This window comes from Gracilinanus agilis, chromosome 2 (genome assembly GCF_016433145.1).
Source record: "Gracilinanus agilis isolate LMUSP501 chromosome 2, AgileGrace, whole genome shotgun sequence".
NCBI classification, from domain to species: domain Eukaryota; kingdom Metazoa; phylum Chordata; class Mammalia; order Didelphimorphia; family Didelphidae; genus Gracilinanus; species Gracilinanus agilis.
Genome location: NC_058131.1, coordinates 197,125,316 through 197,231,465, shown reverse-complemented (window position 1 = coordinate 197,231,465; position 106,150 = coordinate 197,125,316). Strand labels below are relative to the sequence as shown.

General features: G+C 34.9%; 1 pseudogene; it reads left to right on the top strand.

The window, feature by feature from the left end:
* The first annotated feature begins 15,612 nt into the window (after positions 1-15,612).
* LOC123233460 lies at positions 15,613-77,206 on the top strand (annotated as a pseudogene).
* Positions 77,207-106,150: the final 28,944 nt, after the last annotated feature.

Here is a 106,150-nt window from a genome sequence, read left to right as displayed (position 1 = left end):
ATTTCTCTACAAAGGAATACAGATAATTAGATCTCACTGAGGCCCTTAAAAAGGCAAATTTAAAAATTATAAGTTTTCTTTCTTTCCCCTCTGTATCTTATTTACCTTTTCAGGTTTCTCTCGATTTTTGTGGTTGGATATCAAACTTTCCATTTAGCCCCGGTCTTTTCTGTGCAAATACCTGGAATTCTTCAATTTTGTTGAATGCCCATACTTTCCCCTGAAAGTATATGGTTAGTTTCGCTGGGTAGTTGATCCGTGGTTGCAGGCCCAGCTCTCTTGCCTTTCTGAATATTGTATTCCACGCCTTGCGGTCTTTTAGTGTTGAGGCTGCCAGATCCTGTGTGATCCTGATTGTTGCTCCTTGATATTTGAATTGTTTCTTTCTGGCTTCTTGTAAGATTTTTTTCTTTTGCTTGGAAACTCTTGAATTTTGCAATGATGTTTCTTGGTGTTTTCCTTTCTTGATCGAATGCCGCAGGTGTTCTATGAATCCTTTCAATGTCTATATTGCCCTCTTGTTGTAGGACTTCAGGGCAATTTTGCTGAATTATTTCTGTTAGTATAGAGTCCAGGTTTTTATTAATTTCTGGTTTTTCTGGAAGACCAATTATTCTCAAATTGTCTCTTCTAGACCGGTTTTCTTGGTCTGTCACTCTCTCATTGAGATATTTCATGTTTCCTTCTATTTTTTCAGTCTTTTGGCTTTGTTTTATTTGTTCTTGTTGTCTTGAGAGATCATTAGTTTCTACTTGCTCAATTCTAGCCTTTAGGGATTGATTTTCGGCCATAATCTTCTGATAATCGGCCATAATCTTTTGGTTTTCGGCCATAATCTTCTTGTTTTCGGCCATAATCTTCTGGTATTCCTTTTCAATCTGGTCATTTCTTGTGTTCAATTTGCTTATCAGTTCATTTGGTTTCTGAGCCTCGCTTTCTAGTTGCAAGATTCTACCTTTTAAGCTGTTATTTTCTTGCCAGATCTCTTCCATTTTCCTCAAAATCTCAGATTTGAACTCTTCCATAGGTTGTGAGGAGTTTTCCTTATTTGGGGAGGGTCTGGATGGTTGTTTGTTCTCCTCCTCTGTTTGCTCGGTTGACTGGATTTTCTCTGTGTAGAAGCTGTCGAGTGTTAAAGACTTCTTTTTTTTGTTATTATTCTTTCTCTTCTGAATTTCCTGTAACTGGTTTGCCATCATTAGCCCAGCAGCTTCTCAGGTTTACCCTCGCTCTCAGTGTCTGTCTGAGATCTATTGGCTCCTGAGGACTGAGTTCTAGTTTTTTCCAAGGTCAAGCCCCCTGGTGGATTCCCTTGCTTGAACCTCTGCAGGAGGTTTCTTTACAAGTCTCAGGGAGCTACTTCCACAGTCGTATACCCGTCTGCACTGGTTCCCCACTTAGGCTTTAGTTCCTGGTTGTGTTTGCCTCCACCCACGCCTCTGCTCAGCCGGCACCCACGCCTCTGCTCAGCCGGCACCCAAGCCTCTGCTCAGCTGGCACCCACGCCTCTGCTCAGCAGGCGCTCCGCTCCCAGCGTCCGCTCCCGCGCGCGCGCGCTCAGATTTCGCGCTCAGATTTCGCGTGCGTTCTTGACTTAATGGGGTCCTAAGTCTTGCTGCTCTCAGGAACAGGTCCCGGAGCTGCTGATGACTCGATGGGTGCCCCAAACTTGCTCTATTTCTTTTTAGCTGGGTTCAGAGCTATAGGTGAGTATGGAGGGGGTGGGGGTGGGGCGGTTGCTCAGCCCGCGATTGAGTGGGAGCCCTTTTTAGCCTGGAAATGTCTCGATTCCACGTACCTTCCACGCTGTGCCCTGTTGTGGGGTTCCTCCGTTCGTCTGGACTTGTTTTTATGTCCCCTTGAGGAGTTTTGTGTGTTTCGGTCAGGAGAGGTTTAGAGCTGCTTCTTACTCTGCCGCCATCTTAACCCGGAAGTCTATTCATTTTCTCATTTTATTTTTATTTATTTTTTCAATTTTAATTTTTTAACATTTTTCCATGTTTCCATGATTCATTTTTTTCCCTTTCCTTTTCCTTCTCCATTCTCAGAGCCAACAAGCCATACCACTGGCATATACAAATGTCATCATTTGATATCTATTTCCATATTTTTTATTTCTGCAATAGAGCAGTCTTTTAAAACTAAAACCCAAAATCATATACCAATATAAACAAGTGATAAGTCATGTTTTTCTTCTGTGTTTCTACTCCCACTGGTCTTTCTCTCTATGTGGATAGCATTCTTTCTCATAAGTCCCTCAGAATTGTCCTGGATCATTGCATTGCTACTAATAGTAAAATCCATTACATTAGATTGTTCCATAATGTTTCACTTTCTGTATACACTGTTCTCTTGGTGCTGCTCATTTCACTCTGCATCAATTCATGGAGGTTCTTCCAGTTCCTATACCATGTACTGCTGAAAAGAAGGTACATTCCTTTTTATCCCTATTTACTTTTTTCCAGATATCTATTAACTCTTTTTTTTCTAAAATTTCATTAACTTTTCTCACTTCTTTCTTATTTTTTTTTGGTTTGATTTATCTTGATCTGAAAGGGGAAGGTTGAAGTCTCCCAACTGGCATAGTTTTACTATATATTTCCTCCTTAACCTCCAACAGTTTCTCCTTTAAAAATCTGGATGCTATACCATTTGGTGCATATATGTTGAGTACTGATATTTCTTCATTGTCTATACTGCCTTTTATTTCTTTATAGTGATTCCTATACCTCAATAAATATAGATGTCCATCCCTTTCTGAATTGATTACACTCAAAGGAAGGTTTAAGTATTACCTGTCACCACCCACATCCTCACCTTTTTGTAATAGTATTCTCCTCCACCATGTGCCTCTTTATGTGGTATAATTTACCACATTTTACCTCTTCCTTTGCATTTCTCTTAGTACAATCATATTTTCCCCAATTTATTTATATATCATGTGTTATGTTTAAAAATGATGAAGACTGATATAAATATAGAAATTAGTATTTTAATTAAAGCCATGCTGATAGAGATAAAATCATTAGACCACGTGCCTGTAAGTATTCAAACTCCTGCCTTAGCCATTTTACCTTTCGTACCTTTGCGCACTCAAGTAGCTAAAGAGGGCTTCCTTTCGGATTCTCCTCCCATTTAAACTGTCCTCTGCGTGGTGACTCAGGCTTCCCCACGCCCAAAGAACCTGAAACTCATTGGACTACGGGAAATGTAGTTTGATAGTTCCCACGTGTCCATAGAAAATATATATATATATATATACTTTTAAATGTCATCTCCCAAATTCCAATTATACACATGCTAAATAGCTTAATATAATACCCTCTGCTTATGTATATTTCTTCTATCTACTATGGTAATGAAAACAATTTTAAGCATTAGAGTTATCATTTTTCCATATAGAAGTATAATCAATTTGGCCTTATTGAAGTCCTTAAAATTTTCTTTCTTGAATTTTGTATTTTGATATCAAAGTTTCTGCTTAATTATGGTCTTTTCTTCAGGAATTCTTGGAAATCTTCTATTTTATTAAATTCTCGTACTTTCTCCTGAAAGTACATAGTCAGTTTTGATGATTTGGTTGTAGAGTCAGTTTTCTTGCTTTCTTAGAATATCATATTACACTCCTTAAAGTCCTTCAGTGAGAAGGCTGCCATGTCCTGTGAAATCTTGACTGGTGCTTCATGATATCTGAATTGTTTCTTTCTGGCTGCATTGAATATTTTCTCCTTGGCCTGGAAGCTCTTCAAATTGGCTATAACATTCCTGGGATTTGTCATTTGGAGATTTAATGTAGGGGGTAATCTGCAAATTCTTTCAGTATCTATTTTGCCCTCTTGTTCAAGAATATAAGGACAGTTTTCTTGGGTAATCATGGCTTTCAGGTAATCCAATGAATCTCATATTGTCTCTTCTGCATCTATTTTCCATGTCAGTTGATTTTTCAATCAGAAATTTCATTTTCCCTTCTATTTTTTTCATTCTTTTGATTTTGGTTTAATTTTTATTGATGTCTCATGAAATCATTAGCTTCATTTGCCAAATTCTAATCTTTAAAGACTGATTTTCATCCATGATCTTTTGATTCTCCTTTTTGAGTTGGTCTTTTCTTCTTTTCATAGCACTCTTTTCATCATTAGACTTCTTTGATTGTTCCTTTGGTAGGTCAATTCTGTTTTTAAATCTGCTTATGACTTCATTTGATTCCTGTGTTTCTCGCTTCCATTTGGGCAATTTTGCTTTTTAAGTTGCTATTTTCTTTTTGTATTACTTTCTTATGTTCTACTTTTCTTCTCATTTTTCTTCCATCATCTTACTTGTTTCTTAGACTCCATTTTTGAGTTCCTCCATAGCTTGTGACCATTCCCCCCCCCTCTTTTGGAGAGTTTGCATGTGTTTGCTTTTACTAACCCTCATCTATTGCTTCTATTATTTGTACTTTTTCTCTGTAGAAATTTTCCAGGATCAAGAGTTTTTTTTTTCCTGTTGTTTACTCATTTTCCCACGAGAGGCCTGGGAGTCCTGGATGTTGTTATATTCAATAATCTGGGATGAGATGGATGCCACCTTGAATGACGGGGATGGAAGTTGAGAGTTTGGAATGTTCCCAGGTGCTGTGAGCCAGGGGCAAACGTCAGTTAGCCCCATCCTATATATACCCCCTGACAGCTACATTGGGGGAAATCTCTGGACTCAGAGGCTCAGAACTGGAGATCACAAATCTCTGATTGATTTTAGCTATAATCTTTTGATTTTCCTTTTCAATCTTGTCTATCTGGTCCTTCAAGGCTTCCAGCTGGTCATTTCTGATCTTCTATTTGCTTATCAATTCATTTGATTTCTGTGCCTCACTTTCCAATTGCAAAATTCTGCCTTTTAAACTATTATTTTCTTGCCAAATCTCTTTCATCTTTCTCATAATCTCAGATTTGAACTCTTCAGGATCTTGTGACCCATTTTCATTTTGGGGGGAAGGTTTGGATGTCTTTAATTGTTTGTTCTCTGTTTTCTGGGGGTTTTTCTGTGTAGAAGTTATCAAGTATTAGAGTTTTTTTCTGGGTCTTCTTGTTTATTTCTTGGGCCTTGCTTGGCATCATTATACTTTATCTTCCAGAAGTCTGAGTAAGGCAATCTGATTCTCTTTGTATGGAGTTAGGGAGCAGTTTTTGCCTAAGGCTTCTTTGTGAGTCTCCTGGCTTCTCTGGGGATCCTCCTGGGGTCTCTGGTCTAGCTATTTCCAGGGTCAAGCCCCCATGGTCCTAGCCGGCTTCCCAGATCCCAGAACTTGGCCCACGCTTGCTCCTCCACCTGAGATTTTCCCCTGAGTCTGAGTGCACTGGGCACTGCTGCTGCCTCTCTCAGCCCCATGTCCAAGGTCTGAGTTTTCCAGCCACCTGGGATCTCAGGTCTTGCTGCTCTTAGGGGCAAGCTCCTAGTGGTGTCAGCTACCTGCCAAGGAGCTAGCTTTTGTGCTCCCTCTCACTCTAACTCTGGAGTGTAGCCTCTGACTCTGGTACTGTGGGTGGGTTGGGGCGGGTTGATCCACTCGCATTTTGATGGGAGCTATTTCCCCCCCTTATAGCATGGAAGTGCCCAAATCCCATGTACCTTTGATATTGTGCCCTATTGTGGGGTCCCTTCTTTCATCTGGATTTTTTTTTGTCCTTTGGAGGTGTGAGCTAGGAAGTGATTTTTTAACTCTCCAATCTAGTGACCTACCAGTGCTAAGTAGGGGCACTTTATGCCCCTCATTGATTAACTCAAAATAGACAAAGGGAATGAAGAATTCCCTTTCACAATCCCCCCTGTGATGCTACTGAGAGACAAGCATGTTGAAATCTTCCAGATATACATGCCAGTCTCCCCAGTGAATCATTTCACATAATCAGCTTATATCTCTAAAGATCATCTAGCTAAAGGTGCATACAATATTGCACTTTCTAAGAAGAAATTACAATAATCTTAGATAAGAGGGAAGTAAAGGAGAGAGAGCAAAACCAATGATTGGCAGGCACATTGACAAAAAGCCAATTAGAGGCCAGTCTTCTTTGGCATGAGAGTTTACATTCAAAGTAAATATGTTCAATCCCTTTAGTTCAATTAATTATATCCAAAGTTCATTCTGGATCTTCAATGCAATGTGGTGTTTCTGCAGGCTTCTTTATGACACTTTCTCGAAACAGTTCACTTTCTTGATTTGAGTAGTTAGCAAGCTTCTTTTCCTGAAATTTCTCTCAAGAAAAAAAATTTTAAATCTTGGATTTTATGGAAAATATATTAGGTGTGGGAGGAGGGGTGGCCCACCTGCACTTTTTCTTATGCAGTTTTGTCCCCTTATAACATGGAAATCCCCTTTCACTGCTTACCCTTCACACTTTGTCTAGTGGAAGAGTTTTGTCCTGCTTTGACTTCTGTCCTTTTGAGATGCTTTGTAATGATCAATTTAGAAGGAAATTCAGAGGAGCTTTAAGATTACCCTGTTACTACACTGCCATCTTAGCTCTGGCCTAGGTATACTTTTTATTTATTTTTATTTTTTTAAACCCTTAACTTCTGTGTTTTGGCTTATAGGTGGAAGAGTGGTAAGGGTGGGAAATGGGTGTCAAGTGACTTGCTCAGGGTCACACAGCTGGGAAGTGTCTGAGTCCAGAATTGAACCTAGGACCTCCCGTCTCTAGGCCTGGCTCTCAATCCACTGAGCTACACAGCTGCCCCTAGGTATTCTTTTTAACACCAAAAATTATTATTACCATTCCTTGACTAAAGTGCTAATCTAATGCCTCATCCTAATGAAGAAGTGACCCTGGATTTCCAAAGACAAAGTTTCTCTTCATAATATACCTAATATTGGGCTATGTATCTATGGCCCAAGTATAGAGAAGCAATGAGTCAAGAGATGATCAGACAATTAATTTTATAAATTTATTATACTTTATAGGATTTCTTTGTCACTACTAGGAGTTATCATGCCAAATATATCACAGATGAAATACAACATTGTACTTAAAGAAAAGGGAAGTGAGAGGTAGAATGGGATAAATTATATAACATAAAAATGTGTGAAAAATTATTATAGGGGAAGGATGAGGATGGTGATGGGCAATGCTTAAATTTTAATCCCATTATAACTGGCTCAGAGAAGGAATAAAAACCATACTCATTGGGGTATTGTATTATATCTTACCCTACAGAGAAGTAGAAGGGAAATAAGACAAAGGAAGGGAGAGGTAATTAGAGGGAGGAAGAAGTGTGTGTGGGAGTGATAAAAAGCAAAATATTGGTGAGGAGGAATATAATAAAAGCGTTTTAAACGAGCAGGATCAAAGGGGGAAAATATGATGGAGGGTAATACAAAATTAGTTACAAAATTTCATAACTGAAATGTAAATGGGGTGTACTCACCCATAAAATAGAAACAGATAGCAAAATACATCAAAAACCAGAATCCCACTATATGTTGTTTACAAGAAACACATTTGAGACAGAGTGGCACACACAGAGTAAAGGTAAAATGCTGGAGCATAATTTATTATGCATCACCCAAAACAAAAAAGCAGGGGTAGCAATCATGATCTCAGACAAAGCTAAAGCAAAAAATTGATCTGATTAAGAGATTAGGAAGGAAATTACATCTTGCTAAAAGGTACTATAAACAATGAAGCAATATCAGTAGTAAATTTATATGAACCAAATGGTATAGCATCCAGATTTTTAAAGGAGAAACTAAAGGAGCTTAAGGAGGAAATAATAAAACTACACTACTGAGGGAGATCTCAACCTCCTTATATCAGAACTAGATAAATCAAACCAAAAAAATAAATAAGAAAGAAGTAAGGTGAGTGAATGAAATTTTAGGAAAATTAGACTTAATAGATATCTGGAGAAAAGTGAATAAGGATAAAAAGGATATACCTTCTTTTCAGCAGCACATGGTACATATATAAAGATTGACCATGCACTAAGGAATAAAAACGTCACAAAGAAATACAAAAAGCAGAAATAATAAACGCAACCCTTTCAGAGCATATGCAATAAAAAGGATAATTGGTAAAGGTTCATGGAGAGGCAAATTAAAATTTAAATGGAAGCTAAATAATCTTAATTCTTCAAACCTTACGGGCTAAAGAACAAATTATAGAAATGCTTTCTGATTTAATTGAAAAGTATGACAATGAGGGGACAAATATCAAAATGTATGGGATACTGCCAAAGCAGTACTCGGGGGAAAATGTATATCCCTGAGTGCTTGAGAGAACAGGTATTATGCTGCTTACCAAAATGAAGGTTTTAAAGATGGTGTACTGGCATTATTGTTGCATGCCTATGAAACCTAGACAATCTACCAGGACCATGCTAGAAAACTGAAACTTTTCTAATCAAATTGTCTTAGGAAGATTCTAAAAATCACCTGGAAAAAGAGATATCAGAGAGTAAGGTCCTTTCTCACGAGCATAACTCTGATGTTTGAATGAAAAACTTACATTTGCCTAAAAGATTATTTTATGGATAACTTACACAAGGCAAGCATTCTCATGGAGGTCAAAAGAAGAGATACAAAGGCACTCAACTTCCAGGACCAGGAAACAGGTATGTGCCATACTGGGGGAAGCTGACTATAGGTCATGATTCCAACATTTAAAGAGACTATGAAGCCACTTGACTGTGCTGACTAAGGCTTCTCTTGTGAAAGCATTCATGACTGCTCCTGGCCTCAGGTTTGCATTTCCCTCCAATGCCCAGTGGCTTAAGCTATTAAACTACCACATATAGGCTTCCTTAAATTTTTATTTAAGGAAGACTTGATTTAACTTACATAAAAAAACACATAAAAATCTCACAGATGTTCCCCCTAAAAATTCTGAATTATAAGAGGGGAAGAGGTTCAGGAGCTGCTGTGGTTTTTGTGGTCCAGCCCCTCTTATGTTTAATCTAAGTGCCCTGATATCTCATTATCAAGAAAGAAAACTGGTTTAGCTTGCAGCAGAAGGCCCTTCTTAGGTAACAAAAGACACTGAAAATGTTACAGGGGGGCACTGAGACTGGAAGAAGAAAGGGCATATGGCCAATTATCACCACATGGAGACATCAATGAAGATAAAGAAGACAAACACACAACTGTAAAATGCAAGCCAGATTTCAGGTGTCTGGAATGGCAAACTATTTGCTGAAATAGCTAATCAGCAAAATTCATAAAAGTTCTCCAAGAGGAAAGCTTATCTTTACACCTTAATTAGTAAAATTTGCTTTCCTGTCATAATGGCATTAGGAAATGTGACTAATCTACTTACCAGCATGTCCTTTGGTCAGTAATATATGCAAAACCTCAAGAAAATTTAGCGTGTCGCTATTGAAGAATCAGCCCCATTGGCAAAATAAAAATGTTTAATAACTGGATCTGTGGAAAGTAAAACTAGATTAGCAAAGCATGCATCTTCATTAATAAAGTGACGAAAGAAAACCAAATGACTATTCTCATTCTTGAACTATGCAAAGTGGATTGACCCACAGTGACATTACTTTAAAACTGACCACATTTTCAGAGTTATTGCAAAATAGGTGATTAATCTTTCAACCTACCACATAAGAAAGTGAAGTGGCAAATTGGGTGAGCATTTGGATAATTCAGCAAGTGAATTAACCTATTCTCCCCTTAGTTCTACATATATAAGATTCAGGTTTCCCCCATCTCCTTTCTTCATCCTTCTACTCTGCCAAATGAAAGATTTGCTGCACAGCCTTCAATAAATAAGATATGTTTTGAGAAAAGAAATGTCAAGTATGTTTGTAGCTATTTAAAAATTTATTCTAAATACCCTGAAATAATTTCACTTTTTTGAGGCACATTCTGTACATAAAAGTTTTATCAAAAGCAAGTATGTTTCTATTTGTTGCTATTTAAAAGTTGAGAATTTTTAAAAAAATCTTTTTAAAATAACAAAATTAATGCTCAAAGGGCTTTAAAAGAATCCATACTTTTGATCCAGCAATGCCACTACTAGGTATATATTCTAAAGTGATAAAAATGGGAATGAACTCATTTATTCAAAAATATTTTGGCTGCACTTTTTGTGGTGGCAAGAAATTTGGAAAATGAGGGAATGTCCCTCAATTAGGGAATGGCTCAACAAATTGTGGTATATAATGGTGATGGAATATTATTGTTCTATAAGGAACCACTTGATTTCAGAAAGTAAAACTAGATTAGCAAAGCATGCATGGAAAGGCTTACATGAACTGATGTGGAGTGAAGTAAGAAGAAACAGGAGAACATTATGCACAGTAACTAAAACATTGTGGGATGATCAAATTTAACAGACTTTGCTTCTAACAACAATATAATGAACCAGTACAATTCTGAAGGACTTATGAAAAAGAGTACTATCCATATCTAGAGAAACAACTGTGGGAATAGAAATGCAGAAGAAAATATATGAATTGTCACTTTTTTGCATATATGATTTGGGTTTTGGTTTTATTAGATTACTTTCTTACAAAAATGAATAATATGGAAATAGGATTTGAGTGAAAATATATGTATAATCCGGTGAAATTGCTTGTGAACTCTGGGAAGGGGGAGAGATGAAGGGAGGGAAAAAACATGAATTATATGACCTTGAAAAACTTATGTGTAAATTTCTTTCTGTAATAAAATAAAGAAAAATAAAAAAATAAAATGACAAAAATAACAAAATAAAAACCTGTTACTGAGTTTTATGATTCTGAAGATTGGACTTTTTTCAATAAAAATTCAAATCAAAATAATTTCCAATTAAAATAGTAACATAGGACCTCACTTTCAGTAACACAAAGAGGTAGTATGTAAATGCCTGATGACTTGGAGTCTGTCAGACTTTGGCTCAAATTCTCAGATACTTACTAGCTCTGTAACCCTAACTATTCATTTAATCTTTCCCAGATTGTTTCCTCATTTGCAAAATGAGGACACAAATAGCATCTATTTCACAGGCCTATTATAAGTAGAACATGAAAGAACATATATAAAGTATTTTGCAAAACTTAAAAAACTGCATAATAGAGAGATATGATTAAAATCTTGGACTTATTTTTGTCTTCCCTTGCAGTCATAACAAAGCTCTTTTCATTTAAAAAGTTGATTTTTAAAAGCTAGTAACTACTTTGAAAATATTAGCTTGGATTGTAACCTCAAAACAGTAGCTGGAGAGTAATCTGAAATTACTTAGCACAAATTATTTGAGACTAAGCATGGCTATTTTATCATATAGCATATGCCAAATATTCACAATATTTGCCTATTTATTCCAAACAATTAATGCAGACAGGAAAGTGGATAGAGTCCTGAACTTGCTAAATTCAGTCTTCAATCTACTTTCCCACAATCCATTAGTAAATATAATAATCCATCCATTAGTAATTATATCACATCAATTCTATTTCCATCATAACTCACAGAACAATTTCCTTCTTTCTGTTCACAAAACCAACTTCATACCCATCTTATCACTTATATCACCTCTTTCCTGAACTATTTCAAATGCCTCCTAATTGATCTCCCTGGGTCTAGCCTCTTCCCCTATCAAACGTATCCTCTATATAGCCAGTAAATTAAAATTCTAAAAGTTTAGTTCTGATCATATTATTCTCCTACTCAGAGATTTAAGTAACTCCTTAATACTCTAAGGAAAGGTCCTCTGTTTGGATTTCAAAGTTCTTCACTCCTGAATATCTTCCCAGGTATGTTATGCATTATTTCTTCTCACACCTTCTACATTCCAGCCATACTAGTTTACTTGCTGTTCTCCACATATGATAATCCATCCCCTATCTATAAGCATTTGGATAAATTGTGTATCAACCCTGAAATTTTACTCACCTGTGCTTCAGGGAGCCCTCAGTACCTTTCCTGGGTCAGCACAAGTTCTGCCACCCAAAACATGCCTTTGCCGATTCCTCAAATTTTTTTTTCGGCCTCCCCTGACACACCACATGCAAAATGCTATTGCATTTATTTTAAACATATTTTATGTTTACTTATCTACTTATATGTTGTACCCACCATAGGTTTTAAGCCTTTGAAGATAGGAATTGTTTAGTTTTCTGTTTGTATTCCCATCACTAAGCCCAGTTCCTTGAACATAATGGGTACTGAGTAAACATTGGTGAATTGAAACTGACCCTTGACATACTATCTATATGAAATTTTCTAAACTTCAGGCAGCTCTCTAAGATTATAAATTATAGAAATATATGAGTCTTCCTTATTGGAGGGAGTTTTTTAGCCTAAGATATCAAAGGTAAATATCATAGATATTTAATTACATGTAGATGAGTTCTAAAACTTAATTTAAAAAATGACTTTTGTCTCTTAGGTTAAAAGAACTAGTATTATTATTTCACAATGAAATAATCATAATAATACCTGATAGCAATTTACTTATATATACACACATATGCATATGTAGTAACATACAATATATAGCACACTAAGATTTTCTGAAGCACTTTATATAATCCATCACATAATAATTCTCACAACATCTGTGTTACTAGATTCTAGTTCAGATGCTTATTTCATCAGTATGAATAACTCATGTAAACTGAAAGTTTCTGTGCATGTGTTAGAACCTGGTTATACTTGTGAGATTGGTTTTATTATTGTCTCCATTTTAAAGATGTGGGAACTGACACTGAAAGAAGGTCTAGGATAACACAGTGAGTGTCTGAGGCATGAGTGGTGCTGAATTGACTATGATTTGACTTGATGATTAGACTAGAGGTAGTGATTGGCTGAATGTATAATTTAAAGAAATGAAGTATTATGCATACACTTCTGTCTACTCTTTTGATATCATACCAAAAGTTGTATTCTAATGTGTCACAGCTTAATATCTGTTGTGAGTAAGATTAGGTAGTTATTGATTAAGAATTAAGGTTGACCTAGTAGGAAGGAGCTGGAGCTGGGAATTCCAAGATGGAATGAAGGAGCAGGAAGAAGTGCCTTGTGCCCTGAGAGAGGACTCCATTAGTGGTGGGAAAAAACTGTTGCCAGTCTGGGAGATCTCAGAGTAAAGGACACCCTGCATCCTGATTTTCATTGAGATCCTGTATGGTGGTGGCATCTAGCAAAGAGGTCAAGATCTTCAGTGCTGTACCAAAGGAAGAGGAGAAGTTGGAGATCTGGTGAACAGTGTCTCGAGCACACCTACTCAACTTGGTACCTGAGACCACCTTGGCTCTTGGCATCCAGAGATCATCGGTGGATTGCAGTGAGAACCCCTAAGCCACATCAGCCCATAGCTGTGCTCAAGCCTGGCAGGTCCAGGTCTGAGGCAGTCACCCAGAGACTCCATTACAGCTCCTTGGGCCCTGTCTGTTTTGGTCACTAAGTTAGTGTAGAAATAAGTCCTCCCCTTTCCCTGTGGGTTTTGTCATTAGGTTTTAAGGTTTTAGAGTAGACATCCTTTTCCCACCTTTTAGTTGTTCATAATTAAAACTAGTTATAACCTGTTACCTTGCCTGTTGGATTCAAAGCCTCTGGCCCAGGTTGACAGTTGATCAACTGTCCCTTTGTCAGTTAGGAGCAGCTTGGCTGTTCTGGTCTCCATGTCCAGAACTAGGTCTAGTCTCTCATAAACCCCAGTGTGTGTACCCACAAATCACTTAGTTTTATTATAATATCCCTGTGTTTCCATTACCTTTACTTATCATTTTCAACATATCTGAATTGATTCTATTTATGTTCTAATTTAAGCTTTTAAAAGAACATCTACAGGCAAGGTTTATCATCCCTTTTGTCATCTGGAATTATTTAATGATCATTGTTTCTGCAAATTTATCTTGCAAAGATGACTAATATTCAAAATAATGACCTTAAGTTTCTACAAGATTTCAGAGTATTTCCTGAGCCATCAAAAAATGTTAGTGGTTTTCAGATTAATTTTAAAATGAAATATCATACTTTAATACACTGATATATAGTGATGATAATGATATATATAGTGATATATATATATACATATATATATATAATGATATATAGGCTGACCAAATGAACCAAAAGCTAAGATTCAGAGTTCACTACTGTCATTGAAAAAGAAGCACAATGTAGAAACAATAAGAATGACTTCCCATGGAATAGTTAGAGTGGTGAGTTTAGAGTCAAGAAAACCTGGTTTCGAAACCCACTTTTACTATTAGTTCATTTCTTGACTCTGGGTAATCATTTAACCTTTATATTCATTCAGACAAAAACACTCAAATTTAGCTACTAAATCAATGTGTCTTGGTAGGAAAAACTTACCACACCAGTTGCTTTCCATGTATTGATGCAGTCACATATCCTTACCTGTTTTTCTTAACAGCCTTGACTTATAGTTTGAATGGACCTTAAAAGCAATCAATTCAAATCCCTTCATTTTACAGGATTAAGGAGCCTTCCTAAAATCATGGAAGTAGAAAGTGTTAGAGCCATTATTCAGTCTGGTTCTCTTCATCTAAGCTTGGTACTCTTTCCACTGAGCTATTCTACTTCCCTGTATCTGACTCATAATTACAAAAATGCTTTCTTGTTAGAGTAAGCTTTTTGTATTGAAAAAGAAAATACTGAGAATAGGGGAATAACTAGATGCCAGACAAACTGGGGACACTCCCACACCTCACAACTGAAGGACTGACAGGTAAACACAGGGAAACCAAATGGGGATGTGAGGTTTGGGAATGACAGTTGGTCAGCTAACTGACAATCTATCAACCAGGGAAAGCCAGTGATAAGGGTAACTTCAAGATGTGGGTTATTAATGGCTTACAGGAGACAGGAAGTACAAACAAACTGGGTTAATGGATATTATATAAGGGAAATGGAAGAACGGATTTATGACACTATGGAATAACCCAAATGATTTAATTAAATTAAGGTCTAAATTAAGCTAAACCTCTAATTAGAATAAGAGAGGGCTGGAGAGATGAGATTCTCACTATACTGGTCCATGGTGCTCCAAGATGATCACAGATGTCACAGGAACCAGGAACAAGTCCAATACATGGCAAGTCAATCCAAAAAAACTCTAGGGAGTAAGGTAGATAAATTTGCTGTCCACCAGCAGATAATCAAGACCTTTCCTCTCCCTAGGCCACAATAGCTGCTTGAAGTATCTTCTTCTCAGTGAAATCCAAATCCCACTCTATCAGCTCCTTGGATACTGGGCAAAGCTGGACCACACAGCCAAAACCTCCTTCCTTCAACTTGGCCAAACCACCTCTCTTTCAAAACCCTGGCTTCATTCCATTATAGAATGTCCATGAAGTCCAAGATTTCTTCAAGCTATCATCTATTCTCTTAAGTCTTATATTCATCTTATACCTTATATCTATCCTACAATTTCCCATTACAGTATGTAACCTCATATGATGAGGCAGACAGGCTCTCTGCCTATGGAGTTGTAGAGCAGTTTTTGCCTGAGTGACAGTCCTGTGAGACATCTCAGCTTTATCCTTGGGGCCACAGTTCAGTCTGCACTCTCTAGGCTCCTGAGGTCTCAAGTCTAGTTGTTCTCAGGGTCAAGCCTCCTGGTGTCTCCTTGCTTGCTTCTCTGCCCAAAGCTCCTTTAGCAGTCTCAGGGTGCTGCTTCCACAGCCATGCACCCCTCTGCACTGGGTCCCTACCCAAGGTCCACGCCTGCTTCCGCATCTGCGTCTGCACCTGTGCTCAAGGTCTGTGTTCAAAGTCTGATTTTTTAGCCTCTTGGGGTCTTAAGTCTTACTGCTCTCAGGAGCAGGTCCTGGCGATCCCAGGTAGGTGCCAACAACTTAATGGATGCCCCAAACTTACTCTATTTCTTGTGTGCTGGCTTTGGCATTGTAGGAGTTATGGGGGATGGGGAACGGGTTGCTCAGCTCGCATTTCAGTGAGAGCTATTTCACCCCCTTATAGCATGGAAATGCCCTGATCCCACATATCTTCAATGCTGTACCCTGTTGTGGGGTCCCTTCATTCTTCTGGGTTTGTTTTTATGCCCTCATGAGGAGTCCTGTATGTATGGATTAGGAGAGGTTAAGCAGTTGCTTTTTGCTCTGCCACCATCTTAACCTGGAAGCCAAGATCTCTCACATTGCATTCATAATGGCCTTCTGACAACTATGTAATTGCAAATAATCCTCAGATTTATTATAGTCCCATTCAGGATCTTGAGATGGCCAGTGCACTGCATTGAGCCCTTGGACTTTATTAACATGAAAGATGATCTTATTCTTCTCACTTTCTGTTATAAAAGCCTTGAGCAAATTTTCAACATCTTTATATGACGGATTATATGGAGAAAATATGTTGGCCATCTTTTTTTGTTACCAGATATGGTTCTTCTTCAAAACTAGGAACATTAGATGTCAATTCTTTTACATCTTGAATTGTGAAAGGTGTACGTTGTCTTAGGCTTACCACATCCCCATTGTGTCCTATTACAGGCACTTTCATTAAGGGGAAAAGGCCTTCAGAGGAATCTGTCAATGCTTGTAGTTTTATAGAAGTTTACTGTGGGGATACTGAGACAGCATAGGTAGGAATAGGTATAGTAGGAGGACAAGGGATGCAGTTGGTTGTGGGGTGGGAGAAGGGACAGGAGAGGATGGGTCATAGGAAGAAGGACCAGGGGAGGTAAGATTAGCCAGGAATTGTAGAGTATGAGAGAGGTGGTTATGCATCTGAGAAAGTGGAGAGGGGTCTTCCATCTCTATTTCAGGATAAATACAATTTTCCTCTCTTAGTGGTTTAGAAACAGGTTTATAAAAAATTAGATATGTGTAGAAGAGAATCTTCCTTTACCATTTGACCATGGAAGAAATGCATGAAATTTTCCAGTTGCCTTTGCATGTTGGTCTTCATTCTCTGTTGGGAAGCTTATTGTGACTTAATCGTGAAGAACTGAAAAAGGAAAATTCTAAGCAAAATAAGGAGAAGGAATCAATCTAGAACCTTAAAGTTTCATAATTGGGCAAAAGTCAGGAGAGTTTCCTGTAGAGTAACATTTATGTTGCTCGCTGTTATAATTTAAAAAAGGTAAATTAAAGGAAAGTAGAAAAGAGAACAATTTTCATTGTATATATCTGTTTATTTATTTATTTAAATTTATTTTTAATTTTTACTTTTTTTTATTTGGCATAGGGGCAGGGTAAGGGATATTTTGTCTTATTTTATTTTATTTTATTTCATATCATGTTATATGATTTTGTTGGATTTTATTTGGAAAAACTTTATTTATTTGCAATGTTTTTATTCATTCGTTTGTTTGTTTGGGGTGTTGCTGCCCTCTGGTGGCATAAAACAGTCCCTGCGGCTCAACAGGAAAAAAGGGGAAGAAATTGAGTGCTCAATACTGGCCTCTAGTGGCCAAGAGGCAACACAACAACAGAGATGGGTAATGGGCATGATCAGGATAGCGGTGGGAGTAAGGGGCAGGGTGAGGGTAGGGGTGGGATTGGATACTGGAGGTTTGCTGCTCAGAGGTCTAAAAGGATCTAAAAGCTGCTGCAGCTGGTACCTGGGAATTGAAGCAGCTACCTTGCTTTTTGAAACCAAAGTTGGGGCAGGGAAGGGTATGGGGATCTAACTTTTTCAATAGGACCAAAGAAAGCACTTCTAAAAAGCTCTCAGTGGCCGGGGCAGAATCAGGCAGGAAGCAGAGAGCTGGGGGGATTACCTGGGCAGTAGGGATGAAGTTGGGGGTGGGGAGAACCTGGAGTAGAGAGGCTTAACCTGCGGCCAGGCAGGAAGGGAGAAAGAGGAAAAGAGCAACAGTATCAAGAAGCAGGAGGTTTGGATCTGGCAAAGAAAGGCGGAAAATGTAGAGAAGAAAAAGGAAGAATGGGAAGGATGACAAAAAAAAAAAAGACAAGGGATCAAAAGGCAGTAGATGGAATGGAAGTTGGTAGTGGCTTCCCGCCTTTTGCTTGGGTGGGAAATCCAACAAACTCCGGGGAGGGGGAAGGGGTTTCCTACTTACCTGTAGATTAGGTTCTGAGGTCTCTTCGTAGGTAACCAAAATGTATATTTTAAAATTAATATTCAATAACTTAATATTATATTTCATAAAGTTTTTATTAATAATAGACTAACATAAAATATTGGAGTGAAAAGGTACTGACCAGTCCACTCTTGAGAGCAAAAAAAATGTGGAAGAGGGAGGAGTTACAGCAAACTATATACAAAGGTGACACAGCAAATGTGGATAAAGGGAAAAGCATTCTGGGTAACAGAAAAGAAGTTTGGGTAATGCAGTTTTAGGGATTCAAGATATTTCTAACTATAAAATCAGAATAACGTTATACACAGTAATAGCAATCTTGTACAATGATCAATTGTGAATGATTAGGTATTCTCAGCAATAGGATGATCTAAGACAATTTAAGAGGACTCATCAATAAAAATGCTTTACATATCCAGAAAAAGAACTAATGAAGTCAAAATAGAAATCAAAGCATAATTTTTAACTTTATTTTTATTTTTTGGCAAGCATTTTTATTCACAATAGGAATAATATGAAAATATATTTTGCATGACTGTTGTTATGAGCAACCAAGGGGGTTTAGGCAGATGCTGATGATGGAATATGAATAGGGTGAGAGAACTTAACCATGGCCTAATGTGAGTTTAGATTAGCTCCCACACCAGCAAGGTTAGATCTTCTTTAAGCCCAAGATTCTCTGCCAAAGCCCCAGGGCCTTAGAACCAATCCAGCCAGGCAGTTTGAAATGTTTCTAGGAAGTATACTGTAACTTCCTGAAACCTTAAATTGATGATGGATAAACTTGGCTTGGAAAGGCTAGGCCAACTAATGATGTTAACCAGATCTGACTGTATGTGTATAACCGAGAACAAATTACTTGTCCTTTCAATCATTGGGGAGAGAAATAAGAGATAGAATTTTGAACTCAATTTTTTAAAACGGATATTAAAACATTTTACACATAATTGGAAAAAGATTGTGTTGTTTTTTTAAAGTAAAATGGATTGTCTTCCTAATTGTCATCTACACCAGTTCTTTAAGCAAAGACTAAGTGAATGACTATCTGTAAGTCATATTTACAATGGACATTATTTTGTTCATGGGTTGGCATAAGTGAATATTAAGTTCACTTCCAATGCTACATTTACATGATGGTGATTCTGAAAATGTTCAGAGAATTCTAATAAACTTATGGAGGGAGAACTTGTAAACTTGTTAAAATATTTTATAGATTAAAGCAAATTTATTTTAATGCAAATATTCTAAAAACATTTAATTATATTCATACTTAATATAATGCTTACAATTAAATATTTGAAAATGAAAAATGAAAACGAGGAATAGTAGGTCAAATTGCAAGGAAAACTTTTTATCATATCTTCACAATATCTATAATTTCATGATAGGTATATTATATCTACCACCACAATTACAAATCCTAGATGCCTTAATAAATTATTTTCATGGATTGCTGTATCAATTTAATTAATCAGCTTATAGTAAGACACAGTAATAAATAATTCATCATTAGGATATAAAGGCCTTTTAGCTTATTAGGAAGTGTCAGAGTTTTCATTTAGCTGTCAAAACTGTCTTTATCCAATGTTACTTGCATGCCACAGTGAAGCACATCAGAGGGCTTTTCTATTCAGGCTACTTGATTCATCAACAATACATTATCACTTTTTTCTCAGATAGCAGAGTACTTACTAAATCCTCATTGTGAGAATTTATTTTTCATATATTGTATTAATTACTGTATATTAGGGAAAATTTTGTGTATTTCTGTGTCTGAGATCTGGATCAGAGATACCATCTAGTCTGCTTCTCGTTCTTTGTCTTTGGGAATCCCAAAGAATGTCTTCATTTTTAACAGAATTTGGCTAATAAATGAAGAAGACAAGGTTCTTTTCCTGTGGACTTGACCTTTGAAGATTGGGGGAGGGGTGGATAGTTTGACCACTTCTTAATTATATATCTTCAATTAAAGATGTCTTAGGATGCCCAAGGGAGGGGCTGAATAATGAACTCCTAAAAATCTATTTATTAGGCTGCCTGACCCAGCTTGGGTCATTCTTTGTTTGGGAGAGAGCCATGGAGATCTTTATCACTTTATTAGTCATGATGTAGTCTTAATAAACTTGATATTATCAATAAAGATTTTTACTCAAAAATTAGTCTCTCAAGATAATTTTAATCATAAAATCATACATTCACACATGGTGCAGGAATTGTATTCAATATTATATAGATTCTGAGCTTATCAGGCACTCAAAATGACTTAAAATGCATTAACGTGTTATTTCAGACTTATACAACTATCAGCACACAAAAGAAGTACTGTCTCTGGTACTGTTGAAAGCAGAAAAGCATTCATCAGAAACTATATGAAGAGATAGTGTTTTAAAATTAAAGTTTTCACAACCTAGAAATAAAGGCCATCTTGAAACCTCTAGAGGAATATTTTTTTTGCATATTACTAAATGTTTTTTCTTTAATGGGAAAGACATAGTGACCTTAATTTGAAGAACAGTTCCATTTCACAAGAATTTCTTGCTTTCTTCTTAGTAACAAATCTCCCTGGGAACTGGCAATTGTATGTGAAAAAAAAATCATTTGAAGAAGGCACTGTAACACAGATATGATTATTTACTTAACACTAGATCAATGATTTGTCCCTTTAGAATAATTATCTAGAGATAATGAAACAAATACATAAACAACAAAAAAAATCAAATTCTTTATCACATCTTTATGGAAGGCAGTTAAAGCTTAATTCAATAAATTTTCATTAAATATCTACTGTGTGAAAGCCACATATTATTTTCTATCATAGTTATATGTATATATGTATATGACAGAGAGAAAGAGAGGGAGAGAAGTATAGGTAAATATATAGACAAAGTTTATTCCTTTTATAGGTTATGTACTCTATGAGGGCAGGATAATAAAAAATAAATGCTTCCACGATTTTTTATTCTCTTTTAATTTATCTCACCTTGACTATGATCATATCCTTTATGTTCTCTAGTTATTTCTCTCCTCATGTCAACTTCTGAACAAGTAACAAAAATAGTTTTTTATGCTATGATTCTAACCATATTGCTATCTATTTAAAAAACTTTCAGTGGATCAGGAGACAAAATCCATCTACTTTCATAGATTTGACAAATATTATCTAAGTTTTTCCTTTCACACAGCTGCCACCCTGATTTAGGCTCTGACTTTATGCCTGGACTATTCCCATAGCCTTATCATTGGACTCTTTACCCCATGTTTCTTAGCATTTCAATGCATTCTCCAGTGGGTTAAATGAGGGATTCCTAGTATACAGCTTTGAACATGCCACCACTCCCAAACTAAATAAATGTTAGTGACTTCCTACTATCTCCAGAATAAATATAAAATTCTCTATTTTTAAAAAAGTTCATTACAACCTGACATCTTCTCTTCTTATACTTTACTCCTCTCTATGTACTATATGATCCAACAAAATTTGCCTTCTTGGATTTCTTCAACCATGATATTCCATTTCTTGATTCTTTTTTTTCCCACTGGCTGTCCCCCCACACTTATAATATTCTTTCTCCTTACATCCATTTATTGATTTTCCAGGCTTCCTTCAAAATTCAGCTTATTTTTTTCTACAGCTATCCCAGTCACTACATTCAATGCCTTAAAATTTTGGATTTGTCTTATTTGTAGAGTTGTTTGAAAGTTGATTCTTTAATTAATTGTTTTAAACTCTTACCTGGGTGTCTCCATGGCATAAGAATTGATAGAATTTATGTTATAATTATATTTTCAAGTTCACTTTACCAATATTGTCTGATTTTGTCTTTGTAATTACCTTGAGAAGTAGGTGCTATTATTAAATCATGCTACAGATGAGGAAACTGAGTTTAAATAATTTACTCAGGGTAACACAGCTAGTGTCAAAGTTGGAATTTAAACTCAGGATTTCCAGACTCCAAGCCTTCTATACACTGATCCAGCTAGTTTCCAAAAGAAAAGGGAAAATTAAGTGGACAATGTTCACCTAAAGTATAACATCTCATAAATTAAGTGAAACAGTGAGATGAGCTTTGCCCTATCATTTGTAGAGTTCAGATGAATTGGAAAAGAAATCTGACAAACAATTGGACATTAAGTATATAATTATTTGACCTACTATTAATGTCATATTTTCAATCACTTGGCCTTAATATCCAAGAATTCCCAGAGGCAGCTAAATTGTGAGGTGATTTCACTATCTACGCTTTTAATGATATAAAATAGTTTTCTCTGTTCTAAGATATGATCTTTTAACATTGGAAATTGAAGTGTATAAATGGCTTCATTCATATCTTGTAAGTTTTTTAAATTATTCTATTTTTTTCTTTTAAAGACAGAGTTATGGCCTTGTTAAATGCTCTCATCATACTGCCTTTGTATCACATCCCATTTTTTCAGAAAGTATACAAATGTCATTTGGAGAAAATCAGTGAAATTCAATTAACTGAGGGCTGGATGGGGAGTGGAGAGGCAGCTCAAGGTAAAAAATGAAGTCACTGACTCCACAAAACTTACTGATTCTCTCTCTAGTCTCTGCAAATGAAAGGTAAAGCACAAACAATCCTTATTGCCTCCCATTGGCAGACAGCCCAATTCAGATAGTGAAGGGAAAAAAATAAGTTCAATGCTATTTAACATTTCAGCAGACCAGCTCCTTCAAAAGCATTTGAAGGTTCAGCACACATATTGAATTTTAGATTCCTCTAGAAATGTAGAGTGTGAAAATGAAGTCTGTTTCATTGTGATAAGATGCAGTGACAATTTCATAAACAACATTACAGGACCAGAGACTTTACCTCCATAACTACACACTCCCCAATCTGGCATGATGTATTCACTTTGTTATCAAAGATGCTTTAAAGAAATTCTGCAATCAGCTCAACAATTACTACGCTAAACCCACCTAAAGAATGAAATAATTAAATGTTAATCTTGTGCAACAAAACTGCTAGGTATGAGTTCAGAACTACCTTGTATTCAAACCCATTATTTTCTAAGATTGTTATAGAAATTAGCAAAGTTCATAGGGAAGAAATAATTCACTTTCAAAGAATTAATGTAGGATCCATGATTTTATCTGCATGAAGAACTTGAGTTCAGGTCTCAATTTTTCTATGAATTCATGGATAAATCCTAGAAAATTACTTGACACACATAGAGTTTAATTGACTTGCTTAGGGTTACATAATTAATAAGTTTCAGACATGGAATTTGAACCCAGGTCTTCCAGAGCCAAACCCAGAGCAACATTTTTAATTCTATGCCATACTCCCTTCTGAATTTGAGAAAACTCAAAGAAAGTTCAAATCCTATTCAAACAAGGCTAGTTAAATAGTACTCACTCCTGCACCATGCAATAAATTCAGTGAAATAGAATAATTTCATAAAATACACAGCTAAAAGCCACACCAATAAGAACTAAGGAAAGATGAATTGGAACAATAAAAAGAAAATCCAAACTAAAAACTATTACTTTAATAATTAACAATTAATTAACCATGTATATGCCACAAACTATATTAGAAACAATTTGGGTATCCAAAAGAGGAAAATGTATAGACAACACTCAAAAGGAATTAAAAAATTAAATGAGAAGTGGAAGACGTATAAAGATATAACACAGTCCTAATTAAACTGATATATTATAAATATCAACATTATTTTGAAGAAATGAATGCAAAATAACTAAGAATTAAAAATTGGGAATCAGGAAGAGTAGAATGGAATATTGTGACAATATTCTCCCTTGGTTTTCCTTCTATCTTCCTAGTTTTTTGTCCTGGGTCATGCAGGATGCTTTCTTCCCTTCTCCTACACATTATTGTGTGGTACTATGATCAGATAGAATAGATTTAACAATCATCTCCATGAAGATGATTTTTAGTTCTCTTTATCCAGCCAGACCTCTAATCCTGTATTTCCAACTGCCTATTGAACAATTTGAAATGGATATCATGAAGACATCTAAACTCAATATGTCCCAAATTTAACTCTTTTATCTTCTTTCTCCTTTTCTTCTTCTCTCTCTCTCTCTCTCTCTCTCTCTCTATATATATATATATATATATATACATATATATATATTACATATATATGTAATCATTATTATTATTATTATCAAAGTATACCACCATCTTCCATCTTCACAGTCACCCAGACTTATATTATAGGTATCATCTTTGACTACTTACTCTCTTCTTTACCATATCCAATCCATTGCTTAGTCTTATTGATTCTACCTACTTTCATAAAATTTCATATATTCATTCTCTCCTCTGACCCTGTCACAAACCATATCTAGACACTCATGGTTTACTATAAAAGTATTGTGGCCTTTCTTCCCTCATTTCTCTCTACATCCTCACATCAGCTATCATTGATCTTCCTAAAATGTAAGTCAGGTTATGTCACCTCTCTATTTAATAAACTACAGTGATTTCATGTCACCTCTAAAAGCAAATATAAAATTATTTTTGGGTCACTAAAACTTCATATCTTAGTCCTTTTATATCCTTCTAATCATCTCACACTTTGTTCCACACTTCAGCAATTCAGTGACATTTTTCTCTTTGCCCTAAGGAAGATATGACATCCAAACATGATGTTCTATCTCTTGACAATGGTCATTTTCACTGGCTGTCTCCCATGTCTGGAATTCTAAACTTTCTCTTCTCCATTTGCTGCCCTCCCTGGCTTCCTTCCAGTTTCAGCTAAAGTGGAACCTACAAGAAACCTTTCCCTATCTCTCAATGCTAGTGTCTTCCCTCTATTGATTATTGCCACTTTATTCTGTATTAATTACTTTCAGGTTGGCTCTCCACCCCTCATAGAATGTAATGACCTTGAAAACATGATGTCTTTTATTTGTATCCTTTGAGCTTAGCAAGGTACCTCACATAAAGTAGGTGCTTTGATAGATGATTGTTCAGGTTCTCAATGACTATACCAGGGTGTTAGCTGTGTCAGACAAGAGAAAAGGGAGTATATGAGAGATATAATTAAGTTAGAATTGACAGCACTTGTCAATTTATTGAATATAGTTGATTAAAGACAGTGAAAACTCAAGTAAAACATCTAGTTTGCAAGCTAGGATGACTAGAAGGCCTGTGGTGCCCTCTTCAGTATGAGAGAAATAAAAAAGAAAGAAGAGCTAGGGGGAGTTCAGTTTTAGAAATGTTGAGTTCTAGGCAAATATAAAATATCAAATTCAAGTTGGCAAAAATAATATTGGGATAGGATAGGTTTAGACTATGGATAGTTTACAGCTGGATAAGTAGATTTGAGAACAGTCAACATAGAGCTGATAATTGAATCTATAGGAGCAAATCGGATCACCAAATGAAATAATACAGGAGGAGAGAAAATGGACTTGGCCAAAGCCTTGGGAGAAACCTAGGATGAAGAATCTCAATCAGGTTGAAAAAAAACTAAAATAAGCCATCAGCCATTTAGGAGAACCAAGAGAGACCAGTAGCACAAATGTGTAGGGAAAAGAATGAATCAAGAATAGAGTGATTAACAATTGTCAGAGGTTATGGAAATGTCATGAAGGATAAAGACTGAGAAAAAAGGCAGTAAACAAGGCAGTTAAGAAATCATTGATAATTGTGGAGAGAGCATGTTCAAATGATTGATGAGGATTAGAAGTCAAACTATAGATGATTGAGATTGAGAGGAAAGGAAGTGTAGACATCAATTATAAATAGCATCCTTAAGGAGTTGGACTCAGAGGAAAGAAATAGGATGATAGTTTATGGGAACAAATGTTTTTTTTTTTTTTTTTTTTTTTTNTCTATCTATCTATCTATCTATCTCTCTCTCTCCTTTAACCCTTTTCTTATGTTCCCTATAATTCATTGATTGGTTACTGATCTTTCCACTGCTATATAAGAACCTGATTAGTTCATGCTTATTATCATGCCATGAACCCCTATAATTATGTACCAAAGATTTGTTTCCCCTTGTGCTCGGAAATATGTCACTCCCTTTCCTGTCAACTCTCTGCCTTTAACACCTCAGATCCCTCCTCCCCTTTTGAACTTTTGGTGCTAGCCAAATTTGTTTCACATCCACATGTATGTCCTTGCTTAATAAAGATTATTTTAAAGACAGAATCTCTCACAGTCATCTCACTGCTCTGGGAAAGTAAGACTGAGGTTTACAGTGTTCTCAGCACTCTGGAGTGTCTGTTCCCTTCTGGGAGGAACAGAGACCTAAGATCCAGAGTTTGTACCTCAGTATACTGCCATAAATCCTATCACTATTCTTTTTCATAGGCTATCCCCTATCCATGGAATGTACCACAATCTCTTTTATGTCTCTGGAATCTTCATGTCAAGTCAGTTTCTAGTTCCATTAGGAAGATATTTCTGTTCTTCTCAGTTGTCTGCTCAAATTATCTCGTATTCATTTACCTATTTATATAGTGTAATATTTACCATCACATTAGGATATAAAGTATCCAAGAAAAATATTTCTGAAGAGTGTCTTGGACAAAGTTTACTTAATATTTGAAGAATCTAATTTCCATTAAAGAGTGATTCAAAAAGAAGGGTATGCATACTTTGAGTAATAGAAAGCATCTGGATCAAATTAGACTTCAACTTTATAATCAGGTCAGAGGAATTTCGACTTTATATTATCATCTACCAATAGGAAATCATTGTGAATTATTGAACAAGGCCCAACATATCAATATGTTATTTAGGAAAATGTCTGGCACCATATTCACAATAGCTTAGAGAAGAGACAAGAAGGAGAGTTTAGGTCAGAACATTAGTGCTCTGAGGAGCCTCCTTTTACATTTAAGGAAACTGAGGCCAAAAGAGTAAAAGTAGCTTATCCAAGGTCGCAGTTCATTATTTAGATGTCAGTTTGTAATAAAACAGGTTAAAAGCATTTATGAGAAATTAGTACAAACTTCTAGAAATAGAGTGCAAACTATAGAAATTATTTGCATAAGTAATAGTGGACATTAGGTGGATCTTTCTTCTATTAATGTGCTCCCTTGATATTTCATTTTGGCAAGAAGCTGACTTTGTTTTAAGACTAAGCTGGTAAAGTACAAATTCTACCATATCCAAACAAAATGGAAAAACTTTGGTTTTAGGTCCATTGACAAAAGGGGTTTCTTTTACCTGAAGATTAGTCTAAGTGCAGAAAGATTCATTTCCTTAGACCTAAAAATGAATTCATTTAATAAAATATAAAGAATATCTACTGAAGCACTGGTGTTAGGTGTTAAACTCAAATAGAAAGGGGAAGGGAAATAAACCATATTCAAGGAACCCTATGATACACATATTGGTTTAGAAAACTATATAAATATTATCTATTGTCTACAATTTTTAAAAATTCATTTCATTAAATATTTCCCAGTCAAAATATAAACTGGTTCCAACTGCAGGCAGAAAGGCTGCAGACTGAATTGAGATAACTGTTTGACATCTCTGTTCTAAAAGTACAAAGATAATAAAATTCAAGTGATCTGGAATTTCAATATCATTTTCATTCTTAACTCTCCTCTCCCTCTCATTTTCCCTGTCAAATCAAAAAGTCTTGTCAGCTATATAAGCATAACATCTTCATTTCCATTCCTTTATTTCTACTGTGAATCAGCTAAGTGAAACAATGGATAGAATGGGGGGGGGTTCTAGAGTCAACAAGCCACAGATTAATTTTAAGCCTCAGACACTTACAGTTTTGTGACCCTGTGTAAGTCACTTAACCGTTGCTTATGTCAATTTTTTCAACTGTAAAATGTGAACAATAAAAACATCTATCTCCTGAGGTATTTGTGAAGAACAAATGTTATGCTATTTTTAAAGTTCTTAGCACATGATCAGACCCTAGGTGCTTAATAAGTACATATTTGCTTCTTTCTTTCTTTTTTAATTTTTTTCCCTTCCTTCACATTCACAGGGCCTCTTCTATAGTTCAGATAATCCTAATGTGTTGCCCATACTATTGGAAAATCTACCTATTGGCTTCCCTCTCGGTGTGTTTTCTACATTCCATACTAAATTTATACACACACACACACACACACACACACACACACACACACATATATATATATATATATATATATATATATATATATATATATATATATATATAAAGATTCAGTGACTTTCTGTTGATTTAAACATGAAATACAAATGCCTGGAATATAAAACCCTTTATGATATTTCTTCAATATTCCCTTCTAGGCTTAAGGCAAATTATTATTATTTACAGTATAATTAACTTAGTCTACTTATTTACTGTTAACTCTGTAAAACATTCCATCTTCCAGCTCTATGTCTTTATACTGGCTGTACTGAGCCTGGAATGCACACCCTCCTTAACTTCACTTCTTATATTCTCTAAATTTATTAAATACTTATGTAAAATATTTCCTCTTCAGTGACACTTTTCCCAATTTTGACTGTTAGTTATAGCCATCTATTCAATATTATTCTATATTTATTATCCATGTATATGGCTTCCATTAAATTTATCAATTTGCATTTTGTTTCCCCCAAGAAAAATATGAAATCTCTGAGATCATGGATTGTTTCATTTTTGTTTTTATTTTTGTACCTCTTTTACCAAACATACCACATACTATATATGGAATTAAAAAAAAAAAAACCCTTATCTTCTGTCTTAGAACCAAAAGCAATAAGGGTTTGGCAAATGGAGTCGAGTGACTTCTCCAGGTTCACACAGCTAAGGAAATGGCCTAGGCCAAGTTTGAACCCAAATCCTATCAATTAGATTACCTAGTGTTCTATCCATTGTTACCTAAATGTTCCTTACATAGATTCTTAATGAATGCTAAATAAATGAACCAGTCATCATGTATAATGGCTAAACTTTTTTTTTTCTTAATAATACTTATCAACTTATTGTGGACACAATATAAACTGCTTGCATTTTTCTTGGAATATAGTGCCCTGAACTGAAATCTATTATATCACTATGCTATTATGACACTTGAAGGGTTCTCTGTGTATTAGAATAGGTAATAAGCCTCCAAGGGTAAAAGCACATATTATGATAAGGATAAAACAATATTTTCATGTAATAATGTTTTCATACATTCATTCATTGTGGTATGGCATTTGAGGAAGAAAAATGGCTAAGCTTCTGAATGTCAGCCTTTATAGAAGATATTTATAAATTGATTCTAGGATGATCCAAGTAATATATAACTAATATCATCAGAAAGTATACATTGCAATATTCTCTTGGACAGAAAAAGAATCATTGGCAAAAATGTGAAGCTCTGATTTTCATAAAAGCTTCACCATTCCTGTATTTTATTAGAAACTTTATAACTTTCTATACATTACAGTAGGTTAGATAAGGGTGGCCATGACTTTCATATCACGGAGAGATGAGTGGTTAATATCCACTTCAGAGACTAACTCCAAGTAAAGTATTCAAATTAGTTAAATCAGGACTTTAGTAAGAAACAGGCAGCTTTTGAGGGCAAGATTTTGTCATATAGTTGTAAAGTTATTTGACTCAAGGAAAAGTAGATATAATTTTTTATTTAATTCATACATATTATTCATAATTCATACAAATTACTATAAGATGGTATTTTCATCTATTGTTGGAAATAATCTGATTACAGAATTAACTAGTTAAATCCTTCTAAAAATGAAACTCATTAATCATATTGTGCCACATTAGTAGTACGAAATGTTCTACATATCATTTGCTTTGAGTGCCCTGAAATTTTCATTTCATACAAAATTTACAACTTGATGCATTGATTCTACTAAATGAAAGGCTTAAAATATTTTAAGAGGGGGAAATCTATTTTAGTGTTCCTGAAGAGCCTTGTACAAATTTGTCAGACTATATTTCAATTCAACAAAAATTTATTCAGCATCTTCTAGGAGATAATAATTGGGCTATACCTTGAGAATAAAAAGACTAAATGAAATACTCTCAAGGAGCTTACATTCTAAGGTACTAGATATATATGCATAATTATAATTTTAAATGTAAAAAATAATATCTGGGATGTGGCCAATAATCTTATTTGAAATGTATCTTGTTAACAATAGAATAGGATTTTGAGAGGACAAAATAATAGGGAAGTGAAGAGTACAATAAGGCCACTAGAGGGATTATAGCCAATTTAGTCATTGACTTTAAGGAAATTTCTTTTGATATAGGAGACCTGCACTGAGTCAGGAGGGCTAAATTTCAAAACAAGGTTTTGTACTAACTAGCTATTATCTATTTATTGATATATTCATACATTTATTCATTTGTAAGTGACAAAAAGGGGTATTGGTTGGGTGAATGTTTAAAAGGGATGGTTGCCAGGGAATTGAATAAATATCAATCCCCAATAAAAAAAAGCCTCAAGTCAAAATGACATTTATGGTAGTTTATTTACAAATGAGAAGAGGGAAAGTAAGAAAATCAGAGAAAGGGTAGGGTAGTATAAGTAATCTAACAGACTGAGAAATTTGCTCAGGCCCCTGATTCAATCCAGGCAGGTTTAACTAGTCCTCAATAGGAAAAGGCTGAGAGCCAAGGGCTGAAGGCTGGGAATGAATGAAGCAAAAGCTTCAGTTTCGAATCCTCTCTTGAAAGGAGAGTTCCTTCAGAGAAATCCAAGAAGATTTAGTCTTTACACTCACCATGTTAGTTCCAAGGGAGAGATTAAGAGCAGTATCACCTGGTTGAAGGTCTCAGCCAGCACTCCTTCAGGTCCAAGTCACAAACCAGAAGAGAATTGCAGGAAGTTGTCACTCCCTTTTAAGGGGGCTTCTTTTGCATCACTTCCTGTACCTTCCTCTTAGTTTACGTGTCCAATCACAACAGATGCTTTGCTTAGGACTGCCCAGTGGGGCAGTCAGTCAATTCTGATTTGTCACCCACTCTTGCACATGTGGGTCACAGACTTCCCACTTGAGAATTAAGTGGGGTTGTTTTCACCTTTGGCGATTACATCTAAGAATGGGCAGGGTACATTTAATCTCATTATCACACATTTAATTAAATATTTCTCAATTATATTTTTTAAAATTTAACATTCATTTTTTAAATTAAGTTCCAAATTTTAGCTCTTCCTTTTTACCCTTGAGAAGACAAGCAATATGACAGCAATTATCTGTGAAATCATCCAAAATATTTTTTCTTATCAGTCATGTTGAAAAAGAAAACACAGTGTTTTGTTCATGCACACCCCCCCAACACACACACACACACACACACACACACACACACACACTGTTATAACAACCTCTGGGAAGAAGATGGAAACCAACTTGAGTGACAACCGACAGTTATAGAATTTAGAACTTATCCAGATGGCATGAGACATGGGAAAAATACAGTTGCTGCCACCACTATAAAAACCCAGAGGCTGAGCCTCTCAGGGTTTCATTCTTGAGAAGGGCCCGGGTTGATGGGTGGGTAGGCCAATAGACCTGCAACACTAGCACCTGTACCTTATTACCTCAAATATCAATTCACCTGTTGCTGGATAGGGCTGAGAGATATACAACTTACAACTATCATCAAGAAGAATATCACAAACCCTCGTTTACCTGGTCAAGGCCATGGCTGGGCCTGACAAGGGTCTGAGAGGGAGAGAAACCTCTCCAGCCAGCTGCCAACTTTATTAGTGATTGATTAGCCAACTTTAGCATTCATAGTTTATCATAGCCATCCCCAACACCACTTTCCTTACCCTGAATGCTACAGCCCTTTGAGTTCATTAGAATTAAAACCTTAAACTAAGTTAAGTGAAGACTGGTGTCATTCTAAAGAGCAATTTAATAGCTACATCTAAAGAGGGAAGGGAAATATTTGTTTAAATGCAGTAACAGTGTTATCTGACCTTATTATCAATTAATCTCATTATAAACCCTTATCCATTAACCCAACCCCAAGCCAAGTAACCAGAGGAGCTGTGTGGACTAATATACAGCTTCTCACTCAATCACTTTGGCTTGGGCACTGTAAGTGGGGAAAGGTGCTCAGCTGAGACAAACATTTATAAGCCCTAGTGGTTACCAGTACACCTTGGTGGTCATTCAGGCATCCCATTCCTCACTCAGCTTAGATCCATATACCATCTATGGATCATGGGCCATATTTATCAGGCCCAACCACAGAAGCATCATACGCCCCATAACAGCATGCACACACATATACATGTGTGCATATACACACACCGAAAAATAAAGTGAAAAAATATGTTTCAATCTCTACTTAGACCTTATTGATTCTCCCTCTGGAGATGTCAAGTATTTTTCAACTTGAATTCTCTGAAGTTGTCCTTTTCTAGGGCACAGCAGATAAAAGGCATGCAGTTAGGAAGATACATCTTTCTGAGTTCAAATTCAGCCTCAGACATTGACTAGCTATGTGATCCTGAGCAAGTCACTTAACCCAATTTGCTTCAGTTTCTGCATCTGTAAAGTGAATTGAAGAAGGAAATGCCAAGCCACACAAATCTTTGTGAAGAAAATCCTAAAATGGGTCATAAAGAGTCAAAGATGTCTGAAGATGACTAAACAACACCAAAAACCTGAAAAAAGAATAAAAACTAAAGTACCTCAAATGTTGGGAAAATAATTAAAAAAAAAAAAAGATCTGTGGGGAAAGTAGCCAACATGGCCAAACAGAGGCATATTAAAGATTGAAACTTTCTGAAAATCCCATCCTACAAACCTTAAAATAATGCTTCAAAATGAATAATGAAAAGACAGAACCAACAAGGAGATGGGGGCCAAGCAATTTTCAAAAATTGGAAGGTAAGCAGAGATGTTCTATTTCAATGGAGGTAGAAGAGAGCTTAGCCTGAAGCAAGGCCTTATCAAGGAGGACAAGTGAAAGTCAACACCAAACCCCCCACTTACTGACAGGTTCTGAACCCAGGATCAAACCAATATCAAGACTCTGAGAGATTGTCTAAACCAACAGCAGAGCACCCCCATACCCACAAAGCAAAGTTCCAAGCACCAATATAAGCCTTTGGTGATGTCCATAGTTTCAGTGCAAAATAGTCCGTAAGGCTAGTACTCCTTGTGAAAGCCCATGAATAAGCCCTAAGACCCAGCGCAAATCAGTACACAGTGTGTCTGGACTTTCAAGTCAATAGCAGGATGTTGGGGAGACTGAATCAGCAGTGGGATGCCCCTTCTAGAGCTCTTAGCCCATAAGTCATCATACCACCTTGAAAGAACTGAAAACTGAAAATACTGAGAACTAAATCTGAGGATAACAGAAAGGAAAAACTGAATTTAAGAAAATACCCTCTTTATTCAGAGAATGCAAGTGAAGAAAAATGCTGGGGAGATGAGCAAACATAAACAAAACTAACCATAGAAAACTGTTATGGAGAAAAGGAAAAGCAAGGCACCAACTCAGAAAGAGACAATAAGATCAAAGTAGCTATACGCAAAATTTCAAGGAAAAAACGGAAATTGGTATTACAACTTGGGAGATCTCAAAAAGGATTTCAAAAATCAAATAAGAGACAAGTAGGAAAAATGGGAAAAATATATGAAAACAATGTAAAAAACATCAACAGCTTGAAGTAGATGGCATAAAAAATACTGAAGAAAATAACACCTTAAAAGTAGAAATGTTCAAGAGGAAAAAGAGATGCAAAAAATCAATGAAAGGAAAGAATTTCTTAAAAAATAGAATTATATGAGTCATTTATATGAGCCAATAATAGGATAAGAAAGAGATAACTATGGGGCTCTGAGAAGGATAAATAGATTAATAACTAGGAGGGTAGGGATAGGAGAAAATGGAGGGAACATGAGGAGGGCAAGAGAGGACATAAAAATGAAACTGAAGAAGGAATGGGACTTAGGGTAGATAGTGTAGAAAGGAAAATTAGATTTCTGAGGAGAAATTAGATAAAAAAGAGACAAAAGGGAAAAACAGCAAAGAAAAATAGAAATGAAGTGAAATACACAAATATTTAATTTTGAATATGAATGAAATTAATTTATCCACAAAATGGAAATGGATAGCAGAATGGATTAAAAACCAAAATGCAAAAATATTTATTATTTATTAAAAAACATTTAAAAATGAGAGATACACATAGAATTTTAATACAGGGAGTAGAATAGAATATATTTTGCTTCATCTGCCAGAATAAAATAAAGGTACCAATAATGGTCTCATAGAAAGTAAAATTTAAAAAACAATCTATTTAAAAGAGATAAATAGGCACTACATTATGTTAAAAGATATCATAAATAAAGAAACATTATCAATACCAAATATATACATATAGAGAGAGCAAATGGTATAGCATCCAGATTTTTAGAAGAAAAACTAAAGGAGTTACAAATGGAAATAGATAACAAAAATTGAGTAGTGGGGAATTTAAACCTTCTAATTGCAGAATTTCATGAAACTAACAAAAAAATTAGAAAGTTGAGTAGATGAATAAAATCTTATATAAGCTAGGTAAGATGGATATCTGGAGGGAATTGTATGGGAATGGAAAGGATGCTACCTTTTTATTTTACAAAAATTGACCATATTTTAAGACACAAAAGTTTTATAATTAATTACAGAAAAGCAGAAATATTAAATCCATCCTTTTCAGAATATAATACTATAAAAATTACCCTCTAAAAGGAACCATGGAATAACGGATGTAATAATGGATATTTTGGAGAGAGATAGGGTGGAAAGAAGTGACAGGCCAGAATGTAAGTGTCTGTCACTCCACTCCCAATAAGCCACTGTTACTAGAACAACTTGAAGAGATTTCTCTGAAATGGTGGCTGGTCAGAGATGGGAGCCAGCACTGATGACTAGAGGGAAAGCATGGCTAACAGATGAGGTGGGTGAGAACCCTGTCCAAATTGGCACAGACCCTCTCCAGACAGAAGCCTCCCCTTGCCTGTGTTGACACAGGGGATCTAACTCAAAATGGAGTCTGAGCTGAGGAACCAACTCAAAGACACCTTTCCTCTCTTTGCTCTGTGAAAGACTTCTATGATCTGACTGCAAACGTTTATTAAGGATTAAATAGGGTAGCTAGAAAGTGGGAGGATAGAGGTACTCAAGGGAAATTCTAAAAAGTCTAAGCCCAAGGACCTTCCCCGTTGAGGAAGCCAAACTGGCTGAACTTCAAGAGGTTATCCTTCCCATCCTCTTAAACTTATTCCTATCTATGATTTTAAGCTATAGAAATTAAAGTAGAGTCCCTTTGTAAGGCAAGGTATGGTTGAATCTTCAGGTCTGGCCACAGAGAATCCTAGACTCCACAAATCAGATCTCTAACTCATTTTGATGGTAATGGATGCTGGCTGGAACAACAAGCTTTGGGATATTTTAGTCCAATAATCCCTTTGGATTTGGCTCCCAAATTGGTCTCAAGTGAGCTCCTCCATGTCCTCTTACCTTGAGTTCTCCAATCAAAAGTCCCTCCTTCCAAGATTCTTTTTCCCATGAAGCCTTGCCTCCTTCAAACCAAAGTTTCTGTCACTCAACCCCATGCAACATTCTAAATGGTTGTTTTCCCAAACCTGCTTTTACACAGAACAAAAATTAATTGGACACTAAATAACAGAACAAAAATTAATTGGACACTAAATAACAATCTTAAAGAATGAATGGGTTAAAGAATAATTCATAGAAACAATAAATAACTTTATTAAGGAAAACAATAATAATGAAATGACATATCAAAACACATGGGATACGACAAAAACAAAATTTAGTGGAAAATGTATCTTTATAAATGTTTATATCAATAAAATAGAGAAAGATCAGATAAATGAATTTGGTATACAATTAAAAATTAGGGAAAAGAATAAATTAATAATCCCCAATTCAAAATTAAATTGAAAATTAAAAGTAAGAAAACAATTGAATTAAAAACTAAAACTAAAAGCTGGTATTGTGAAAAAAATAGAAAATCTTGGATAATACAATTTTTAAATGAAAGAAGAAAACCAAGTCACTAGCATAAAAAACTAATAAGGGTGAATTTGCCACTGAGAAGATATTCAAGCAATTTTAGGAGTTATTTCATTCCATTATACACCAATGAACTTAATAATTGAATTGACATGGATAAATAATTATATAAACATTTATTGTCTAGCCTACCAGAGGAGGAAATATAATATTTTTTAAAAAAATTTAGAAAAAAATTTTAATTTTACTAAACATCTAAAGGTCATTTAATTCCAATATTAAATAAATTACTTGAAACAATTATTAAAAAGGGAGTCCTGCCAAATTCCTCTTATGAAACAAATATAGTACTAATAACTAAACCATGAAAAGCAAAAACAGAGAAAGAAAATTATGAAGCAATTTCATTAATTAATATAAATACAAAAAATTATACATGAAATATTAATCACGAAACTACAACAATATATCGCAAAAATCACACAATTGAATTTATATCAGGTATGCAGAAAGGGTTTAATATAAGGAAAATATGGGATCAACAAAAAAATAAAAAATATGATTTCAATAGGTTCAGGAAAAGTTTCTTGACAAAATACAAGATGGATTCATTCCTGTTAAGAACATTTGAAAACATATGGTTAAATGCATTGTTCCTTAGACTAGTAAGAAATATATATTTAAATCAAGGTATAGGAATTGGCAACAAAGTATTATAATTACCTCTTTTTGTAGATGAGATATAGAAAAAATCCTAGAAATTCAACTAAAATGAATTAAAATTATCAATAATTTTTATCAAGAAGCAGGATGTAAAATAAACCCACAGAAGTCATCAGCATTTACAAATATCACTAACAACATTCTGTAAAGATACAGCAAATAATTTATTCCATAGTCATATAACAAATCATATATATTGTATTCTTCTGGTCACATATGTTAAAAAGTAAAAATAAATTTTAACTCCAAAGAAAGTAGAATTGGCCAAATAGAAAGAGAAGTTTAATGGTTCACTGAAGAAAATAAGTCCTTAAAAATTAGAATAGGGGAACTAGAAGCTAATGACTTCATGAGAAACAAAGAAATAATTTTTAAAATTCAAAAAAAAATTTAAAATAGAAGAAAATATGAAATATCTCATTGGAAAAATAATTTACCTGGAAAATAGATATAGGCAAAATAATTTTGCAATTATTGAAGATCCTAAGAACCATGATTTAAAAAAAATGCCTAGACATCATTTTACAAGAAATAATCAAACAAAACTGCCCTGCTGTTCTTTTTTTTTTTTTTTTAAACCCTAAACTTCTGTGTATTTGCTCCTTGGTGGAAGAGTGGTAAGGGTGGGCAATGGGGGTCAAGTGACTTGCCCAGGGTCACACAGCTGTGAAGTATCTGAGGCTGGATTTGAACCTAGGACCTCCCATCTCTAGGCCTGATTCTCAGTCCACTGAGCTACCCAGCCCCTCTGCCCTGGTATTCTTGAACAAGAGGGTAAAATTGAAATTTAAAGGATCCACCAATCATCTCTGAAATATATTCCAAATGGCAACTCACAGGAATATTATAGTCAAATTTCTAGAGCTCCCAGGCATAGGAGGAAATTCTACAAACATCCAGAAAAGAATTCAAAAATGGAGCCACAGTCAAGATTACAAAGGACCTAGAAGCTTCTACAGCGAAGGATCACAGAATTCAGAATATAATATTCTGGAATGCAACGTAGCTAAGTTTACAACCAAAAATAACCTACCTATTAAAACAAAATATATTCTTCCTGGTAGAAAATGATAATTTAATTAAATTGAGTATTTCCAAGTATTCCTGATGGAAAGTACAAAACAGAACAGAAAAGTGGATGTTCAAATAAAAGACTCAAGAGGAGCTTTAAAAAGGTAAAAGGAAAGAGAAAATGTAAGAGTTTCAATAAGGTCAAACAGTTAACAATCCTATATGGAAAGATGATACCTGTGACTCTTAAAAAAATTATCATTATTAGTGCAGTTAGAAAGCGTATACATAGACAGAGTGTGGGAGTAATTTTTTAGGATAACATTATGAAATGAAAATTAAGGAGTAAAAAATGAATTTTGCTGAGAGAAAAGGGAAGGAAAAAGATAGAGTGGGAAAGGAAAGACAGAGTGGGATAAATTCTCTCACCTGAAATAGTTTTAAAAAACCCTATTACAGTAGATGGATGAATGAGGGTGGTGATTGGCAATGCTTAAGTCTTACTCTCACTGGAACTGGCTCAGAGAGGGAATAATAACTGTATCCTATATAAAAGTAGGAGGGGAATAGGAAAAGGGGGTGTGATAAAAAGGAGAGTCAAGTAGAGGAGGCAAAGATTAGAAGTAAAACACATGTGAATAAGGACAAAGTGAAAGGAGAGAGAAAGAGCATGATAAAAAGTTGAAAATATGCTGGAGGTATAATGATACTTTTGGTAAGTGTATCCAGAAGTCCCTGTTATTTGTTGTACCTGGTTGTTTAGGCCTTGATCTCAGGGCTCTGTGTAATTATCAATTAACTGAGGAGACTGGCATAAAATTTTAATCTATTTTAATAAGGTATAGAGTTTAAAGGATTGTAGGATAAAATAGGAAGGGGACCCTCAATATGAAAATTTCTAACTAATACCACATTCACTTTTCTGATACCTCACGACATCTCTCTTCTTCCTGGAAAACAAGGTATATTCTAATCCTCCTTATACTCACTAAAACCCAATATTGTAACTAAATAACTTAAAATCCTTATAAAATAAATTATATAACCTTTAAAATATATCTTCAAAAATATTAGCACTTCAATGTCAGCCTATCAGAGTTGACCAAATTGAGGCCTGGCTGAAGCCCTGCCTTCACTCTGGTTTTTCACAAAGCTCAGAGAAAAGATCTTCTCTTGTCACTGAAGAACTTGTTAGACCGTCATTTCTTTCTTAACAAAACTGCCAATCTGGTATTTCACAAAGATTTGGAAAGGGAATATCCTGGAGAGACGAGGAAAGGCTATGTCTTGGACCTAGCTTAGCCCAAAGACTCCTCAGACTCTTCAGTGTCTGTTGGAAACTCCGTCTCACACATATAAGATTCCAACTCAATTTCCAACTCAACTTCCAAGTTACTTCTGATGGAATTTTTATATTTCTGACGCTCACTTATCAAATTATTTATATCTTAAGTCTATAATATTCCTAATAGAGGGGAATAAACAGGTAATATTCATAACTGTGAATGTAAGTGGAATGAACTCACCCATAAAATTGCAAAGTAAATTAAAAAGCAGAATCATATATGTTATTTACAAGAAACACATTTGAGATAGGAAGACAGAGTAAAAATAAGAGAGTAGAGTAAAATTCATTATACTATAGATTAAGAAAAAAAGAGTAGTTGCAATCATGATCTCAGATAAAGGTAAAGCAAAATTAAGTCTAATTAAAAGGGATAAGTAAGGAAATTATATATTGATAAAAGGTACCAGAGACAAAGAAGTAATATAAATACTGACTAGAAATATGTACCACATACTATAACCTCCAAATTTCAAAAAGAAAATGTTTTATATGTTATTGGGATTGCTACTTAAATGGTAGAATTCACTTTGAATCCATCTGGCCATGATGATGTTTTTCTTGTGGATTTCATTGTTGGCTTGTACAATTTTTTTCCTTGAGAATGATTGTTTAAATATTCTATTTATTCTTTGTATTAATCTGGGTAATTTGTATTTTTGTAAACATTCATCCATTTTGCCTAAGTTGTCTGATTTATTAGAATATTAATGGATAAGTAATTCCTAATGATTCTTTTAATTACTTCTTCTTTGGTGGTGCATTCACCCTTTTCATTTTTGATACTGACAGTTTGATTTTCTTCTTTCCTTTCCTAAAATCAAATTAATCAAAGTTCTTTTTTATTCATTTTTATACCAATAATTGTACTAGTCTTATTTACTAGCTCAATGATTCTTTTACTTTTACTTTTGTTAATTTCTTTGATTCTTGGGGTTTCCAATTTGGTTTTTAAAAGGGGATTTTAAAATGTATTCTCTTTATATCTTTTAAGTGATATGCCCAATTCATTGTTCTTTTTTTCCTTCTATTTGATCAATGTAAAACATTTACAAATATAAAATTTCCCCTAAATACTACTTTGGCTTCATCCCAAAAGTCTACAGATGCTTTGCTTAGAAGTGAGAGGGATGATTAATAATGTAATGAACTATAATTACATATTATAATGAGCAGGAAACATAAATAGAAAGCATACATTTTTAATGAACACTGCAAATATGATGTGTAACAGTAAACAGCTGCGTTCAAGGAAAAGATATACTATTTCACTTTATATCTATTTGCAAAGATACAAAATAATTTAAAACACATAATAATGTCAGTTTGGATTTACTGAATTGAAAGCATTATTAAATTGATTTTTTCTCTTTTTTTATTCTTCATTATAAAGAATGCATGGGGGTGGAGTTTGGGATAGGTATATTTAGAAACTAAGGTGATGTAAAAACAAAATTATCAACAAAATTTAAAGAAATATGAACTAAAAGATGGCAGTCAAGAAATATAATGGAACCTAAGTTTGTATTATGAAAGGAATGAATAGGTTCCATGTTGAAAGAGTTAATAATTCTATTGACTTTGCCAGTATGAGACCACATGTGGAGTTGAGTGGTTAGTTCTGGTCATTACAGACTATAAGAATTGAGAAGGCTGAAAAAAGGTGTTAAAGATTTTTAATCATGTTTGTGCTGTATTAGGATCAGTTGAAAATCCTAGGCACATATAGGCCAGAAAAATTATTAGCTATTTTCATTAATCAGGAAACATTATATGGAAGAGAAATTAGATGTATGCAATTTGACTCCAGAGGATAGAAGAGAAGCAATATGTAGAAATTCCACTGAGGGAGGCAAATTTAAATTTATATAAAGGAAAACTTCCTAATAGTGCAACATCCAAAATTAGAATCACAAGCTTAAGTAATATTTATTTCTTTATTATCAGATATTTTCAAATGAAATTGGGTGAACCTAGACGATTCCTATGTAGCAAATCATTGGACTAAATATTAGGTATAAGTATCTTGTTCTATAAGAATATATAATTCTTGAATTCTAACTGTATTGTGAAGAATTATTAAACAGAATTACATAATAATTTCAATCAAATTGAATGGAATCAATGTATTCAAGAGTTAAAAGCCATTTTTGAAAGACTACTTTATGTAAATCATTTGTTTCCTACTATTTTAAGTATTGGAAATAGCATAAGACATTTTCATTTTTTCACATCCATCTTTCTCATGCAGACAGTGGGTTTTATCAGTTATGGTTTTGATAGGTAATGTATATAATGATAATTTTACCTATTTTACATAAAAGGCTACTTGTTCTTATTATGAAAATATTAATACATTTAACTTTGCTGGAGAATGGAAATACAAAGTCAAAAATAAAACAATATCTCCCTCAAGGAACTTATGTTCTGCTTCATTGGAATAAAAAACCAAATGGCATTGGAGCATAAATATTATTTATATTTCTAGATGACTTAAAATAAAGTGATTCTTATGGCAAATTTATTTCCTAAATGTTCACATCTGACTACAGGTAAAGTAATATGGGAATAGCTTGTAGGAAAATCCCATCACTTCCCTGAAAATAAGGACAACACCAAAATAATGTCATATTTTAAATTATAAGAATTCTGACACTGGCACCTTATTTTGCAATAAAAGGTATGTGAAACAACTCTCAAAATATAATGTGAATCAATGGAACAATGTAATTGTTCAGAGAAACTTGGTTTGTGGAAAACTTTTCAGGAATTCTTCTATTCTAAAAATGCAAATATACCTGTGGTAAATGTTTTTTTTTTTATTTTTGCCTGCCTGCTTTCCTTCCTTCCTTCCTTCCTTCCTTCCTTCCTTCCTTCCTTCCTTCCTTCCTTCCTTCCTACCTTCCTTTTAACATTTAAGAGAGAATCATACAAAAATCCCTTGGCACTTTTATCTGTAAATTGGATAAAAGTAGAAGTCTTTCTTAGATTCACTCTTCATTAACATACTTGTTCAATTTTATAACTTAAGGTATACTACAATAGAAATATAAGCAGAAATTTATTTTTACATCACTTTGAATTTCATTGATTAAATAATTAAAAAAGGGGTTCTAGCATAGCTCTACTTTTTAACTAAACAATCAGACAGGGAACCATCAAATTGTGATATGCTTGAGTTTTTCTATGAGGTAAGTGATAAAAACAAAGAATGGTTATGAGGATTAATGAGCTGGTATGTGTAGAAAACACATTGATCTCTTTAGTAAGAAGATTTTGTTTAATCACATTTTCCTTTCCTCAGAGAGTAGGATTCAGAATCCGTTCCATTAATGAGAAAAGAGAATGAAGTATTTTGTTGGAAAAGAACACTTGAAAAGACATAGAAGATGAGACAATATTAATCTGGCTACTAAATTCTGATTTTTAGAAGTAATAATACATTTAATCTCACATCTAGTTACATTAATTTTTGTGCATAATTCTTACCAATAAGTTAACTTTGATGCATGAAAGTAAATTAACCATTCATAATGAATTTGAAAGCAATGTGGAAAATGGAAGCATTTTTTTCAGTCAAATTTTACTTTTTAAGTCATTTTCTGATAAACAGGAACTACTTTTAAAGAACATCTTTTCCCTTTAAATAGATTAGCTACCTCTTTCCCAAAGTGACCTTTGACAAAGTTAAATGTTTTCTTCTATACCATAGTTAGAATCATAAAGAATGAAACTAGTTTTAAAGTATGATAATTTTGAATTATAAATTAGTTTGCTTCGCATAGCATCAAATTATAAATTTAGAACATATTGCATAAGAGAAACTACTAAAGCTACTTTATCAGTCAGTAGACAGAGATAGTTCTGATATTGAACTTGGTTTAATGAGAAACCAGAATTGCATTTAAAGTGAATGTCTGTGGTGCAAGCACTGTATTGATAAGTAAGTGATAAAGGCTTCTTGACTTGAATGCATTAAATGGAGCTATTCTTTTATATATTCAAAATTACAAAATTAACTGATAAATATCAAAAATCATCATAGACTGAAGGAAGAAGAGTTTGTATGATTACCTTGTCATATATACTACTAACAGTTAGCACTAATATTCAAAGAATGATTGTTAATTTAAAAATGTGAACAATATATTTCCCCATTGTGACATGGTTACTCTGTAATTTATGAAAATTAATATCCAAAGAATAATTTATTCCTGTCTCTGTAATTAGCTAGCTGTGTGGCTTTTCCCATTTCCTTTTCCCTCTCTGGGTATCATTTTCCTCATGTGTAAAATGAGAAAGCTGGAATGAATACACCAAAAGGTCACTTCTAGGACTAAAATTACTACATAAATATGCAAATTACAAAAGCTATAGATATGATAAGGGAAAAGAAGCTTAAAAGTCTTAGGGAAAAAACATCCAGGGTAATTCAAAATAACATTTTACTTAACAAATAATACCTCATTAATCTCCAGGGTAAAGGAAAAGAATATCTCTGTACACTCTCAAGAAGCATGTAGGGAAGGGGGCATGAAGGAGAGGTCAATACACTGTACCATGCTGCCTAAAGGGGAAAATCAGTATAGAGTACTATTTTTGAAAGTTCTGATCGTTGGGACTTTTTGTTTTCTTATACTAATGCTAAAAAGCAGCCTTTGTAGCTTCCAATTTTTGTTTTTATTTTTGCCTTTGGGAGCCAAGAAGAAAAAGTCAAGTGTCCTTTTGCTAGTTTTTTCCCCCCATATAATGCAAGTTTCCCTTTTCCAAATAAAATATTCAATGTTTTTCAAACTTCTGATTTTTGTCATAAATATTATTACAATGATTTGAATAAAGCTCTTTCATTATATTTTTTAAGCTTGAGAGTGATTCATATTTTTCTTGGAGACTGCAGATGCAGCAATATTGACTTTGTTGTCTTCTGAGTTTGTGTTTCAGTTTTCCATGTCACCAAAGTAACTTTCTTTGTCAAGTTCCTTTTTTTGTTTGTTCATCTTCCAACCTTTGTCTTTTGTTTTAACTTAAAATATTGTTAAAGTTGGGCTCTGAAACTGTGCTAAAGGGAGCACTCTTCCAAGCCTCAGGGTTCTTTGTGAAACTACCTTTAGTGCTAGCTCTGAGCATCCAACTGCTTTTAACTCTTCCAAGGTAGTATGATCTAAAGAGAGGCATGTTTAATACTCTCCCATCCTGTACTCTGGTCTGTGAGCAATCACAAGCACACTTTTCAGTCTTGGAACTGGGACTAGGGTCCCCTGCTCCCCTGTAGCCATAAACACTGGTATGTGCTAGTGCTCCTTCTCACCCTGAGACTGCAACCCAGGATCACAACCTGTATCTGCACATGATCAGTGTATCAAATTACTTTCACCCAGAGCCAGCAAAGGGACCTTATAATCTCCCCCTTTGTAGTTGTCCTAACCCACTTAATGTCTGTGTTGAGAATTCAGGAAGCCTTTGTTGCTGATTCAGCCACCCCTAAGTCTTATTGTTATGGTGAAACCTGTCTTGGTGAACTGCTTTGTATGCTACTTCTACCCTAAGCAATATATCATTTGTGGTGGTCTTCTAAATTCTTTTGTACTGAAAAAATATTTCATACCATCTTTTTGTGGGTTATACTGGTCCAGGATTAATTTTGAGGCATATATCGTGGTTGTTTGGAGAACAATTTACTAGAGATCAGTTGGGTCTCTGTCTTATTATTCTTTAATAAACCAGAGCTAGCTAGAAAGCTAAACAATATTTTGGATAAAGCCCTTTGATATGGAGTCAGTAAGACCCGAGGTCAAATTTGGCCTCAGACACTTAGCTGTGTTACCCTGGCCATGTCCCTTAACCTCTGTCTTTCTCAATTTATTCATCTCTAAAATATGGATGATAATAGGTTCTAACTTATATGGTTGTTGTGAGGATAAAATGGAATAATTTTTGTAAAATGCTTGTAAATAATAAAATGTGATATAAATATTAACTGCAAGTAATCATAGTTTCCTTTAATATCTATAAATAAATCATCCCTTTAGTGATAAATATGAGAAATGCAAATTAAAACAACTCTGAGATACCACCTCATACCTATCAGATTAACCAAAATAATATCAAATGAAAATGACAAATGATGGAGGGGATCTGAAAAAATTGGAACATTAATGTTCTGTTTTTAAAGCTGAAAATTGGTCCAACCATCAGGAGAACAATTTGGAACTATGCCCAAAGGTATTTAAAAATGTAAACTGTTTGACCCTTCAAAATCACTACTAGGTCAAAAACCCAAAGAGACTGAATAAAAAGGAAAAAACACCTAGATATATCCCCCCAAAACACACACACACACACATATATATATANTGGAGACTGCAGATGCAGCAATATTGACTTTGTTGTCTTCTGAGTTTGTGTTTCAGTTTTCCATGTCACCAAAGTAACTTTCTTTGTCAAGTTCCTTTTTTTGTTTGTTCATCTTCCAACCTTTGTCTTTTGTTTTAACTTAAAATATTGTTAAAGTTGGGCTCTGAAACTGTGCTAAAGGGAGCACTCTTCCAAGCCTCAGGGTTCTTTGTGAAACTACCTTTAGTGCTAGCTCTGAGCATCCAACTGCTTTTAACTCTTCCAAGGTAGTATGATCTAAAGAGAGGCATGTTTAATACTCTCCCATCCTGTACTCTGGTCTGTGAGCAATCACAAGCACACTTTTCAGTCTTGGAACTGGGACTAGGGTCCCCTGCTCCCCTGTAGCCATAAACACTGGTATGTGCTAGTGCTCCTTCTCACCCTGAGACTGCAACCCAGGATCACAACCTGTATCTGCACATGATCAGTGTATCAAATTACTTTCACCCAGAGCCAGCAAAGGGACCTTATAATCTCCCCCTTTGTAGTTGTCCTAACCCACTTAATGTCTGTGTTGAGAATTCAGGAAGCCTTTGTTGCTGATTCAGCCACCCCTAAGTCTTATTGTTATGGTGAAACCTGTCTTGGTGAACTGCTTTGTATGCTACTTCTACCCTAAGCAATATATCATTTGTGGTGGTCTTCTAAATTCTTTTGTACTGAAAAAATATTTCATACCATCTTTTTGTGGGTTATACTGGTCCAGGATTAATTTTGAGGCATATATCGTGGTTGTTTGGAGAACAATTTACTAGAGATCAGTTGGGTCTCTGTCTTATTATTCTTTAATAAACCAGAGCTAGCTAGAAAGCTAAACAATATTTTGGATAAAGCCCTTTGATATGGAGTCAGTAAGACCCGAGGTCAAATTTGGCCTCAGACACTTAGCTGTGTTACCCTGGCCATGTCCCTTAACCTCTGTCTTTCTCAATTTATTCATCTCTAAAATATGGATGATAATAGGTTCTAACTTATATGGTTGTTGTGAGGATAAAATGGAATAATTTTTGTAAAATGCTTGTAAATAATAAAATGTGATATAAATATTAACTGCAAGTAATCATAGTTTCCTTTAATATCTATAAATAAATCATCCCTTTAGTGATAAATATGAGAAATGCAAATTAAAACAACTCTGAGATACCACCTCATACCTATCAGATTAACCAAAATAATATCAAATGAAAATGACAAATGATGGAGGGGATCTGAAAAAATTGGAACATTAATGTTCTGTTTTTAAAGCTGAAAATTGGTCCAACCATCAGGAGAACAATTTGGAACTATGCCCAAAGGTATTTAAAAATGTAAACTGTTTGACCCTTCAAAATCACTACTAGGTCAAAAACCCAAAGAGACTGAATAAAAAGGAAAAAACACCTAGATATATCCCCCCAAAACACACACACACACACATATATATATATATATATATATATATATATATTTGTACATATACATATATATTAATGAATGGTAAAAATAAATAAATATTATATATATATATATATCATCTTTTATCATAGTGGCAAATATTTGGAAACAGGTGATTTCCAACACTTTGGAAATAGCTGAACAAGTTATAGTATATGATTGTGATGGAATACTCTTATGGTATAATAAATGACAAGTAAGATGGTTTCAGAAAAAAACTGGAAAAACTTCAGTGACCTGATTGATACAAAGTGAGAGGAATCAAGAAAACATTGCATGCAGTAATAGCAATATTGTATGATGATCAACTAAGTGAAGGACTTAGTCATTATCACCAATTCAATGATCAGAAACAATTATGAAGAACTTATAATGAAAAATACTACCTACATCAATGGAGAGAACTGATGGAGTCTGAGCACAGATTGAAGCACAATTTTTACATTTTTATTTTTCTTCCTTTTTCTTTGCAACATGGCTAATATGGAAATGTTTTACAAATTTTTACATGTATAATTGTTATCACATTTCTTGTCTTCTTAAGAGGTGAGAGAGGGGAAGGAAGGAGAGAATTCAGACTTTTTTTTAATGAATGGTAAAAATAAATAAATAGTAAATGTTATATTTTTACCAAAAAAAAGTCATGCTCACTGGCTTGATGTTTGATAAATGAAGAAAGGATGGTTGTCTTCCTCCACTAATTTCATATTCCAATAATTCTCCAAGATATGTCACAGATCTGAATAGCATTCTCATTTCTCTGTCTCTGTCTCTCTCTCTGTCTCTCTCTCACACACACATATACATGCACATACATATACAAGATACACAAAACACATACATACTGAAACAAAAGATCTTTCAGCACCCAAAAAGTTCATTCGGGACTAGAGACCTAAAATCACTGAATAAATCACACTGCTTATACTCTTATAAACTTGTTTTAATTTCAAGGTGAAAATGAAACAGTATCCCCCAACATTTCCATCAGGTACCAAGGAATAATTAAAATATGAGAACCCTATAGAAATAATTATCATTGCCCCTTCATCTCTCTCACAAACTGGAGCAACTGATGTCACTCCCTCAACCCAACTACACCCAGGAATGGAGTCATCTCTTTCTCCTCCCTCAAAAAAAATTAAAATTTGTGTATTGACTTCAGCTTGAGCAAAAGGTCCCTTGTTAAAACATTTATTTGTTCATTCTCTATCCTGTGAGTGCAAATTACTAATTACCATGAATGAATTTCCATAGCAACCTGGTTCCCAAGATTTGTTGAACTCTACTCCAGAGAGAAGGGCTTAGTACCAGGAAGCATTAGTATTTATTAAATCTACATAGAAGAAAAGAAAAGGATTTCTATTTCTCAAATAAATAAATGTTTAAAGAACTTTGATGTAGTACTTTGAATGACAAATTAGCAACAAGTAATAATATCTTAGATATTTTTGAGAGAGGAATATTAGAGGTTTCTAGTTCAATCCCCTCACTTTGTAGATAAGGAAACTCAAATCCAGGAAAGTTAAATAATATAGTCCAAGGTCTCATCATTACTAAATGACATAGTTTTATAATAGAGACTTTCCCTTATTGATTTGCAATTTATATCCACAATACTTGTATTTCTATTCTTCATTCTCTTACTTTTACCTCCAATATTTCTATAGTATATATCTGAAAACTGAAATACCAATAAGGTTGTCACATCTCTAGTATCCATCAGGAAGCTGTAATAAAGGACTATAGGAATGGGAAATGACTGACATGAGGAATTTACCATGAAAGGAACTAAGGAAATGAAATAATTTATTGAGGACTAAGGAAAATAACACTAAAACCACAAACTATTTTTAATCTTATTCAAAGGTATGCATAGAGTACAAGCCAACACATTGATCCCACACTCTGTCAATGTTATCTTCTTGCTAACTCATTATTTTTATCAACTGACACAAAGATACTGAGAATATGTGAATTCTTTTCTGGTTAACCTTGAATAGGCTGCTCTCGAAAATTATACATTCAATAGGAAAGAACCAAAAGATGAAAATAGGAAGAGGTGGAAAATAGTGATGAAAATGCAAGTTAATCAATGAACTGCATAGCATTTGTTTCTGAAGACATTGGCACAGTATTAGAGAAATGGTAAATTACTATAGTTCTTTCCCAGGCTCTTTAAAAGTTCTAAACATTAGGCTATTCTAACTTTGAGTATCAGAGGCAAAAAAGATCAAGGTGGATAGATTTTTGTTGTTTCTTTAATGTTTTGTTTGTTTCTTGGTTTTGTTTTTTAGTTGCAGTGTTAGATGACTGAATTTACTCATTTAATGACAAATTTCTATTTGGTGTGCTATCAACCACCAAAAATTACAGTATTCTGTAAATTGCTTATTATATGGGCTTTGTTTGGCTGCTATGGCCAGTTAATACCACCACTTGGGCCTTCAGTTGGTTATGAGTCTCTCTCCACTTGGCTGGGCCCCTCCTTGATAGACACACTCTATTATTGGCCAGTATTTTATGGCTTGTGAAGTGTCAGAACTTGCAGTACTATAGGAAACCCTTGGGAAGCCTCAATGGAGTACCAAAGGAGAACTTTAGTAGGAATGTATAATATAGTCAGATAGGTGGTTATCACGGTAGATAGAGTGCCAATCCTGGTGTTAGGCAAACTCATCGTAATGAATTCAAATCTGACCTCAGATACTTACTAGCTGTGTGATACTGGATGAGTTGCATAACTCTGTTTGCCTCAGTTTCCTCATCTGTAATAAAATGACATAGCAAAGGAAATGGCAAACTACTAGAGTTTATTTGCCAAGAAAAAAATAAAAAACCAATGGGATCACAAAAAGTCAGATGTAACTGAAAATGACTGAACAACAATTGATGCAGGATAATTCTCATTGGAAGTTTTAACCAAATTTACATGGACTCACTAGTTGAGTATAGGGCAACTATTATCTCTTAAAGGAGAATTCTGTTTATTATCTTGGAAAGGTGTTTGAAGAAACAGAGCCGAAGGTGACAGTAAGTTCAAAGGAGCAAATAATTTCTTCAATAGGCGTTAGAATGAACTTCTATGGCATTGTACAAATTTATATGTCTTCATTTCAAGTACCATAGCCTTTATCTCCAATAAACTAGGAGCATATTGGGACCTTTTATGATTAATATATTACATATAATTATTTTAATTTAGTTAATATTATTATAATTGTATATTATAATCTTGGAGATTTCTGTTAAATTAATAATTATTTATTAGTAAAGAGAAAGAAAAAGGTTGCCAGATTGTCCCTTAACTATAATAGTCTTCCTTCCTGAACTGCTCATCAGATCCTGGATTCCCAGCTGGCCCTGGCCTGCTTAATAAGTGGTGGAAAGAGGCTCCAGCTAGCCACATGGTCAGGTCAGATAAATTAAGGCCAGCCAAGGAGAGAGCTTGCATTCAAAAGGGCCCCGATCAAAAAGACCCAGACTTCCCCTTTGCCCAGCATTAGATCCAGTTGGCTTTCAATGAGTCATGTGTCCCAAAGTCCAGGTACATGAACACGCTTGCCACCTGATTGCATCAGATGGCTTCTGCCCACTCATTCAGGAAGTCAGGGACTTAAGCTGGTCATGCATTCTTCCTTCTCACATAACTTTGCGTTCTTTGTTAATATTCATGTGCCAACTGCTGGTTTATACTTTTACATTAATTCCACACAGGTCAGAAGGATCCTTTGGAGACTTCTTGCTGTTTATCTTATTTGTAAAAGAGATGTGTCAATCTATTTTACAAATAAATATATTAGGTCAAAAGAGGAAGGGAAGTGACTTTCCCAAGGTCTTCTAGGCAATAATTGAGAAGGTGAGATTCAAATCCAATTTTTTTTCAATTCCCCATGTAGCCTTATCTTACTATATAATAGGCTACCTCTTTGACATTAGAGATGTCAAGGTGTGGAAAAATGGTTAGATGCTAGTCTTCTATTATTTCTGTTTAAATACAAAATCATGAGGTATAGGTGATAAAGAACAACACTCAGTCAGAGAAATTGTGTTTGAATCCTGCTTCTGCTAAAATGACTCATGAGGTAGTTGGAAAAATTCAGGGATTGGGAAGGATATATTTGGAAATGAAAAGGATATAAAACTCTTACCACTGGGGCTTACTTTCTTCATCTGTTAAAAATGTAGGCCCATAGATGATCTTTAGGCTTCCTTAGAGCTCTAAATTCCATGACCTTATAAAATACTGAAATTAGAACAGATATCTATGGGATACATCCATGCATTCTGAAATCCAAACTTACATATTTACTGTTAAGTAAGAAACAAGCAGATGCTCAAATTAGAGAAGAGCTATAAATGAACTATATGTAGATAAAATCATCCCTATATGGGTATATTATTAAAAATGCATTGAAAATATTTAAGGAAAGATTGAAACATGTAAATAAAAGTATTTTAAGCTCCTTTAGGTCTTAAAAGTTATATGGTAGCAATATAAACTCATCACCATCTGTCAGGAAGAGATCTTTGTGCCCTAGAAACTGGGATTGGTTAGATATCAGAATACCAAATACAGTGTGTGTGTGTGTGTGTGTGTGTGTGTGTGTGTGTGAATGTGTGCTTTCATATCTCCTATGGCATAGTCTTCTATTAGAGTACCCGTCCCAATTCTCACTTACTTCCAAAGTCTTTCCTGTTGATGAAAAGCTCTGAAATAATCATCTGCTGACACACTTAAGAGTCACAAACATACCTTTGATCTGAGGTGCTGTTCATCCCTCAAGGTTTTGTCTTTCTTCATCATACCAGAAAAATAGCAGGCAAGGGAATAAGGTGTCTGGCTCTTAATACAATTTCTTTGGCCCATGATTAACTTTGTAGCAACATGGAGATGATGATTTTAAATGGAGGTAAATATTTTTCCCTAAGAACCTTTCATATCCTCCTCCAGATATGACATTATAGTTACATAAATAAGAAAAATGGTTAATCTCCAATGTCTAGGAAAACCTTGGAAATCTTCTGTAGTCACCTCTCACAATTTTAAGAAGTCAGAAGTAACTGAAGTAGATTGAGACAGGGACTTGGAGATGACAGGGCTGCTGAGAATCAAGCTTGCCATCTCCATCAGGGTTGTTGCCATAGTGACACCAAGAGTGCAAGGAACTGCCAAGAGAAAAGATTCTATGTGTTAGGTACCAGCCACCCAATCCAAGCTGAGAGCTCACAATGGAGGCAAACTAGTTCTGTTTTTGATGTGAGGGTCAAGTGTAAAGCATGGATACTTCTTTTTTAGTCTCTCATTTCAGCCATTTGTAAACAGCAGGGGATTTTTGATTGAAGAACTTGAATTTCACAGTCCCATTCCTGGAGATTAAATTGAGATCTAATGGGTCAAAAGTAGTAACTTCAGAGAGCTGAAAACCAGGGCACTTATACAGAGAGAGTGAAGTAGGATTGCAAGATATGAAACTGAAGGGCATCTAAGATATCATCTGATTCATCTCCTTTTGTCTTACATAGGAAGAAACTGAGACCCAGAGACAGAAAGGGAATGGTGATAGTGCTCTAGCAGTATTTTCTCATTACTGAATAAAAAAGAGATAAGTCAACTGTCATTTTCATTCCTTACAGGTGATGGGTAATTATAGGTTCATATTCAGGCTAAAAGAGAGTTTCTAGGTTATCTTTTTTTTTTAACTCTGTCATTTGACAAAAGAAAATTAAGCATGAAAAATGAAATTTACAGATGTAGAAACTATGGCTCAAAAAAGCTAAGTAAAAGGTTACACAATTACTTCACATTAGGTCAGGGACTTGAAATAAGGTCTCTCAACTTCTGAGTAGAGCTCCTTACATACTGTCTTTCTGAAAAGAGAAGTTTTTCAAAAAGTGTAGAAAAATGTGCTCTCCCAAATGAATATGCCAATAGAAGTAATAGATATATTAAACCATTACATGTAGTCAAATTGTGAACACTACCAAGTAGATTTTCCCTAGCTCAAAGTACCCCATGATTTTGGAAGGAATGGATTTAGAGAGCTGCAAAAGATCATAGAATTTGAACTACAAAGAAGGGACTTTGAAGCTTATTTATTTTAAGTACTTAATTTACATCTAAATAATTGCAACAGAAACACCTTGATTTGTCCATAGCTATACAGGTCATGGGCAAAATCTAGGATTATAATTTATATCATCCGATTTCAAAACTAGTACTTTGTAAAATTTCACCATGTCATTAATTTGGCTAGAAAGTAATTTTGTGTATATATATATATATACACAAAATTACTTTCTAGCCAAATATATACATATATATATATATTCACCTTTATTTTATGGCAGTACAGGCCTCGCTACTTAGTGTTAAAAAAAGCATCCTGAATTTGGTTATAATATATGAATAGTATTGGGTTTTATTTGTTTGTTTTATTTTCCCCCAAATAGCATTTTAACAGCAAATCTGTATCATTGGAAAAACTAACAAGCTGTTCACAGGTTGCATATTTCCTTAAAAAAGAGTAAACAAATCTTTCATGGTTAAAAAATCTGTGTGCTGTTTTAAAAAGATGATTTCAAGTGAAAATTATGTCAATAACTAGAGAACTTAAAGGGCTTTAGGCCAGTTTAGACTTGCCATACATGCTGCAAACATCAATATTTCTGATAAAAGACCACCTTTCTAGTAATCCTAAACTGAAATCTTTTCCATGTAACTTCTAACTGAGTTGAAATTCGAGTATTTCCCTCTAATGAAACAGAATCTATCTCTTTTCTAGATAAGAATTTATATTTTCTAAATCATTCTTCAAGTTAGATATTTTGAATTCTTTGATCCATTTCTCATACAAATTATTTTCCAAAATCCCACAAGTTCCTCTTTTGTAGAGTTTTATTTTATAATTTTTCTAATTAAAGCATGATTTCCAAAGCATAATACATTTCATTTCCTTTCTTTTCCCCCCTCTTTTTTATTGCTTGAAATTCCTTCTACAAAAATGACTAATTTAGAAAAATACTTTACATGACTGTGCATATAAAATCTTTATCATATTGCTTAGCCTCTCAGGGAAAGGGGAGTTGAGGGAGGGTTAGAGTAAGAGGCAGAATATGAAATTCAAAGTTAAAAAATGAATATTACAATTGTTTTAACATCTAGATGGGGGAATTAAATATTATTTAAAAAAGAAGAAAAATCATTTTCCAGAATTAACATTCCACCATTATTAAGGATGAATTACACAAAGCATAATAGAACTCTTACTTTGTAAAACTTGCAGTTAGTGGGGTAGAATATTGCAAGTATAGCCAAAATTATCTGTCTATAATCTCATATTAGATTCAGCTTTATCAGAATACTAAATGCTTGGCATGAGGAAATGTTTTTAAGCATTGTCAAAAGACACAAGACACATTGGGACAAAAGCAGTAGGCTGTCACTGTCTCAGTGTCTCTCTCTCTCTAATTATCTCTGTCTCTCTCTCCCTCTTTATCCCACAATTTCTGTAGTCTGGCTATATCCCTGACAGTTAGTGAACCAGTCACCAAAAAAAGAAAAACCTCCCTGGGCTTCTTATGAATAGTAAAGACTGCATACAGGATAGATGAGAATATTCACTGAACATTACCACTTAGTTTGAAGAGAATAATAGCAGACAACAAATTAAGGATGTGATTGAGAGATGGAGGAATCAAGGTTCATTTTTTGGTCGGGATCAATGCAGAAATTAATTTTGATTATGTATGTTTGTTACATGGGTATTCTTTTCTTTTCTTTTCTTCCAACAAGGATACAGCTAGAGAGAGAATTTTTTTAATTGAAAAAAATAAAGAAAATGCCCTACTCCTGGTCCTTTATAAAAATTTGGTCTGGTTCCTGTGTCAACTTTGAACCTACTTCACAAGGATGTACTGATATGTGTGAAGCCACTACGTATTCTGTCTTTTGTCAATGTCTTTAGAAAATTGCATCAACATTAATATATCATTGATTGAAATGATAGTCTGTCTCACCATTGTGAAAATATATTTTAAAATATGTGGAGTCAATTTCCTCTGTTCCTCTTGCATTTTCAAAGATTTCAAAAATAAAAAAATTATGCACCCAAAATAAACTTATTTCATTTCATCTGTCTCCATGGTCCAAGATATCAAGAAGTTAAAGAAAAAGAATACTTCATAAATTAATATTTAACTTACTCCTTACCTCCACATTTACCACCAACCATGCTCTCAGCATTAAGTCTAGAAAGGTTAACCTGATCCAAAATCTTGCAACAGAACTACCCAATCCTTGATTATTTTCAGGGGCGTGGAGGTCCAAAATCAAAAGCAAAGAAATTTTGTGATTCTTCTATAGCCAGTGTTGCCATATTATTCTGCATTCCAAAAAAAGGCTTTGCAGAAAAGTATAGAAACAGAAATAATGTGGCAGAATAGATGTCTTTGCTTGTAATAGAGTTAAACTTTATACTTTGACCTCTGTTACTTCCCAGTGCTATGGAGATTCAAATGCAATATATAGTCTATGATAGTAGTAGAGTGTCATTCCTCTTAACATAAGGGAAAGACGCCAATATCTAGTTGGATCCAGTTTCTGCTTCCCAAAAGTTATGCAATGCAAAGATCTAGGCTGGTGAACAGTGAATTACCTAGAATAGAAGGAGGCTGAAATACTTTAAGATCTAGCCCCCAGGGAAACAACTATTAAAGATAAGGGAGTCAAAAAGTGAAAAATAGGGGAAAATAAGGTAAAGGAGGAAAATGAAATTCCTAAAGATCTCAAGAGGAAGAAAAGCATACACAAGAGTAAAGCTGTTAACAGCAGAAGGAAATATGGTCTCAATATTAGCAAGATCAAATATCTAATAAAATATTGTTATTGTTATTGTTGTCCTTCATACTCACTGAGGACCAAATGACATCTACTGATCAGATCAATATAAGCTTGGAAGATTTTACTATTAGTTAAGCACAAATAGTCCATATGAATTTTGGAGATGGAGATGTCTCTCAATTTGTGCATCTCCTGTTTCTTTGAGTTACGGCAATTTTGTTTTTTTTTTTTCATTAGAACACAGTGCCTTCTTGGATGCAGGCATGCTATGCTACATGGTCTTGTACAAACTATCTCCCTTATCTAACAATAAATGCCAAAATTCATCAGAGAGACCTTGAGACTACCCTTGTATCACTTCTTCTGACCTCTGTGTGAGCACTAGCCTTGTGTGAATTCTCCAAAAAATAATATTTTAGGCGAACATTTCTTTGGGATTTGAAAAATCCAACCATCCCATTGAACAATTCAGTTCAAAAAAGGGCCTCAGTGTCCAGTATCTTATCTCACCAAATGATCTTATGAGTCTTCCTCAAATAAATCAAATAGAAGTCATTCAGTTTCCTGGCATGGTGCTGACAATACTATCCTTAAAATGAGTTTACACGGGCATATAACAACAAGGTCATACCTCTTTTCTTCCTCACTTTCCTTTGGAGCCTCCAAAGCACTGAGTTAGTGCTGATGATGAGTGTGTCAATTTCATAATTCATGTGAACATCTCTAGAAAGTGTACCACTAAGGTTTGTGAACATATCCACAATATTCAACTTTTTTTCCATTATATATGTTATTCTTTTGGTGCCATACATGTTGGTGAAGAACCTCTGTTTTCTTGGTGTTAATTGTCAGTCCAAATTAAGCACAAGCAGCAGAGAATTGACCCATGTTTTGTTGCATCTGAATTTCATAGATTATATTGAGAGAACAATCATAAATGAACAGAAATTTATTCATAAAAAGATTCTTCCATTTTAATGTTGGCTTTAATTTTTTAAAGTTAAGCAATTTACCATCATTGTGTAGCTGACTTTGAAGCTGTTTTTGTCCTCACTGAAGGCATCCAACAAAATCACTAAAAGCATCATTCTAAAATGAAAAGGGCAAGATTATAGCCAATGGAATGGGCTTTAAATAAATGCATGCCTTTTGACCCAGCCATGCCACTGCTGGGTTTGTACCCCAAAGAGATAACAAGGAAAAAGCTGTGTATAAAAATATTCATAGCCGCACTCTTTGTGGTGGCAAAAAATTGGAAAATGAGGGGGTATCCATCAATTGGAGAATGGATGAATAAATTGTGTAATATGTTGATGATGGAATATTATTGTGCTGAAAGGAACAAAGAAATGGAGGAATTCCATGTAAACTGGAATGAGTTCCAGGAATTGATGCAGAGTGAAAGGAGCAGAACCAGGAGAACAGAATAACATAGAAATATGTTTTGAACAATGATACATATATAAGCCAGTGGAAGTACTTGTCAGCTTTGGGAGAAGCAGGCGATAAAGCTAAAGTGGTGAATGGGGGGAAATGAATCATGTAGCAATGGAAAAATAGTCTAAATAAAAATTTTAAAAAAGATTACTGCCAATGAAAAGGAAATTAAAGCAATTATTGGTACATATTTTGCCCGATTATATGCCTATGAATCTGATACTTTAAATGAAATAGCTGAATGTTTAAAGAAAATGAATTGCCCAATTTAATGGAATAGGAAATTGAATACTTAAAAGAATCCCATCTCAGAAAAAGAAATTGAAAAAAGCACCAATGAATTCCCTAAAGAAAAAGTCCCAAGGTCAGATGGATTAACAAGTGAATTCTAAAAAACAATTAATTCAAATATGATATAAACTAGTGATAGGCAAACTTTTTAAAGAGGGGGCCAAAGAAAGGAAATACTCATCTGTCAGTCTGTTTCTAAGGCAATTCTTTTGAAGCTTCATTGTATTGTATCCTACTCATTGTATTTGTCAAGTTAGAAATAATGTCCTGTGGCTGGATAGAACATTTCAGGGGGCCTGTGATATAAACTATTCAGAAAAAACAGTTGAGGAAGAAATTCTATCAAATCCCTTTTATGACACATATATGGTATTGATATCTAAACCAGAAAGAACAAAAACAGAGCAGAGAGAATAAGACAATATCTTTAGAAAATATTGATGTAAATTTTTAAAACAAAATACTAACAAGAAGATTACAGCAATATATCACATGGATCATAAACTTTTACCATGCTGGTTTTATAACAGGCAGGAATGCAAGGATGGTTCAGTGTCAGGAAAACTATCAACACAATTTACTATATCAATAACAAAAACAACAGAAACCATATGATTATTTTAATAGTTTCAGAGAAAGCTTTTTGACATAATAAAATAATCATTCCTATTAAAAACAATAGAGAAAATTAAGAAAATGGAAAATTTGACAAAACAATAAATAGCATCTACCTAAAATTATCGACAAACATAATCTATAATGCAGATTAGCTAGAAGCCTCCTCAATAAGATAAGGACACTAACGCTCTGCTAGTGGAGCTGCAAAATGATTACAACCATTCTGGAGAACAATCTGCAATCAAGTCTAAAGGTCCATTAAACTGTGTACACCCTTTGATACAACAATACTACTACCAGATGTGTTTCCCCAAAAAAGATTAAAGATAGGAGGACAAAAACCTACCTGTACCAATATTTTGTGGAGACAAAACTGGAAACCGAAGGGATGTCCTCAATTTGGGAAATTGAAGAATGGCTGAACAAGTTGTGGCGTAAGCTTATAAATAAATACTATTGTTCCATAAGAAATGACAAACAAGATGATCAAAAGAGAAAAACCTGGGAAGACTTATATGAAGTGATACAAAGTGAAGTGAGAAGAACAAGAAAAATATTGTACAAAATAAAACACTAATGTTTTGTTAAGGGTTTTTTCTTAATCTCTCCCTCTGTCTCCTTAAAAAGGCTATAAAGCAGGATTTCTAAGTAGATCAGAACTGACAGGAGTAGGTGAGCCAGAGCTGAAGATTACATTACAGGGAGATCAAGACAGAGGAGAGGAAGTAGTCAGCCCTCTGACAGGAAGTTAGGGGGGACAGTTGGTCAGTGAGGAGAGAAAGGAAGCAGCCATGGACAGGTGGAGGGCTTTTACCTCTGGGATTTCTAGAGAGCAGAAGGTCTGTCTCTGAGGCAAGGATCTGCTGGCAGTTGGATACTGACAGTTGGGCTGCTGTAGAAAACTGAATGAAGGATGAGTGAGTGGTGGCTGTCTATTATTTTAGGGAGTTAGGGAGTTAGTGAATAATTTATAGATAGAGTACTTGAGATAAGCCTCGTGTTCCAGGCAGAAGAAATTGCCCTCAGAAGATGGTTAGAGATAGTTTTAGGAAATATAGGTAGTATTAGGGATTTTAGGTATATTTATAGGGTATAAGATTAATAATCTCTCTTTCCCCTTTTCTATCTCCATCTATACTTTTAAAAATTAAACAAAGTTTCTTTTAAACTGCTCCCCTTGCTTTGTCAGCCTTTATTTCCTCTACTCCTAGCACCACTAAATATTTCACAGTAGTAGATTTGTGTTCTGTCTTTTCTTCAATCACATCCATGAAGATTCCCAAAACATATTTGCATTCACCTAGAAAGGTTCTCAATACACATTGTATCATCTGCCTCAAGATTATGTAGAAAGTCCAACTTTATTTTCCCCCCCCAATTTTTTTAAACCCTTACCTTCCATCTTGGAGTCAGTACTGTGTATTGGCTCCAAGGCAGAACAGTGGTAAGGGTAGGCAATGGGGGTCAAGTGACTTGCCCAGGGTCACACAGCTGGGAAGTGGCCGAGGCCAGATTTGAACCTAGGACCTCCCATCTCTAGGCTTGGCTCTCAATCCACTGAGCTACCCAGCTGCCCCCTATTTTCCCAAAGTTTGACACAAGATTTGGCAAATGCCAAGTTTAAGTAGAGCTATTTAATATACTTTGTGCATGATTTGCTCTTGGCCTCACCAAATGCCACAACATATCAAGAAGATAAGAAACATCTCATGTTGGAATTATATAAGAGAGGACACAAGATCTCAAAGACAAAGTTTCAGTCCATTTCACAAGGATCATGTCCTTATCACTTATCCATGTGGTTCAATCAGGGTTGACTAGTTGAGATCCAACTTATTCCTTTTTTTAAAAACAATATTGTATTTTCCTCCAATGACATAAAAACAATTTAACAATTTATTTTTAAAAATCAATGACAAATTATCTCTCTCCTTCCCACCCTCTCTCTCTAATTCCCTCTCCCCTCCCTCCATCCTGAGTTGATAAACAAAATGATATGAATTTTATAGAAGTATTCATATACAAATAGATTCCTTTTTCCCTTTTTTATCTCGTTGGGATACTAACCTAGTGGGGTGTTGCTGTATCAGAGAGGTTTAGTGTCTTTTGAACATAGTTCAGAATTGCTCTCTAAAATGTTTGGATCGGATCATGAATCAGCCAACAATGCATTAGTTTCCCAATTTTCCTACATCCCTCCACATTTATCCTTTTCCTTTTCTGACATGTTAGCTAATCTGATAGGTGTGTGATGGTACATCAGAGTTATTTTAATTTGCATTTTTTTCAAGTCAGATCATTTTTTCACATTTCTACAGATGGCTTTGAAAACTGCCTATTCATATTCTTTGAATATTTATTATTGAAGAATTTCATATTTCTTTATAATTTTGACTTAGTTCTCTATATATTTGAGAAATGAGATCTTCATAAGAAATATTTTCTCTTATTTCCCCAATTTTTGCTTTCCTTCTAATCTTGGTTGCATTGGTTTTATTTGATTAAACCTTTTTTAATTTAATATATTATAGCTATAGTATTTTCTTTCTCTTGTTTCATCCTAAATTCTTCCCTTTTCTATAGATTTGACAGGTAGACTATTTCATGCTCTCCTAATTTGCCTAAACCATAAATCTTTAGCTCATAAATAGTCTTCAGAGCACCTCAGAAGCAGTTCAGATTGTTACAATGAGAGTAAAACCTAATTTCATCTGCCTAATTCATACTTAGCTAAGAATCCTGATTTTCTCTAAGTTTTGTTTGCACTTTACTTGTGATTTAGTTAAATGCTGCCTTCTTACAGATGGAGGAACTATCCTGCTGGCATACTCCATTGAGTTCTCATTTTTCCTTTTGTACTTTCTGATTTTTCCCATCATTTTCATCAAACTAATCCTGATGTTTGTAAGTATTCTGGCCCAGATGAGTAAATTCAGCACTGTACACAAGTCTCCTTTTTTTGCTTCAGTTTCCAACTGTGTGTTAACTCGGTTTTCCTTTCAAGTAAGCAGCAAACTATTCTCATAATATAAATGCTATACTCTCTTGTCATTAAGTCAAATAATTGTCTTTCAATGGGCTATTACTTTTGTTGGATGTAAATGTTAACTTGGACATAATAAGTCTATAATCAGTCCAGGACTCTATAACGCACATTGCCTTTGTGTGTTTTACATCCACTTTTACATCCTCTCTATCTCTTCTTACAATAACAGTCTGATAAATGCCAGTGTTTGCTTCAAATGTGCATATTTATAGTTTTATTGAATTTAGATAATCAAAGACAGTGTTAGTGATCAGAAGGTCATGAGCCACACAAGTCTTCAGTAGTAAGTGGCAGTTGCTGTTGCTGTTCTCAACTTCATTTCTCCCAGGGACTTCCTACCATATATGAGAGTGTATGACCACTTTAGCATAAAATTCCCACAGAATTACAAGTTTTTCCTCTTTTGGCACACTGTTTATGAGGTACTCCAGGTTTTCAAAACTTTTTTCTTTGATCCACCTGGGTGTGATGGTAAGATCATATATACTGATTATTGGTTGTATGGCACTTTCCTACAAGTGATAATCACATCATCAGGAACCTATTGTCTACTCTTTTGTGGAAGCCCAAAAGCTTGTTAACTAGATTAGATTTGATTATTAAACCTATACCAGTTTTCATAGCAACCCTTTTCATGATGACTATTCCAGAATAAAAACATGTATCCAGCTCTGATTTTGCCAAACTGGTCTTCACTTACTGTAAGGAATATAATTGGATTTTGACTCAATATAAGAGTTATAAAAGTGGTATTGTGGTTGCCAATTATAAAATATCATCCCTTAAGTCAAAATGACTGTGAGCAGTTTTTATTTACAACAGGCCAGAAAACTGAAAGTGGGAAATATAGGAAAGAGACTGAACCTAAAAAGCCTACCAGGCCTAAGTGCTTCTCCAGTAAAGTGAAGTCCAGTTGAGCACCCCGGCAGGGACTTCCTCAAGTCCTGATCTCCACATGAAATTTTGGTAGTCTACAGCAAGCCAATGCAGAATCCAAGGAAAGAGTCTCTCCAAAACCAAGGCAGGAATCTCTGGAACCAGTCTCTGCACAAGCTGAGGAAGGAATCTCTCCAAGGAACCAGTTTTCCCCAAATACCAGGAAAGGAATGATGTCCCAGATCATGCTGGTCTCTTTTTATACCCCTTTTCCCACATCATTTCCTGTCTCTCCCCCTCCTCCTAGAAACCAATTGCAGTCTTTCAATTTGCCTAACACTGCCCAAAGAGGGGGCAGTGCTTGTGACCTTCGCGGGTATAAACTAGTAAGTGACTTGTCAGCTCTCTTACCTAATGTTAAGTGTGGTACTTTAAGATCTTGATTTGATTAGCTAAAAATAGACAATGGGAGAGTTAATTATATCTTCAGACTTGCCAACCTTGTTTCACTCAGGACTAATATTTAGAGATATACGATTGAGTTCTCTTGAAATAATAGTTTTTCATTTTTCAAGTGTACTGGATTTCATGTCCATAAATGTGCACATATTCCATGCCTTAATGGTGAATGGAATAATCTTCAGAAACTGCTGGGAAAACTAGAAAATAGTATGGCAGAAACTAAGAATAGACTATATCTCATACCTTTTAGCAAAATAAGCTCAAACTTTATATATAATTTAGACATAAAGGGTGATGCCATAAGAAAATTAGGGAAACATAGAATAGTGCCAGATCTATGGAGCAGGAAAAAATTTATAACCAAATGAGATAGTCAATATTACAAGCTATAAAATGGTTAATTTTGATTATATTAAATTTATAAGTGTTTTTTTGCATAAATAAAACCAATGTAATTAAGATAAAAGGAAGTAATAAACTGAAAAAATACACTAAATTTCTCAGATAAAGGCCTCATTTCTCAAATAATTAAGAACTAAGTCAAAGTTATAAGAATATATCATTCTCAAATTGACAAAGGGTCAATGGATATGAACAAGCAGTTTTTGATTTGAAGATATCAAATCTATCAGGGCCTTCTGATACTAAGATGGCTAAGAAAGGAAATCATCTTCCTTTATTCTCCTAAATTTCCCTCCAAACAATAATAAAAAAAAAGTCTCACACCAAATTTTGGAGGAGAAAAATAGTTTACCAGATCAGATCTGCCTAGATGACCACCACAAGAGGTCTGTCTCAGTGAGGCAGGAAGGAAGAAAAATCTGAGTAGGAAGAGACCATGGCAGACTACAATCAAGCAGGATGTGCAAAGCTCTGTCCTCTCAGTAGAGAGTCTCCATCTTTGGACCCTGGACTGGACTAAAGCTCTATCCCAGGAGCTGTTCATCACTGAGTCTATGCCTCAATACAAGCCCGCAGTAAGATCTACCACCAGTGCAAGCCAGCAGGGAGAACCCTTATGAATGTATGTCAAAAGCTAGATCCAAAACTTGGTGCAAACCAGAAGCAAAGCCCCAAGTCTAAGCACAAGAAATATGGGTCTGCACCTTTCCAATTCACAGACAGGGTTTGACATTACTATACAGTAAAACAACAGAAAATAAACATAAAAAAAGAATCTGACTCTAGGTAAGTACTATGGTGACAGAAAGGTTCAAGATACAAACATCGAAATGGACAGCATTGACAAAACAGCTACATGTAAAAGATCAAAGAAAAGTATAAATTGGTCTTGGATCCCAAAAGATCTAATAGAAAGGCTCAAAAAGGACTTTAAAAATCAAATTAAAAGAGGTAGAAGAAAAGTTCAAGAAAAAAATGAGTGATTTTGAAATCAAAATGAATATCGAACCATAGCATTTTGAGGGTTTTTGGTTTTATGTGATGATGAGAGAATTATCATGTATATAATGATGAACCAGTATGAAAGCATTTTCAGATGATAATACATGTATAACCTAAATCAAATTGCATGCCACCTCAGGAAGAGGACAGGGAAGAAGACAATTTGGATCTTGTAATTTCAGAAGATATATTGAAAATTGTTATTGCATATAATTGGGAAAATAAAATATTTTTAAAAGAAAAAGATACCTGAAAAGATTTTTTTTAACTTCTCAAACATGCTAGATGATAGAAACATAAGGAGTCATAAACAAATAACAACAGCCAGGATAGCAATAGCAACAGAGTAATAACAGAGAGTCTAGTAAAAGATTTTTTTTTCAAAAATGTGCACAGGGAAATGGAGTGAAGGCAGAAGTCAGGTAGATATGGTGATAGAAAGCTAGACCTGGGGATATCATGGACTGAACCTCTTAAGACTTCTCACTGCAGATGAAACATTTTTTTTCAGAATGGAAAATACTTGAAAGGTGAATGGGAGGAGGAGGATGTAGATGTAGAAATTATATGTTCTTTTTTTTAAGCTGAAGACTAGCAATAATACTTAATGCTTTCAAAGGTAGCTTCTGACTGTATCTTTGATTGTATCATGAATCATGATAGCAATTATAAAGTTTGACAGTTCTTTGGATTGCCTTTATCAGGACCTAGATTGAAAAGAAAGGATGAAAAGTGACTTCTCTTTTATTTCAGATCAACAAATGAATGCTAGGAAATCCTTTATTAAGGAGTGACCAATCACTAATACTTACTTGTTTTTAAGCCATTACTAGATATATTTCTTCCTCATGATACCTCTGAGTTTAAGTCATCATTCTTTATAGGGTCAAACAATACTTACTCCTGAGATACTCCAGATTTCCTCTAGGAAAAAAAACCTCAGCCTTTTTAATTTGATTATTTTTTGTTTTTCTTTTCTTTTTTATCAAAAGTCATTTTTTTCATTCCTATCTCATTCTACTCTCCAGACCTCTGATATAGCTTAGGATTTCACCTCTACCTGTTGTTTCATATTCTCTTTATTCCCTTTGCCCAATATTAAAAAATACATGGCTTTTCTGTAATAGTATTGCCAGTGTCCCTAATGTGTTGACATTGACGTCATTGTTTAATTTGTGGTCAGAGGGAAAAAATGAGACATTAGAGATATATGTTCACTTTTAAGGATGATTAGGAAAATAGAAAAATAATGCTGATCTAGACAGAATCAATCTGCCCTTGAACTACAATCACCTACCTATGGTAAAACTTTATCAGTAGGTCTGCAAGATCTTGGTCATGAGGAACATCCAGGCATATACAGTGAGTGCAACACACAAATCCAGGAGCAGACAGTAATTATGAACCAGAACTACAAGAAGCTTAGGATCAGAGGCTGCCAGAAGAACATTTTAGTCAGGGAATATTATGGGTAGAATCCCTTTGGTAAATCAAATTGATTCACAGATTTTGGAAATGTTTTACTCACATGAGGTGAGGAGGCAAGTGGGTATACCAAAGTTCTGGCTGCACTCAACCCTCCTATCCCTGAGAGGAGGGAAAGAAGAAGAAATGGAGCAGATCTGTTTGAAAGATTAAAATTTGTAGTTGAGTGAATAAATATCGATGCAGACCTGATGAATTCTTCTGTTTTGGAATGTTTTCCTTAACTTAAATACTTATTTTAATTAAGAATGGAGAACTGTGTAATTAAAAGGTATAAAGAGAATAAGGACTTCCTAGAGAAGTATGTGGGTAATTGAACCACTATCTTATTTAGACAATTCATTCCAAACACAACAGTAAGGAGCAAAAAGTGGTCCCTTTCACAAAGTGAATGTGTTAAAAAAAAGAGTAACAGTCAGTTCTCTTAGATATACAGAAAGACTTTAGTGATTACAATCTCCATTCCCTGTTTCCAGGGGCATGTATTATAGATGAAGATGAATGCTTGACTGACAGCAAGAACCTGCTCATTGACAATACTGTTTATAGTGTCCTCATCTGTCACTTGTGGGGAGTGTCAGGAATAATATTCTCTTGTTGTTTTGAATGGTTGGGTGTTTTTTTTTCAGTTCTATTGGAGTAATGCAAGTAAATGTTCAGTGAAAAAAAATTTTTAAAGAAAAAAACCTTATTTTTTTGTTTCCTTGTGTGTTTGCATTTGTGTTTCTGAGAAGAACTGTTTCATTTCATTGGCTTCTGATTTTGTGCTTAGACCATAGGACCTTGTTTATTACATTTGCATGGTTCTATGGTTAACCATTGATATCTATCACATTTTGGGGTATGGTATGATTATAATTTAACCAAAACAAGCAAAATGATTAAGCAATCATTGAAGTATAAGTGCAAAGTTTTAGAATAGAATATTTATGAAAGAATTTTAATATTAGAAGTGTCTTTTGTCTCTAGAGAAAAAATTATTAATGATGGCCTTTGAATTACTGTAAATAATTTTGGCAGATGTGAAACATATTAATCTTTACATGGAGAAATACAGAACCTTTTCCATGGCCTATAGATTATTAGGATCAAAGAAACCTTTTAGTATCCCTGGAGAGATAATAATTAGGGAGAGTAACTGGCAACTCTTTACTAGATTTCCTAACTAAAGAAGGGATAGAAATAAAACTCAAGCCTTTCTTGCAAAGAAGAAGTTTCTCTAAAAGTTCTAGGAGATATAAATACAGAAGAAAGCCAAAATTTTGAGATAGAGAGCAAACTAAATATGATACAATTCAAAATTGTTACTATGCTTAGTTATGGACTTTCTTAATCTACTTAATTATCATGACTTATTCTTCAAATACACCTAACCTATTCATAAAATTTTCATACCCTTGATAATGCCATGATCTACAACTGTGCCACTTCTATGTACATGAACTCTGAAATTTTTTTATTTGATTATTTATTCTATCATTTTATCTTTCTCTATGCTTCACATCAACCGTAATCTTAATCATCAACTCAACCACAATTCTCTTCACCTCTCAAACTTTTGTGGCCATCTCCATTGGTTATAATGCACCTCCTACTTCTCTTTCTTGATCCTTAAAGAATCAATTCATTTCTATCCTAAATGCTACACTTGAATTCTTTACCTCATTGTCCTTTCATTGATCTTATTTTGCCAAATTCCCATCTTGGACTATTTTCATTCTCCACTGCCATTGCTCAGTTTTGCATGGTGCTAAATAGAGCTGGAGAAAAGCATAAAATTTTACGGGCTGGGTCTACTACAAATAATTGTTATAAAATATCAACTGTGTCTTCACTGAAACAAGGCAATCTTTTTTCATCTCACTAATTGATTCTTTGCCCCATGGTGGCCATTCTAAACTTTTTTGCCTCTTGCTAAATTCTGTTCTTTCTACCCTCTCAGCTATAAAATGTCTCACAATTAAGACCATTCACCAAAAAGGTCCCTCTTCTCTCCTCCTCTTTATCTCTCACATTGGTCAGACATGGTCTACTACTGGTCACCTCCTTTACATCATCTCAAATAAAGAGGTGGGTCTTCTTTTGCCTTCTCTGGCAGATTGACATCTCTATTATCGCCATTTTCTCATAAATCTTCAATCTCTTCTCATATAATGACTCCTTTCCTTTTGCTTACACCTTCATATATATATAAAAAAATCTTCATATCATCTGACTATTCCTTCTAGCAAGTAACTTTTTTTTAAACCATTATCTTCCATCTTGGAATCAATACTGTGTTTTGGTTCCAAGGCAGAAGAGTGGTAAGGGCTAGGCAAGGCAGGTTAAATGACTTGCCCAGAGTCACACAGTTGGGAAGTGTCTGAGGTCACATTTGAAACTAGGACCTCCCGTCACTAGGCCGGACTCTCAATCCACTGAGCTACCCAGCTGCCCCATAGCAAGTAACTTCTTCAGAAGTCCATATATGCTGTCTCCACTTCCTTTCTTCTCAGAAGATTCTAAACCCTCTAAGTTTGTTTTCCAAACTCATAAAATGAAAGTATTCTCTCAAAAGTTACCAATAATCTACTAATTGTCAAATTGAATGGCCTTTTTCCCCATAACCATCCTTCCTGACTTCTTTGCATTTTACACAATTAATTACCCTTTCCTTTTGGATACTTTTCTCATCTCTAGGCTTTTATTTTATTGCTATGGTTTTCCTCATAAGTGTTTCACCATTTCTTTTTTAAAATTTATTTTTTTAAATAGTTTTCTGTGATTGCATAGTTCATGTTCTCTCCCTTCCTCCTTCCCTCCCTGATCCTGGAGCCAGCAAGCAATTCCACTGGGTTATACACGTGTTATTGTTATAGGGGTGCAAATGGTGAACCCCTGGGTTCGGGAAGGAAACCTTTCTCAAGAATGAGAGGACTCGGGGGCAGCTGGGTAGCTCAGTAGAGTGAGAGTCAGGCCTAGAGACAGGAGGTCCTAGGTTCAAACCCGGCCTCAGCCACTTCCCAGCTGTGTGACCCTGGGCAAGTCACTTGACCCCCATTGCCCACCCTTACCACTCTTCCACCTATGAGACAATACACCAAATTAAGGGTTAAAAAAAGAAAAGAATGAGAGGACTCCAAACTTAGCTTAAAAGTAAAAAGAAAGATTTATTAGTAAGATAGGTTTAATGGCCAGCAAGACAGCTGGCCATTTTTTCATTGAAAATTTCATTTTCCTTGAAACTCAGACTAAATCCCACTTTCTCCATTTTATAACTTCCCCCAGTGGAATGGGAAGATGGATATTTTTTTTTCCTAATGGCCATGAAGACAGCCGAAGTAGGCTTTGTGGAGCACCTAGAGTTTGGGCAGCTTCCAAAAAGTACCAAAGTCATCCACTATATCCCAAGCCATCACCAGCCATTTTGACTTTTGTCTTGCTACTGACTGGGAGATAGAACGAATGAGGCTGGCAACTTTGTGCAACTCTGCCTCACTTAAATTTAATTCATGAACAAGTCAGGACATTACTCTCACAATGTCATTAGTTAATTGTACAAGGTATCCTCCGTTGGAATGTGAGTTCCCTGAGTGTGAGGACTGTATTTTACCTTTCGCTATGGTTTATCCCACTGTCTTGCAAATAGTAAGGACTTAATAAATGTTTATTGACTATTAACTGGCTCATTGAGGAAGTGTTTTTTTTCATAACCTTATCAAAATACATATGTGTAGAAGAATAACTGAAGGAAAACTTCAGTAAGAAAATATGCTAGATCAAGTAAATTGGACATTAGCAATAATGAATCTTATACCTTTTAGGTCTCATAGGTCCTGGATGAATACACACTCTTTTTAGCGGTGGATCTATCAATGATTTTATTTCACTAACACAAACTTTGAAAAGCAAGGGTAAAACAGTGTCGTATGGGGGAAGAGAAGTCTTTGGGTTCTAAAGGCATGTTTTCAGATCCTGTTTATAATCTTCTATTCACGTTAAATATGAAAATTGGGCTGCCTGGACTCTGAATTACCTTTTAGCCCTAGAATTATTATCCTTTGCTGGAGTCCCTTGAAAGGTACAATACTAATTGCTGCTACTATACACAATTTCACTTAAAATGCCATATTAATTTGCTTAATTTTCCCTATACTTCTACATTGAATAGTCATTATTCACAAGACAAACTGCTTATTTTTAAAATTTTTTCAACCCTTATTGTGTATCTCGATCAGAAAGATGGTATACTAGTAATAGTGAGCTTGAATCCAGTCTCCTTTTCTTAATCAGCTTTGTGAATAAGAACAAATCATTTAGTTTCTCTGAAAATTAATTTCTTCATCTGTAAAATGGAGGCAATAATATTTGTACACTCACCTTGAAGCATTATTGCAAGGATCAAGTTAAAAATATATACAAAAGGGGGCAGCTGGGTGGTTCAGTGGATTGAAAGTCAGGCCTAGAGACAGGAGGTCCTAGGTTCAAATCTGGCCTCAGACACTTCCCAGCTGTGTGACCCTGGGCAAGTTACTTGACCCTCATTGCCCACCCTTACCACTCTTCCACCTATGAGACAATACACAGAAGTTAAGAGTTAAATATATATATATATATATATTTTATATGTAATTTTATATGCATGTGTGTATATATGTATATATACACACATGCATATAAAATTGTATAAAACTAGGTGGCACAAATAATAAAACTCCATGCTTAGAGTCAGAAAAACCTGAGTTCAAATACAGACTCAGGCATCTGCTAGCTATGTGACCCTGGGCAAATTACTGAACCCTGTTTGCCTCAGTTTCTTTATCTGTAAAGTGAAATGGAAAAGAAAATATCAAGAAAATTCCAAATGGGAACACAAAGACTCAAACATGATTGAGACAACTAAATAATAAAAACAAAAATACTATTCGAACTATTGTAGGTTAAAAAAAAAAAACAGGAGAAGAGGGGAAAAGGAAGGAAAAGGAAAAAAGAGATTAGAAGTAGGCTTTCTTGTAGAACAAAATCAGGCTAGACTCCAGAGATATTCAGCTGGGTTTATTTGGGTTAGGAAAAGAAAGGTCTGGGAAAGCCAGGAAAAATTAGATCTCCAGCAGCTAGCTGGGACCAAAGATCTTGGGGGCAAAAGGTTCTCGAGGAAAAAGGTGCCCAAACCCAAATTCTCTCTTCTTTTTTATATTTTCTCAGATACCTTCCACAAAGGAAGTGGGATGTCTGAGGAAGTTGAGGTAGAGAGTCCTGGGAGATATAGTCTCTGTTATTTTTAAAAATGATGAAGGCTGATATTATGAGGAAAATTAATATTTTATTTAAATTCATGTCGATAGAATAAAATCGAACATATGCCTATAAAAAATTCAAATTGCCTCCTCAGCCATTTTGTTCCATACCTTCCCTACTCCTCTTCGTCCCCAGGGAGTGCACTCAGGTAGCAAAGAGGAAGTGGAAACCCACTTCCCAATATTTAAAGCCCGGCTTTACCTTGAAGATGTAATCCAAAACAGGAAACCCATTGGACCATGGAAAATGTAGTTTTCCAAGTGTCGACAGGAATTTTGTCATTAAAGCTCAAATGAGTCTCAAATAGCTCTAAATAGAGCACCAGAAATTCTAAATAACACATCTCCCAGGGTTCAGAACATTCCAAAATGTACAAAACCTTTAAATATATAAATGCCGGTTGTTATTATCCTAAATACAAAAACATTTAGTTGCTTTGATAATAGCTTAGTGTTTTTAGCTTTCTAAGACCTTCAATAATTATCAAATAATTAATTTTGTATCTATTACTTGGATAAATGTTATAAGAGATATGACAGTCCTTGTGCTTAAGGAATTTACCAAAGTAACTGCTGCCATTTTTAAATCTCATATTGCTATATCGGGATTACACAATGTGTCTGAAATGAAGAAAAGTTGTACAATTACAAAATTATGGGTGAAAACAATAGAGTATCAAGCAAAAATAAATAGTTAGAATTATGGCAGCAGTGAGCCAAAATTAATTATTGGGAGAAATAAAAAAGAAATAAGTAAAGTGCAAGAAAAGACACAATCATTTTTTTATATTCTGAAGGACAAGAAACATATATACAATATACAATAATATATATGTATATATTGTGATAATGAGATTAAATCTACCCTGCCCATCTTTAGATTTAATCACTAAAAGTGAAAAACATCCCCACTTAACTCACAAGTTGGGTGGTCTGTGACCCACGTATGCTAGAGTAAGTGACAAATCAAAATTTACTGACTGCCTCCTAGGCAGGCCTAAGAATAGCATCTGTTGTGATTGGACACATAAACTAAGAGGAGGGCTCAGGAAGTGATGCAAAAGAGGCCCCTTTAAAAAGAGAGAGTTGAGTGAGGCAGGCTCTCTTCTGGTTCTTGCTTGGATGTGGAGGATCCCTGGACCCTGAGACCTTGGAATTCCATGTGGTGAGTGTAAAGACTGAATCTTACTGAACTCCCCTTAAGGAACTTCCTTTTCAAAGAGACTCTGTGACTGAAACTTTTGCTTCATATGCCTCCGGGGCCTTTGGGCCTCAGCCCTTGGCTCAAGGTATGCCCTTTTTCTAATTGAGGACTAGTTAGATCTGCTTGGGTTAAACCAGGGACCTAAGTGAATTATTTAGCTTGTCAGATTAATTATCTTATCTTATCCTCTCTCTAAATTTCTTAATTTCTCTTTCTCTTCTCATTTGAAAATAAACTTCCATAAAAGTCATTTTGACTTAAGGTTATTCTTAATTAGGAATTGATAATTATTCAATTCCCTGGAAACCAAACTTTTTAAATATATTCAACCAAAAAAACCCTTTTCCCCCTTGCAGTATATACATATATACAAATATATGTATATATATCCATAATTAATATGGTTGGTCCTAATTAACCTGTATTTTATTATCACTAGTCCCCTTTTTTAATATCTCTAAAGACATCCTATCAAGGGGAAGCTAGTTGGTTCAGTAAATAGAGAGCCAGGCCTTGAAATGGGACATCCCAGGTTCAAATCTGACTTCAGACACTTCAGAAAGCAATACATAGTATTGATTCTAAGACAGAATAAGGGTCAAAAAAAAAAAAGAGGATATCTTCTTTCCTAATGATTTCTCACCATTTTCAAAGTTTTCCTAGTCCCTGAAGGAACTCAACTGTGTTTATAAGATGTAACTTCATAAAAAATAATCAATGGCATCTAATAGAAGAACCAATTCTAATATAGAATAACTATAATTCCTTATAAAAATAATATACTCTCATCTTATGATAACATTCATAATTATGTATGTGAAAGAGAAAAGACATTGAACTTTAATGAGAAATAATTCAGGATCAACTAATATGGGCCAGAACATTAATGGGGTATTTTTGAAAAAATCTTTTATAAAATGAAATCATCGAAAATCTATACTACCAAAATAATCCAAGGTATATAATTTAATGTTAGAGTAATGCAGAATGCAAGTATTTCACACAAAGGGGGCAAAGGGAAGTAATCAAACTATGAGTTATGCCATGAATGATTACCCAAGACAGGTCATAGTGAAGACTTCTGACAGACAATAATCCACTAAAGAAGGAAATGACAAACCAATCCAGTGCATTTGCCAAGAGAACCCCATGGACAGTAACAAAATGATAAACGAAATTACCCCATCACGTCAGAAGGTGTCTAGTACACTCTTGGGGAAGAGCAGAGATTGACTACAAGTAGCTGTGGAGACAATGAACAAGCTGAGATGAAGCTAAATGCAAGCTCACTTGTAGATATGTCTGGTGACAAAAGAAAAGTCTGATGCTTTAAAGATCAATATTGATCCAAGTGTAATCTGAATCTGAAACGTAAGCTCTATGAAGCAAGGTGAGTTGGAAGTCTTCAAATATAAGATGGAAGACTCAACATTGACACCTCCCAACATCAGTAAACTTAAATGAATGAGAATGGGTGAATTTACTTCAAGTGATCATTACCTATACTGCTAGGGGCAAGACTCTCTTTGAAGAAATGAAGTAACCCTTAAAATTAATAAAAGGGTGAAAAAATACTCAGGTATAATCTCAAAAGTGAAAGAATTATATCTTTTAAAACCCAAGGCTAGGGAGTAACTTGGTGGCTCAGTGGATTGAGAGCCAGGCCCAAAGGTGAAAGGTACTGAGTTCAAATCTGGCTTCAGACACTTCCTAGCTATGTGACCCTATTAAGTCACTTGACCCCCATTGCCGTTACCACTCTTCAGCCTTGGAACCAGTATTGACTCTAAGACAGAAGGAAAGAGTTAAAAACGAAACAAAACCTAAGGCAAACTGTTCAACAACACAGCATTACAAATCTATGCTCCAACCAGTCACATCAAAGGGGCCAAAGTTGCTCAGTTCTATGAACACTTTCATCTAAAAATAATTTAAAAGTGTAACATTTTTAGGGATGTAAAAGTGTAACATTTATTTTAGGGGATTAGACTACTAAAGTAAGACTTCTCCAGATGACAGTGGTGGTAGCTGGGCCTGAGGTGGAGGCAGCAGCTGCTGTGGCTGTGCTTTGAGATCTGGCTCCTTCGGTGCTCCCCGGGGCCTTCACCACTGCAAAGTGGACTTTAGAGCAGTGCTAAAGCAGGTGTCCCTGAGACCCAGCAACCTTTCAGCATGGAAGAGAGGCCTGCAAAAAAACGACTAAATATGAGCTTGTGGTAGTTGGAACTGGTGCTGTGGACAAGACAATTTGGCTAATTCAGACCCACTTTATAGATGAGTATGATCCTAAGATAGAGGATTACTACAGGAAACAGATAGTAATTAATGGAGAGACCCATCTCTTGCATATTTTCCACATAGCATGTCAAGAGGAATACAGTGCAATGAGGGATCAGTACAGTAGGACTGGGAGGGCTTTCTAAGTATATTTGTCATAAATAATACTAAATTATCTGAAGATATTCACCATCATGGAGAGCAAATAAAGAGTTAAAGATTCTGAAGATTAACTCATGGTCCTCCTAGGAAATAAATGCTATTTACATTCTGGAACACAAGATACAAAACAAGCTCAGGTCTTAGCAAGAACTTATGGAATTCCTTTCACTGAAACAGCAAACACAAAGGGTGTTGACAATGCCTTCTACGTTAATTCTGAAACATAAAGAAAAGATAAGCAAAGATGGCAAAAAAGAAGAAAAAGAAGTCAAAGTGTATAATTATGTAAATAAAATATGTACATTTTTCCAAAAAATTACTAAAGAAATCGACTGACAGACAAGACATGACAGACAGACAGACAGACAACATGACAGAACAACAGATAAGTTTGGCCTTGGAACACAAAATGAAGCAGGAAAGAGACTAATTAATAGTGTTTAGGTGTGAACTCCCTGGTCATAGCAAACATCATTTTTCACCAATCCAAAAAGCAGCTCTATAAATGGATCTCACTAAGCTTGTCAATGTGGAAATCAGGTTGATTATATGCTTTGCAGCCGAAAGGGAAGTTCTATACAATCTATTAATAAGACATGTAGCTGACAGTGGCTCTGATCATGAGAATTACACTGCCTCTATTCTTTGTTCATTTAAGAATATATCTCCTACTTATAGCTATGAGAGGTATATGATCTGACTTACTACTTTTCAGTTTTTAATTATTAATATTTAGATCATATATCCATTTAGAGTATATTATGAAATATGGTATAAGTAAGATGTTGGTCTGAGTTTAATTTCAGCTGGACTGATTTTTAGTTTTGTCAAAAAGGGAGTTCTTTCCTAAGGAATGTGTTTTCTGCTTTATTGTATTCTGGCTAATTGAGTTTAATTGGTCCTGATTCTCCCATCTAATCTATTCCCATCGATCTACCTCTGCTTTTAATCAATGCCAAATTGTAGATCTCTAGATATTGGTTTCCCCACATGTAAAGATGAAGAGTAGGACTAACTCATATCTAAGACGTCTTCAAAGACTAACTTTTAAACTCCTGTGATACCAGGAAAGGATTTAAGAACATGATTTTAGAGGTCCCTTCCAGGATTTATCCCTGAATAGATAGCCAATGTGTGAATATACCGAACATTGTCAAGAGAAGATCACAATCTACCATGGAATAAAAAGTAGTCTTAGACTTTAAACTGTTCAGAAGATCCTATCTGTGGCACTCTTTGTGTCCTTTGGTAAAGGCTTGCTTCATTTAGAGGGCTCTAGGGGCAGAATTATTGTATGTGTCTATGTCTTGAGTATATGTGTGTGAAGATGTAGAGATGTAGTCTATAGTTTCCTACATGTTAAATTATATGCTAGTACCACAGGTCTTGGGCTATGCTTCCAAGTACCCATTGTCCTCTGTGCAGCTCTTAGTAAAGAGTTGCTTCACTAAGAGGGCTTCAGGGATATAAGTTCCTAAAGAGCAGGAACTACTCTGTTTTTGTATCAATATTATTAATGCATAACATAATGTCTGGTGTATAATAGGCACTTAATAAATATTTGCTTGATTAATTGACTTGGGAAAAACAGATGAGTGATTCTCATTAATATATTTGTTTATCTTGTCTTTTCATTTTGTTGCCTATTTAGAATTCCTCATTTAAATAGTGAGTTTGTCTTCAGTTGTCATAATTATATTACTCTTACTGGGAAGAATAAGAAGTTGGCAAAATATAATATCACAAAACCTAAATTAAAAGATAAATATACTCTTCTTAGATAATAATTAGATTATAGTTTCTACGAGGGAAAGGGAGGATTGATTACTCCGATTTCTCATTACATGAAATTTACTTCTTTATGGAGTGTAACTGAGTATCAGAAAACACAGTAAGGAAACCAAACGTTTTTTCTTGACCATTAGTTAAAATGAGTTTTATTCTGATGCTTTCATAAAAGGAGCAAAGTTAAATTCATAAATAAGAAGAATATATTAATTCTAAGTTTGTTACAATTCTTTTGTCTTTTTAATGTCAGAAACCTGAGCAACCAATGCAACTGATGCCAGGGAGAAAATAATAATCAGAGTGCCACAAGCATTCAAAGTTGATCTTTTTTTTCATTTACAAAGAAATGTTTGCATGAAAATATAACTACTTTGAACTAACAGAACACTTTTGTTCAAAAAGTTATAAACATTTCACAGATACTTTTAAATTTATCCTCAAAATATTCCAGTGAGAAGACAGTTTATTAGTATTCTTCTTTGAAAGAATGAGGAGCTAAGGAACAGATTATTAAGTAGTTGTCTTCAAATAATCAGTGACAAAGCAAAGACTGTTACCTAAGGTATTCACATTTCTATGTATGTGGTGAGCTAAAATGATTAAATCTATCTTCCTAATGAGTGAAGGGACCAAGTCCAAGGTCTGCAGCTATTTAACTTTGCACCTTACCCCATACTCTACCTCCCTTTCAACATTATCTAGAATAACTAAGGACAAGTATGGATGAGTAACTGTAAATTCATGACCACTAGCAGGAGAAATTACCAGTGCAAAGTTCATTGTCCATTAATAGCAGGTCAAAAAGGTAATATCTGCATGCAAAATAGATTTCCCCTCAAAATACATTTCCCCTAATAAGATCTCATTATTTATAGCACTAATTTTACAAGATATTTTCTCACACAGTTCATTTGATACTAAAAACAATTGTTTTGGATAGACTAGGCAATTATTATTAATTTCATCACATAGATAGGAAATTCATTTTCAGAATAAAGACAATAGAGGTAAAAGGCTTTGTAAAAAAGTGAGTAATTACTAAGTTCTATCTCCACAAAAGCTTCATCTTTACATGGAGGTGTATGGGGTTTTTGAAGAACAGTGGAGTGCAGTCCATCCATCAGTTCCTAGCAAAAGTTAAAGGATTCAAGGATGGCTGCAATGATGAATTTTATGTCATCTAAAAACTAGCCTAGATAAATTCAAAGATCCTCATTGCCAGATTGGCTATGAGGTAAAAAATATTTTCTATGTAACATGGAAATGTCAGGGTGGTATTCCTGCAAGATACAGGGTCAAGCCTCACCCAGAACTCAAGGGCACACCCCCTAGAGAACTCTGGGTGAGGGAACAGTTTAAGGCAGTTAAGGGCAATTGGTTACTGGGGGCTGAGGTGAGCAGATCACTCTGCTTGCTGATCCCAGTTATTGATTGCTTTGGAGGCCTTATGGCAAAAGCCATTTTGGTTCTTCTCTGCAGTTTGCCTGTTTAGCTGATTTAGACCTTTCCAGCAACAGCACAATTGTTATTTAGTTATTTAGATAGTAGAAGAGATTAATTATAAACATTGAGGGCAAGCTATATATAAAGGCTACCCTCTCCCTCCTGGGGAGAGGGGCTGTTTCTACCTAACAGTTCAGGGCTTCCCAGATCTTATCCTAATCCTTGAAAACCCTCCTCTTCCTTTCCTTCCTCATTTTTATCAGTAGACCTTCATCTTTGGGTAGCTGTGCCTGTCTATTATTTTGGGAATACTCATTTCCATCTTCAGCTAAGTTTCCTTTAGCTGTCTGGCCCATACAATTCATCTGTTCCTGATAACTACAAGACATCAAGCTTCTCCTACTATCCCTTAGTCAAACCTGTGGGGAAAACAAGTTGAGGAAAGACAACATCATTAGAGAATTGCCTTGCTTAGCCTTGCCAGAAGACATCAGTCCAAATACCATTTCCAACTGATATCTAACTGCTTGTTGGGAGGTGGGAGAAGGGAGCACTGAGCTAAATTGTGCCCCTCCCTTTTCACTCAAGCCTGTCAGTGGAGGAGGAGTGAGTCCTGCAGGTTTCTGGTTTCTGGCCAACACTTCAGCTCCCCAACTTAGCACTGTTTCAACAAACATAACATCTATTGCACACTTTATTCGAAAATTACCCATCCCATTCCCACCTCCTTCATCCTTAGAATTCAGTTCCATTGAGTTGTAGCTACCTAAAACTAGGACACAAGAGAGAGAGAATTGTGAGGTAGCTATTGAAATGAGGTTCTATATTCAAGGTCAAACTCAATGAGAGAGGGACTCTGAGGCAAAATGATTACATGATTTCTTGCAGTATGGTAAAACTGCTCAGAATACTCAACTTTTTCCACAATGAGTTGGTCGAAGTCTAAAATGTTCTGAGGTCCCAAATGATTTCTATATTCCGTTCTATTTGTAGTGAGTCCTAGCATTTGGTTTCCTAGAGCTATTTTGCCTCTTCATCTAACACACTGAGCATTGAATGAATATTCCTTTAACTTATTAAAGGAAAAAAGTAGTAGGGTACTAAACAAATGTAAACCTTACATGATATGGGATCCTAATTCCTGTGTCTACATCTTAATCATTTCCTAGGATGAAAAGAGTAGTGGGCTTGCAGTTATGCATTAGATGTTTTATATGTTTATTATAGCCCTCTGGTTTCTATATATTATAAATTTCCTTGGAGAGCACAAACTAAATAAATGTTATGTATGCTAAGTTTCCACATATACAGAGTCTGAGTTAAAGGATATGAAATCGCTGGTAAATGAATTATTGAAAACTCTACTAAATCATCAGTGTAAGAAGGGGTGTGTTTAGGAGGATGGAGGTATAGTGATAACCACCTGGTTGATGTATGAGGGCCACTTCTCCCTCACAGCCACCTCTCCTTACTAGAGAGACAAAATGGACTCTCTTGAAAAATGGGGTTCCCCTAGATGATTGTGCTGGGATAGAGTTAGAGGAATTTATTCCCTATAAGGGGAAACAAGTGTGACCCTAATAAGATGTTCGTGCTGAGCTGTACACACTGAAGCCTCCCCCAAAATCCCAGCTGGAATCTGGCTTAAAAATGGAGGTCTGCTATCCTTCCTCCCTTAACCCACACATTCTGTCTCCCATCAATATAGTTATACAGATCTGACTAAATGAAACTAATCGGGTTTATTCAGGAACAAAATACTTAAGGGATGTAAGATGAGAGTGTCAGGGGAAAGGGGTGCAAGTGATTCCCTAAATCCCCTTTCAGGCTTTGATTATATCAAATAAAAAAGGTTTTGTGCAAACAAAACAAATGCATCCAAGATTAGAAGAAAAACAGAAAGCTGGAGTGGGGGGGGGGCAGGGAGGGAGAAAAGTGTCTCTGATAAAAATCTACTTTGTCAAATACAATAAGAACTAAGTCAAATTTATAAAAAAAAAAAGTCATTCTCCCAAACACATATGGTCAAAGGGTATGAAGAGGCATTTTTCACATAAAGTAATCAAAATCACCTATAGTAATATGAGAAAAAAGTGTTCTTATTCTTGATTAAAGAAATGGAAATTTAAAACCTGAGGTACCTCCTCATACCTATCACATTGTCCAATGTGACAAAAAATGAAAGTAATTAATATTTGTGGGGATGTAGGAACATTGGGAGACTGATGCACTGTTGGTGGAGTTCTGATCTGATCCAATGATTCTGGAAAGTAATTTGGAACTATGCCCTGAAGGCTCTAAAATTATTCATATCCTTTTATCCGGTAGTACCTGTACTAGGTCTGTTTAAAGAAAGAGATTTATTTTTTTAAAAAAGGAAAAAGATGTATTTGTACAAAAAATTATTGCAGCACTTTTTGTTGTAGCTAAGGTTTAGAAACTGAGAGTTGTCCATAAATTGAAAATGAATGAACAAGTCATGCTATATGATTATAATGGAAAATTATTGTGTCATAATAAATGATGAGCAGAATGATTTCAGAATATCCTGGAAATACATTAACTAATGCAAAGAGCAATAAACTGAACCAGAATAACATTGTATATAGTAACAGCAATATTTTTGATGAACCACTATGAATGACCTAGTTATTCTTGGGAAGAAAATAAGACAATTCAAGAGATTCATGATAAAAAAAAATGCCATCCGCCTTCTGAGAAAGAACTGATAATCTGAATGCAGACAAAAACATACTACATTTCAATTTCTTTCTTCTTTTTTTGTTTGACATTTTTCCACAAAATAACTAATATGATAAAATATTTTCCATGATTGTACACTCAAAATCTATATCAGATGATTTACCATCTTGTGGGGGAAAGAGAGGTAGGGAAAATAGGAAGGAAAGAGATAATTTGAAAACTCAATTTTGTAAAAAAAGTGTGTTAAATTGTTTTAAAATTTAACTGAGGAAAATATTTTAAGTTACACTAGCCAAAATTCTGGGAAAAAATAGGCAGAATTATTTTCCTAAATTTTTTGATTTGGAGTAATGAGGCATTCAAATAATTTAATCATATGCTTACTATCTGTGAATTGCTATTCTAAATCCTGCAAATAAAAAGACTAATATAATAAAATCTTTTGGTAAATGAATCACAGTAACTTAGTGTTTGATAAACCCAAAGATCCAAGCTTTTGAAAGAACAACAAAACCTTCTGGGAAAACTAGAAAATAGTAAGGTAGGAATTAGGCATGGACTCACAATCACATGCCATATACCAAGGTATAGTCAAAATGGATACATGAGGGGCAGCTGGGTAGCTCAGTGGAGTGAGAGTCAGGCCTAGAGACAGGAGGTCCTAGGTTCAAACCCGGCCTCAGCCATTTCCCAGCTGTGTGACCCTGGGCAAGTCACTTGACCCCCATTGCCCACCCTTACCAATCTTCCACCTATGAGACAATGCACCAAAGTACAAGGGTTTAAAAAAAATGGATACATGATTTAGAAATAAAGGGAGATATCATAAATTAGAGGACCAAAAATTGTTTACTTGTCAGACCTCTGGATAAGGGAAGAATTTAGGATAAAACAGGACAAAGAGAATATTATGAACTATAAAACTGATAACTTGGATTACATCAAATTTAAGTTTGTAAAAAAGCAAAAGCAATGCAACTAAGATTAAATGGCAAACAACAAACTGGAAGTTCTTCATAGCTAGTTTCTCTGATAAAGGTTTCATTTCTGGAGAATTGAATCAAATATATCTAAATCTATATCCATCTATATATATATATACATATACATATATACACACATTATATTAATATATATGTATATATATGGAGAGGGAGAGAAAGAGAAAGAGAGAGAGAAGTGAGTTAAATCTGCAAGAATACAAATACAAAGTATTCCTCAACTGAAAAATAGTCAAAGGATATAAATAGGTATTTCTCAGATGAAGAAATTAAAATATCTTTCATAATATGAAAAAATATTCCAAATCACTATTGATTAGAGAAATGCAAATTATCAGACTGGCTAACATGACAAAAAAGAAAAATGATAAATGTTGGAGAGTAAATGGAAAATTGGGGATACTGATACACTATTGGTGAGGTTGTAAAATGATATAACCATTCTGGAGAATAATCTGGAATATAGCCCAAAAGGGTTAACTGTGTATACCTTTTGAGCAGTGTAATAGGTAACCACTGGGAAGAAAATGGAGACCAGCTTGAGTGACAGATCATTGGTTATAGATGGCATGAGACAGGGGCAAAAGACAGTTGAGACCATCACTATAAAAGCCCAGGGGCAGAAGACTTCTGGGTCTTATTTTTGAATGGGTATCATGGATGGTGAAGGGTGGGTAGAGCACATAACTGCTCCTCCAAAGTACCATTGAGTCACAAGTTTATTAAATTTGAAAATCCAAAATCCCTTTCACCCAGAACAGAGAGAGTTTTACAGCTTCGTAGACACTGCAATTAGTTTAGACAACACATAGAAACCTCAGAAAATTCAAGGTGAAGATAATAGTACAAGGTTGGATTGTAGCTGCCTCATCATTAGTAAGCTAAGTCTCGGATACTTTTCTCAGGAACGGGTAACCTCTTCAGGAGGAATTTTTTGATCTTGACTGTCTGAACTACTTTTGAAACAAAAATAGTTGTATTTCTGATCAAAGGAGAGAATGTTAACCTCTTGATTGTTGATTTACTAGGAACTTAAAGTTTTCCAATAGGCTATAATGTTTTTCAATAAGAAAAGGTGTGGATCATAAAAGGGGTCAAAAGAGGAGTCTCAGATTCTTATCTATTTGAGACTCTGTTTCTCTTATTGGCCTCCCACATGCTACCAAGAATAATATCACAATCCGTTCCTTTCACTTGGTCTAGACAGGTGATTCCCAAAGTGGACACTGCACCGATCCAGGGAGGCAGTGATAGCCACAATTTTTTTGTATTACATTTTATTCTGAGTTCGATAAATAGTTTCATAATTTCCAGGGGGCTCTAAGTAATATTTTTTCTGGAAAGGGGCTAGTAGGCCAAAAAGTTTGGGAACCACTGCTCTAGACCATGGTGGGGTCTGACCAGGGTCTGGGAGGGAGAGAAGCCTCTCCAGGTGGTTGCTGACTTGTTACTTATTGATTAGCCTAACCTAACTTCCATAGGTTTAGCATAGTCATCCCCAACACCACTTTCCTTATCCTGAATCCTACCCCTTCGAATTATAGCATTAAACCCTTTGAAACATAGTTCAAGTGAAGGCTGATTTCATTCCAAGAGCAAATGAAAAGTTGCTGCCAAAGGGGAAAAGGGATTTTACCAACATAGCAGTCATTCAACTTTATCCAATCCAATACCAATAACTATCCTTACTACAAACTTTTATCCTCTAACATGAACTCAAACCAAGAAACTAAAGGAGCTGTGTGAACAATATTCAGCTTCTCACTTGATAACTTTGGTTTGAGCACTGTTTGTGGGGTCAAGTTCTTAGTTGAGCTGAATATTCATAAGCCCTGGTGGTTATCAGCACACCTTGATGACCATTCAGGCATCCCTATCCTCACTCAGCCTAGATCCATTTACCATCTAGCGATCTTGGGCCAGCTTGTCAGGCCCACCTTACAGAAGCACCATACCACCGTGTATAACACCAGCAAAACTACTAATAGATCTGTATTGCAAAGAGACAGGAGAAAAGAACCTATCTGTACAAAAGTATTGATAATAGTTCTTTTTTGTGGTGGCAAAAACTGGAAACTGAGAGGGTGTCCATCAAATGGAGAATGGCTAAATAAAGTTGTGATATAAAGTTCTAGTTGAATGTTTGCCATAAGAAATAAAAATCTTCTAAATAAATAATTTTTTTTTAAAAAAGAAGAGGAAAAATGTAGCAAACAAGATGATCAGAGACACCTGGAAAGAGTTATGTAAAGTGAAGCAAAGTGAAGTGAGCAGAACTAAAGGAACATTGTACACATAATAATAATAATGTATAATGATCAACTGTGAATAACAACTATTATCAACAAGGCATTGATCTAGGAAAACTCTAAGAGATTTATGACAATCTTCCACCATAGAAAGAACAGACTGAGTTTGAATGTAAATTGAAACATATCATTCTCTATTTCCTCCATGAAGCTTTGTCAAGTGTAAGTAATACATGTCTTCTTTCAAATGATGAAAATGTAAATATGTGTCAAATCATGATAAATGTATAACCTATATCATATTACCTGTCTTCTTAGGGAGGGGGAATGGGGAAGAGGAAGAGAGAGAAGATGGATTGCAAAATATCAGAAAATAAGTATTAAGAAATATAAAGCAACCAACCTTTGTCCTCGAGGAAGTTACATTCTATTAGGCGATAAAATATATATGCAAATAGGTAAACACATAGTATACACATTTAAGAGGAAGAGAGTGAAAGTAACTGATCAGGGGTTTGGTTAATAGGGTAGAGATCTGGAAATGCCTCTTAAAGAATTTATCATTTGAGATGTGTATTGAAGTAATGTTGGGATTCTCTGAGAAAAAAAAATCTGAGGAAGAAATGATCTCTAGATATGGGATACTACTTGTGTCATAAAGGCAGGAAATAAAATATCAAGTATGAATAATAGCTAGTATCACACTTTGAGTGGAACAGAGATATTGTGATGGGAATGATACAAAATAAGCCTGGAAAGATTGGTGGGTATCAGATTATGGAAAGCCTTAAGTTCTAGGCTGAGGAATTTGAATTTTCTACTAAAAAGAATGGGATACCATGGAGATATTCAAGTAATATCAAAAAATGTTCAGATTTATGACTAAGGAATGAAATTTGGTCATTATGACTTGGAGAGAAATAATTAGAGAAATGGAAACCAATTTAAAATAACATGCTACTAATCCAAGGGATATCTGAATGAAGGCAGTGTCTTTGTCATTATAGAGAAGGGGACAGTTTCTCCATTCCAAGAAACAAACAAAGAAACAAACAAATAAAGGAAGGATGGAAGGAAGGAAGGAAGGCAAGAAGGAAGGAAGGAAGAAAGGAAGGAAGAAAGCCAAGAAAGAAAGAAGGTAGGAAGGACTTATGTTACATAGTAAAGAAATTTTTATTTTAATTATGTTTATTTACCATATTTATGTAGTATATATAAAAACTAAATTCCAAATCTAAATATTTGATGCTTTAAAAAATAAATTTGCTAAGGTCAAAAATATTTTAAAATTCATGCAAAAATTTAATTTTTATTCAGGGAAAGAGAACTAAATCATGATTTTAGTATATTCTAACACAAAATAGTTTTTATATAAAAAGACTATGTATATAGGTTATAAATATATTATGTATGATATAAAGATAAAAATCAATTTTATCCAATAATTTTTATGTACTTTCTGTTTCACACTATGCTAAATTATTGAGGATACAAATTTTTGATATGATATGATTCTCATCCTTATGGATCATACATTTGAGTAGGAATATAAGACTCCAAGACAAATAGGTAAAATATATCATGTTATAAATGTATAGGAGAATTGCAAAATAAAGTGCTGGGTTATATCTGATTCAGACTCATAGGTGAAGAAAAAATTAGCATAACTAGATACATGTTAATAGAAAGAATGAAATAAATCAGCCTAGGGTTAATAAAAGACTGTATTTGAAAATGTTCATTTAAATTATACATTTTAATATATTCTTAATAAAAATAAACAAATGGTAGAAGATACTTGCAGCTGCAAGTAGACGTTCCAAATTTAACTTTAAGAAATGACCATATTGCCCTTTGATCCAGCCATACCACTTCTGGGTTTGTATCCCAAAGAGATAGTAAGGGAAAAGACTTGTACAAAAATATTTATATCCATGCTCTTTGTGGTGGCCAAAAGTTGGTAAATGTGGGCATGCCAATCGATTTGGGGAATAGCTAAACAAATTGTGGTTATCTGATGATGGTGGAATACTAATGTACTGAAAGGAATGATGAACTGGAAGATTTCTATGTGAACTGGAAAGACCTCCAGGAATTGATGCAGAGTAAAAGGAGCATAACCAGGAAAACATTGTACACAGAGACTGATACACTGTGGTAAAATCGAATGTAACAGACTTTTCTACTAGCAGCAATGCAATGATCTAGGACAATCCAGAGGAACTTATGAGAAAAAACACTATCCACATCCAGAGAAAGAACTGTGGGAGCAGAAATGCAGAAAAAAAACAAAAAACATGCGATCGATCACGTGGTTTGATAGAATTATGATTGGGGTTTTGGCATTAAATGATCACTCCATTATAATATGAATAATATGGAAATAGGTTTTGAACAGTGATAAATGTACAACCAAATGGAGCTGCTTATCAGCTGGTAGGTGGAAGAGGAATGGGAAAAATCATGAATCATGGAAACATGGAAAAATATTCTAAATAAAAGAATTAACTGAGAAGAAATGAGCATAAAATTCAAATATGGAATTTTGTGGGCTCTAAAATTTATTATTATTAGCATATACTTCCTAGACTCCATAAAAACTGAAAGGTACTACTTTCCATATTAGTGTAGGGCAAGATGTTTATGGAAATTAAGAAATTACGATTTCAAAGTTTTTTTTTTAATTTTCTCTAAGTGAATTATTTCCTATTTCATAAATTGACAACTTATAATTAAGATATTTTATTTGGAGAAGCATCCAAGTGGTTCAATGGATTGAGAGCCAGATGTGGCAATGGGAAATCCTGGATTCCGATCTGTACTCAGACACTTCCTAGCTGAGTGTCCCAGGACAAACAATTTAACCTCTCTCGACCTCAGTTTTCTCATTTATAAAATAGAAAATATATGGGCTACATGAGCTCTAAGGTTCTTTTTGTCTCTAAGTCCATGATCTCTATGATTGATGCTTTTATAGGACATATACATATGCCTTCATTTGACAAATGTTTATGGAATGCTTACTAGATTAGGTGCTAAACACACACACACACACACACACACACACACACACACACGCACGCACACACACGCACACACACACACAAAGATGAACTGATGAGTTCCTTCCCAGAACTTGTCTCTCTTTGTTTCAGTGAGAATCAGACTAGGGCAAACTCTATAGGAACAATATTTTTTCCTTCCTCTTTCTGTATGTAATCACTAGATCATCACCTATCCCCTTTTAGATATTCCTCCTTGTTTACATTTTTCAAGTTATCTCCATTGTTTATAGTTTAAAGATTATAAATTATAGATTCTCAAAAAGAATTATTAGAAGTCATATTTTGAAAAGTCTTTTTTTTCTTTGTGGGATTAGGGGCAGTTTTGCAAGAAAAAAATATAATCAAGTATAATCCATTCTTAAATTGCTTTTTATTATTACATATTTTATTGTTCCCAATATTCATCAATGACACATAGATCTGTACAATTGTAAGTGGGTCTAAATGGAGTTCCTCTGCCATGTCTCTCTTCAACTTGAATATTTTCCTTTAGCTTTTAAACATAACCGTTAGAGGACCAAATTTCTGTGTGTAATTTAAATCTTGTGACTTAACTCCCATTAAATAAATCCTAACAAAGATAAAATATATAACCTAAAAATTTTGTTCATTTATACTTTTATTTTATTTTTTGATATCCTTGAGTTTTATAATGCTTGGGGTTCTTTTTGCTTTTTTATTTTATTTTTTTATAATGTACATTGCATTAATTCTTTTTCTTTTGATTATTTTTCATTAAGAAACATAATATCATTCCTTATCTTTCAATTTGCTTGTTTTCTTAATTATACATTCCAACTCTTTTTGGGGTTTTTGAAGTTTTGTAATTTATTTTCTAACACTCTAGTTGTAATTATATATCTACATATATCTACATATACAACTATAAATTATTTTTTTCACTTAATTATTTATATCACAATATAGTTTTACATTATCTAAACTCATCTAACCTTTAAAACCAAGATATGAGGAATGATAATTATCCTTATTTTAGAAAAGAAGAAACTGAATCTTGGAGAGTTTAGAGAGCTTGTCCATGATCACAAAGATAGTAAGTTTCAGAGGTGAGTTTAAATACAGCTCTCTATTGACTCTAAGTCTATTATTCTTTGATAATCCACAGACATAATCATAGAAAACATTTCTGTAAAAAAGTAGCATATTTTGTGGTTTAAAGAGATCTTAGGTAATTAAGAGTGTTATAATATTAAAATATGTATTTTATTGGTTTTGTTCAAGCAACAAAAATATCTCAACCTTCTTGCCTTACACTACCCACTCCTAACATCCCTAGATTTGTACTTAAATACTTGATAAAGTATATTGATGTCAATAACAATAATAAAGATAACTTCAAAATAAACATTGGAAACATTAGGTGAAGTTTATTATTAGTATATTTCATCTTTTCAAAATGAGAAACCAAATAAAATGCAATTACATTAAATTTGGGAAAATTAAATCCAAATTATTTAACAAAGGATACTCCCTTTCTTTTTTATTGCTCAAAATGTATATATGTACTGTTTTAAGAAAAAGTTACTTTGACTAACTTCTTAATTGTAGATAAAAATAAAATCATTTCATTATGATGCTCAAAAATTCCCCAGAATGTAAGATGCTTGTGGTGTCAGATAAGTGATTCTTTGCAATCTAACTCCATCATGAACCTAAAGAAAATGGAAAGTTAACAAAAGGAAATGCCTTGATAAGTAGTCAGGAAGCCACATACTGTTACCAGAAAAGTAGTTTTGTCTTTTTTGAATATCTCTATTATAATATATTGTTGTTACAATGCTTTTTAGGAGATAAAAATGAAATTCCTAATTTTAAATTTCAAAGAGTCTGATAAGATGTTCACTAGTAAATTTTACTGCATCTGTCTTATTAAAACCATTCTGAAGAACCCATTTTAAATCTTCCTTGATAATAATGTCACTTATTTTGTAAATGAATAATATTGGAGCATTTATTTACGAATATGCATAAACATATCATGCCCTTTTCTAAATGATTATAGATCACCATACAGTATATGTTTATATATTTTACATCATTCTTGGACAATGTCATGATCATGGATACATTAAACAATTATGAAATAATATATGATTTTATTAATAATAATTCCTACATATATGATGCTTTATGATTTAGAATGCTTTATCTTTAAACTGTCCTATGAGGTAGGTATTACAAGTATTTTAAGTAAACATACATTCAGATTGTATGTGTGTCCAACTTGAGATTGAAGAAAACATGTTCCAAATTTATCCTCCTGGTTTAGGTTGACTAAACATAATAACTAGTGACTGAATTGGCTTTGGCACTTGGAGGATGATGAATAAGTCTTTTATGGAGAACCTGAGACTAAGTAGATCTTTATAAATAAAGTGATTTTCTCCCTCTCCCTTTCCCCCTCCTCCTCCTCTCTCCTTCCTCCTTCCTCTCTGCTTTCCCCTCCCCTCTTGTCCTCCTCCTCCTGTCAGGATTGTTTCAAGTCATTTCTCTAGGTGGGGGGAGAAAATTTAACCTATTCTCCTATCACAAGACATCCAAAGTCAATGTCCCATCTAGGTGAATCTAACAGTAGATTCAGCGTTTGTCTCTTCTGTGTTTATTTTCCTGCACGTGGAGTAAAAAAGTCTCATTCCCAAATGCATGGTCTTGTCTGGAGACTAATGAGTCAGAAAAGTCTGGGGATTCTGCACTTCAGAAAGAATTTCCAGCAACTACTCTATGGCTTTTGGATGAGATGATCACCAGTAAGAGGGTCTATCTTGGGTCTGGCTTATTAAAAGACATGAAATTTGAAGGAAGCAGAGCTAATTTTATGGTCCAAATCAGATCAGTCCCTTATTGAAACGGGACTATATGACATGTCACAGACACTTTAGTTCACTTATAGTGTCTTATTAGGAAGATAATCTAGAAAGAGTTATTGATATATGTTATACTGAGATATATATCTATATTATGTACATGTGAGTATTTGTACATATATGTGGTACTTGGTATGTACATATATGACACACAAAACATTAATTGCTGGCCCCTAATATAATTCAGGATTTCTGCTGGCATACATCAAGCTTCAAATCAAATGCCAGCTTCACCAAGATAACTATCTGTTTCCCTTCATGTGGCTATGATCCTTCCTTCCTCTGATTTTCCATAGGCTTGTGTGCTTTTCTTTTTTTTTTTATAACCCTTAACTTCGGTGTATTGTCTCATAAGTGGAAGAGTGGTAAGGGTGGGCAATGGGGGTCAAGTGACTTGCCCAGGGTCACACAGCTGGGAAATGGCTGAGGCCGGGTTTGAACCTAGGACCTCCTGTCTCTAGGCCTGACTCTCACGCCACTGAGCTACCCAGCTGCCCCCTTGTGTGCTTTTCTTTTGACACTTTATTCTACTGTTATAGCCTGTTTTATTATAGTGGGAACCACACCTTGCTCAATTGCACATCCTCAGTTATGTTTATCTCAATGTCTGGACACAAAATAAGACAAATGCTAAATTGAATGATCTAACCGACTGAAAATTCTTCTGACTTCAGGAATTTCCTCCTTTGAAATCAATAAAAATGAGATTTAATACAGAAAAATATGCAAATACAAATTCACTAAAAACAATGCTAAAGCCAGCAAAAGGCTACAGTTATTCCTTTTCCTAGCAGCAAAGATAAACCAAAAGAGATTCTACCAAACCTATGAAGAAAGGGCAAAGTCAGTGGGAGAAAAAAAATGGAAAATGTCCCCAGGTTGAAGAACACAGCTCTTTCTTCAGTAGTTAGCCAGCAGCCAGATACTGAGTTTGACCTCCCAAATACCAAGCACTACGCTGACATTTGTGCCATTTTCCAGGATTTTTCTAATGGCTGCTGTCCAGATAGACATGAAACAGGCAAAACAACCTTGATTGCAAATTACTATAATGAAAGTTCAATTTTCACAACAGGAGACTGCCATCCATTTTGAATCTATTCATAATGTTCCACTTTCATATCAAATTTCTTACTACTAATACAATAAGAAAGTTTTACTTTAGATGTACTCTCTTGTTTTGTGTTCTTTTGATTTCCTATACCTTGGAAAATTCTGAAAAGGCATTATGTTCTACAAATTCCATAACTAACAGATGAAAAATAAATCTAAATATTCTCTATTTTATTTGCTACAAATGAAAAAAATATTGAATGGTCCCCATGAAGATATTTTATATGATCTTCATTGCATATGTATGTTATGAATAACAACTTTTTACAATGAAAAGACACTGGCATAAAATGTGTGGTTTTGATTTCTTGTCTTGCCAGTTGGTCACATAACGTTTGGCAAGTCATTTAAACTCTCTATCTCAGCTTTCTCTTCTGAAAAATGGGAAAAGAAAATAACTATACTACCTAGCTCTAAAAAGATGTTTTAAGAAGCAAATGAGATCAAATAGATGAATTTAAGCACCTCAATCATATAGGTAAAATGACACATAAATATTATCAATTACTTTTATTATACATCACAATGGAAAGAACAATGGATAGAGAATCAGACTATTAATTCCAAGCCTGCCATTTACTAAGTTAATTCATGTTTGATAAGTTACATAACTGCCCTGATCTTCAGTTTCCTCATCATTAAATTCCCTGTCATTTTCATAAATTATTGAGCAGATCCAAAGAGAGAAATATATGCATAAACATTTTAAAAACTATAAATTGATATGCAAACCTAGTTAAGAAGCTACATGTATTGAAAAGGATTATCTAAAATAAAGAACAACCTTACTTCTAGACTATTAAATAATTAGATGTGGAAAATAGTTTTAATGATTAAAGTCAATAATTCTACTACATTGCCAACTTATATTAAGATAAAAATGACTACTCTAATCTCTTATTAATGATATAGTTTGTTTGCTCAATGAAAAATGTGGGTAGTGAAAACCTATATAATAGTCCCCTGATATTACAACTGGAAAAGGCCAAAGAAGAAAATCAATCCAATACTATCAAAATTATGTACAAGTCTAGGAAGTTAATTGCCTAAGGTCACACAACTACGTGGTAGCAGTCATGATTCAAACACAGAAGTTGAGGTTCAGTATAGGTAAAATATTTCTTGAAAAGAGAGATTTGAAAGTATTTAGAAAATCTGGAACATTATATTATATATATCAGAAAATCTGCTTTTATGACAAGTACTTTTAATAGCAAAGCACTGGGTTACTAGTATTCCCATCCTGAAAAACTCAATTCCTATGATTATTTTATATTGGTTATGTATTAGCCAAACAACTTTTATCAATTTTCGCATATTGCCAAAGTTGAGAACAAAAAGAATAAGTTTGGTCATTCCACAACCTTCATGAGAAATTATTTCACAATCTGAAATTGAGAACATAAAACTTCTTTTAATTCAGTCACCCTGGAAACTCATTTTGTGGTATTTTTTTGTTGTTGTTTGTTTTTCCACTGCACAAATGGAAAAATAACTTAAATAAGGTAATATGCTGCCATCTGGTGGTTTGCTAAATGGAAACACAATATAGCACAAGGCTAGATCATTAGCCATTTCCATCTCACTTCTGTTTCTGCAGAATACTATACAGTACAATACAAAACACAAGACACAAATTGACAAATCCCCACTCAGTTATTTAGGGAAGAAGCATGTATAAATAAAAATATACTTATGTATATAATATATAAATATAAGTGGTAAGAAAATAAGAACAATAAACTATGTTTAAAAGAGAAAATGACACCATTATTCTTGTAAGAATGTTATTTTCTTTAAACCCTTACCTTCTGCCTTAGAACCAATAGTTCTAAGGCAGAAGAGTGTTAAGGGCTAGGCAAGGGGGGTTAAGTGACTTGCCCAGAGTCATACAGCTAGGAAGTGTCTGAGGCCATATTTAAACCTAGGATCCCCTGTCTCTAGACCTGGCTCTCAATCCACTGAGCCACTCAGCTGCCCTGCCCCAGTAATTTTTTTTAAATTTATTTTTAATTTATTCAGTTCAGACTTTTAAAATATTACTGAAAGCTACATTCACACAGGAGATAAGTCATTTGATGATAAGGAATGGATTAGATGATAGTTTATAGCAATCAATATCTAAGAATATAAGAAAATGATGAATGAAAAAAGAAAACTTGTATATTTATAAAGGAAGAATTCTTGCTTTTAAGAACTTAAGATCCTTGAAGGCTAGGACTCTATTTCTTATATATTTATATTCCCAACACCAAGTACAGTGGCTATCTTAAAGGAGACATTTAATAAATGCTTACTGATTAATTGTACTGAAACAGATTCAAAGGCAGGAAGAAAAGAACTAGATGCAAAGAAATTTATTTACTTTTTATGGCATGTGTATTGTAATTGAAGGAGCACTGGACTTGGAATCGAGAAAATCTGGGAAAGGTCTCAAATCCCTGGGAAAGTTCCATCTCCTCAGTTTAATCATTTATAAATGGTGATGATGCCTGTTTCATCTACTTCACAGAATAATAATGCTCTGTTAAAGGTAATTTATTCTTAATCTTGAAGTATAAAATGTCAAGAATCCATTATTTTGATGGTGTGAATTTTTTCCTCTACCATTGCAGAATGCAAACCTTCTAAGAATTGGGAGGTAGTCTTTGAGAAATGTTGTGATTAAAGAATGCTTTTTCCTATAGTTTTATGATGAGCTTCTCTCAAATTAAACTAGGTTAATCTTTGACTACTAAAGGTCCATTAATAAACACACATTACATAAATATGATTTAGTAGTAGACCCAATAGTCATCGCTTTTAGCTTCCACTCCCGGATTTCCTAAATACTTTCAAAACTCTCTTTTTAAGAAATTTTTTATTTATATTGAATGTCAAGATATGAGATCACTGAAAAGTGCATCATTTAGAACTATTGTTGTAAATTTACACAAATGTGGTTGGAATTTGGGAGAACTTGTGATTAAAAATTATTTTTGGTTCACATGCATGCTTAATTTATCTGTTGGAGCATTAGAATTTAACTCATGTATAAATCTTCAAAAAAAAGAAGCATCAGATGAGAACCTACTATGTGCCAGGTATTGATCTAAGTGCTAGAGATAAAAAGAAACAAAAGAGAAAAATAGTCCCTCCTTTTATGGAGCTCACAATCTAAAAGGGGACTGGGGCGTGGGGCAAAGAGTAAAGAGACTTTTAATTCAGAGGGTGGAATTAAATCTAATAGCTGTAAGAAACAACAGAGCCAATACTGAAATGTTATGATAGAAGGGGGAGAGAGAGAAAGTCGATGAGGATGAGATTCTTCTAGCTCTCCCCTCCTGCTGAATATGCACCACCTAGACTTTAAGGGGGTGTCACCCCAAAACTGGGTGACCTGGATGGTCTTGCCCCCACAGGAGCTAGGGGTGAGGCTTCCTTATAAGAGAAGGTATGGGGGATCCCAATCTGATTCTGAATGAGGGCGGGGTTCATGCAAGCCTCCCCTGAGGTCAGTAAACTTCACAGCAGGGGATCTGATTCCAAGATGGAGGCAGCCAGACTAAGCTGTGATTCCCCTCCCCCTTGTCTCTCAGGCACTCTGGAATGCTATCTGACTAATGAATGGCTTTTATTAATCACAACTCAGGGATGGGGGAAAGAGGTGAAGGGCAGAGGGATTTGGGGTGCCCTCTTCTCTATTTCTCTATTTCTGAGATGTCCACCACTGTCTCAGTCCTCTGCAGGAAACCCTCCTTCTCCTTCTTCCTCTGGAGAATTTCCCAGAATTCCCCTCTGGTCCCAACTGTCACCAACTGTCACCAACGGCCTTCTTCTGGCTCTTTTTTCTCCCATCCCCCATCCTTACATAGTAAATTAAATATACAACAAGTTTTATTCCACTTGCAAGAAAACCTAGAGCTCAAAGAAATTGTGCCCATCAAAAGTCAAAGTAATTCTTTTCCATTTCTTGTAAGCCTATAAACACACCAGAAATATAAATTCCCTTGAAGGGTCCATGTTCATAGGGGGAAAAAAATCTATACTCACTAGCAAATAGATATTTCTCATGTGCCTCAGCTATCAAGACAACTATAGTACCTCTAGAATTATTATACTTCCTCAGATTTGTTAGAGAATAGAGAATTCTTTACATTGCTTCTAACTAATTAACTAATGGTTAATTAATTAACTAATGGTTAATAATGTTAACTAATGGTTTAAAAGTTGATCATAGTACCTTGTAATTAATAAAAATTAATCTTGGACTCTTTATACTAAATTTATAGGTATTTATTAGTAAAGAGAAAGAAAGACAGAAATAAGGTTACCAGCTTAACTACCCAAAGTCCCTAGCTGTGTGCTTGTGCTTCATCAGGTCGGAGATTCACCACAGGTCCTGGCCCATTTCACAAAAATTACAACTCGACCCAATTAAACACATGGTTTGGTCAGATAAAATTAAGGCCAGCTCAAAAAAAAAGCTTGAGTTTAGGAAGGGACTGGAATCAAAGAGCCTACAGCAACTTGCTGTGCTTCTTGTCAGAAATGGCTGACACAGATAAGCTCCTGGACCACTAGCCAGTTAGAGAGCTTTTTTTCACAAGCCAAAAAAATGGAGCGACCCCCTTTCTCCCTTGTCCCAGCTCTTATATCTTGCCCATTAAGTCACACCTATTGGACATTTGATTGGACAGTCTGGGTCATGTGTTTTGTTATAAAAAGAGAGAGAGTAATCTCGATACTGCTACTAAACTAGTAGTTATGGTATTATTAATCTGTATATAATCTGAGGAAGCTTTGATTTGGTTCCCTAATGGCTGGTGCAGGGACACTCAAGTCCTGCCACCCAGCTGGATGTTATAATAACTGCCCTTCTTTATAACAGTGACCAGGCAGGATCCCTAAAGGATGGGTAACCCTTTCAGGCCCCACCTGGGGTTGATTGATTATTGGTATTGGGCTCTATCAGCCTTGGATAACATTCATCTGACTGCGTTGCTCCCTCCCCAGAGTGGTGATGGAATAACTACTCCAAGAAGGTACTTAATAACTTTTGTCTATGTTGTATACAAGGGAAAGGAATGATCAGGACCAGGTTGGGGAATAGGTGACCCTATCACTACTATGGCAACAATCCCTCAGGACTGTATGTAGGCTGTTCAGTAATGCTGGGCTTGTTCTTCACCTCCTCTGGCTCAGCCTGGCCACAGCCAAAGCAGAGTAAGCAAACTGTTTGGATGATACAAATATTGATGATGGTTTCTCTCAGTCTCTTACTGCTAGTTGTTTGCCAGTCCTACAGCCTTCAGGAAATACCACCCTTACCACCCTCTTCTTCTTCTCCTACCCACTTCCCGGATCCTCCCCTGGGCCCCCGGATACCTAAATATCTAGAGATGGTCCAGCTGCCTAAATATCTAGGGGATTCAGAGAGAATCAGAGGATCCACGGTGTGACCCACAGGTCCACAGGTCAATCAATGTTCAAGATCAAGTGTCCAAGGCAAGAGTTTATGCAAAGCTTAGCCAAAGCAAAGCCAACAGGTCCCCAACAGACAAAGGGGTCCAAGGGTCCCTGTCAGGGGCTGCCCAGGGTATCTGGGCAACTCTCTGACCAACTGCCTTTCCTCCTGTCCTCATGGCCTCCGGGAACATTCTGCTCTTCCAACTGTCTTCACCTGTCAATCAAGGTGAGACTCTCAGCTACCAGAGTCTGATTATAACAGTTCTGACATCCAAGCATGTAAACAGTCACCTACTGGACATTTGATTGGATAGTCTGGGTCATGTGTTCTGACATCCAAGCATGTAAACAGGCCACCAGTCAAAGGCCAGGCAGAGAGACTTCCATTAGCCCATTCTAGAAGTCAGAAACTGAACTGTCACTCTGCATCCTACCTTAATGCAAATGTGCCAACTATGCTTTATATATTTATGTTAATCTCACAATTTTATAGCTGGTTCTCCTGGTTTGGCTCATTTCATTTTACATCACTTCATATAAGCCTTTCCAGGTTTTTTTTTTCAACTTGTTCATCATTATTTATGGTGTAATAGTAATCCATTACAACCATAATACCACAACTTGTTCAGTCTTTCCCCAATGGATAGACATTCCTTCGGTTTCTAATTTTTGACCACTAAAATAAAATTTGCCATACATAATTTCCACACACAGTGTTAGTCATTCTTCATTTTGAATCCAGAAACTTAGCTATGTGCAGAAATTCTTCATTGGTATCTATGAGATCTTGTCAAGAACTGTTCCCTCTTGTTACAATACTCCTCCATAACACGTCCACCATTCCTCCACTGGCTTAGCCAACAAACTCTACACTCTTGTCCACATGGTTTTCCAGTCCTGGGAATAACTTCCAGCTAACTATGGAGCTTAAGGACAAAGAGTCCTGAATCTGCACATGAATGACTAGCTTTAAATGAGTTTTCAGTTTAGAATAGGGCATAGTTATTTTTCATGTAGCAATAATAATTTTTGACAATAACAACTAATAAAATATTTAGTTATTTCCAAAAATATTTTTCATCATTTTATTTTTTGGTTCAAACATATACTGGTATAAAAATTAATTAAAAATAAATCAATAAAATATACAAATTCCAATGCTTTGTACATCAAATAAATGCATGACAATTTACTCATAAACTGGGAAAACACTGGCCACTTTTAACTTGAATGTCTAAAGATATTGCTTAACAAACACAAGAGTACAAAGAAATACCATTGAACTGGGATCTATCAATAGTAAGTTGGCTCAAAGTGTAACTTCAATTCTATTCCAGGTACAGGTTCATAATTTCCATGATCAATAGTCAGACAAAACATCAAATAAAACACATCTATGCTATAAACAAAATTAAGTCACCTCCATCTTTGACTGGAAAGTATCTGTGAGGGGGAAAGGCTTAGTAGTACTTCTGTAAGGAAATTATTTCTTAGTATTTGGATGGGTTTCACAAAAGACTCATTTTCATACCTCTTTTCTGTAGTTCGTTTTTTCATAGAGCCAATAAGAATTTCTTATTTTACCAGGGCTGAAAAAAATAGATAGTCTAGGAAAGCCTCACACAGACAGTAAGACTTCTTAAGCAAACAAGTTAACTCTGACAAACTAGAGAATATCCATTTAAATATTAAAGACAATATTTAACCAAAAGGGCCTTCTGCCTTCTAGATGAGTAACTTCTGATGAGTAACAATTCGAAATTATAAAATCACAGCACTCAAATAAAATGAGTAGTTTAGGCATTACACTTTAAATATATCTTAATTGAATAGAATTTCTCATGCAGGGGTTTCCTAAAATCAAAATATAAGAAAGTAAGCGTAATACTAATATAAAACAATATCACAAATGTAAAACAGACCCAAAGCAAAATGTATTGCTTTCAAATAACATGAATCCAGTTACATACATTTCTGAATTACCCAAGAAACAATCATTTCATTTTTTCCTATAAATTTAAGCATTCTGTATTGCTTTATTCAGAGAACAGTATTGCAATCTAGTTTTATTCATGGTTATAAAAGTAGCCAAAAGCCTTACCATTAAGAGCACAGATCAAATATGTTATGAATAATAATTCTCCAAATTAATTTATCAAGACCCAGTATAAGTTTAATTTTTTTTAAGTTTAAGGTATTTAGCATTCCCAGTGATTGTAATATAGCTTAATTTTGATATAAATGTCATGCTTATATTCTTTATTCTTGCAGACATTTTATCTTAATTCCAAATTTAAATGTATTTTTCATTGGGGTCTATTATACTTTTGGAAAGTTAGATATCACGATCCTCTTAACAGGAAAAATACTTTTCACTTTCAATGAAACTATATCATGCTTTTGTTTAGGATTTAATCAAATCAACCTGCCAAGAATTAGTAACAAAGATGAAATCATACATTTTTTAAATATTTGAAACTTTCAATAAAAAAAATACCAGACATTTTTACCTCTTCTTAAAACTTATATCCTACTGAAAGTTTAATCAAAGTATATAGGTAGAAGTTGCATCTTATTGGGAAGGAAAGTTTAACATTATAGGTTTTATAGTTACAGATACTAAGGAGAGTTAATTTGGGTATGAAGCTCTGACTGAGACTTCATTCTATCTTGATAACACCACCTCTTCTGCTTTCATTATTCATTCACCATACCTATTTAGTGGTCCAAGTTGGAGAGTTAAAATGCTCCTCTTTCCCCTATTACCACTTCTAGGTTCTCCCTCTATTAATACCACTCAATGACCCCTCTACTTTGATGAGGTTCACTCAATCTACACTTAGCCCACTATTAAAATTCTTACAACCAATGGCATTCCCCTTATTTCCTCTGAAATCCTCCAAATAACTCAGTTTTCCCCCCTCCTTTGCAATTCTTAATTTCATACTAGAAGATTTTAACATACATACTGATACTCCCTCAGTCATCTTAACCTCATAGTTCTTTAATTTACTCATTTCATGTGACCTATTCCTTCATTCCACCTAATCCATCCAAAAAGAATGTCATATCTTAGGTCTTGCAATCATCACTCACAAAAATGAATTTCCATGTTTATGTATGAACTCTGAAATCCTGTTATCTAAATAGTAAGTCAGTCAACAAGCATTTACAGAGTATTTACTAAGTCAGTGACTGTGCCACATGCTAGGAATGAAGAGAAAGGCAAAAAGCAATCCTTGTTCTTGAAGAGCTTGAATCTTTGGTGGAAACATTGAGCAAATAAATATATGTAAACTATATACATATATAATATGTGTATATATATATGTATATATATATATGAAAAGTAGAAAATAATACAGGGAAGATACTAGAAAGAAACTTCTAATGCAGACAAGGTAGGATTTTCCTTTTCAATTACATGTAGAAGCAATATTTTTACAATTGTTTTCTGATATTTTGCCATCCATATTCTTTCATTCCTTCCCTCCCCCCACCACTCCTGAGGCAGTAAATGGTTTGTTTTAGATTATACCAGGACTTTTATGAAATACATATTTCCATATTCTCCATGCTGTGACAGAAGACATATATCACACATACAAGATAAAAATTGTGAAGGAAAAAAAAGTGAAATATGGCAAGCTTTCACCTGCAATCAGATCCCAACAGTTCCTTCTCTGGCTTTGGATATTATTTTTGTTTTTATCATGAGTCCCTTGGGAATATCTTGAGATCTTGTTTTATTGATAATATTTTAGACCTGTCATAGTTGATCATCATACAATAGTTCTCCTGGTTCTGCTCACTTCACTTTGCATTGGTTCGTATAAGTCTTTCCAGGTTTCATAGAACTCATCAACATGGTGGGATTTTAGCCAGACTTCAAGGAACCAGAATGTTGAGATGAGAAAGGGAGAGCATTACTAACATAGCAGACAGTAATAAAAAAAAATGTCAGAGTAAAGAAATGGAATGTTTTCTTGGTGGTATAGTCATGAGGTCAATATCACTGACTTAAAGAATATTTGGGAAGAGATGTGAGATATCAGAAGCCTGGAAAGGTGGAAGGGCTAGAATATGAATGGCTTTGAACATCAAACTAAAGATTTTATATTAAAGCTCAGAGTTGATAAGGAGTGATTGGAATTTAATGAGTATGGAAGTGACATGACCAGACTAGTGCTTTATGAAAAGCTTGAAAGGAGGTGTTTAAATTGATTCTTGATGATCAATTGTTGATTTTTAATTGAATTTTTTCAATTCAAGTTTTTGATTTTTATTAATCATAGCATTTATCATTTTAATCAGGTTCCTACAGCTTAGATTCAGAGTTATTTTTTTTAGATCTTATAGTTCTTGTTAGATGATGATGAATGTAATTTGCTAGCAACCATGCAACTTGAGGGAGATAAAGAAGATGGATGAAAGATGATTCAATCTGGTAATGGGATATTTTGTTTTGTTTTGTTTTTCCTAGCATTGGCTTCTCCTGGTACATGAAGTGATGAATTGGGGAACTTCCAAGGATCTTCCAGAGGATGATGACTTTCTCCCCACCCCCTTCAGCATGAATTTGGATAAAACAACTCCTAGCAAGACTACAGAGCCATTTTTACAAAGACATGGCATGCATGACCTGGCAACACAGAGGGGGCTGCTCTGTTTCCCCTATCTACCATGCTGAGGACATTTTATTTTGCATGCCCGACCCACCCCTCTGTTCAGCAGACTAATATGAGCACTTCCTCCCTCTGCTGTCTGAAGTAATGGGGGTAGCTCACAGGAGGCTTGAAGGTGCAGTTTGGGCACTCAGTCTCTTGTAAGGTTCACCATGTTGCTATAGAGCAGGGATCAGCAACGTATGGCTCTTTCTGCAGGAGCTATAAAGTCAATTTTTTTTTCAGGTTCTGTTACAGGAGCACACACTGTTACAGCAGAGTACACTGTGAGCACTGTACGGCTCTCACAAAATTACATTTTAAAAAATGTGGCGTTTATGGCTCTCATGGCCAAAAAGGTTGCTGACCCCTGCTATAGAGCAATTAAAGTCAGTTTAGTTTTCATCACATAACTTCTTTGGTACCCTATTTAATCCGGTACCACTGGATTGTTTTCACACTCAATATAATCTGCTTTAACTTTTATAAAAAGCTGCACTGATTGTCAGAGGTTCCTGGTCCCTGATGGGGGGGAGGGGCTATTGACCCCTATTATTGATGATTGCTAGCCTTGACAATGAATCAGTTACGCTCAGACTTTTGTGCCTCAATTTCTCTTTATCACGTATTTTTTTATAACAGATGGGTAGTTGTAGAGAGAAACTTGAAGCATATGAACAACTATCAGGCTATTCATATTGTCTACGTGGGAGGAAAGAGCCTGCCCCTGGGTGGTGATAGGATCAGAGAAGAAAAGAGATGTTGCAAAGGTGAAATTAAGAGACCTTGGCAATAGACTGGACATGGGCATGAGGAGTCAAAGATGGTACTTAGGTTTCTAGCTTAGGTGACTGGGAAGATGGCAATGCCCTCAATAGTAACAAGGAAGTTTGGAAGCAGAGAATATAGGGGGAAATAAAATGAGTTCAGTTTTAGACAGGGTAAATTTAAGATGTCTATGGGACATCCGGTATGTCTGAAAGGTAGTTAGAGATGGGAGATTGTATGTCAGCAGAAAAGTTAGGGCTAGATATAAGAATCATTAAAATGGAGATGGTATTTAAATCAATGAGAGCTATTAAATTCAACAAAGCAAAATAGCATAGAGGGAGAAGAGAAGATGGCCCAGGACAGAATGCTGTGGGGTACCCATAGTTAGTGGGCATGATCTATAATGCATCTATATAGTGGGCAGGATTATAATCTATATTCAGTCTGCTTCTCCTTCTATCTTGTAACCTCAGACCTTGTTCTTCACCCACACAGTGACCTCCATTCCCTCAATCTCTATATTCTTTCCCAAGCCATCACTCTTCTAGAAGCTTTTCTTTTCCCCATGGAGACTCAGTACAACTCTACAATATCCTCTTCTCCTTGACCTTTTCTCATGCCCCTTGTTCCCTTATTTTATTGATGATCTTTTTTGGTGAAGCCTCAGACTACTAATATTCACTCTCTTCACTTGAAACCCATGCTGCTCAACAAAGTTAGAGAAAATCATGAAACCATGGTAACAGGGCCAATACAAATTTATTACATAACTTCAATTGGGTTCTGAATGCTCCAATGCATTAATTTGATACTTCCTTAGTGAACTCAGTATCCTAATCACCATAGTGATAGTTCTAAACCCTTGCATCCCTCCTCAAACATCCTATAATTCCTCTTCCCCACTACTCTTGTAATGCAGGGTGGCAGCAAAAGCCCTTGCTTTTGCAAACCAACTGTAACAGTTTGTCACTTAGAAAGGTTTAGAATGTTAAACCAGCTTGGGGGCTGGGCTCACTGGAAAACCATTAGAGCTAGGCTATAAATAGCCCTGAAGTTCCAACTGATGGGCCTTTGCTTTGGGGCATTTTGGGACCTGGTCTTTTCTTTCTAGACCTCTCCCTGACCTCTCCATTACATCCTGCTATTTTCCCTGGATTTCCTCATTGGGCCCTAGGAGGAAGGGTGGTTTGGTGGTTAGACATTGTGGTTTTAGCTTCTGTGGGCAAGAAGGACAAACTAAATCAAGCCATCCCCTTATTTAGTGATCTGATACAATACTTTTACCTCAGGGCAGTGAAACCTTCCCTGACTGAGAGAGGAGGCCTCTCTCAGTCTGACCCTCTCCTGTGTCCCTTCCCCTAGCACTAGCCTTTCTCCCTAACAACAGTTACAAAACCCTAAAACCCTTTTTCCCTCTACTTATCCCTGACATCAATAAATCCCCTTTGATATCTACAGAAAAGCCTCTGGTGAATCATTATACTTGATATTAGGGAAAAAACTGAAGAGAGAAGGAATAACTTTACTTTTATTTCTTGAGAGCAAATCTGGCCATCCATTTTGGGCAGGAAGTAGCCAGCAGAGACTTCCTGTAGATTTTAGTTTGACTGGCAGGGAGGAGCCTCTTGTCTCCTCCCTCAAGGGACCTTAGAAATTAACAACGAAACCTTTGAGCCAAACTCATACTACTTCTGGCTGACTCAGTTCTTCTTGTATCAAATAGATAGTCTCTGCCTGAAGGACCCAGCCTATTTCCTCCCAGTACCTATCCTCTGTCCCTAGCCTCTGTGACTAGCCTGTTTGAGCAGCCCCTTATATATTCCCCATTCATCCCTTACCTTATAAATATCCCCTTTATTCCTACACATCCTATCCCTTTACATCCTTCCCACAACATATCTACCTTTTTCTTTATAACACTCTCTAAGCTAAAAACCATATATATATATATGTATATATATATATATATGATTTTTTAAAACCCTTACCTTCCCTCTTAGAATCAATAATGGGAGCTAAGTGACTCCCCCAGGGTCATACAGCTAGGAAGTTTCTAAGGTCAGATTTGAACCAAGGATCTCCTGTCTCTAGGCCTGGCTCTCAATCTCACCCAGCTTCCTCACCTCATATTTTGTTGAAAAAAAAAATGAAGCCATTCTCAACTCCTCATCTCACAATATTCAGACATTCTCCACTATTGTCTTCCTCCTTAACCACACTATAAGGTTTGACAAGTCAAACTCCTATACAAGCACAGATGATCCCATTCCCTCTCATCATCTGGCATATTGCCTTCTCTTGTATCCCCATTTTTCTCACCTGTCTTCAACCTCTCCTTGTTCCCTATCTATTTTCTTACTTTCTGTATGCCCATGTCTCCCCCACCCTAAAAAGAAATAAATAAATACATCCTTTTACACTAGCTGTCATTTGATATTTCTTTTCCCTTTTGTGGCTAAAATCCTTGAGAAGGCTATATACAATAGGAGCCTCCACTTCCATTTTTTTTTTCTTTCTCTTCTTCACCTCAACATTCCATGAAAATTGCCCTCACCAAAGCTACTGATTTCTTAATTGCTATATAAAATGGTCTTTTCTCCATCCCTATAATTCTTGCCATTTTGGCAGCCTTTAATACAATCAGCCTCCTTCTCTCTTTACTCTGGGCCTTTGAGACACTATCCCTCACTGGTTCTCTTACATACTTAACTACTCCTTATTGACTTTTGCTGGATCCTCATCCAAATCATGCTTGTTAACCATGAGAGTCCCTTAGGGCTCTGTCCTAGACTCTCTTCTCTCTATGTATTATTTCACATGGTAATTTCATCATTTCCCACAGAATCACTTATTCCTACCTTGATGATTCTTAGATATACTTACCCAGCCCTAATGCCCCTCTTGATCTCCAATTTTGCTTCTCTAGTTGCTTTTTCAACACATAAAACTGAATTCCTATAGACATCTTAAATTAAATATTTCCAGTCTGGATTGATTATATTTCCCCTAAACCCTCTCTTCTTTGTAATTTCCCTATTACTGTTGAAAGTACTACCATCCTTCCATGGACCCAGCTCTGCAATCAAGGTGTCATTTTCAAATCTTCATTCTCTGTCACTCCATATATCCAGTGTGTTAACAGATGGCATTGATTTTACGTTCATAACATTTTCAATTAAAATGGGAACAAAACCAGTTTGGTCAAAATTAATTATGGAGTTTTAATTTGGAGGTTTTAAGACTGCAATTTTCTTTCTACCAAAGTTTCCTTTCTTTTACTATTTTATAAGAAAAAATAAGGCTTGTTTTAAATTTTAAGATTTATTACTGGATATTTCTATTTGGTTTAGTTATTCCATTCATCCTGCTAATTGAGGGAAATTAACATTTTATTGAACAATAATTTATATGTTCCTTTCTGAATAGCCCCATTATTTGAATTGGTGTATTTTTTTTTCTTATATATGTGACTTTGATTTTAATGCTGGATATCTAAGATGGTAAGCTACATCTATGACTTTGGAAAAATCACTTAAATGTAAAAATTTTAATACAATAAATTATTATTTCAAATTGAGGGAAATACATCTTGAGAAGCAAATTGGCCCAATTATATGTTTCTTATCAAAGGGGAAAAAGGGAAAAGTTATTGGGAAACTGATAAAGACAATAGAGCAGGAAAAAGTAGTAAAGCTTGGTTCTCCATAACTATTAAACAAAAAGTTACAAAAAGAATGTTAGATGGAGTAATAATCTGGATGTCCAAGGAGAAGCCACAAGGCATTTTTTTCAGCACAGGCCAACATGTAATGTCTAATACCTGTGGACTTCCCTTCTCCATGAAGGGGTAATTTGGGAACATCTTATATTTCTTCAGTTGAGACATGCTTGATCTTCAAAATGTTAGATTAAGCTTTGATTTTTTTGATGTGTGTGCATATGTGTTTCATTTTCATTGTTTTAATTATCAAGTGTATTGTTTTCTTGAGTTCTGCTTAATCTGCATCAGTTCCTATAGATCTTTCCATTATTCTTTGTGTTCATCACAATCATCAGTGCTTACAGAACAAGTAAAAATCTACTACATACATGTACCACAATTTGTTTAGCCATTCTCTAGTCAATGGGCGTCTACTTTGTTTCCAATTCTTTACTATCACAAAACGTGGTCCTATAAATATTTTGGTGTACCTGAGGACTTTCTTATTGAAAACTTCCTTGTGGGTAATAATGTTTTATATTTATTTATATAATATATATATACATATATAATATACATATATATACATACATACATATATAATAGTAGTAGTAATAGAATTTCTAGTACAAATGGCATGAACATCTTAGTCACTTTATCTAATTCCAAATTGCTTTCCTTCACATTAGTTTGTCCCTCATTCTATACCCCTTCAACACTAGCTATTGCCATTTATTTGTCTTTTTGTTATCTTTGTCAATTTGTAGGGTTGATTTGATTTCCAAAAGGTACAATCACCTCTGCTCTACTCCATCATGGAGTCAAAAGAACATTTCATTGGATGACTTACAAGATAAAATATGAGAAATGCTACCATGAGAATATGCAGGTTTCTTCTAGTAAAAGGATATAAACTCTTCGTGGAAGAAGACTTGTTTTGTCTTTTTATCACTTTTACCCAACATTGCCTGACACATTGTAGGCAACTAATAAAACTTGTTGAATATAAGTGGGTTCCATTTAGATCTCTCTCTCTCTCTTTTTCTATATGTCATCTATTACAAACATAAATGTATCATGTTTCTA